Raw genomic sequence first — 143,622 nt, 5'->3', positions numbered from 1 at the left:
GTAGGAGACAGACAGGTACTGGGTAAAATGTTGTCCCCAGGTGCTGAAAGTGACGTCTTTTGCTCTTCATAGAGTTGAACCAGATGTGCGACAGGATCTTCTGGTTCAACCAGGATCTGATCATCTCTACCTCAAAGCTAGGCAAGCAGAGGATCCCAGAAAACAAGCTAACGGGAGGACAAGGCTCCTCACCAAGACTATGGAACTGCCTCCATCAATAGAGCTAGGGCTGTCCTGGGGGAACTGAGGCCACTTAGCCTCTGCTAATGACCCTCAAGCTGCTGGGCAGGGACTCTTCTTCCAGCCCGGAACCTGGTGCTTTCAGGCCAGGGAAAGGAGGAATTCTGCGCCCCAGAAGCCATCCGTGGGGGAGTAGTGACAATTTACATGTTGTAAGAAGGGTGTTAGAGACTTCACCAATCTGAGCCAGAGTAGTTCCAGGGGTTACAGAAACATGAATCTGAGCAGGGCCAGAACCTCAGGAAGTCCAGCACTATTGGGGAATAAATGCCAGCCCTATCCGGCCTGGAGGAAACTGAAGGAGAGATCCACCAGCCCGTTCACCCTCTCCATGCCTCCCAGGAGTGCAAAGAAGAGTTCAGTGGTCATGCTGAGCCAAAATGTGTCTTTATAAATACAAGCACATCAAAAACCAACAAAGGTGGACAGTCTAGATGCTAGCTAGTGGGATATGGCCTCAGTCTGAAAACTACATGTGTCCCACCACCTCCACCCTATGTTCGGTGGCAGATACCTTCTCCATTTCCGCCAGCAGGCAGTCAGTCACATCACGGGGGCAGCTGAAATCCACGGACTGAAGGTGTTCCTTGGCTTTTTCAAGTGTGTACTGTTTTATTTCAGACACATTCTTGAGCAATTTTCTGTGGCTTCCAGGCAGGAAGCGTAGGTAGCCTGATAAATTGTTATAAAGCTAAAAAGAACAAGAATATGTTACTGTATCATTTTTCTGAATGCTATATGGTTTTATGTGCTGGGCTAGTAACCTTCAAGCATAAATTTATGGCTGAGATCACCAGACATGGGGAGGGGGGCATCATTCTCCCAGGCATTATATCTTCTGTGGTGAAAATATGCTCTCGTTTAGGAAGAAAATCATGCCTAGGTTAGGAGAAAGATGCTCAGGGCCCCATAGAAGGGCTCCTGGAGCTATCTAGTCAAACACTGTCTGACATGTTCCTGTTCTCTGGCTTGTCTAACTTTGTCTATCCCATCTGACCTAAACTGTCCCTCTATTTCTAATATACACCATACAACCAAAGATGAATGAAAAAGGATGCAAAGAGCTACCTGGAGCCAAGGAGTGCTTAGCAAGTAGAAGTCCTCATTGAACAAACGCATGAGCCTATGAACCGTCTTGTCATTATAATCGAAACGCCTGTTGAAGAGGATGTCGGCGATGACGTTGCAGGGTGCACAACCAATGAGAAAAGTAGGGTCAAAGGGCTGGCCTGGAAAACAGGTGAGATGTTAGAGGCCACGTTGGGGTAAGGACACGAGCCATGGCTGGCTAGCCCACCCCTCAGACGCCACTGAGCCTCACCAGTCCCTGTGAGAGCAGGGCCTTCTCAACCATCGTCACCTTTCAGTGCTCTCTAGAGCACAGCAGACACACTTGGTGTGCATCCTGCTCCATTACAGAGTAGAACTGGAAATGAATCAAGGGAGCAGTGCCTGAGAAGCATCGTCACTCTCTCCTGAGAGGAGAGGAGCTGCCTACCACTTCAAGGTTCTTCAGAGCCTTCTCGGGGCCTGTCCAAGGCCCTCCTCCCTCTGTCCGCCTGGGAACACTCACCCTGGGTCTTCCTGAGCTCCTCCACCAGGAAGCCAGCCTCCCTCTGGATGCGCTCCTCATTGCCCTGTTTCCCCATCCCATAGTCTCGGAGGATGCTCAGGGAAAACCGGCGGACATCCCTCCAGGTGTGAGAATTGTTGAAAATAACTCCTGAAAAATAGGGGCGAGCAGAATTTACTCCAATTGCACAAGTCTCAAAGAAACAGGAGGACTGGGGTGACCTCATCAGAGGCTCAGTACCAGTTGTGATGTGAAACTGTGGAACAAGTCCCCAAAAAGGGAAGGGGCAGGCCTTGTTTCTCTGGCACGTTCAACCCTTCCTGGATGTCTGCGTCTTAGCAGCAGTTTATTTTCTTTGGTTTTACACTTACCGCTAGTCTTTTCCATGCTAAACAAAAATAAAATAAAACCCCCACAAACAGCCAAGCCAAAAGCGCTAGCCATTTTCTGCCTATCAACAAAATTCTTGTGTGGCCTTCTGTTCCCATGGATTTTAACCATCAAGCTAGAAACTTCTCAACTCCCGGAACTGTGGCTTCGCATTCACAAAGCTCTGAAGGCCTCCGGCCTCTGCTGTGGGCACCTCAAGCTGGGAAGACTGAGCACTTCCCCCTCAGCAAGCCTTCAAGTACACAGTCCTACCCTGCCTTTCCCTCCTCCAGAATGTGGCCTGCTAGATTCTCAAGCATGAAAACACTTGGAATGAACACATCTAAAACCATGTTCTTGGGCTGGGAAGGTGGCTCAGTGGTAGAGCGCTTGCCTTGCATGCCTGAGGCCCTGGGTTCAATTCCTCAGCACCACATAAGCAAAAAAAGCTGAAAGTGGCACTGTGGCTCAAGTGGCAGAGCACCAGCCTTGAGTTGAAGAGCTGAGGAATAGTGCCCAGGCCCAGAGTTCAGGCCCCACGACCGGACCCAAAAATAAAAAATAAAACCATGTTCTTTTGTCCTTGAAACTGTTAATAGAGACTTGCGTCCCTTGCAACGAGTTTCAGCAGTCCAGGGCCCGGCACAGCCCCACTCTGTTCCTGCCAAGCAGAGTCTCTGGTGCCTTGTGCTTCCTGTACTCCAGAGGCCCCTGTCCCTTCCTCTCTACCTCCTCCCTCCTCTTCATTTATCCATGGCCCTTCTCCAACAAGTGTATGTGGGTACCTACTGTCTATAAGTACTTGCTGGGCGCTGGGCATTCTGGGATAAACAAGTCACAGCTCCTACTCAATGCAAACTTCACAGCAGCTTTCATACAAGCACAAGTCATCACCAAATGGTCTTTTCTATTTTTCTTTTTTTTGTTTAAAGGTTCAACATCAGCATTCAAAGTCAGTACCTGACACTTTCGTGTTGCTAACCACACCTGGAGGCAGCACAACAGGGTACTGGGCGAAGAAAATTAGACAAGGCAGAGATAGAGAGATGCAACATGAGCGAGGAGCATCAGCAGGTTCGGGGGTCCCAAGGCTCTCTGCCACTTGGGCCCCAGTTCCCCACAAGCAAGCATGTTTATTTGAGTTCACAGAGGGAAGGTTACCATGGATACATGCAAAACACAGAGCATCTATATTAATATCACAATTGGAGCTAAAATACTTTGCAAGAGACATTTGTTCCCTTCTTATTTGGAGACAAGAGACTGCAGCCCAGGGAAAGTCTGGACATGGTGTCCCTGTATTGAGCCCAGGGTTAGGTTGTCAAGGCCCTGGATACAGCTGCCAGCCCGAGGACAGGGAAGGGGGTGGGGTGGCCATCTAACCTGCAACCTCTCACAGAGCTGCCTGTTGAGCCCTTCTACGGCCAGCTCACAGCGCTCCAAGTGCTGTTGAGGCAGCAGTCTGACCTCTCAAACCTGCTCCAGGCTTCACAGCTCCCAACAAGTGTGCTCACTGGCTAGCTCTCCACCAACAGATCAGTCCTCCAACCCCCTTTTTGTCTTTCTGCCTTCATCCTGTCCCTGCCGTCACTACTGTTGTATGTGTAGGACTTGGGAGGGGCCTGGCACTGTCCCTATGGACTTTCCCCCCCTCATTGCCTAGGAGGTGAACTCACCCTTGTTCGCATACTCCTGGAACGCAGGGATCTCCCCTCGGCCAGAGAATTCGTTCTTGTATTTCAGCAGCACCTCTTTCACGGCCTTGTAGCCATGCAGGACCACAACACGTCGAAAACCCAGGTGCAGAGTGAAGACGGGCCCGAAGCGCTCTGCCAGCTGTGGGGTCGGCACAGAGTGGGTCAGGAAGAACACTGCCAGGCATCATTATGACGTTGGCTGTGGAGGCATCTGGGGAAAGGCTGTCTTCATCTAGCCTGATGTAGGGACAGAGGCTGCATTACTTGCAGGGACACCCTCTTTCTACCTGGACAGCAACCCTGGGGACAGTGGCTCTTGTGTCTCTTTCCTGGGGTCATTTTGCCAATACTTGTCCTCATCACCCTATTGTGTACAGGACAAGAGACCCTGGTTCTTACTGTTGGACACTGATATTAATTCAGCTAATTCATAATAGGTTGGTATTGATAGCAATTTAAAACTCTCATATGAGAGATAATTGCCAATGCATTGTCCCTAAAATAACAGTATTTCTCTTACCTTGTTTAAGGACTTAGGAACATTCTTCAAATCCAAATTGAAAAAGTTCCCAACAATGGGCAGGGGGAAGGGCCCTGGGGGCAGGTTCCAGCTGCTGAGTATCTGCTTCCAGAGGGATATGAGCAGGAGGGAGACCATCCATACCAGCAGAGCCACCGTGATGCCAAGGGCAGCCATGGTGCACCTGCCGTCCTGGCTGACCTGTTCGGAGGATCTGTAGGGAAAGCAAAGCTTTTATAATGCATTATTGAGAAAGAGGGTGACTCACCAGCCAATGGCCTTGGCTGCAGGGCTTGGCTGGTTATTAGCTGCCCTTGGGCAACACTTCAAAGTGCAGTCCCTAGAGTAGTTGCCTTTTGGGGGATGAGGCTGGGTTTGCCAGTACCCAGGTTGGTGATCCCTGACTCATTGCCAGTAAACACATCAACCATTCACCAGCCCAGAGGCCAGTCCTGGGGTGGAAACTGCCCACCCCCCAATATGTGAGGGCATTCAGATATGTTTTCATGAGTTTGGGGTAGGGTTTTGCAACACAAGCTACGTTATTACGGAGGGAAAATTAACTTCTGAGCCCTATTCCATTTGCCAAATCAACTAGAAAATTCAATGAAAAAAAAGCAAAGAGTTGACAAATTTTTAGAGTAACCATTTTTAAAAGGTCTATTTTAAAAGGTCTGACCTGTGCATGTGCATACATATGTATTTCTGGATCCATATGTGTGTTTGTATATAGACAGGGCATAATTTTGTTGTGGAGAACTAAGTGGAGATTATTCTGTTATCACTTTTTCAAAATGTAAAAATAAGCCGGGTGCTGGTACCTCAGGAATGGAATCCTAACTACTCAGGAGGCTGAGCTCTCAGGGCTGAGATTTGAAGCCAGCAGTTCTATTAGTCTGATGCCGTGTGAGAAATGAGGCTTGCCAGGATGTCTGGCTCTGCTGCCCTGCTTTTCAGAGCTTTTATCTCCTTACGGTGGACTATCAGATATCCAGGGTACCGCGTTCGTCAGTCTATGTGGAGTTTGCTAAGGTTCTTGGACATTTAGATCCATGTTTTCTGTCACATGTGGGAAGTTTCAGGAACTTCCCTTCAACTTTTTAAAAATACTAACTGTAAATAGTGTACAGAGGGATTTAAATTCAACACACCAGGTTTTGAATACAAAGCATCCCAGTCAATGACATCTCTCCCATTGTTCTCTGCTACTTTCCCAGCCCCATCCATCCCCCAAGTTACATGGCTCCATTGTCACATATGGAATTGAATATTAGGACTGCATTTGTCCATCTGTCCTCTCTCCATTCTGTCCTCCCCTCGACTTGCCACCTCCTGACAGCATGTTTCATTTTGTTGAATCATAAGTTAGTAGTTCAAAGGAGTTACACCTTTGCAGTTTTCCCCTGCAAACACCATACTTTATACAATATTTTATTTATGTGCATATGACCCTATGTATGTTTCCATATCTGTTTATAACTTAGAACTTCCACATATAATAGAAAACATGTGTCCTTTCTCTGAGCCTGACATCCACATATATACATGTGTATGTATGTGTGTGTGTATGTATATATATATATATATATATATATCACATTTTCCTGATCCATTATTCATCTATTGTAACCAGCACTATTCTTTAAATAGTTTTTCTATTTTCTTCTTTTCTCTTCTCCTTGGGTTAGATATTATGGATGACTTACATGTCCCTGAGGCTCTGTTCTAAGATTTGTTTTTAATGTAAAATGTTGCTAGTGTTCCCATTTCCCATCTGGAGGAAGAGACCACAGACCTTCTTCCTCTACCTTTCTTGTCTGTCCTTTTCACCAGGAAAATGAGACCACTTCTAAGGAAGCTTCTAAAAATCCGAGATTTGTAAAATATTGGTTATAACATGGCTTATCCTATCTGCAAACATTTGAAAAGTGACATCAATTGTGTCATCATCGCTGGTCACTACAGAGACAAGTGGTCACCGCTGGTCATTACAGGCACAAGTCACCACCGCTGGTCATTACAGACACAAGTCACCACCGCTGGTCATTACAGGCACAAATCACCACCGCTGGTCATTACAGACACAAGTCACCACCGCTGGTCATTACAGGCACAAGTCACCACCGCTGGTCATTACAGACACAAGTCACCACCGCTGGTCATTACAGACACAAGTCACCACCGCTGGTCATTACAGACACAAGTCACCACCGCTGGTCATTACAGACACAAGTCACCACCGCTGGTCATTACAGACACAAGTCACCACCGCTGGTCATTACAGACACAAGTCACCACCGCTGGTCATTACAGGCACAAGTCACCACCGCTGGTCATTACAGGCACAAGTCACCACCGCTGGTCATTACAGGCACAAGTCACCACCGCTGGTCATTACAGGCACAAGTCACCACCGCTGGTCATTACAGGCACAAGTCACCACCGCTGGTCATTACAGGCACAAGTCACCACCGCTGGTCATTACAGACACAAGTCACCACCGCTGGTCATTACAGACACAAGTCACCACCGCTGGTCATTACAGACACAAGTCACCACCGCTGGTCATTACAGACACAAGTCACCACCGCTGGTCATTACAGACACAAGTCACCACCGCTGGTCATTACAGACACAAGTCACCACCGCTGGTCATTACAGACACAAGTCACCACCGCTGGTCATTACAGACACAAGTCACCACCGCTGGTCATTACAGACACAAGTCACCACCGCTGGTCATTACAGACACAAGTCACCACCGCTGGTCATTACAGACACAAGTCACCACCGCTGGTCATTACAGACACAAGTCACCACCGCTGGTCATTACAGACACAAGTCACCACCGCTGGTCATTACAGACACAAGTCACCACCGCTGGTCATTACAGACACAAGTCACCACCGCTGGTCATTACAGACACAAGTCACCACCGCTGGTCATTACAGACACAAGTCACCACCGCTGGTCATTACAGACACAAGTCACCACCGCTGGTCATTACAGACACAAGTCACCACCGCTGGTCATTACAGACACAAGTCACCACCGCTGGTCATTACAGACACAAATCACCACCAAGTCATTAGAGACACAAATCACCACCACTGGTCATTACAGACACAAATCACCACCACTGGTCATTACAGACACAAATCACCACCACTGGTCATTACAGACACAAGTCACCACCAAGTCATTACAGACACAAATCACCACCACTGGTCATTACAGGCACAAGTCACCAACGCTGGTCATTACAGACACAAATCACCACCGCTGGTCATTACAGACACAAATCACTACCACTGGTCATTACAGACACAAGTCACCACCACTGGTCATTACAGACACAAGTAGTATCTGTTTCTAGTACTTTTCTGGTCTATCTTGGTTAACTCTAGCACTTAAAACATTCCTTACATAGTTTTCTTGATGTGTCGACAGCATTGATATAATTGGAAAGCTTTTCCTTTAAACATGAGAACCAATCATGTTTATCATGATCCCTGGTAAAACTGGCACTCTGTGTGTGTGTATTTGTGTGTGTGTGTGTATGTATGTGTATGTGTGTACAGACATGGGAGCCCCTGAGCAAATTTCTTTTTCTGTCTTTTGCTGGCTTTGATTATATTTTATTTGTTCCTTCTCTTTCTTGATGTTTTGGAATTACAATGACTTTCTATTAATCTATTAGTAACTACTGTACAACTGGATACTATATAATTTCTAATTAAATATTTATGCTCTTGATTAACTGGAATGAATAGTTTCTGATTTGAATAAGAAATTTTCAGTTTCAGAATAAAAGTTTTAAATTTGTTCAAATATAGTTTTCTACTTCATTAGTTACATTTTACAAAACATTAATACTTATAGTCGAGTGAGTATTGGTGCTTTACTAGTATTTTGTCTTGTCTTTCATGTCATATCTTGTCTGATTGGATGCCTGTTCCAGGTATGTAGACTCTTCTAGACTTAGAACCAGATTTTAAGGAGAGAGGGCAAGCTACACAAAGTTATGTGAAATATCCATTTTCCTGCCCCCTGGCTCTTCCACAGTCAAGTTCTCTCAGAGGCAGCTCCGATGTCTCCCTTCCTTCATATTCACAAGAAGGGGTATGAAATATGCCAGAAGATCTCTAAGAGGACACGTACCAGCCACAACGCCTTAGGCATGATGGAAGATAGAATAATATCAAACTTCTGAGACTCTAGAACACTACAGAATAAAAACAGAGTAGAGCAGGGGTTGTGTTAAAAGCAGTTCAGAATAGTTGGTGTGAGGACTTCTTCTAGGAATATTTTTTGCTTTGCATGGTAAAAGGAGGTTAGCCTTGGAAAGCTCTCTTACTTCTAATAATAAAAGAAGTTTCCAGAACAAAAATTTGTTGAGCCAGTATCTAATGTTCAATATGAGTCCTCATTGTAAATAATGACCTTCACAGAGCCAAAATCTTTCCAAGTACAACAAAAGCATCAAACATACAACATCAGTGTCCAAAGGGCAAGCCAGTTTGGACTAGTGACAAAGTTGTCCACATCAAAGAATTGAGAAGTCTGTGATGTATTCTCTTATCTGCCCGTGGCTCTCCCTCCAGGTCTGAGCTGCGGTGTGACATTCTGCTTTGGTTTCTATTTTAATGAATGTTTTTAGCACTTCTTTAAGAATGGAATTTGTTACAGGATTTTTGCAACAAAAAATATAATTTTCTACAACTAGGTCAAGGACATATATTCTTTTGGAGGTTAAACACCCTTGTGTTTCTAATATACTAAGTTTGCAGTTGGTGTTGAATTGTATTAATGATTAAAACTTTTCAAATTTATAGAGAATTTGTATTTTCCCCTTAATTTGTGAATGTGACACATAACATTTACACATCCCTAATGTTAAACCAGTTTTGAAATACTAGAATAAGCTCAATTTAAGTATGATACTGCCCTGTTCACATATTGATCAACTTGTACCCCAGAGGATCAGCCCAGCGGCTGTATTTGGCTAGTTGATTATTTTGGACTTTTGTACCTATGCTCAAGGTAAACTAGGTCCACACTTCTCGCCTAGGGCCATTTTCTGCTTTCATATCAAGATCATTTAGGTATCATAGACTGATCTCATGACTACTCACTCATTTCTGATCTTTTAGAAGAGTTTGTGTGAGAGGAGGATGATCTAATTTTTGGAACTTTGAAAGAACACATACATGAAATAACCTGATATTTTAAAAATTAGAAACATGTGGAATTAATAAATCAATTTATTTAAGGACAATATTATTGTTCAGGCTTTCTATATTTTCTTGGCTCAGTTGAAGAATATTATATTCTTAGGAAAATATGTGATTTCTCTTGAACTTTCAAATTTTTCAACATAGTTTATTTTGGTATTATCCTATATTTTTATCTTTTGAGGCTTTTATCATGTGTGCTGTCAGTAATTTTTTGTTGCTACAAACAAATGCCGGAGAAAATTAGCTTTAAAAAAGTCACATGCTTCTAATACATATTGATAGGATAGGAACAGAGCAAATACTCTCATTCCAAAAAAAGAGAACTAAGAGAATACTGAGGAAGAATTGGACCAAAACAAGAACAAACTCAGCAGGGCAAACATAGCTCATGTCTAGAATTTAGTGCATGATGTGCATTCCAAGGAAGTTGTGCAGCTGATGATAGCAGACGGGGCCTGCTCAGAGTTACTCCGTGATGTGTAGCATTCCACTTTCAGTGTCAGAGCCAAAACAAGAATGACTTTACATCTGTTTATGCAAGCAAACAACTGTCATCTATCAGCACACTCTGAGTCAAATCAACAGGACTTTATTTATGCCAATAAACCATTACATGGGCAAATAAATCATATCAGGGACACCGGGCAGGAACTTAAGATACTAGACACAGGCCTGACAGTATTCCCTCTCCTGAATCACATAAAAGTAGAGACTCCCTGCACAGACACACACTGACCGTCATCAGATGATCTGATCCAGGATGTGTCAAGGGTCAACAAACTGCTTCGATTAGGAAAATAACATGTCCTCTGAGCTTCATAAGCAGTTTACCTATTGGATCTTTTTTAAAGAACATGTTTTGGTATTGTTTCTGCTTATCATTATTTGCATTTCACAATGTCTGTCTTTATTTTTTTTATCATTTCTTTATCTTCCTTTCTTTGGGTCCATTATTTTGTGTATGCTCATGTTTGACATTAGCCTCATTACTCTTCAGACCTTACATTCCAAATACAGGAATTTATTATTTCCTCTCACCTCCAATTCCTACTTTTATGCTTCCCTAAACTTTTTTGGGGGGTCCGGACATGGGCCTGGGCGCTGTCCTTCAGCTCTTCAGCTCAAGGGTAGCACTCTACCACTTGAGCCACAGCGCCACTTCTGGCTTTTTTTTCTGCTTATGTGGTGCTGAGGAATCAAACCCAGGGCCTCATGCATGCAAGGCAAGTACTCTACCATTGAGCCACCTTCCCAGCCCTGCTTCCCTAAATTTTATATTTGATACTTTCATTATTAATTGGGATCTAAATGTTTTGTTAATTTCCTTTCTTTAATCCATAATGTAGAAATGAGATATTTTTCAAAATACATAAAAATTATTATTTCAGTTAGAAAAGAGTTCAAATGTAGAAAATTAGTGAGAAAAGTAGAAAAATGTATGTACCACTCAGATTTAAATGAGCCAAATACATATAATTTGTGTTGTACCTGGTGTTAGTAATACCAACATCCAAACAAGCATCAAATAGAGCCCTGCTTCCTAGTGATTTTTATTCACTTTACAGCTTTGTTCTCTCTACTCATTGCATCAGAGTGCTGCCCACGCCTGCCATCCCTTTCGTGGGACTGGACGTGGCTGTGTGGCAATGCACCGAGTGTGATGCTCTGGGAATGGTGCGGGCTTGGGAAAAGGCTGGGACAGAGGCTCCAGGGCCTGGAGGCCCAGTGCAGTTCTACACACTGCTCTTTCCAGCACATAGTCCTACTTACAGTAATCTACATTAAAATGGATGTTGTTTAACGTACTAGCTCATAAAAAGGCAACAGAACCATCAAATAAGTTGAAACTACTACAGAGTTTGAGAATCATTGCCCTCAGTTATTGTTAGGGTTTAAATTTGTTTGATGGCTTCACTGCACTTGGTTTCTGCTTGTGACTGACTATTCAGTGCAGAACCGATTAATGAGTTGTTTTGTTAATATTCAATACTTCCAACTCATTATCATTCTGAGAATGTGAGTTTTCCTTGATGGCTAATATTCCTCTCAGTCTTACCTCTGGGTTCTTCAGAAGCTCTTTCCGGTTGGGCTCCTCACCCTTTCTTTTTCTGGATGCACGTTATTACTGTGCTGTAATGCTTCAGACCTGTCTTACACTTACCCTGGCCCTGCAGATAGCCAGTTATCAGACTCAGGATTCCTATCATTGAATAATTGTACTTAAAAGGAAACCAGGCATGGTGACTATGCCGTTAATCGTAGAACTTGGGAGGCAGAGGCAGAAAGATTGTGATTTCCAGGCCAGTTCAAACTACATAGTGTGACTCAGAGTCAAAAGGGAATGAATAGATGAACATATGCTGTGATCTGGAGATAAATGAGTAGAATAACAAATAAATAGATGAGAAAATACTGAGATCTGAACACTGAAAGTGCTCACTACTACTGGATATTAGATCTTCTCAATTCTCTTAGCAAACATAACTAGGAAATACAGAACTGTGCATGTGTATGTTATACTCACCTACACACCAGTGTATGTCACTTCTTATATCAATCTATACATATAACCCAAAACATGACTTCATATTGGCATTTATTTCTATAATCCAGACCCAACAGGATCATTCACTGATAATTTTGTATATCCAAATGGCCCAAGGTGATTTCACACTAGTGAATAGGTTAAATCATTTAAAGATTATTACATTGAAAGAAACTACCTAAGTAGCAGTGACCTTTAATTAAATGAGACAAAGGTCTATCTTACTATTTAAGACAACCTAATATATGCACCCACATCTTAAGGTACTAGGAATATAGCAATGCATATAAAACCTTTAGAGGAGTGAAAATCCAGATATTCTACGGCACAAAGTATGGCATTTCCTACACAGGGTCTCAGACACTGACAGCCCCAGGATACAAAACCTACATCCTCCAGACTCAAATGTGAGAAGCATCAGGCCCGCACTTGCCACTTCCAGAGCTCCTCTCTCTGCCAGGGTCATCTGGCAAAAGACAGGAGCTTCCTGCAGGAGGCCTTGAATTCTGTGTTTCTCAAGGTGTAGATGAGCGGGTTGAGAGAGGGAGTGACGGTAGTGTACAGAATGGCGATGGCCTTGTCCAGGAGCCCAGTGGAGCCCAGGGCTGGCCTGACGTAGGTGTAGAGTACCGTAGAGTAGTAGAGCGTGACCACCACCAGGTGAGCCGAGCAGGTGGAGAAGGCACGCCGCTTGCCCTCAGCCGAGCGGATGCGCAGGATGTTGGCAATGATGCAGCCATAGGATGCCATGGTCAGCAGGAAGTTCAGGCCAGTCAAGAACATGTCTGTAATAACCGTCATGATGTCATTGATGAAGGTGGGGCTGCAGGACAGCAGCAGCACCGGTGGAATCTCGCAGAGGAAGTGTGTGATGAGGTTGGGGCCACAGAAGGACAGACGCAGGACCAGGCAGGTGAGCACCAAGGAGTTGAGAGCCCCTGTGGACCACGCGAAGGTGGCCAGGGACACACAGGCCCTGCCACTCATCAGAGTGCCATAGTGCAGGGGCCGGCAGATGGCCAGGTAGCGGTCATAGGCCATGGCAGAGAAAAGCAGCAACTCAGATCCCAGGACCCAGGAGAAGACAAACATCTGGACAAGGCAGCCCCCAAAGGAGATGGTGTTCTCAGCTACGAGGCTCTGTAGGAATTTGGGCAGGACAGTCACAGTGCAGATGACATCCATCAGGGCCAGGTTGACCAAGAAGAAGTACATGGGAGTATGGAGGTTGGGGCTGCCGCGGATGGTTGTGATGATCAGGACATTGCCAAGAAGAGCCGTGACAAACAAGATGAATAAGAGACAGAAGAGGGCGTCCTGGAGCCAAGGGTCATCCACAAACCTCTGCAGGATGAACACGGTCACTTCGGACTGGTTTCCAGGAGCCATGAGTATCCTGAGCAGGACCAGAGGGGAGGCTTGAGCCTCCTTCTGGAGGTCAGATGAACTTGGCTTTTACCCAAATGTCATTTTCATCATATGTGAAAAACCAAGTCCATGCAATGGCAGCCTGTCTGGTAGAAAATCATTGCTTAAATTTACATCATCAGATCAAAACATAAACAGCAAACTCCTGGTTCTCTAACTAAAGGGAAGGGCAGGTCGGTGAGACATTCCACAGAGACCTGTGTGTGGACACAGGCGGACACGGAGGCCCCATTCAACCCACGGAGGGAACGGGGGCACACTTTCTCCACTCCACTCCATGGGGGCGGAGATGGCCAGGATTCAGCGAGCTGACCATGGTACCTCCCTACATGTGGACAGCTGAGGGGAGGGTGGGAACTGGCTCAAATTGTTAATAGACAATCGGTCTATGCAGGAAATGGCAGCCAGATCCAGGCATGCTGTAGCTGCGGCAGCTACAAAACCCAAAGTCCCAGACTTTGGGCCTGTGAAGGATAGCCCACCAAGCCTGCCGCCATGCCTCCCCATGATGTTCTGTGCCATTGTGATCCCGGGGATTCAGGCACTGCAATACCCTCGCTGAAGCTCTCAGAACTGATTCACTCTATCAAGCTCTCTGAGAGATGGCTTGCTCTGTGAGCCAGCAAGGGTCGCACATGCTGCAAGGCCTCGGCTCACATTTCAAAATGAGCAAACAAATCACTCCATGATAGAGGTTCCTGGCAACCTTTTTCAGGGACTGATCTTTTTATTTGATCCCTTTTCTAATCACTGAGCCAATAAAGCCCTGGGCCAAAGTCTGTTCCTGACCAGATTCTACATAATTAGCAAACTTCAGTTACCTAAGAGCTCTCCAAGTCACTGGTTGTGTCCAAATTGTTCATGGGCTTCTTAGATGTCACAGGTGTCCAAGAAGCTGCCAGATTTACCAAACAGCAAGATTCCCAAGTAGACTTGAATTTTGGTAATCAGTAAATACACCTGGAGTCCAAGTATAGCCCAAGTCCTGTGTGGGAAACTCTAATACTTAACAAATGGACATCCTGGTTTTGTCTGCCCAGCTTGGTCCAGTCAAGACCAGATGCCCCTTCTCTCTACAGGAATGTCCTTATGTCAAGATGAACACAGGTCACAGGTCCACACAGCATTCCAAGCACCTCCCTGTTTCAAAACCCATACTCACTTCTAACACCTCCCCTACAGTCACTTACTCAGAGGAACCAGAGCCTTCAACCCGCACAGACTACATGGGGGCCTAGGAGACCTGAGTGGGCAATGTGAGGGGCAATTCCACCTGCCTAGGAGAAGGTGTCTTCTGCATGTCTAATATGGATTGAGATGGAAAACACGCATAGGTGCCTTGGGAACAGGTGTGGTGTAATGGTGCTGGGGCTGGGCTCTGGAAATTCAGCTGAGAAGCCACCTCAGGAGCCCTTCCATCCTGCCCTACCTTCTGGACTGAAACACAGCTCCACCTGCTCCTGGCACATGTCAGTTCATGTGCCACTATCTTGTTTGGGGCAGTTGTGAACAACACTCAACGCTGGATGGAAAACACAATTGCTCAGTCTCCAAGACACTAAAAATAATTATGTGATTTGAGCTTACCATGTGGCCCGAGCTTGGGGCTTGGGATCCTGGTGGGGACAAAGTAAACCAACCGAGGGGGGAGGAAGCTGTAAGTCTGCAATCACCTAGGTCCACACAACCCTCCTGTGACACCTGTCAGAACTCGCCACGTCTCCTCCCTGGACATGAGAAGTACTCACAGCACAGAGCCGGTGTCCTCCTGATGGAGTCACTGGGCCCTCAGGGGCACACACACTCAAGGGAATATCTTGACTGACAGAGGAAAAGCCTGGAGAAGTACAGCCTGCCTGTCCACAGCACACCGGGGCATCTCTAGACAAATGGACTGTTCCAGATGAGCCCCGGGTGACAAACTGTGTCACAGGGAAGATGCACTTGCCCAGAGAGAGCGTGGACAGACATGAAGCCAGGGGTCAGCCCCACACGTCCTCCCCACCCCATCCACACTCGGTGGCTATGATCCTGCTGTCTGGAGTCCAGAGGTAGCTGCTCACTCCAGGTCATCCTGGTTATATAAGGTTGGTTTTGGCTGTGTGATGCAACCCAAGCCCTAGGGGGCTGTGCCCTAAGGTTCATTCTGGGTGGCCTTGATGCTGCCTGTGAAGTCACAAAGCCATCCCCAGGCAGAAGAGTCAATTGGTCCCAGGGGCAGAAAAGAAAGAGCACAGGTGTCTTGCTACTGCCTTGCTGCTGCACATGGTAGAAAGTCAGGAGCTGGCCCCAAGCCAGCTCAATGCTCAGCATCTACCTCACACTGACAGGGTGTGGCTTCGGTACTCACCAGAAGAGGACCCAGCATCCTTGTCCCTTTCAAAGGAAGGGCCGTGTTTGACCCCTGATGCCAAAATGAGGATAGGAAAGGGTAAAACCTATTTCCTCTCTTGCCACTGACACACAAACTCAGCTAGAGACTATAAGGACCTCACCATGGGAGAGAGGCCAACAAGAGGCCTGAAACCAAGGGCTGTGCTGCCTCAGCCCAGACTCTTAAGGAGACCCAGGATCTTGTCCACGAATAGAGGCTGCTTGGCAAAGCCAACTAGTATTGAATGGCCTGGCTTCCCCAAATGGTTTTATTCAGTTATGCAACTTATACCCTTCCTTTTTGCTCACGTACAACTGTTTGGTGTTGCCAAAAGCACTTGAATAGCCTGAGGTCTTTTTCATCAAGGGAAGTAAGTCTAGGTATTCCTAGACTTACTTATATTGGAGACACAATATAAAGTTTTTCATTACTTTTACTAGCTTCCTTTTATGCTAGGGCCTGACTCTGTCATTTAGCAAAGGACAGACACTAGGACAGTTTTCTTGGTGTGATCCTGTCACAGTTTTCTTATGATGCCCTTTTTCTCTCCACAGGAACCTCTTTGCATTTCCCTGTTATGGCTGTTTAATAGCTTGGTATTTTCTTGACTTTTGTGAGTGTAAAGAATGAGGAGTTCTTGTTTGCAGAAGACCCTAGGCAGATTTGCTGTAGCTTTCTGTGATTGACGGGGGGTGCTAGTTAAGAGAGTCACAGGTTAACATCCCTTTCCAGCGTATCACTCCAGGGGCCTGTAGTATTCGTGGTGACTTGAACCTAGACCTTTGCATAAAGTGATGTCCTTGTGCTTTTCTCTGTGAACTTTCTTCCTAATTGAAATTAAGAGTCCCCAACCCTGCAAATAACTTGCCTCTCTTTAATCTTTCACTAATCTCAGACTGGAAACTCTAGTCTGAGGCAATTAATTTGTACTGGTGAATTCTTTTTTTTTTTTTTTTTGTTGATCATGAGTCTTGAACTCTGGGCCTGGGTGCTGTCCCTGAGCTCTTCAGCTCAAGGCAAGCACTCTACCACTTGAGCCACAGCGCCACGTCCAGTTTTCTGGTGGTTTATTGGAGTTTCATGGACTTTTCTGCCCAGGCTGGCTTTGAACTGCGATCTTCAGATCTCAGCCTCCTGAGTAGCGAGGATTATAGGCGCGAGCCACCAGTGCCCAGCTATATTGGTGAATTCTTATTTCCCCTATTCCGTCTTCATTTACTCCTGGGAATTCTTATGTCAGAAATTATCATCCTCTCTGTAACTTAGTTCATCTATGCCATTAACATCAGAATATGAGACAGAGTCTAAGCTAATTTGGAAACTCTAAAGACAATGAAATCATGAGCCACATTCCCAGAGAGCTGTTGGGAAAGAGGGTAATGGAACAGACCAGGAAAGAGAACAGTGGAAACAGGGTAATTCCTTGTAGGGACTGTGTGCAGCGTTGCTTGGGGAAAATGGCTGAAGTAAAAGAAAAGAGTTTCTGTTTTAGATAGAGAAGTGAGAGTTTCCATAGATTTAATGTAGGACAGAGTTATGTTAGTTGAAAACAGTTCTTTGCTTCTGTGGTATATGTGCATCTTGTTATTAACTTATGGTAAGCCTGATGGCAGAGTGGGCAGAAGGGACAACCATGGAACCTTCCAGTAACCTTTTGAAAACCCGACTCCTTGTATAAGAAGGGGAACCCCACTGAGGAGTGTCTGTCAGCTAAAGGTTTGTTGGCAGCCTGTATGAATGAGTTGTTGTTGTCCTTTCAGTAGTGAGAGACACTCTTTGTGACCTTGCTTCACAGGCAAGAGACAGAAAGAGTAAAGATCAAGAAGGCAGCTATGCTCACCACTATACCACCAACGCAAGAGTAAAGCTCAGGTAGGACAAGTGTGATGTAGGCCAAGGCTGGGCCCACCGAAGCAAGGAGGCAGACAACAGCAAGAAGCACTGCTGGTGTGAGTTTCCTCAATGACCCACCAATACTTTAAACTCAAAGACTGGCACAGAATCACGTGGGAGAGTGCATGCCCATGGAGGAACCTACTGGGAGTGAAGTCGGGGAGGCAGAAGACGACGTTTACAGACGTGTCAACAACATTCAGAAACATAACGCTTGGGACTGTCAACAATGGATGCCACCACTTCCAGAGACTTCATGGAAGATCAAAGCGGAGTGCATTGAAGATCCTGAGCCACACACATGCTTAGATGACACACACCTTCCAAATCTCCCTCCAGTCCTTTTATCTGGCTCAATTCTGCTGTGTGCCAGGAGCTTACTGACAAGATGGTGTGAGAGTGGATGGTGGAATTGGGGATTGGTGGTCTTGATATTTATAACCCAGGAAGAAAATACAAGAAGCAATGAGTAGGGCCTGCTTAGTCAGAGGTGCCTTCTCTGTGGACTTCTACATTGCCAACAGCAAACGCCACATTGGTGCCACCTCAGAGTCAGGCAGCAGACACTGTGCAGCGCTTGTCTCATTTTTCTCACAGGACCTTCTGAAAACATACTTAGATTTCTGTTCTGACTGAACTGACACATTTATCATTGTTTCTATGCTCAAATTCTAGGCTTTGGCATAGAGGTGATCATGACCAACCGGCATTAAATACATACTCACTCTTCAATAGAGAATGATCTGTTCTCTAAAGAATAACGTCCCTCTTAAGTGTGTGGTCACCTGTGAATGCATCTCATCCTCATTCCTAGATTCACATGCCAATCACTTGCCTCCACATACCTACTATTATGTTCCATCCATGCAATCAAATGTGTACTTGTCTACCTACCAACTTACCATCCATTGTTCATCCACTGATCCACCCACCCATAATGGGATTCTAGTGGCTCACACCTGTAATTCTAGCTACGTGGGAGGCTGAGAGAACAAAAACAGGAAGTGGAGCTGTGGCTTAAAGTGGTAGAGCACTAGTTTATTATGATTAATTATTATTATTATTATTATTGTACCAGCGGGGTTACAGTTACGTTAGTAAGGTAATGAGTACCTTTCTGTTGAGCACTGTTAGCCACTCCTTTGTTTTTCTCCCACTGTCCTTCCCCCTCCCCAAGTTGCAACGTTTATTTCCAACATAGTGTCTTAGAGAATCGGTGTTGCCCTGGAGCATCTGTTGTGTTTGTTTCAGCGGATTGTTATAGAGCACTAGTCTTGGGCAAGAGCTCAGGGACAGAGCCCAGGCCCTGAGTTCAAGTCTGACAACTGCCTCCCCCCGCCAAAAAAAGGGAAGAAATTAAGAAAAAAAGGTAGAACAAAAAGAAAAGTCAAAGGCAGTATCAGTGTTTATATCCACCTCGTAACTACATTTCAGGTCGTCTTCATTGTTCTCAGTGGAGTTCTTCCCCCACCACATCATCATTACCTTCCAACCTGAAAGCTTCTCCTGGTCAGCCAGCAGTGAATTGTCTCAATTATGGGAAAATATGATTATTTCATTATTAAGTAATATTTTCATTAGATTCAAAATTTGTGATTACCAACCGCTTTGTATATTTTTAAAATTCTTTCAAATGCCACTCCTAATCCTTAGCCTCATCTTTAAATGAGACACCAGCTCATTCACATAATTGCTAATTGTTTCTCTCTATCTAATAAGACATTTGTGTTTTCTTTGTCTCTGAATATCAGCAGTATGACTAAAATGTGCCAAGATATGCTTTCTAAAAATACTCATTCTCAGGTGACACTGTTCAAAAAGAAACGTATTTATTAGCAGCCTTACATAACTGTAACCCCTCTGTACATCATCTTTCCAATAAAAAAGTTTAATAAAAATATTCATTCTCCTCAGGTCTACAAAGCATCTGTCTACTGTTCTATCTTTCTGAGATGGGGCTTGGAGTGGTTGCTTTATCTTATTCTTTTACTTTTCCCCTATTTTGCTGTCAAGAAGTAGTTATATGGGGGGGATTTTGTATTAACATACCATATCTGCACACAACGTACTTCATCAGAATCATCCCTCCATCCTTCTCCTTCAAATACAAAATGTTTGAATGCCATATGTCACAGATACTCTCTTAATGCTTTTTCTACTCCTCTCATCTTAGTACTGGATAAATTCTACTTACTTACTTTCACATTCTCTGATAGTATTCCCAATTGCCTTTTAAAATGTATCTGGTGAAGTGTGTGTCAGTGGCTCATGCCCATAATCCTAGAAGGCTAAGATATGAGAATCTCAGTTAGAAGCCAGCCTGGACAGACAAATCTGAGGCTCTTATCTCCAACTAACCATCAAAAAGCAAGAAGCTGAGGTATGACTCAAGTGGTAGAGGGCCAAATGAGAGCACAAGGTGCAGAGTTCAAGTCCTGGAACCAGCACACAAAAATTACTATTTGGTTAATTGCACATTCTAGGTATTTGACTTTAAATCTTTGTAGTTTCCACTTGATGTTTAATTTAGGATTCCACTTTAGATTGATACTTTTTCTGCATGCATATTCAGCACAATTATGTTTTACGCTGGCCTTTTACATATTTACAAAGGTATATTTTAAAAGTTCTTATCTGCTAATTCAAAAACAATGGGGTCAGTTTACATTGAATACTTTTTACTTGTATATGGACCACATTTTCTTATTTTTTCATATACATATATATATAGTACAGGTTGTAGATAATTATTATGGAGATTTGGATTGTGATACATAACTTTGAAAAGAATTTATTTTATCTTACTGGGTACTTCACTTGGCTAGAATGAGACTCAAACATTTTTCTCCTCCCTGTGGTGATGAAACCTGTTTCATAAATGTTGCTTTCCATTGGATTGCTTGGAGAGAGACAAACTGATAGATGGCAGACACACAGACCTAAACACACACACACACACACACACACACAATTTTGGAGTATCAGGATGCTTTATATGTGTGCTTGGCAGCTCTCTCTTCTTTAGATCCTTCTACCAGGTTTCTTATCTCTTCAATAGAAATTTCAGACCTGAGAATCCCAGAAACTTTCAAATTTCTGTGTGTTTGAAAAACCAACCACATACCTAGGTAGACTTGAGTGTGGCCTCAAATGAAAAACCATGCAAAGAAAAACTCTCTCCATCTCTCCAGCATTAGATGAGATGCACTGGCTGTTCTTCCCATGTGTTGATTAGAACTAATTGTATTTTTATATCCATGCAAAAAATTACACAATTCCAATTGTAATAACTCCAAGTGACATTTACTAATGATATAGAAAAAATTTCAAATCCACCTGAAATCCTATGAATTTCCCCAAACTAAATGAATTGTAAGAAAATTCAAGTTTGAAACATCACACTTTTAAATGTCAAACTCTCTTGCAGAGTTGTAGTGATCAACTTTATAAGGTACTGGTATCAGTACGTGCATGGACAGTGCAGAAAGCCATACATCCACACTCAACTCATCATTAACAACAATGACAAGAAAAAAACTGTAGAAAGAACAGTCGCTCCAGGGCTGAGAAGGTGGCTCAGTGGTGGAGCGCTTGCCTTGCATGCCTGAGGCCCTGGGTTCAATTCCTCAGCACCACATAAGCAAAAAGAAAAAAGCCGGAAGTGGTGCTGTGGCTCAAGTGGTAGAGCACTAGCCTTGAGCTGAAGAGTTGAGGGACAGCGCCCAGGCCCAGAGTTCAGGACCCACGACCGGACCCAAAAAAAAAAAAAAAGAACAGTCGCTCCGAAAAGTGGAATGGGTAAAATCCTTTGTAGAGGAATGAAATTGAAATTTAACTTATAAAACATACAAAATTAAGTGTGCTGAAGTTTTACTGTAAGTTATAAGACCATAAAATCCCCAAAGAAATCATAGAGAAATAACCAATGACATTCTTCAGTTACTATTAGATATTAAAGCATAGGCAAAATAAATTTAAACTAGGGTGACTACATCAAATGAAAAAACTTCTGCTGACTTAAGTGGAAACAATAATTAAATTGAAGTGAAAATGCAGTGTTCCAGGTGCTGGTGGCTCAGGCCTGTAATCCTAGCTTATCAGGGATCTGAAATCTGAGAATCATGGTTTGAAGACAGCTCAAGCAGGAAAGCCTATGAGGCTCTTATCTCCAATTAATCACCAAAAAAACCAAAGGTAGAGCTGTGGTAATAGTTAAGAGGGTAGAATGCTAGCCTTGAACAAAAGAAAAGCTCAGAAATAGTGCCCTGAGTTCAAGCCCAAGACTGACAAAAGAAAAAAAAGAAATTTCAAACTATAGAGTGAGAGGATGTTTGCAAACCCTGAATCTGATAAATGGTTAATATCCAAAAATATAAAAACACAAATACCTAAACAGGCACTTTTGTAAAGAAGATACACAGATGTCTTAAAATAGGTTTTAAAAAAACAGGTCTCACACAAAGTTTCTCAATATCACTAATCACCTAGAAGTTGCACATCAGTATCACAATCAGACATAACCTCACATCTCTAAGAAGATTATTATCAATAAGACTAAAATTCACAAGTGTGAGTGAGAATGGGGAGAAATGGAAATTTGCACACTAAGAGTTGGTACTACCCTTATACAAAACAATATGTAGGTTCTTCATAACAATTTTAAAAAGAACTCCATATGGGCCACCAGACGAGCCTTTGGGTATATATTGGGGCAAATCAAATCAGTGTCTTGAAGAGATATCTCCATCCTCATGGTCATTGCATAATAATCACAACATCCAATAAAAAGCAAGTAAATGCCCATTGGTGCATAAAGAAAATGTCTCATGTACACATATATATTAGATATATAGCAATATAGCTAATGCTCTGTAGAGGAAGAAAATCCAATAAAAAGGATGTAACTGGAGGATGTTACACAGAATGAAATAAGAATAGCTCAGAAAGACAAATGTCACATTTCTCACTTTGTACAGATCTAAAATGTTGAACTCAGAAAAGTAGAGACTAGAAAGTGGTGACCAAGAAAGCCAGGTATGACTAGGGAGCGGAGTCCTCAGTCAGCGGGACCACACAGCACAACGCACAGTACGGGCAGTGAGGGCAGGGAACAGCAGCCCACAAAATCATCTGGTACCCATAGAACAGCCACGTGTGCTCCTCCTACGCTTCTCCTTAGGGGCCTCGGTCTTCTGCCTGTGTTGTTATAAATATTCAAATTCTGCCAATTCTGCAGCAATGAGGTGTCCTACCAGTATTTGAGTTGAAAATATTTAAAAATGGTACATGAAGCTGTGTGCCAGTGGCTCACATCTTAAACCTAGTAACTCAGGAGGCTGAGGATTATAGTTCAACGCCAGCCTGGTCAGGAAAGTCCATGAGACTCTTATGTCCAATTAAAAACAAAAATCCAGAAGTGGAGCTGTGACTCAAGTGGTATAGTACTAGCTGTGAGAATAACTTTTTTAAAAAGCCCAGGGACAGTGCTTAAGCCCTGAGTTCAAGCACAAAGACCAACATTAAGCAAACAAAAAACCAAACAAACAAAAACCCCTGTATGTTAAAAGAACCTACACTTTTGAGTTAAGCTAGTGATATCTAGTTGAAAGGATCAAAGGTCTTAATGTTTAAGAGAATCTAATGTACACATAAATTTTAAGGTACTACAACTATAGCAATGCATGCAGCTTAGTAAAACCTTTAGAGGAGTGAAAATCCAGATATTCTACGGCACAAAGTATGGCATTTCCTACACAGGGTCTCAGACACTGACAGCCCCAGGATACAAAACCTACATCCTCCAGACTCAAATGTGAGAAGCATCAGGCCCGCACCTGCCACTTCCAGAGCTCCTCTCTCTGCCAGGGTCATCTGGCAAAAGACAGGAGCTTCCTGCAGGAGGCCTTGAATTCTGTATTTCTCAAGGTGTAGATGAGCGGGTTGAGAGAGGGAGTGACGGTAGTGTACAGAATGGCGATGGCCTTGTCCAGGAGCCCAGTGGAGCCCAGGGCTGGCCTGACGTAGGTGTAGAGTACCGTAGAGTAGTAGAGCGTGACCACCACCAGGTGAGCCGAGCAGGTGGAGAAGGCACGCCGCTTGCCCTCAGCCGAGCGGATGCGCAGGATGTTGGCAATGATGCAGCCATAGGATGCCATGGTCAGCAGGAAGTTCAGGCCAGACAAGAACATGTCTGCAATAACCGTCATGATGTCATTGATGAAGGTGGGGCTGCAGGACAGCAGCAGCACCGGTGGAATCTCGCAGAGGAAGTGTGTGATGAGGTTGGGGCCACAGAAGGACAGACGCAGGACCAGGCAGGTGAGCACCAAGGAGTTGAGAGCCCCTGTGGACCACGCGAAGGTGGCCAGGGACACACAGGCCCTGCCACTCATCAGAGTGCCATAGTGCAGGGGCCGGCAGATGGCCAGGTAGCGGTCATAGGCCATGGCAGAGAAAAGCAGCAACTCAGATCCCAGGACCCAGGAGAAGACAAACATCTGGACAAGGCAGCCCCCAAAGGAGATGGTGTTCTCAGCTACGAGGCTCTGTAGGAATTTGGGCAGGACAGTCACAGTGCAGATGACATCCATCAGGGCCAGGTTGACCAAGAAGAAGTACATGGGAGTATGGAGGTTGGGGCTGCCACGGATGGTTGTGATGATCAGGACATTGCCAAGAAGAGCCGTGACAAACAAGATGAATAAGAGACAGAAGAGGGCGTCCTGGAGCCAAGGGTCATCCACAAACCTCTGCAGGATGAACACGGTCACCTCGGACTGGTTTCCAGGAGCCATGAGTATCCTGAGCAGGACCAGAGGGGAGGCTTGAGCCTCCTTCTGGAGGTCAGATGAACTTGGCTTTTACCCAAATGTCATTTTCATCATATGTGAAAAACCAAGTCCATGCAATGGCAGCCTGTCTGGTAGAAAATCATTGCTTAAATTTACATCATCAGATCAAAACATAAACAGCAAACTCCTGGTTCTCTAACTAAAGGGAAGGGCAGGTCGGTGAGACATTCCACAGAGACCTGTGTGTGGACACAGGCGGACACGGAGGCCCCATTCAACCCACGGAGGGAACGGGGGCACACTTTCTCCACTCCACTCCATGGGGGCGGAGATGGCCAGGATTCAGCGAGCTGACCATGGTACCTCCCTACATGTGGACAGCTGAGGGGAGGGTGGGAACTGGCTCAAATTGTTAATAGACAATCGGTCTATGCAGGAAATGGCAGCCAGATCCAGGCATGCTGTAGCTGCGGCAGCCAGTCCCAGGCTGTGATGGCAGACAGCAGATTCTACAAACAGTTCTCTGCATGGTTTTCTATACCCCTGCCATCCTGGAGATTCTGCCATTGGGACCACATTGCAGGAACTTCCAGGGTCATATGGCCATCCAGACTCACCCCATGAATCAGCCCAAGTTTACATTGTACCAACTCTGCTCACATTTCAAAACGAACAACGAAAATTCATTGTGATAAAAATAACATCCTCAGAGCTGGAGCTGCCCACTCCCAGCCTCTCTCCATGGGCTGGTCCTCATTCTGTTTGCTTCCTATCTGGCCAGCCCACAGACTCTCAGTCACACTTTGTTCCCGTTCAGTCTGTGTAGGACGAGCAGCTATCAGTTACACAGTACACATCTAGTCATTGGTCACACAGCTTCCCTAACTGCCACATGCATTAGACATGGTCCTAGTTTAGCAAATAAGCTGCAACATGTCCCGTTAACCTCAATTTCTGGTAATAAGGGTCTTCATTTTCAGTATAAGCTTGGCCCAAATCCTGTGAGAGAAATTCTTGAAATGAACATGATATGTTTCTGGGATCAGCCACCCTCTTCTCCTTATCAGATCGCCAGTGGCTCAAACCTGTCATCCTAGCTGCGGAGGAAGCTGAGATCTGAGGATCGCAGTTCCAAGCCAGCTTGGAAGGAAAGTTCATGAGACTTTTACCTCTAATTAACCACCCAAAAAGCCACAAGTGAAGCTATGACTTAAGTGGTAGAGTGGTAGAGTGCCTCAGGACTCACACACACACACACACACACACACACACACACACACACACACACACACACACTAGAGAAACAGGAGGAGAGGGAGGGAGGGAGAGAGAGGGAGAGGCTCAACACATCTGAATGGTTATCACACCAGCTCAACATCAACACTGCAACCACTTTCCTTTCCCAAACACCACTCTCACCTCAAACATCACTTTACAGCTGCCAAACCAGAGGGACTGTAGAAAGACTGCAGCCCCAAACCCTGTTTGGGTTCGTGACAGGATGCAAGTGGGGGATGTCTGAAGCAGTTTCTCCTACCCAAGGAGGGGAGGTGTCCTTTCTGTGTCCTATACCCCTCTGGATGGACGTGTGGTGGAAACCTTTGCGGAGCCCTGGGGAAGTGCAGATGGATGGTTCCCGTGGGGCAGGTGCAGAGGGCAGCTGAGAGTGAGCAGGGACCCTCCCGCCCGCCTACAGCTTCTGTGGTCAAACACAGTTCCGTACCCTCCCAATCATGAACTGTATGCACCTGTCGTGTCTGGGACATCAACTCCATAGAAAACACGATGTCTTCGTTTCCAAGGATCAAGTGCATGGTGTGACTGTGGAGCCAACCGCCTGAGGCAGGCATGAGCCCTGGCCCGCAGCAGAGTCAACGCAGAGGAGGCTGGGGAGAGCGGTGTCTGCGACTGTCCCCAAGTCGCTCATATTCCTGTGATATTTATCAGAATATCTGAACTCCCTCCTCCCTGGACATGAGAAGTGCTCACAGCACAGAGCCGGTGTCCTCCTGACGGAGTCACTGGGCCCTCAGGGGCACACACACTCAAGGGAATATCCTGACTGACAGAGGAAAAGCCTGGAGAAGTACAGCCTGCCTGTCCACAGCACACCGGGGCATCTCTAGACAAATGGACTGTTCCAGATGAGCCCCGGGTGACAAACTGTGTCACAGGGAAGATGCACTTGCCCAGAGAGAGCGTGGACAGACATGAAGCCAGGGGTCAGCCCCACACGTCCTCCCCACCCCATCCACATTCGGTGGCTATGATCCTGCTGTCTGGAGTCCAGAGGTAGCTGCTCGCTCCAGGTCATCCTGGTTATATAAGGTTGGTTTTGGCTGTGTGATGCAACCCAAGCGCTAGGGGGCTATGCCCTAGGGTTCACTCCGGGCCACTGAGGTGGCCTTGATGCTGCCTGTGAGGTCCATGATAGAGAGTTACTCCAAAAGCCAACTTCAGGGTTACGAAAGTGGCCCCAAGAAAGGTAAGTACAGGGATCCCACTGCAGCATGCTGCCTACACACGGTGGAAAACAGATGCTGGCCCAGATCCTGCTTAATCACTGGCATTGCAGACACAAGGCAGTGGAGGGATCCTTTCAATGAGGGAAAGGATCTTAACTTTCTCAGTTCACTGGCCCATCCAAAGTAAGTGCTTGCAGTGGTTGATCTTCCGATGACAAAATGTATGCAGGAAAGGGTAAAACCTACTTCCTTCGTTGTGACTGACACAGAGATTATTGACACTAGAGATTACTGGAACCTCAACATGGGAGAGGCCAGACAAGAGGCCTGAGGCCAGGAGTTGCTCTGCCTCAGCCCAGACTCTTAAGGAACCAGGGTCTGGTCTGTGAATGGAGACTGCTTCTGTTGGCAAAGCCCTACTTAAATCAGGATTTATTAGTCAGGCTTCTCCAAATGGATTTATTCAATTATGCAACTTTTACCCTTCTTTTTTGCTCATATGCAACCATTCTGCGTTGCCCAAAGCATTGGCATAGCCTAAGGTCTTTTTCATCTGGGAGATTTGCAGATACTTCTAGAAGAATTAAAGATGTACTATACAGTTTTAATCACCTTCATCAGCCTCCTTTTATGCTATCATAAGTTATACACTTGTAAAAGTGCTCAAAAGAAACATAAAGAAACAACTCTTTGACATAATGACAGGTATATTTTGGATATCACATGAAAACACAAGCAAAAACAAATTAGAAATAAACTGGTAGGCCTACATCAGATGAAAAGACTACTCACCTCAATGGAAGGAATATCAAAATGAAAAGGCCATCTATGGAGTGTGAGGAAGTATTTGCAAACCCTATATCTGATAAAGGGTTACTGTCCAAAAATATGAAGAAGCCAAGTGATTCAATAGTACAATAAGTACTTAAGACCAGCAAATAACTTGCATAGACATTCTTGCAAAGAAGATACAGAGTTGACAACAAGGTCTTATACAAAGATTCTCAGTAACACCTCTCATGTGGAAGTTGCCCATCAACACCACAATCCATTACCACCTCACACTTCTTAGAAAGTTCCTATCACTAAGACTAAAAATAACAGGTATGGGTGGAGACGAGAAGAAAAGGGAACCTTGTACACTAAGCGTGGGCACTACCATTATGGAAAACAAAGATGGTGACCCTTCAAAAACAATTGAAAAGAGAATTCCATATGGATAAGCAGGATCATTTCTGAGTATTAAAGACAATTGAATCACTATATTGAAGAGATGTCCCATCTTTATGTTCATTGCAGCATTATTGACAATTTCCTACAGAAAGAAACAATCAAGTATCTATTGATACATAGAAACAGAAATTGGGTCATATATACATATATGTTATATACAACAATATACATACGGTTGTTCAGCCATAAAAAGGCGGACCCTAACACAACATAAAAACTAACCTGTTGTGGCAGAGTACCACACTGGGCCCCTGGAGAGGCACCAGAGCACATCTGGGTACTGAGTAGCTTCCCGTCCTCACGGTTGTGATGGTTTCACAGCTAACTCACATGTGGGACTTTAAGCTTGTATACATGAAATATATGTGGATTATACGTCAATTACACCTCAAAGAAGCTGTTAAAAAACACATCTACCTTGCTGGGATACCAGTGGCTCACACCTGTAATTCTAGCTACATGGGAGGCTGAGATCTGAGGATTATAGTTTGAAGCCAGCCCAGGCAGGAAAGTCCATGAGACTCTATCTCCCATTAACAAACACAAAAAACTAGACTTGTAGCTGTGAATCAAATAATAGAGCACTGTCCTTGAGCACAAAAGTTCAGGTACAGCAGCAGGCACTGAATTCAAACCCTAGCACACGAGTGTGTGCACGCACACGTGCGCACGCATGCGCACACGCACAAACACACACACACACACACACACACACATGAATGAAAAGAATCTACATGGTCATTGTATCACAAAACTCCTAATCCTCCTCTTCTTCTATAGATTTAGCTTCTCTCAAGCCTGGAGATGAACAAAGGTTCAGGAAAAGAAACCAAAACCAGTCACCCAATGCCGGCCAGGGTTCCACGGCCCAGGTGCAGAGCTCCCATCCCTGGGACAATGCAGTAACAGTGGGTAGCCAGGATGGGGACCATCCAGCCCAGGAAGCCACTTGGTACATTCTGGGACAAACCAATAGGCTTCTCCTGCCCACTAAAATACTTGCAGTTACAAGTTAGCTAGCAGTGGCATTTATTAAAGTGAGTCAAAGTTCTATCTTAATGCTTAAGATAACCTAATGAACAGGCATCATTTTAATGTACTAGGTGTGTGGTGATATATGAGGTTTAGTAAAACCTTTAAAGGAGTAAAAGTCACTTGTTTTCTGGCACAAGGTGTAATCTATCCTCCACAGGGTCCTCAAAGGTCACTCCACTCGGGGCAGAGATGGTCAGGCTCCAGTGGGCTGGCCAGGGACAGCAGAAAAAGCTAGGGGAGGCTGGGGAAAACACATCCGTTTCCAAGGGAATATAGACCAGTGACAAGAACTGGAAGCAGAACTTCAGATAATTTGGAACCTACTTAGACTAAAAGTATGCTCACTGATTACCAGAAATTCAAGATTATTGAATTGTTTTCTAAATCTAGCCACTTGTTTTCTAAATCTAGCACCATGTTTAACATACTTTTAAAAGTCTACCACAAGCTGGGCACCAGTGGCCCACATCTGTAATCCTAGCTACTCAGGAGACTGAGATCTGAGGATTATGGCTCAAAGCCAGCCTGGGCAGGAAAGTCTGGAAGACTCTTATCTCCAATTAACCACCATAAAACTGGAAGTGGTGCTGTGGCTCAAGTGATAGAGTGCCCACCTTTAGCTGAAGAACTCAGGGACATTGCCCAGGCCCAGAGTTCAAGCCCCACAACTGACCCAAAAAAAGAGTCTACCACATAGTTCCATGAAGAAAAATGAATACACTGGGGTGAAGCCAGAGAAGGCAACCTACTGTATTCAAGATGGACTATAAATTATGAATGTCACCTCTTTCAGGGACATCAGGTAGAAGAAAAAACATAGAATTATAAGAGTACTGAACCATACAGCTGCCCGGACCACTCACAAGTCCCATCCTCCATTTCTCCTTCTAGTACTTTCCTCTGCCTTAAATTCTGCTTTACGCCAGGAACCATTGGCAAGAGCTATATATGGGGTATGTGCAGGTGTACATACGTGGGCATATGTTTCTATGTTGAAATGGGGATTGGTGTCCATAATTCTCACAACCTAGGGACAAAATATAGGAAAGAAATGTGTAGGATTTTGATTTTCTGTGGACTTCTACATTGCCAACAGCAAACACCACATTGGTGCCACCTCAGAGTCAGGCAGCAGACACTGTGCAGCACTTGGCTCACTTTTCTCACAGGACCTTCTGAAAACATACTTAGATTTCTGTTCTGACTGAACTGACACATTTATCATTGTTTCTATGCTCAAATTCTAGGCTTTGGCATAGAGGTGATCATGATCAACTGGCATTAGATGTATGCTCACTCTTCAATAGAGAATTGGTCTGTACTCTAAAGAATAAAGTCCCTTGGAAGTGGTGCTGTGGTTCAAGTGGTAGAGTGCTCGCCTTGAACTGAAGAGCTGAGGGACAACGCCCAGGCCAAGTTCAAGCCCCACGATCACCAAAAAAAAAAAAAAAAGAAGAAAAAGTCCCTCTTAAGTGTGTGGTCACCTGTGAATGCATCTCATCCTCATTCCTAGATTCACATGCCAATCACTTGCCTCCACATACCTCCTATTATGTTCCATCCATGCAATCAAATGTGTACTTGTCTACCTACCAACTTACCATCCATTGTTCATCCACTGATCCACCCACCCATGAATCTACCATCCATAAACCCATCACCCATCCATCATCTTCTATCCATTCTCCCATCTACCCAACAATCTATCCATCCACTTATCCATCTATCCATCCACAGATCCACCATCTATCCAGATCTCCAAGAATCCACCATCTAATCATCCACCAACCCATCTTATGCCCACCTGTCTTTTCTTCATCTACCCTAACATTCACCCATTCATCCACCTATCCAACCACCCTTGCATTCATCCACCTATCCAACCACCCTTGCATTCATCTACCTATCCAACCACCCTTGCGTTCATCCACCTATCCAACCACCCTTGCGTTCATCCACCTATCCAACCACCCTTGCGTTCATCCACCTATCCAACCACCCTTGCGTTCATCCACCTATCCAACCACCCTTGCGTTCATCCACCTATCCAACCACCCTTGCGTTCATCCACCTATCCAACCACCCTTGCGTTCATCCACCTATCCAACCACCCTTGCGTTCATCCACCTATCCAACCACCCTTGCGTTCATCCACCTATCCAACCACCCTTGCGTTCATCCACCTATCCAACCACCCTTGCGTTCATCCACCTATCCAACCACCCTTGCGTTCATCCACCTATCCAACCACCCTTGCGTTCATCCACCTATCCAACCACCCTTGCGTTCATCCACCTATCCAACCACCCTTGCATCATCAGTCTTCAAGTTTTCTTTCACCCTCTGAATAATTTGGGTATCTCATAGTCATTCTTAGATTCACATGCCAATCATGTGCCTCCTGCTATATTCCAGCCACCTCTTCATTTATATACCCCTCTATTCAGCTACCCACCAACCTATCATTCATTAACACTTTCTTTATCTATCCATCATGTATCCACCCATGGCCCAGCCAGCCAGCCATCTACTCATCTGCCACGCCTACTCCGGTGGAGTCTGCTTAGCATGGGAAACCTGCTTTCAGACCTGAGAATGGGGCTTCACAGAGACCTATCTCTGAGAATGGGACTTCACCGAAGTCTACCTCAGAGAATAGGGCTTCAAAGAGGCCTACCTCCTGGAAAGGCTGGCAAGCCCCTGGGAAAGATGTGTTTCTGTCCCTGCTTTTCTTTTCTTCACTGTATGAGTGCCTATTAATCTTTTACTGTTTCTGCTGCTCATTGTACTTACTCATTGTCAATGTTCCCTTATTCAAAGCTCTTTTTTAAGAGTGTTGACGACTCCAATATCTGATGAGTGTCTTAAAAATATGACTAACTCACTGGAGTTAAGTGCTACCCTGAAAGCCCCTCTTATGGAGGATAGTAGACAAGTCATAAGCAAATATAAAAGTATTGGGGGGTTCACGATGTCACTTCAGCAGAAGGAATTGTTTGTAAGAGATTTACAAGAAGCTGTAGGCTCGGCTAAAACAGAAAGAATGTATGGCAATTGCTGAGATAACTACTTAGGAGAAAGAATTTCCTGTTACTCTCTTTCATTTACTAAGAGACTTGCTAGATCTAGGCCTCTGCGCTTACTATTAAAGAAGGAACAGGAAAGATCTTATGGGACAGTTAAGGCCTCTATAAAAAAAGGTAATGGTTAATTGGTGATAAACATCGAAACCCATTGTATTTCTTAAAAATAGAGATAAGCCGGAAACAATTGCCTATCAGGTGACCAGCTGGTGACCACCCAAGAATGAAGCCCTGCAGCAAGATTGTGTAACCTTTTCCCTTTCTCCTGGAGACTTTTGCTATAAAAGTTTGTTATCCTCTGCATTAAATCCCACTCAGCACCCACTCCTCTTGTGTGTGAGTTGTCTGTTTGCCATCTCCCCACCTGTTCCAGTTCCTCCCCTAGGTGTCCTCCGTCGTCCCGACAGAACCATGTCCGCGGCACTCATCACCATCTACTCATCTATCAATGCCTCATCTATCATTTCATCCTCCCAGCCATCTTGCATCCACTCATCTTCTAGCTACCCATCCATGGGAGGAACTACTAAACATCTTCCCACACATGCATCCATTCATCCATACCCCTCATCCACCCAAAAGCATCATCCATCACTCCAGCTATCCAAGCAATCAGCAGGCTCCCATCATTTCTCTCACTCTTCATTCCTCAGTAAACTCAGACATAGAAACAACCAGACACCCAATCCTCCATTTCACAGACCTTACCACAATCACATATTATATGAATTTTACAATCAGCCTGCCAATACAGAAATGATTACCATGATTTGATTGGTAGCACAATGGATCTTTAAATCAAATTGGAGGGGATTAATGTCTTGACCATGTTGTAATGAATACACTGTATCCCTCTGTTATTTAAGTTTTTAACTTTTATCATCCATGTTTTATAGATTTGAGTGTGTGATCTGTCATGTTTGCCCATATATGTCCCATACCTAGGGACATATATTTTAATTTATTGTAAACAGCATTTAAATTTTTAATTCCCAAATGTTTGTTGCTAGTATGACTTTCAAATGATTTGTGCACATTGGCTTTGTATCCTAAAGCCATGCTGAACCCATTTATTTCATTTAAAACCCATATTTGTAGTTGGATCATAGACCACTCCACATGAATAATCTGGTCTGTAATTAATACAAGCTTACTGAGTGTACTTCTCTCCCATAGCCTTCATGTCTTCTCACACTGGAAGAAAGTTCTGAAATAATGTTGAAAAGAAGCTCTGAGGAGCCAAGCAATGGTGACTCACGCCTGTCATCCTAGCTACTCAGGAGGCTGAAATCTGAGGATCATGGTTCAAAGCCAGCTGGGGCAGAAAAGTCCATGAGACCGTTATCTCCAATAAACCACCAGAAAACCGGAAGTGGTGCTGTGGCTCAAGTGGTAGAGCACTAGCCTTGAGCTGAAGAGCTGAGGGACAGTGCCCAAACCCAGAGTTCAAGCCCCAAGACTGACAAAAAAAAAAATACTCTGTGTGTACAAATGTGTTGATCTTAATCCTTGGAAAATCATTTTTCACTACTATGAGTGATAGTAGTTGTCAGTTTTCTTAAGTACCCTTTAAGAAGTTAAAGGAAAGCTCTCGTTTCCTGGTTCACTAGGGAAATGCTGAAAACCTCATTTTCTTGATCTATTCATCTACCGAGGGGCATCTGGGTTGGTTCCCTTCTTAGCTATGGTAAATAATGCTGCAATAAACATAGTTGTGCTGGTAGCTTTAGTGTGGTCTTGTTTGTGATCATTTGGGTAAATGCCCAAAAGTGAGATTGCTGAGTTACAGGGGAGCTCTATGTGGAGAAACATAGGTCCCATGGTTTCCCTTATTTGCAATAACTAGTATATGTCTGAGACAAGCAGAAAAGGTCAGATAAGTTGATGTTAGGGAAATGGAACAAAACAAGGGCATACTGAAGTAGAGTAAGCCCCTTAAAATAGTTTTCTATCTTTCTCTCTTTTCCATTTTTCTAATAAATAGACACCATTAAAATATTTTGTTGTTTATGATGCAGTATATGTCACAGAAATCTTGTTAATGCTTTCTTCTGCTTTTTCACTCTCATCTTAGTATTAGATTAATTCTATATATCTACCTTCATGTTCTCTGATGCCATTCTCAATTGCCCTTAAAATACATCTGGTGAACTGTTTATTTGAGATATTTAACCTTAAATCTCTGTAGTTTCCACTTTATATTGATATGTTATATATGTGCATATTTATTACAATTATATTTTCCTTTAGTACTTTTATATATTTACAGAAATGTTTTTAAAAGTTTTTTTTTTTGGCATGCCACATTTTATTATTCATTCATAATCATGTTGGTAAATGGTACAAAATACCAGAAGAAAGTATTTATAATATGTACATAAACATATATATAATTCAAAACTGCTAAGGACTAAATAGTTCTTTTATACAAAGAGTTCTTACAGGACTGGGAAGGTGGCTTAGTGGTAGAATGTTTGCCTTGCATGCATGAGTAAAAGTTCTTATCTGCTGGTTCAAAACCAGTTTACACTGAATAATTTTTACTTATGTATGGACCACACTTTCTCATTTTTCATCTAGCTTCTCACAGTGCTAGAGGTTGGAAAGAATATGTTGTAGAGAATTTGAATTCTGATATTTAACTTTGAAAAGTATTGATTTTTAGTTTGTCAGGTACTTTACTTGGCTTAAAGGAAACCCTAACATTTCCTTCCCTGTGGTAGGTCATAGATGAAGTTTCCGCTCGGTTCCTTCAGTTTCCTATTGTTCCTTTCCATCGGATTTCTTAGAATTGACAGGCAGGTAGACAGACAAACTGACATGCACACGTGTGTGTGTGTGTGTGTGTGTGTGTGTGTGTGTGTGTGTGTGTGTGCATGCATGCGCACGCATGCACACACACACACACACACACACACACACACACGGGGCAAGGAGAGGCAACAACTCTATGCCTATTTAGAAACTGTTTAAACTGTTTCCTCCATAGATCAGTTCCCTCCACGTTTCTCAACTCTTCTTCAGAAATTTAAGATCTACTGGGAGAAAAGGAGGGAATAAGTAACACTGTTCAAAAAGAAATGTACTCAATGCCTGACATATGTAACTAACCCCTCTGTATATCACCTTTGCAATAAAAAGTTTAAAAAAAATTTTAAAAACTTCCACAGAGTGACCAGCAGATACATGCATCAATGTCTTCTCTGCACTGATCCTGGAGAATAGGGTAGCCCTGGAGGTGCTTGGAAGCTCATTTAGAATCAGTTTATTGTGATCTAGAAACACTGGTGAATCCTATGTCCCTTCAACTGCCAGCAATAGATGATTGCAAACCTTGTCCCTTGGGTCTGAGCTGTAAAAGCAGGTCAATTACTGTGCACACACAGTCCTTCTAGAAATAATCGGCAGGCCTGTGGTTAGCCAGAGGGAAGGCCTGGGAAATGCCAAGCTCCCATTCTACCTCTTAGGTCTATAGCTAGTATTTCAGCTAACTCTCTGACAGACTACTTAGACATGCATCATCAGCTAGGAACAAGAATTTTCTGCATAGATGTTAGAAGTAACGCCTCACTGGTTTTATCAAAAATATGCTTACATTTCTAATAAGTTGACACATGTGATGTTGGGGAGGTGGTGGTGGTGCTGTTATGTTATCTTTAGGAAGTTGCACAAAGGAGCTTCGACTCAGCCTGTTAATTCTGAACACAAAGCATCTTGACCAGTGTTGCTCCTACATTATCATCCACTCTATCTCTTCCAAACCCTCAGATCCTCTCACATTTCCAACCCCATTTCCACCTGTATACATTGAATATTCACCCACCATTCCTTTCTCTATTCAAAAATAATGTATTTGTGACAGACAACTCTTTCTATGCTCAGATTCCAGCCTTAGGCAAATGATTGTCCATGACATTGAATATTTATTTTCTCTTCAAGAGAGATGGGTGTTGTATGCTGGGGAATAAATACGTACTCAAGTTTTTGATTATGCTATGGATGCATCCTAACATCTTCATTCTTAAATTCATATGTCAACCACTTGCCTCACGCACACCTTGTTATACACACCTATTCATTCATCGATTTATCCCCACCTATCCACCCAGCATTCATTCATTTATCCACCCAATGTTATTAATCCACATGGCCCACCCATTCTCCTATCACCCACCCACACACCACCCATCTATCCATCTACCCATGCATTCACCCATCCATCATTTATTTCTGCCCATTCCTCCATTAGCCACACACCCATGCATCTACCTACTCTTCTACCCATCAGCCATCTAAAAATCCCTTCATGCTTGCTCACTGTTGATCCCCACATCCTCCCCTCCATACCTTTCATATTCTAGCCATATTTCCATTTTCCTACTTTCTCATACCCTTCAGCTCCATTTTCTCAAGTCATCTACATGGCCTACTAACTGGGAGTGTGGTGCCCAGAGACAAATGTGGTGCAAATTGCCACACAAGAAGAGAGCCAAGCAAAGATGAGTCAGGGCTCCCAGGTGGTGACAATAGAGTCACTTCTAATTCCTCCCCTCCGATACTGGGTCCTGGAAGCAATTGAGGTGAGCGTTGAGGAACCTTGAGGTGCTCTGGATGCAGGAGCTGGGACTGCCAATCTCTCCACTGCTCTCCCCATTCTGGCCCCACTGTCTCCAGAATAAAGCTGAACCCCTCTGCCCATGGCACTTGTCCATTAGACCCAGTGCCTGCCAGTTATCTACTGAATTATATGGGCCTCTCATGTGTAATCTAGGTAAAGGGATATTTCCCATAGCCCTGAAAGAGGGCTCTGTACCAGGACTTCAGAAGTATGATCACATGATCACAAGCATGCTGGCTCAGTTGCTGGTGTGTTGTTCACAGCTACAGGAATATTGAACATGATTGCAAACATGTTGAAGTCATGGACATGTTGAGAATAAACAACCAAAGAGAAAGCATTTCAAGAAGATGCCCAGATGCAATACGGAGGCTGCACAGCCTTGACCAATCAGGAAGTTACCATGGAAATGAAAGTCAGAAAGTGTTACGAACAGAGCCCCTTCTTCACAAGAGAGCTGATACCTCAGGAAGTATATGTGGGTCCTGAAATGAGAGGGGGTTGGAGTATGGACAGCCCAGTGTTTACACTAGACTCTCGCACCCGGCACACACTCAGCCACAGCCCACCCTCCCTTCCCTTACTTCCCCGTTGACATGAATAGTAATGAATTTCTCCAATGGTATAAAAAGAGTACCAAAGAAAGAGGTTAATAATTTGAAATGGACACATGGCTTTCTAATTAAAATGCTGATCAAACTGGAGGCTTGTTATGGAATCCTCAAAATTGCAAATGGCCATGAACTCTGCCTGAGAGCCAGCTGCCCCCAGGTTGGAAGAAGAACACAGCTTCCCTTAGCGCGCCCTTCCTGTCCCACGCCACTGGAGCTGCATTCCTGTATTTCTATTTTCTGTGTGTTTTGTTTTGGATTACTTTACATGTACTCACCCCATCTTTACTTCTCTGATTCATTATTAACCCTATCCGGGAGCCACTTCAAGAGTTTACATTTGCTCTTATCATGTTTATTTCTCTACTGCATTACCATCTGCTCCATCATTATAAACATATTTCACTTAAAGTTCTTGAAGATCATTATAATACCTACTTTAAGGTAATTATTTGAACATCTTGGTCAATTCAACGATTGTCAGTTGTTTTCTGTATGTGGTTCACATTTTTCTAGTAGCATTTATTGTTAGACATCATGAATGGATATACCATAAGCTCCTCTAAGAAAGGTGAATTGTGTTCTGGTAGACAGTCAGATCGAGGGGCGATCTAAGGAAATGTAGTTTTACATTTTGTTAAGGGCTTAATGAGATGTTTTGTTAACATTTGATCTTAGTCCAGAGGCAAATGCCCTAGTCTTGTGACACAGTCTGGTGAGGGCGTGTGGGCTTCTGTGGCTGCTCTTGTGACGCAGTGCGGTGAGGGAGTGTGGGCTTCTGTGGCTGCAGAGAAGCTCATGGGGTGACTGCCAAGCCCCTCTCATGTGGCTTTCAAACTCAGTTTCTCTCAGGGGAGGAGGCAGATGAAACATCTGTGGGCTCTTTGTGCCTTCCAGAAGTATCTTGGCCTTTTGTTTTTGAATTCTTATCTTTTATGGAGAGTGTGTCCGTCAATGTCCCGATCCTGGGCCCATAGTTCCTTGTGTTCTCTGGAACATTTATGTTTCATTTCCACTTTCACTGCTGGCCATAGTCTCTGTCCTCAGATGCCAGAACCAACAGGCTTGTGGCCTGAAGATGTCCGCTAGCAGCCATGCACCCTAGCAATCACAGAATTCACTCAGAGGAAAAGTCTGTTTAATGACTGAAATATTATTTCTTTCTTTCTTATTCTTTACTTTATTTCGGTAGCACTCTTGAACCATGCCCCAGCTGAGGACTCAAATCTTTTCTTTTAATTGAACATTAGTTTTATTGTTGAATATATAGCCAGAAATGTAAAGTATAAATTCTGTCAATCAGAACTGTACCTATGTATTTTTAATTTTTTATTAAGTAATTGCCCAAAGGGGTTTTGCTTTCAGAAGCCAGGTGATAAGTACAATGCATCTTGATCAATAGCTCCCTTCCATCGCTCTCCCTACCGTCCCACCTCATCCCTACCCTCAAGTTCTGTAATTCAGTTTTACATAAAGTACATTGAATATAATGACCACATGGTCTCCTTCCACACGAGGAACTCAAATCTTTAAGGCTTACAACCTCTTGAGTTTCTGACTTGTTCTGATCACTGTCCAGTATCTGATAAGTTCTGGGTTTCAAAGATCAATTTTTAGAAAAAAATATTTTGATGTCAGTCCTGGAACTTGAGCTCAGGATCTGGGTGCTATCCCTGAGGGCTTTTGCTCAAGTGCTCTATCATCTGAGCCACAGCTCTACTTCCTAGAAATTTTCGTGTTTTTCTTATAAAGATTCATGAGCTATAGAAAGAGACCCTTCTCTTTAAATTTCCTTCCATAAAAATTCTCTAAAATACTGAGCCGTGTGCCAGTGGCTCACAGCTGTAATCCTAGCCACTCAGGAGGCTGAGATCTGAGGATCACAGTTCAAAGCCAGCCAAGGCAGGAAAGGCAGTGAGACTGTTATCTCCAATAAACCACCAGAAAACCAGAAGTGGTGCTATAGCTCAAGAGGTAGAGTACTCGCCTTGAGCTGAAGAGATGAGGGACAGCACCCAGGCCCAGAGTTCAAGACCCATGACTGACAAAAAAAAAAAATTCTGCCTACATTTTACTTTAAAGAAGAAAGACAGTAGAGCTTCCTGATGATCTGATTATGGGACTTGGGGGCAAGAGGTTACCCAAGGTTGTGGTAAAGTCTGAGGCCAATTAGTTGCAAGCCCCAGCAATGAGGAAACATAAAGCCTCGGTCAAAAGTTGGTTTTAAAAAACTGCAGTGCAACAGTGAGATGTACACGTCGTTGTGTTGAAAAAAGAACTTTACAACTCTGGCGGGGGGGGGGGGGGGGGGATATGGGAAGCGATGGGAAGGGGAGGAAACAAAGGAGGAGGCAACAATGCTTGATAAGAAATGTACTCATTACCTTGACCATGTAATTGTAACCCCTCTGTATGGTATTTTCACACACACACACACACACACACACAAAACAACTCTGCAGTGAGCTGTGCATTGGGGGCTCATGCCTGTCATCCTATTCACTCAGGAGCTGAAATCTGAGGATCACAGTTCAAAGCCAGCCTGGGCAGGAAAATCTGTGAGATTCTTACTCCCAATAAAATACTAGGAAAAGTAGGAAGTAGCACTGTGGTACAAGTGGTAGAGCATTAGCCTTGAGCACAAAGAGGGTTAGGGACAGTACCTAGGCCCTGAGTTCAAGCTCCAGGACTGGCCAAAAAACAAAAAAAAGAAAGAACAACAAAAAACCCTGCAGTAATTCATCTGACTCAGACTGAAAATTCACATGTGACTCCACACAAATAAAATTCAGTGTATATATATAAGTAAACACAGAGACAGAACATTAAGAACACCAGAATATCAAGAAAGACTATCGCTGCATGAATTTCAAGTATTTTGCTTTTTAAAAAGGATAATTATATTAGAATAAAATACATACTTACCAGGAAGAATTCTATGGTTCTTCTTCGAGGATTTGAGACACGGGGAACAAGAGCAACCAGGAGTGCATGTCAGTCAGGAATCTGGGCCACCTTGGGGATTCCCTAGGCTCTGGGGCCCATGCTTGAATGGACCCACTGGGCCCAGGGTGCCCTCCACTGCTGGGGTTTGTAGAGCTGGCTCTCACAGTATCTTGCCTTGCATTTCATCTCTAAGAGCACATCCAACAGCAATTCTTTCTGGCATCAGAGGACCAACGGCAGGCATGTGAACACATTTATGAGTCAGGTTGAGTCTAGAACCACCATCATCAAGACTCCACCACCATTTGGAGCAAGGCCCTTGTGCTAGACTCAACTGTAAATGCTTCCGTTCACGTCACCCAAACCCTCACCCTACTTCTCACAGGAACAGGGAACAGGACTCATATCGGGGGATAGAAAATGGTCAAAGTTCCTTTGCCAACCATGTCACTAGCCTTGGCCTGTTGTTTCCCAAACTAAGGAACTAATTGGCAGAATAATCATCACACCATTCATTTATTATGGCAGTGCCTTAGACGTACCTGGTGCAAAGATGAAAAGAACAAGATGCTCTCTTCACCAGCAAGAGGCTACAGTCTAGTCTACAGTGCAGAAAAAAGCCTCTATTAGGAGAAGGCAATACAAACGAACACAGAAAAGACAGACAAACCAACATGGAGGGGACATAAAAGCCATCAGGGGAAAAACATTCATGTCGACAGGAAAGGGACATACAAGCCAACATGGAGGGGAGAGACAGCACAACATAAAGGAGACAAGACAGTCAACGCTGATAGAAGAGACAGGTCAACAGGGAACTGAAAGTCACATCAACTAGAAAATAATGGACAAGTCAACGTGGAGGGGATAGCCCAGTCAACATCCAGGGACAAGGACGAGCCAACATGGGGGAACAAATGTGCCAAAACAGAAGCCAAAGAGTTCCACAGATCCCCTCTAGAATACGGCTCAGGCCAGGAAAAGGGGCTGGGGTGATGGCCAGAGTCCCTGCATCTTGGGAAGATTTGTCCCAAGAAGCTGGCTGCCTCTCTCTAGGGACCTCTTGCAGTCTCCATCCTGGCCACTTCTCTCAACCACACATGCTCACACACCCTGACCTAATCCTGCTCAGAAGAAATTCCAAAGAGCCTAATTTCCAGGGCTCTTCCTGGTACACGGAAGTTCCTACACCCAGAGCCACAAGTGGTCAGGAAGTGGCCGGCTGGCACTGTTGTGCACTAGACAAGGGAAGAAAGAAGCCGTCCTGGTCACTCACACGCCCACAGCATGCCTGCATAGTAGATGTTCAAAGGCACTGTTAGAATGTCACCTTCAATGTACTACAGCCTGGAAACAAACCATTCTCAGAGACTGTGCTTATAGAGAGAGCTGTCCTCCTGAAGCCCAGTCTCCTTCTTCCTCAGCTTTCTAGCTCATCTGCCAGCTGTAGCTCAGACAAAGGCCCCTATGACCACAAACCCACGAGCCCTGCATTAAGGGAAGACAGAGCAGGGGGCTGTGGAAAGGGATACACTACGCTGGATGATATCTAGTATTCACTTAGCCCTTGAGTTCAGTCTCTGGATCACTATGGATCCTCCAGGACATTCCCTGGTCACCCAGTTAAATGGGCTGGGGGAAAAGATGCGTTGCCACAGTGAGTATCAGCGTGTTACGGCTGTCTCTGAACAGAATGTGTTCTGTGGAACAGGACCGGTTCAGCCAGCACAGAGCCCCCAATGAGACAGAGTAGGGAGCTGGTGCCATGCAGGCTCAGCTGCAGGACAGAAGTCTCCTGAGTGCAACTTTGACGTCTTTGTTCCTCAGGGTGTAGATGAGGGGATTCAGGGTGGGTGCCACAGAGGTGTAGATGACAGATACCACCTTGTCCCTTTGCAGTGAGTAGCTGGACGCAGGGCGGATGTAGGTATAGATGACCGTGGAGTAATACATGGTGACTACCAGTAGGTGTGCGGAGCAAGTGGAGAAGGCACGCCGCTTGCCCTCTGCTGAGCGGATGCGCAGAATGCTGGCCACAATGAGGCCATAGGAGAGCATAATCACAGAGAAGTTTCCCACGGCCAGGATCACGTCGGCGGCGAAGGCCATGGCCTCGTTGAGGCCCGTGGGGGCACAGGAGAGCTTCAGGAGCGGGGGGATCTCACAGAAGAAGTGCTCAACCACGTTGGAGCCACAGAATGGCAGGCGCATCGTGAGGCTAGTATTCACACAAGTGTTGGTCAGGCTGATGGCCCACACAGCAGCCGCCAGGAGCGTGCGGGCTCGGGCGCCCATCCGTGCGCTATAGTGCAGGGGCCAGCAGATGGCCACGTAGCAGTCATAGGCCATTGCAGAGAAGAGCAGCAGCTCTGCCCCCATGGACCACGTGAAGAAGAAAAGCTGGGCCATGCAGCCCCCCCAGGAGATGGTCCTCCTGGCCACCATGCAGCCCAGCAGCTTGGGCAGGATGGTGGAGGTGCAGAGAATGTCCACTGCAGCCAGGTTGGTCAGAAAGAAGTACATGGATGTTTGCAGGGCTGGGCTGGCACTGACCAGCACCACAATGAGCAGGTTTCCCAAGAGGGCAGCAATGTAGAGGCCGAGGAAACCGACGAAGAGCAGTGGTCGCAGGTGAGGAGCTTCTGAGAATCCCAGGATGAGGAACTCAGTGACCAGAGTCTGATTCATCCCAGGGCTGGTGTGTGACCCAAGCAAGCTTGGGCCGCTGCTCTGTCTTGGTGGCTCCATCAGGAGCTGGAGAGAAAACAAACCAGTTTCAGCTGGTTCTACAGAGCCTGCTCCACGTGTGACCCATTCAGAGACAACATTTCAAGCACTATGATGAGAGAAAAACAGAGGCTGGGCCACCACATATTGCAGGAAGAGTCACCATTTAGGGAATGAGACCTCCCCCACTCTTGCTCTCAGGATGCCGAGACAGCAAAATATTCGTGATTCACTTCATGTAGTTGGGCAGTCCGGCCCAAAGAGCCCTAAGCATGGGCTCTGCCCTGGGGTGTGGGTCTCCAGGGAAACTCCAGGGGCCTGAGTTCTAGCTCTTGAGAAATTGCAAAAGATGTGTTTGTTAACCAAACAAGCAGTGAGGAACGGCCCTTCACCTCCTCCCTAACAGCACTGCGTGTCTGGGAGCGTGAGCAGTGAGGAACGGTCCCTCACCTCCCCTCACCTCCCCGCTAACAGCACTGCGTGTCTGGGAGCGTGCGCAGTGAGGCACGGCCCCTCACCTCCCCTCACCACCCCGCTAACAGCACTGCGTGTCTGGGATTGTGAGCAGTGAGGCACGGCCCCTCACCTCCCCGCTAACAGCACTGAGTGTCTGGGAGTATGCGCAGTGAGGAACGGCCCCTCACCTCCCCACTAACAGCACTGCGTGTCCGGGAGCGTGCGCAGTGAGGCACGGCCCCTCACCTCCCCTCACCTCCCCGCTAACAGCACTGCGTGTCTGGGAGCGTGCGCAGTGAGGCATGGCCCCTCACCTCCCCGCTAACAGCACTGAGTGTCTGGGAGTATGCGCAGTGAGGAACGGCCCCTCACCTCCCCACTAACAGCACTGCGTGTCTGGGAGCGTGCGCAGTGAGGCACGGCCCCTCACCTCCCCTCACCTCCCCGCTAACAGCACTGCGTGTCTGGGAGCGTGCGCAGTGAGGCACGGCCCCTCACCTCCCCTCACCTCCCCGCTAACAGCACTGAGTGTCTGGGAGCGTGCGCAGTGAGGCACGGCCCCTCACCTCCCCTCACCTCCCCGCTAACAGCACTGCGTGTCTGGGATTGTGAGCAGTGAGGCACGGCCCCTCACCTCCCCGCTAACAGCACTGAGTGTCTGGGAGCGTGAGCAGTGAGGCACGGCCCCTCACCTCCCCTCACCTCCCCACTAACAGCACTGCGTGTCTGGGAGCGTGCGCAGTGAGGCACGGCCCCTCACCTCCCCTCACCTCCCCGCTAACAGCACTGCGTGTCTGGGAGCGTGCGCAGTGAGGCATGGTCCCTCACCTCCCCTCACCTCCCCGCTAACAGCACTGCGTGTCTGGGAGCGTGAGCAGTGAGGCACGGCCCCTCACCTCCCCGCTAACAGCACTGCGTGTCTGGGAGCGTGCGCAGTGAGGCACGGCCCCTCACCTCCCCTCACCTCCCCGCTAACAGCACTGCGTGTCTGGGAGCATGCGCAGTGAGGCACGGCCCCTCACCTCCCCGCTAACAGCACTGCGTGTCTGGGATTGTGAGCAGTGAGGCACGGCCCCTCACCTCCCCTCACCTCCCCGCTAACAGCACTGCGTGTCTGGGAGCGTGAGCAGTGAGGCACGGCCCCTCACCTCCCCGCTAACAGCACTGCGTGTCTGGGAGCGTGCGCAGTGAGGCACGGCCCCTCACCTCCCCGCTAACAGCACTGCGTGTCTGGGAGCGTGCGCAGTGAGGCACGGCCCCTCACCTCCCCTCACCTCCCCGCTAACAGCACTGCGTGTCTGGGAGCGTGCGCAGTGAGGCACGGCCCCTCACCTCCTCTAATGCGCTCAGCCAGATCAGCCACGACCTATGCACTAACTATTGGACGTGGTGGGTGCGACTGGATGTGGCAGCGCGAGGCTGTCTGTGGGGTGTGGGGCAGGGCTGAGCTTCAACTCCAGACCCTCTGCCCTGCGGGTGCAGCTCACTCACCTCCACGGCAAGGCTCACTTGGCCTGACCGACTTTCCAGCTGGAGCCAGAGGCCCTCCAGATAAACTTTAAACAGTGTCAGCTCAGGCCCGTGTGTGCCAGCTTCAAAATCATGAGATGAGAGCATGTGGCTTGGCTTTGAACACAAATTATGACTAGGCTTGGGGATACTAATATTTGCTTAGAATTTCCCATTTGTAAATATCTAAGTAGATCATACGCATTTATAATTTCGTTGTCAGATGTTTTGTAAACCTGGGGATGAAGCAAACTATTTTCTAGTTGGCTTAGTTCTCATCTCTCCTCCTCTGTCTGCTTCAATATCTGGGGGTTTGTGGCCTTCACTATTACAAGGACACGGCCCTGAAAGAGTGGCCAGAGAGCCACAGACCATGTCACCTCAGGGTGAGCCTGCAGCCATGGAAGGTGCTGAAGGGTTTCTATATGGAAGTTACACTGAAGGGGTGGAGAGACAGAAAGAAAGACAGGGAAGCAAAAGGTGAGAGACAGAGACAAAGAGATAGAAACAGAGACAGGAAGATGTAGAGATAGCGGAGCACACAGAGAGAGAGAGAGACAGAAGACAGACACACAGACTGGGAGAGAGACAGAGAACCTCATGGATAGAGGCAGACGCAGAGAGAGAGAGACAGGGATTGAAGCAGAGAGATGGTCAGAGAGACAGAAGTAGAGAGAGACCGAGAGTCGTAGTAAAGTAGGGATAAGGAAAAATAGAGTGTCAGAGACAAACACCAACTGAGTTGCAGAGAGAGACTCTGAGAGAAAGAGAGACAGAAACAGAAAGATAAATACAGAGAGACAGGGACAGAGGGAGAGACAAGGATAACACAGAGTCAAAGGCAGAAAGACAGACACTGAGAGTCAGAGACAAGAGTCAGGAAGAGGGAAGGGCAGAATGAGTTAGAAAAAGAGAGAGGATGCATGAACCAAGAAGGGGCTTTATGCTACAACGTGTGGAAGTTTCCCATTGCCCTTCTCCATACTACAGAGCTTCTGTCCCCAGAAAGGACAGCCAAAGGAACCCCATAGATCTTAGTCACGACCCCCATTCCCGAATTATTGTTCCTTGTTTTCAAACATATATATACAGACTCAAAAGCCCATTACAGCTGGTGCTTACAAAAGATGGTGGGAGACTTCCCAGAGGCCTCTCAGGAAACTTGCTTCTTGCTCTCCTTAAAGAAGTTTAGTCATCAGCTGTTATTAGTGAATGAAATTGGTTTAAAAGGAGGGAAGTACATAGATAGCAGAGGTGAAGGAAAGTGGCCTGGGGTTAGCACCACGGGCCAGGTACTGTCTGTAATCGTCAGATTGGCTCTGAGGGACCAGTTAAGCAGAAACCCCCTGGCCTCTTGGGAAGGGCCCTCGTGAGAGCTGGCCAGTGGCTCAGGACAGATCATTACCTCCCAGGAGTTCCAGGCCCTGGCACAACTGGGAAGGGCTGGTGCTCTGCCCTGCTGCCCAGGGACTGGGTCTCCAGCAGCCGTGTGAGGGAGGACTCAGGGAGTGACAGGCCGGGCATGGAGTGGAGACGTGTTCATGCCCTGCGCCAGCGAGCTACCCAGACACAAGTTCTGCTCAAGGCCGCCAAGGCCTTTATTCCAGACACAAGCCCACAAAAGGTCAGCATCTGACCACAGCACGGCTGCGTGCGGGCTGTGTTCCCTGGCTCCAGACCTCAGAGTGGTTAATAGCCCCTCAGGCCATGCTGCTGCCTGGGCACAATGGGTTATCTTTAAGTTTCCACTGTTGGCACTTCACGAATGCTTGCAGAGATCAGGACCAGGTGTGAGATTGCCACCTTTGCCCGCCAGCAGCTCCCCTGCTGGCAGCTCGCCCGCCTCTCTCTCTCGCCCTTGCCTTCTTTGAAACTTACCTCAGCTCCTGAGGAACATGCGCACTGAAGCTAGTGCCCCTGACCCGCACGGACCATTCCACATGGGGCACAATCATCAGTGAATCAATCAGAAGCCTGCCAGGCCCAGGCCAGCCTCGGATGCAATGATAGCCAGCCATAACCACGCACTAGGCAAGGTTGGCCCAGTGTGGGAGAGGCCACACTGTCTCTGCAGGACCTGTGCCCATACTCAACCCCCCTGTGCCTTCATGTAAGGACAGAGCTTCAGCGACCCAGGCTGTGCTGCTACACGAGGAGTATAAGGATGAACCCAACTGCGTGAGGGTCTGACTGGCCTGGATGAGGGATGGAAGCCCAGTGCCTGGCAGTGCCAGCCCAATGCATCCACGCTCCCCATGGGATTGGGTGGGCCAGGGTGTTGCCTGAAACCACGTCTACGCTTGACTCCTTCCCTAACTTGTTTTCTTAGAGCCCTCCAATAAGTCACTTACACTCAGCCCTTGTTTCAGAAACAGCCTGCCAAAGGTGCTGGTGGTGATGGATGTGTGTCCAGGAGGAAAACCTGGTAATTCAAGAAGAGACCAATGCCCATGGAAGCTCGTGCCGTGGCATCCGTGGCATGGGGAGGACGAGCTCCTTAGCCACCTCCACCCAGCCGCGGGGTGCTGCACAGCTCCTCAGAGTGAACCCCGGTGTATCTACAGGCCAGCACCGAAGGGAAGCCGTTCAAAGACAGGCATTCAAAGCGATTGTCCTGATACTTATTTTATTGGGCTTTGACTTAGTCCTTCTAAAGAATGATACTGTCTCTATAGAGTCTATTATACCTCAGTTAATTAATTTATAACCGCTTGCACACCACCCAGTGTGTTTACTTATAGTTTTGTAGACACATTCTTGCTCCCACAAATGAGGAAAACCATGCAGTCCATGTTTCTCTAGGTCTGGCTGACTTCACTTAATATAATTTTTTCCAGGTCTTTCCATTGCCTTGTAATTGGTACAGTATCCTTTTCTTCTGATGGATGAGTAGAATTCCATCATATATACACACCACATTGTCTTGATCCATTTATCCATGAAGGGGCATGTGGGCTGATTCCATACCTTGGCTATGGCAAACAATGCTGCAGTGAACATGGTTGTGCTGATAGCTTTAGTATATCCGTTTCTGCTCTACTGGATAAATGCCCAGAAGTGTGATTGCTGGGTCATAGGGTTGTTCTATGTTTAGTTTTTTGTTTGTTTGTTTCCTGCTTGTTTGGAGTTTTGTTGGTCATGGGCCTTGAACTCAGCCTGAGTACTGTCCCTCAACTCTTCAGCTCAAGGCGAGTGCTCTACCACTTGAGCCATAGCATCACTTCCAGTTTTTGCTTTTCCTGTCCAGGCTGGCTTTGAACCACAATCCTCAGATCTCAGCCTCCTGAGTAGCTAGGATTATAGGCGTGAGTCACCGGTGCCTGGCTATGTTTAGGTTTTTAAGGAACCTCTATACTGCTTTCCAAAGTGGTTGAACAAGTCTATATTTCCACCAACAGTATCATAGAGTTTCCTTTTGGCAGCAAGAAGGGGTGGGGGAGGGAGGAAGGAGAGAGAGGTAGAAGAATGAATGGGGAAAATGAATAGAATGCAGGCAAGGATGCATTGTATACACCACAGAATTGAGAAAAATAAGGGAAGGCGGGGTGAAGACGTTGAAGGATGGCACACAATGCATTGTGTTCATAATTGCTTTGTTAAATGGCAAAGGCATTCCATACGTCATCTACAAATTAAGAAAGGGGAGGGGAGGGGGTTGGTGGGGGGGGGGGGGGTTGGCAAGGACTGACACTGATCCGAGGCACTGTGTCCATAAACTGCCTCGTTCAACGCCAACTTCTTTGTACAACCACTTAAAGAGAATAAAAATATTCAAAACGAAACCAAAGTGATTATCCTCCCCACTTTTACCGTCTCCCTCCCTGGCATTGTCTGTTGCTCTGTCCCTTTTGGGGAAGAGGTGGTGACTGTCACTCAGGACCTAGCACCTTCTCACTTTTCTTCTCTGACTTTGGCTATAGGCAAAAGCTGGCATCTGTGGTCCTGAAGCATCACACAGATTTGCGGCAATCCCTGGGCTCCCACAGAAGTCACACTCATAGTCTGTTGTCAGCACCAAAGTTCTCCAGACGAGCACATGCATGCTGCTCTTGCAGCAAGTGAGAACACTGAGGACCAGCATTCTGCATTCTGCTCAGCACCAGTGAGACAGACATGCTCTCCAAAGGCCTGCATCCTGCTGCGGGAGGCATTATTCGCTCAGCTGGTATGTATTATGTGCCTTCTGCCATACTGGGTATGGTTGTTAAGGTTGAGATACAGCAGTAAGACAAACAGATGGATTAGTAAAAAGTTAATTAGTAAGTCGGGCACCGGTGGCTCACGCCTGTAGTACTAGCTACTCAGGAAGCTGAGATCTGAGGATTGGTTTGAAGTCAGCCTGGGCCAAAAAGTCCCCATAACACTCATCTCCAATTAACTACTCAAGAGCCAGAAGTGTCGCTGTGGTTCAAGCGGTAGAGCGCTAGCCTTGAGCACCAAGAGGCTCAGGGAAAGCACTCAGGCCCTGAGTTCAAGCCCCACAACTGACAATAAAAGAAATTAATTAAAATTTAAATAAATAAAAAATGACATATAAAAAAGTAAGTAAAAAGTTAGTAAATAGAAGGTCTGAGAATTACTCATGATCTCAAGAGGACAAACTAAATTACGTGTTGTGAATATCAGAGGAACTCTTTCTGATAAGGGTATAATACCAGTACGGCATTTTGTCTGAGACCTGGGTGTCAAGGTTAGAAACAAGTGAGCATAGCAGGCATTTGACTATTGGAAGGCGGTCAGGTCTGGGAGTAGGGGGGGGGGGGAATGAGCGGAGAGGGGAACTGAGCCACCGGGGGGGGGGGGGGGGGGGGAGGAATGAGCGGGGAGGGGAACTGAGCCACGTGTGTATTTGACTATTGGAAGGCAGTCAGGTCGGGAGTAGGGAGGGGGGGAATGAGCGGAGAGGGGAACTGAGCCACATGTATATTGGTGGAAGCAGCATAAGGTGGACTCGATTCAGGATATGAAAGGAATCAGTTCTAGGTTTTGTCGTTGCTTTATCTTGCTTTGTATTACATCTCCAGTCTCAAAGGTATTCCCAACTCCACCAACCAAGCAAAGGTCCAACTGAGACTCAGTGTGGACCCAACAAATCAGCTTGAATGTGTGCTCCTCACAACGGAGGCCTTTGGGAGTACTCAGGAGAAGCCCACCACTGTGTCGCTGCATGACCACCCAGGCAGCCCTGGCGTTGGAGGAAAGTCACTGTCCTGAGCAGCACCAAGGTACTCTTCCCTGCACAGTTCATAGTCGCCACCTATCAGAAAGGGCTTGTACTGCTTGGACGCACTCTCTCAGAGAGCTGCCCACCGGGGTCTTGCCTCTCTGGCAGCCACATCCCGAAGGCTTTGCAGCAGCACCCACAGCCAGCCACACGCCCAGGCTGCATCTAGAGGGAAACAGCTCTGGGTCTGGCCCAGAAGAAATGAGCACCAAATACATGAGGGGGCCACAGGCGGAACTGGAGCTCCTTTCATCTAAAATTTTATTGAGAAACAGTTGAAGTTTCCATTTTTCTCGCTACATTTACATATATTACATCTTATATATCTTACACATACACATCTGGTTCATTGTTGAATTGTTGGTCTTCTCACTGATGCCATCTCTTTTATACCTAAGTGTAAGTAAAATAGAAACTTACCACAGGAGATGTGCAAATTGAAATGTAGAAATGCAAGTAAAAGGGCAAGACAATATGGTTCCTCCAAACCTCATGACAATTCAGTATCCAAATCCACAGATGCTGAATTGGCTGGAAAGCCAGAAAAGAATTCAAAAGCCTACTCTTTAGTAGCAACTCTTTAGAAGTGCTTTAAAATAGAAATATGTAAAATAAGGGTGTTGTTCATAAAATAAAGGCATTTTATTATGGTATTTATAACATGTATATAATATACTTGAATCAAGTATATCTGTATTTCTTTCTTAGCCACCCTGCCTTCTAAATGGCTTTTGATGGGTTTCCTTGTGCTGTTTTTACTGGTGTGTATTTCAATACCAATCACCTCTTGTTACCCTCCTCTTTCTCTCTCCTTCCCACAAGCCTACTTTTTAAATGATCACTGACCTCAAATGGGGATCAAACTAACTTAGAAAATCGATTCAAGAACTAGACAAGAAAGTCAACAACAGATTAGAAATTTTGCAAGGAAACTGAAATTGTGGGGGGAAAAAAACAGAAATTTTGGACACAAAAAGTGAAATAAAGAAAATAAAAGACATAGTAGACAACATCATCATCAGACAAGATCCAGCAAAAGAGATCAGGGTCCAGAAGGCTGTGGGTTGGAGTCAACCCAGGCAGAAAAGTTCCCAAGACTCCATCTTAAAATAACCAACCTAGCCAGGCCCACACCTGCCATCCTAGCTATTCAGGAGGCTGAGATCAGAGGATCACGGTTTAAAGCCAGCCCTGGTAGGAAAGTCTGTGAGACTCATCTCTAATAAACCACTAGAAAACTGGAAGTGGTGCTGTGGCTCAAGTGGTAGAGCGCTTGCTTTGAGCTGAAGAGTGCAGGGACAGCGCTCAGGCCCAGAGTTCAAGTCCCACAACTGGCAAAAATAAATAAATAAATAAATAAAAAATAACCAAGCTAGAGGAATGGCTCAACAAGGAGATTTCCAGCCATGCAAGCAAGCCAAGTAAGCATACGGTCAAGTTCAAACCCCAGTACTGGCTAAAGAAAGAAAGAAATCAACCAACTAACAACCATGACCACAACCTTCAAGAACATTGAGATCTGATTCTAAATTGTGTTATAAAGGAGGAACTAAAATGCACAGGAAGAAAATGATTTAATAAAACCATAGCAGATGTTTCCCCAAATCTTGGGAAAGATATAGACACCCATATGAAGAAGGTATTTTAAACTCCAAATAAACATGACCACAGAAGAAATTCAGCAGAGAATATAATGATTAAAATGTCAATACTAAAGAAAACAAAGAAGCCAGGCACCAGTGGCTCACGCCTGTCATCCTAGCTACTCAGGAGGCTGAGATCTAAGGATCACTGTTCAAAGCCAACCCGGGCAGGAAAGTCCATGAGACTTTCCAATAAACCACCAGAAAACCAGAAGTGGCACTGTGGCTCAAGTGGTAGAGCGCCAGCCTTGAGCTGAATTGCTGAGGAACAGTGCCCAGGCCCAGAGTTCAGGCCCCACAACTGACAAAAAAGAAAAAAGAAAAGAAAAAGAAAACAAAGAAACTATACTAAAAACACAAAGACAAAAATGCCAGCATATACATCCAGATATACAATAGTCTTATGAACACTTATGAACACTCAGACCACCCAGCACAAATTCTAAAAACCAAGAGAGCATGGAAAACATATGTTAAGCTCTGAAAAGAATTCTACCAACCAATAATACTATATCCAGCAAAGTTTTCCTTCAATTTTGATGGAGAAATTAAGACATTGCAGGATAAGAACAAGCTAAAGAAATTCATGTCTACCAACCCTGCTTTACAGAAGATGTTTAAGCTAATACTATACCCAGAAGAGGAAGAAAGACAGTTTCAAGTTCAAGAGTTCAAAAAAGAATAAAATCCAGAAGACTAGATGAACATATGAGACCTAGAAAATTATCCAACATATTAAACAGAGCAAACCAGCAAAATCCAAAGATGAATGATGATAAAAGAAAAGTCAACACTCTAACTTGGGAAAATATTAAAAATAGAACCACAGGAAAGAGTAAATATTTCTCAATCATAACTGTAAATGCAAATGTTCTTAATTCTCCAGTCAAAAGACACGCATTGGCTGGGTGCTGATGGTTCACACCTATAATCCCAGCCACTCGGGAGGCTGAGATCTAAGGGCTGTGACTCTAAACCAGATGGGGCAGGGAGCCCATGAGACTCTTATCTCCAAATAACGACCAAAAAAGCCAGAAGTGAAGTTGTGGCTCAAGTGATAGGAGTGCTATCCTGAGCAAAAAAAGCTGAGGGATAGCACCCTGTCCCCGAGTCCAAGCCCCAGGACTGGCACACACGCACGTGTGCACACACACACACACACACAGACTGACTGAATTAAAGACTAGGATACCATGAGCTGTGTACAAGATACCTCCATGTGAAAGAATGGAAAACAGCATAACAAGCAAGAAGGAGCAGCTACTCTCAGACAAGCAGGTATCATTAGCAGAGCATTCTCAAGTAGCTACACCAATGGGATGAGTTGAGAAAAGAGGCACAGATGCAGATACACATTCAGATGCTACTGGCAAACAGTTACAATTGATGAGGAGTATATTACAGCCTAGACAAAATCACCTTTGAAAGAAGGAGAGAAGGAAGTCTCCTAAAACGCCATGAATACAGCACTAAGAGACCTGGGTAGAAGGTAAGACACACAATACTGAGAAAGCTGAGGCGGACCCACAGAGCTAATGCTGCAGAAGCTTCAGTCGAATGAGTCTCCTCCTGCTGAGATGGCAATGCTTCCTTAATTTAATGGGAACAAATAAGCAAAACAATGTCTTTCTGCAGAACCTGAGTAGCAGGGATGGACGAGGGCACGTTCTCTCGCTCTCAGTGGTGTCAGGACACAGCCCCCACCCCAGTTATCTCTGAGTTCACACCAGGGAGAGCAATCCAAGGTGAGGGAGGGGAATTCTTTCCAAAACAGGTTGTGGAGAGGGGCTGGGAAGGCGGCTCAGTGGTAGAGCGCTTGCCTTGCATGCCTGAGGCCCTGGGTTCCATTCCTCAGCACCACATAAGCAAAAAGAAAAAAGCCAGAAGTGGTGCTGTGGCTCAAGTGGTAGAGCGCTAGCCTTGAGCTGAAGAGCTGAGGGACAGCACCCAGGCCCAGAGTTCAGGACCCACGACCGGACCCAAAAAAAAAAAAAAAAAACAGACTGTGGAGAGAGGCCACATCAGGCCTTGCACAAAATAGGAAGGTGTAACCTTACAGTCCCTTCAAAACCTGAAAGAAAAGTGGCCAGCAGCCTCCAGAACCAGAGTAGAAACCACAGGGAGAGGCCCAGTGCTCCGGGATGCTCCCGGGACCCAGGCGTCGGCAGCAAACTCAGAAAGGAGAGCAGACAAGTGGCCCTGCGGGTTTTACTCTCCCAGCTCCCTGCTGGGCCTCCCTTTCAGTGTGCAGCCTGCAGCCCTGGCAGAATCCACCCGAGGGCTCCAGATGTCTGAGGCCATGGGCATGCTGGCCGTCCTGCAGAAGCTCATTGCCTACCAACCACATCAGAAACCTCCATGTTGCTTGCATCCCATTCTCAGTCATACCTAGACCACTCCATCTCACTCACCCAAGGCAGGGGAACATCTTCCTGAGGGCCACTTTGACATCCTTGTTCCGCAGAGAGTAGATGAGGGGGTTCAGGGTGGGGCTAACGGCAGTGTACAACAAGGCGACCACCTTACCGTTTTCCAGGGAGGACCCAGAGGCAGGGAGCACATAGGTGTAGATGACCGTGGAGTAGTAGAGCGTGACCACCACCAGGTGCGCGGAGCAGGTGGAGAAGGCACGCTGTTTGCCCTCTGCCGAGCGGATGCGCAGGATGCTGGCGATGATGCTGCCGTAGGACACCATAGTCAGCAGGAAGTTGACCACACCAAAATAAGCATCTGCTATGACAATCATGATGTTGTTCAGGGTGGTCGGGCTGCAGGACAGCAGCAGCAGCGAGGGGACTTCACACAGAAAGTGACGGATCTGGTTGGGGCCGCAGAAATGCAGCCGCGCCATAAGGCCGGTGTGCACAGATGTGCTGACGGCACTGACCACCCACACCGCGCTGGCCAGGAGGAGGCAGGCTGCCCGGCTCATCATCGAACTGTAGTGCAGTGGACGGCAGATGGCCACATAGCGGTCATAGGCCATGGCCGTGAGCAGCAGCAGCTCCGCTCCCAGGAACCACGTCAAGAAGAAGAGCTGGGCCATGCAGCCCCTGTAGGAGATGGTGCTGCCCTTGCCCAGCAGGCCCTGCAGGAGCTTGGGGAGGACAGTGGATGTACAGACAATGTCTAACAGGGCCAAGTTAGTAAGGAAGAAGTACATTGGGGTGTGAAGGACTGGATTCAGGCTGATGGCCATGACAATGATGGAGTTTCCTAAAAGAGCCAGGAGGTAAAGCAGAAGGAAGATGACCAAGAAGAGAGCCTGGAGCCAAGGGTCTCCAGAGAAACCCTGCAGGACAAACTCCGCCACAGCCGTCTGGTTGTTCACTGCCATTTGTAGGTGAGATCCTCGGGGTTACTGGACCTCAGCCAGGCCTGGCTGACCAGGCACATGTGGGTCCTGCCACTGAGATGGGCAGTGCTTGCTGTGGGCGGTGTGGCCGCAGAAAGCACACAATTGAGCCAGGAAGATGGCAGCTCTCCACTCTGCAAAAGCCTTAGAATGGTGCCCCTGCTGGTCTTCACTGAGGAGTGTCCCTCCAGCCATCCACCATGGAAGGTGTGGCCTCGGTTTACTTTTCTGTGTGTTTTATATTCTCCCTAGACTTGTAGCTCCACTGTGAGCACCTGTGCCTGCCCCGTCAAGTTGGTAATCTGGCACAGGGCTGGGGCTCCCAGGGAGGGTGAGCTTCGTGGCCAAGGCCTTTGAGGGGCTCTGCAAGGGGAGAGATGGGATCAGTAGTCTCCAGGGGTCCTCAGCCAGCTCCTGGGGCTGACACCCTAGGCCCTAGATCAACCTGACTGCAACTCCTTTGTAGACATCTCCACTGCCTATACCTGCCCAGCCACCCCAGGTAGGGATAGGTTGGACCCTGTGAGGTGGCCAGGGTAGCTGGTTACCCTGTCCCCAGGCCAGGCAGAGCCAAGCCCTCAGTGAGTTAAGGCTGTTTCAGGGCTGGAGACATGCTAACAAAGCCTCGGACCCTGCTAATCTTCAGGTCACCGTGGCTGCCTAGTCACCAGCCATCTTCCCCCTCACATACCTGACCAAGCACTCTGACTTCCAGGGCCTCCTTGTGCAGGAGGATGGCTCAGGCCAAAGAGGGGATGCTGGGCCCAAAAGGAGTTAAAACACCACCTCATCTCCCTTCCCATGCCACATCTCTGGGAGGCGTGAGCTCCCTGAACACCGGCCCCAGCTCCCAATGGTTGGAGGGGCTGCCTAAGCTAGGTCACTTACAAAACAAGAAAGCTTCTCTTCTCCTGAAACAGACACTACTGGTTTGCAGAGATCAGGGACACCAACAAAGGGAGGCCAAGACAGAGCCCTTCCTGCACCCGGGGAACCTCCAGGACCCTGCAAAAGTGAAGGCTGGTGAGCCAGTGTTCTCTGCAAGTGCATAGTGCCTGGGGCAGCGCCCTTGCCGCACAGACACACACATGCACACACACACACACACACACACATGTGCACACACACTCCAATACATGCACATACACACACACATGTGCACACGCACACACACACACAGCTTCTCAGTTGCATCTCAACATCCCTCTGGTTGCACCACCTGAGCCCCAGCTCCTTGTAATAAGTGACTCTGCACAGGAAACCACCATGCTCTCAGAGATCTTGATCTGCCTCCTAGCCCAAGCCACAGGTTTGTGCTCACAGCCAAGACAGAGCAGAGCAGAGCAGATCTGAGGGAGCCCTGGGAATCTGACATTTCACACTGAAACTGGGGGAGACATGAGGAAGTGACATTTTACACACATTAAAACAGGTCAGGGTATAACAAATCTCTTACCAGAAGTACTTTTAAAAGAAGGGGGGTAAAGGATAAACAAACCAAAGAAGGGTTGGAGGGACAGAGCCACTCACATGTATGGACACACTGGTCTTGACTGCTCCCCTCTAAACCCAGGATATCCTCCTTTCAAGAAGAAAGTGTGATGTGGCCAGGAGGTTACAGCTGCCCCTCCAGTTCCTGGTCTCCTTTGTTTGCTGCTGACCTTTAAGTGGAGGTGTTCCCATGGGGTAGACACGGAGGTTACTAGAGTTCCTGGCATCCCAGAATGGCCTTTGGGGAGCAATTACCCTCCTGGTGGTAAGCAAGAGTCCCCAAAGGGCCTAGTCCCCAAGCTGAGGCAAGATCAGTTCCCTGTGGGCATCCGTGATGCCAACAAGGGCTCCAAGATGCCGGGTCTTGTGGAAATGCTGAGGGTGGGCTGCCGTGATCTCCGTCCTGCGGTGCCCACCTGGTGGCTAAGCAAGGGCTGTGTGCACCAGACCCTTGCCGGAAGATGGGATGCTTCCCGTTCAATAAATACTGCTCTGAAGCGTGGCCTGTAGCCGCCCCATCCCCACGTCCCCCTCATCAGCATCTCGCCTTGGGTAGCACGGCCACTAGTCAACAGACCACTGCCACCCATAACCACAGCTCAAGCAGCAATCCATTCACATTTTCTGAATGCTCCTGGACACCTCATCCAAGCTGTTTACAGTTTCCTTAGGTTCTCTTGACTGAGATCACTTCTCAAACTCCCTTGCTTTTGATGAATGTGACAGTTCTGAAAAATACTAGTTGGTGTTTTGTAACGTGACCCTACCTTTGGATCTATCTGTTTTCCCCTCAAAGACCAGAGTTTGAGTTTGGGTGAGGAAAAGGACAGGGGCACACCACAAGCTCACGGTACCCTGAGAGAGCCCACAGCTGACCTGGCACGTGACTACTGATGCTGAGCCCTGGGGTTCATCTTCTCTTCCATGCTCACATGCTCCTGTGAGGATGGAGCATCTGAAGGCCGCTAGCATGGAGAGCCAGCGCCATAGTCCAGACTCCATCCCCGGTGGTGTCTCCACAGCCCTGGCTGGTGAGGAGTGAGCTTGCTGCAACCAACTCAATTCTGTGTGGCTCTAAGGCCCACAGCTGGCTGATAAAGCATCTCTTCGAGTATCAGAAAACAACCACAGAGATCTACAATATGCAAAAGAAAAGGCCTGTGGCTTGTCTTAGTGGCCAAATTCAGAATGTAAGCGTTCAGAAACCAGGCACTGCAAAGAACCAAAGAAGGAACTAATTTGAATTGCTCCTTTAAAGTGGACCTTAACTCCACAAACAAAATTACTATGGCCCCTTCACATTTCAAACTCCCCTAAGTACTTCAGTTAATTGATCAGCTCATTTCCATTCTTTTGCCAACAATTTCTTTACTATGACAGTGAATCTAACAGCGATTAAACAATTCAAGATTTGAACAATGCCTGGAATATATTCAGATACAATAGATAACCTTCAGCAATGCTTTGTTTTTCCTAATCAGAGAATTTTTTCTTAATGGGATGATACTGACTCTAAAAAATAATTAGATATCAAAATCCCTATAGTATTGATTTAATGTTATTTCATGGTCCAAAATAAGTAAGCATATTTGTATCCCATAGGCCTCAAAATCAAATTTCATCCTTAATGAGGCAAACCTCTGCCCTATGTCTGAGGGCAAAATACGGCAGTGTCTCTCCTCCAGATATTTGAGGATTCTCAAGCTAGCTGGGCAGCCCAACAGCAAGGCATGGCAGGATGTCAGTGTACTCAACAATTGCCTGGGTAACCTTCCTGGAGAGGGTGCTGTGGGAAATTAGGTGAGCAAATGGACTTCTTCAGGTCCAGGGTGTTAAATACAAGAGACAGACACAGGAAAGTCCCCAGACAGGTCACAATCAAATACAAGAGACGAGACACAGGAAATCTCCCAGATGAACCACATACAATCAAATATAAGAGAGGAGACACAGGAAAGCCCCCAGATGGACCACAGACAATCAGGCACCTTGTACCCAGAGTATAGTATGTGGATATGGGGGAGACATGTTGGAGAGGCTGGTGTGAGGGTCCCACTCCCTAGGGAACACTAAGAATCAAGAAGAGAGGGAAACAGCAGAGGCAGCAGTGACTGGACCAGGGGTGGGGATGCAGGTGTCTCTCACTGTGTTCGCTAGATCAGCTGACCTGGCTCCACCTCAGGGTGACATCTTAGAAGACATGAGCTTCCACTCCTCCACTCCTGGAGGTCAGAAGGGCCTTGATGATCTGAGATCATTGTTTCAGAGGTAATTGCAGGGCTGTCCCCACTTGAACCCTGACCGGAAGGTACTCTGGACTGGAAGGGGAGAGTTGGGAATAGCCGGTGAGGGAGGCTCTAAGCTCTACCTGTGGGCACCAGCATGTGTGATAAGAACAGACAGCCCTTGAACATAATTCAAAGTCATAGGAGACTGAATTCACATGGAGTGGCAGCAGAATTATAGCAACAGAATGAATTTATAAATCAGTAGATAAATGAAATTGCAGACATTCACAAGTGGAAATTAAACCACACACTCATATGGAAACAGTGAGTTCAGAAAATTACAATAAAATCAGAAAAAAGATGTCTTGAGAATAATGAAAATAAGGACAAATCTTACAAAAATTTATAGAGGGAATTTTTGTATCGGTAAAATCTGATATTGGCTGGCTTCAAACCATGATCCTCAGATCTCGGCCTCTTGAGTAACCAGAATTGCAGGCATGAGCCACTCTGATGCATCTCTCCAGAGCTGTCTGGGGTGCCCGGCAGGCATCTCTTTGGATTTATGGTGTATATGATAACATGGACCTGCATTTTTCTCATAGAGATCGCAACCAGATGGAAACCAAGGAGTATCTTAGTGTACAGTTGCTGGATAGGAAAGAATTCCATACGAAGGGAGCAAATCCCAAACTGTTTCTAGCAGACTGGTTGAGCCAAGGCCCCCCAGGGCTCCTGCCAGCTGGAGGGGTAAAGGGGAAGGGAAGGGAAAACCCTGACCCCCCCATCTCACAGGAGAGAGGAAGGTCAAAGAATATTTTCAGCTCTGGTCCTCTGGTTTAATGCTTGAGAGACCAAAAAGCAGTATGACTTGTACTGGACAAAAACTTGTGACTGGACAACCTGCCCTCCAGGCTTGGTGTGGCCATCTGTCTCTACTTCCCACAGGGCAGCTGATGGCCACTCCCACACATCCTTGTGGCCACACTGCCAGTAGAGGAAGGACAGGCAGGGTCAGAGTCCAGCTGTCCACCGGGGCAGGGACCTGGTCAAGGTGTCGATGTCATCTTCACACATGTGGCCCTGACACATCCTCAAGACTCTGGCCTGTCGCTAGCCCTAGGTTGTACAGTGGCTCCTCTGAGCCAACTCCCTCCGGTGTTCCCTGTGGTCACTGTCTTGGAACATTAATAAGTTCCTTTTGTTATCGTTTGTGTCTTCGTGTTTTGAGTCATGTATTCTCTATGTAGCCCAAACTGGCCTCAAACTCAAAATCCTCCTGTTTCAGCCTCCTGAGTACAGGTATTCAAGTTGTAAATCATCACACCAGAAAAATCAGTATTTTAGTATTTTGGACTAGGTAAAATGTTAGAAAAAAAGTCATAACAATAAATCTGTGTGATACAAAATTGCAACTTTGAGTACAGTATTTGGTTTGTCTTCCTCAGAGTTTCACTGTGTGATACAAAATTGCAACTTTGAGTACAAGTATTTGTCTGGTTTGTCTTCCTCCGAGTTTCACTCCTGTTGCTGATTTCTCACTTGCGAGGAGTGGCTCAGTTTCCTCTTGTGACTGGCTGTGTGCCCAGTAAGGACCCTCCACCTGAACCCCAAGCCCTCCTCCCTCCTCAGCCGAGCCCTTCCAGTCACCCCAGAACCACTGCCAGCTCCTGTTACACGAGGCCTGAATCCTCAACCGCCACCCCAGGCCCCTCACAGCCATCCTGTCCTAACGCATACCCATCTGCTTATAGTCCCCACTGCACAACTCCCACAGATCTGGTTCCATGACAGTCCAATATACCAGTCACATTCACACACACACACACATGCATTTATAATTTACACATACACACACAGATGAGCACTTACATACACAATTCACCCATATACATTTTCACTCTTAAACACACAATTCAAATTGACCCATGCCTCCTACACCTCATACCGAGACAGGTTCCAAGAAGTGCTTGGTCTTTACCAACAGTCTTGCCTAGCGTCTCTGGAGAGGTGCTGAGCACCGAGATCACTGGATCCAGAACTTCAAATCCACACAGGACACCCAGCATCTGGCCCGCACCTCCACAGTGTCCACCAAATGTGGCCCCCACCCATCAGAGCCTGCATAGACTACAGTCCAGGCACCACAAGAACTACTGCCCCTCATTCACACACCCCGTCAACTTGATTCCACATGGAGGATCGTAGTTCTGCATTGGCAGCCCACTTACCTACACCACCAGGCCTGACACTTCACTTGCTAAAGTCAGTGCCCAAGGTTCTGTCGTCAGCTCTCATATAATCCTAGAGCGTAACCCACCACCAAATCTCTAAGAATTCTCTGCAAATAAACCAACAAGGGGTAGGCATTTGAAAACTTCCTAATTTATCGGAGGAAAGAGCTGGAGCTGCTTCTCAAGATGCAGGGGCCTCTGGGGTGTACAGAGAGTATAAACAAGTCAGTGTGGGGAATGACATGGCACAGATGCCTGAGGCTGGCACTCACACCAGGAGAAACAACCGGCAAGCAGGCAGGACAGATCCTGACATTTTTATGCCATCAGAATCTCTGCCAATGAACTCTGGGGCTTTTGTCTGAGCTGACATGTCCTGTGTTCGTCAGTGTCCGTAACTCCATGAAGGTCTGTGGTTGTAGAGAGTTGTGTGGACTGCTGGAAGACCACGGATTCTACGCACCCAGTGTACACTGGGAGGCAACATCATCCTAGAGTAGCTGTGTTCTCACCGGCCATGTAGCCAGTCATCCACCAGAACTAGCAGAGCCCGGTTTATACAAGGGCGCCACAAAGCCCATCTGCCTGAGAGCTTCAGGAGCCCATTCTCCACAAGGACAGCAGAGGCCACTGGGCATCAGGACCCCACAAAGTCCATTCTCTAGGAGATACTACATCACCACACACGGAGAACAAAGATCAACAGCACAGTGGAACACCAGGCAAATCCAACAGAATTTCATGAGCACTCATGCCCTATGAGACCATGAGTACTTCTATTGATTTGCAAACATATTTTGACACCAATAATGGAGCTGGAATTGGGGCCTTGTGCTCTTGCTTTTTTTTTTTTTTTTTGCTTAAAGCTAGCACTCTATCACTTGAGTCAAACCTTTCAGCTTTTTGATGGTTAATTGGAGATAAGAACCTCACAGATTTGCCTTCCCAGCCTGAATTCAAACTTTGATCATTAGATCTAACCCTCCTGAGTAGGTAGGATTTCAGGCATGAACCACTGGCACTCAGTGTGTAAACTTATTAATGATCCCACAGGAAAGATGAAGGACGCACATACCCACATGCCCTAGTGAGGCTGTGGTCATTAAGGTACAAACCCGGCCATACAAATATTTTATATATATATATATACACACACACACACACACACACACACACACACACACACACACACACACACACACACACACACACACATATATACAGTTAAAATCAGTCTTCTATGGATATGTGTGTGTGTGTGTGTGTGCGCGTGCGCACGCAAATGAACGTGTTACTGTGTGTGTCCGTAAGGGGCTGATCAAGGCAGGGAAGGTTGGAGACAATAGTATCCAGTGGGCAGAGTGTTGGATGGAAGTGGAAATTAGGATGTGAGCATTGATTGGTTAGGAGGTGGTTCTGAATAAATGGTCAGGGTTGGTCTATGAGCATGTGGGCACGAAGGCACTGCCAGACACTCAAGCATTGGGTAAGTGCTGGGATCAAGACTGTACAAGTCTGAGACTCAGATGGCCTCTTGGGAACATCGCACTAAGGCAGCACAAGCCCAGCATGCAGTAGACAAGAGGGTCAAACTCTATGCACTGTGCACCTGCCCCCCAGACCTCCGGAGAACTCTAAGGACAAGCATGGTCAGGAACCTGCAATCCATGTCAAACAGGAGGACAACGTTCCAAGGTCAGGCGAGAATGGGGGCGCAGACAGAACAAGGACTATGGTAGAATCTGAAAAGTTTCTAGGCAGGCCTAAGGAATGGGCTCAAGAGAAGAATGGGTTCAAAGAACGTTCTACTATGTGTGTTTAGAAAGTTGGGACAAGGAGCACGCCAATCTCTTGGCTTCACAACAAGCTCTAGGTAGGCCCATATCCCCTCTGTCACTTCAAGGTCACCGCAGGCTGGCCCAAGGATGGCCACTGTCTTCTGTCTCAGCATCAGGACTCAGGTTGTAAGAAGCCCCACCTGTATTGGAGGAGAGACACCTCTCAGTGATTTTCAGTGTGGCCCTCGGTGATTTCTCAGATCCCAAGTTCCAACACCATCTCCTGTCCCTCTGCAGAATGAAGGCACAGTTCAGACCAAAATTGGTCAAGATGGGTAGGTCATGTGACAGTGACATTGCTTCTCACACGGAGCCCATCACTTCCAAGATCCTCCTGGTAGCAGCCGTCCGGTGCCAAGTGCTGGAGGGACACTGCGCTAGGTCCTGAAAGAACCTAAAGGCAGAGCCCAGTCTCTGCCTATTACTAGACAGCCTGAAAGGGTCAGAGTAGCCCCAAACCCCGGACATTGATAAAAGTAAAGATCAGACATGGAAAGCAGCTCTCAGATACTTTCAGTGTAGGCAATGAAGCAAGAAGAGTGCGCTGGACCCCAGAGCACAGGTGCATACCTGCCAGGCTCAGCCCTGCCTCCTCCTCCTCCTGCCGCTCCCCAAGGTCTTCCTCTGGGTCTCCTGCGTCATCATAATCCTCCTGTTCCAGGCATCTGGACACTGAGGACTCTTCTTTCTCCTCCACAGGAGCAGCTTCAATGTCCTCATAGACACCCTCGGGGGGCAGGTGAGCAGACATGCCAGAACCTACAAAGGACATACCAGAACCTTCCACGATAAATAATCCATGAGCTGAGCATACCCCTTCCTAAACCAGGTAGCTTTCCATGCATGCTGAGACACACACTTCCTGCACTGGCCCCTAGAGAGCACTGGCCCTCAACCACCCTGGACATACAGGCCTGGTGTCCTAGATTGAGTCCCTGGACTCATTCTTGGAAGACCCTGTGCTAGAATAACAGTACAAGAATTGGATGGCAGATCTGATGGAGCCCTGGAAGTGGGAAACTTCATCCAGCTTAACCCAGTAGCAGAATGATACCCACACCCAGCCTCTCTGAGTCCACAGAAGACTCATTTGACGAAAATGCAGGTGATGATCAGAACAGGGAGTGGTTTTTTAGCTAAATCTCTCACTTGCTTTCCCACCCTCTGTTCACAAGAATACCCACTCATGCCAATCAAGACCACCTACCCATACAGACAGCTCTTCTTTGGCACCACTGAGTGCCAAGAATCAGGAAGACCAGGCCCAGGAGGCAGCCAAGTATCAGGCAGGCAATCTCAGGCAGGGTCCAGACCCCAGCAACAGGTGCAAGAGCCCGGGAAGGGGCTGTAGAGGAGGGGGAGATCTCCTGTGTGCCTGGAAAGCCGGGGCCTGGTGACCGTGGGGCTGGATGAAGTCATCTTGGAAAGGAGGAATTTACTACTGCCAGTAACTACTGTGACTCGCAGGGAGAGGTTTGTGGAACAAAACCAACCAGGAAGGAAATCCCAGCTACAAGGCACAGAAGCCACAACATCCATAAGGACGGAAGGCATCTGCGCTAGACCCCACCGCTGGAAGGGAGAACACCTAAGGCTGTGACGTGAGGCCTCCTGTCCTCTCAGATTGCCACCCATGCAGACACAGGAAGGAGAGCAAGAATCTGTCACCTTCCAAGCCGACAAAACCGTGTCTTGGGGACAAATAGAAAGGTCCCCGGGGCAGCGCTGCTGAGCACTCCGTCAGCCTTCTGGGACTGAAGGAGGAGGCGGCAATGACAAAGGGACACCTGCAGAATCGTGGGGTGGGAGGCAGCAGGCAGCCGGCTAGGCTGGAGGCCCACGGCAGCACGGGGCAGGACCCCGGCCTCGGGCTAGTGTGGGAGGCCCTGACTGAGCAGAAGAGGCCAGCGCCAGGGGCCGGCTCCCAAGCCCCTCTCCCCGCCGCCCCTGGGCCCTCACCTGAGCACCGCACGCCCGCGTCCTCCTTGTGGGTGCAGTCTCCGCGTCCCCACGGCTCCGCGGGGCAGCGCCACAGGGACGCCTCGCTGCCCCGGCAGCCCACCTCATCCAGCCACACGGGCCCCGCGCCCGGGCCGAAGGCGGCCCCTGGCGCGGCCTCCACGGCCGGGCCGCAGCCCAGCTGGCGGCACGCGACCTCCGCATCCGCCAGGTCCCAGGAGTCGTCGCACACGGTGCCCCAGGAGCCCGCGTGCCAGAGTTCCACGCGCCCGGAGCAGCCGTCAGGGCCCCCGATCGCCCGCAGAGCGCCCTCCTCTGGAAGGGCACGAGGTCGGCGGGGGTGGCGGCGGGAAGGGAGGGAAGGGCAGGTGGACCGAGAGCTACCTGGGCAGCCGGACGTGGAGGAGCAGTTGTGAACCTCGGCGTCCTCAGGGCCGCCTTCCTTCCCTGCGTGGACATGAGGGCCGCCTCTGCTGTCCCATCCCACGTCCGAAGGCTCTGGAAACCTTCCCTGTGCCCTTTCCTGCCTCCCTGCGTAGGCCAGCAGTTTCCACCCACTGAGGACCACCGAGAAGCTCTCGGGGGCAGGCACACGAGCGGAGGCGTCCCCGTGGGGCGGCTGGGGGCCCGGGGCTCTCGCTTCCCCTTGGGAACCAGCAAGGTGCTCGGGGGCTCTGGATGGCGGGCGCCCAGCCCTGCCCGGAGGGGAGGCCCCGACTCCCCGACTCCCCGCCTCGCCGACGGCACGCTGCTCACCCGCACACAGCACCCAGGCCTCCTCCTCACTGGGACAGGAGTGCCGGGCCCAGGGGGCGGAGGGGCACTGCCACAGGGACCTGTCGTGCCGCTCCCTGCACTCGACGGAGGCCAGCCAGCGGGCCCCGGGCGGAGGCGGGCTGCGCTCCCTGGCCAGCGGCTGCCCCTGGGGCCCGCAGCCCAGCTGCGCGCACAGGACGCCCAGCGAGGCTGCGCTCAGGGTCGGGCAGACCCCACCCCAGGTGCCGTTGTAGAACACCTCCAGGCGCCCGGCGCACGGCCGCCTGCCATGGGTCAGCCTCACTTCGGTGAGCTCTGCGGAAGAGGTGGCCTGGGCACGGGGCCGGGCGAGGGGGACGGAAAGGGGGGACGGGCCAGGGTGACAGGCCAGGGGAACAGGCCGGGGGCCAGGCGGAGGGGTCCTGGCGAGGGGTCCGGGAGACGGGAATGGGAGTGGACGGGCAGGGGGGACGGACGGGGACGGGCTGGGCGCGGGCCGGGCTGGGCGCGGCGACCCACCTGAGCAGAAGACGCCCGCATCCTCCTTGTGGCTGCAGTCGTGCCGGCCCCAGCCCCGCGAAGGGCACTGCCACAGGGCGGACTCATTGCCCAGGCAGCCGACTTCGTCCATCCAGATGGGCCCTGCGCCCGCCCCGAAGCGCGCGGCCCCCCGGGCGCCCAGGGCGCGGCCGCAGCCCAGCTGCCTGCACACCACGGCCGCGTCCCGCAGGTCCCACGCGTCGTCGCACACGGTGCCCCACGTGCCCCGGCGGAGGATCTCCACGCGGCCCGCGCAGCGGCCGGAGCCCCCGGCCAGGCGCACGCGGAGGCTCCCTGCGGGCCAGGAGGGACCCGATGGGAAGATGGGACGGGGCGGGGCGGGGGACAGGATGGGACCAGCCGGGGACGGACACGGGATGGGGCGGGGCGGGACGGGACCGGACACGGGATGGGGCGGGGCGGGGCGGGGCGGGACACGGGATGGGGCGGGGCGGGACCGGACACGGGATGGGGCGGGGCGGGGCGGGACCGGACACGGGATGGGACGGGGCGGGACGGGACCGGACACGGGATGGGGCGGGGCGGGGCGGGACACGGGATGGGGCGGGGCGGGGCGGGGCGGGGCGGGACACGGGATGGGGCGGGGCGGGGCGGGGCGGGACACGGGATGGGGCGGGGCGGGGCGGGACACGGGATGGGGCGGGGCGGGGCGGGACCGGACACGGGATGGGGCGGGGCGGGGCGGGACCGGACACGGGATGGGGCGGGGCGGGGCGGGACCGGACACGGGATGGGGCGGGGCGGGACGCGGGATGGGGCGGGGCGGGACGCGGGATGGGGCGGGGCGGGGCGGGATGGTAAGGGCCGGGACGGGGCGGGGCAGGACCGGACGGGATGGGACCAGATGGGACGGACACGGGGTGGGACGGGACGGGACCCAGGCCCGCTCACCCGCGCACACCACGCCCGCGTCCCTCGCGGCCCCCGCGGGCCCCGGCGCCGAGGCGGACACGTCGCACTGGCTCAGCCGGGCCTCGGAGCCCCGGCAGCGCACGCGGCTCAGCAGGGCGCGGCCCGCGCCTCGGACCGGGGCCGGCGCGTCGTAGGCCCGCTCCGCAGCCCCGCAGCCCAGCTGCCGGCACACCACGGCCGCGCCGCGCAGGTCCCACGCGTCGTCCAGCACGCGGCCCCACGCGCCCTCCAGGGCCGCCTCCACGCGCCCGTCACAGCGGCTCTGACCGTCCCGCAGCCTCACCGCGCCGGGGAGGCCTGCGAGGGAGAGCCGGGCTGGGCGCGGGCAGGGGGCGCGGCGCGCACGGCCACGCGCGCGCACAGCCACGCGTGCACGCACACGCACTCACTCGCACGCGCACTCACACTCGCACACCCACGCGTGCACCCAGGCGTGCACACGCGCACACGCGCGCTCACACTCACAAGCGCACAGCCCCACCGGGCACGGGGCCCCGACCCCCAGCCTCTCCGCCCACCCTCACCCCTCCGCCCTCGTCTCTCCCCCTCCCGACGCCCCGCCCAGCCTCCTCCGGCCCCGCCCCCGTCCCAACGCCCCGCCCAGCCTCCTCCGGCCCCGCCCCCGCCCCGACGCCCCGCCCAGCCTCCTCCGGCCCCGCCCCCGCCCCGACGCCCCGCCCACCTGCGCAGACGGCGGCCGCCGCGTGTCCCGGGGCGCAGGCCGCCGCCCCCAGCGTGCCCGCGGGGCAGCTCAGCAGGTGCGGCTCGGTGCCCGCGCAGTGGAAGGCGTCCGGCCAGCAGCGCGCGTCCCCGCCGCCGAAGCGGCCTCCCGCGGGCGCGGCCGCCAACGCCGGGCCGCAGCCCAGCTGCCGACACAGCACCGCGGCGTCCGCCAGGTCCCAGTGCGCGGCGCACAGCGGCGCCCAGGCGCCCCGCACCTGCAGCTCCACGCGGCCCTCGCAGGCCTGGCTGCCGTTGACCAGCCGGAACTCTGCGGAGACGGGGCCGCCGTGACCACCGGCGCGGGCGGGGCCGGGCCGGGACACAGAGAACGCGGGGCGCGGGGACACGAGAACGCGGGGCGCGGGGACCGGGACGGGGACACGAGAACGCGGGGCGCGGGGACCGGGACGGGGACACGAGAACGCGGGGCGCGGGGCGCGGGGACACGAGAACGTGGGGCGCGGGGACACGAGAACGCGGGGCGCGGGGACACGAGAACACGGGGCGTGGGGACACGAGAACGCGGGGCGCGGGGCGCGGGGACACGAGAACGCGGGGCGCGGGGACACGAGAACACGGGGCGTGGGGACACGAGAACGCGGGGCGCGGGGCGCGGGGACACGAGAACGCGGGGCGCGGGGACACGAGAACACGGGGCGTGGGGACACGAGAACGCGGGGCGCGGGGCGCGGGGACACGAGAACGCGGGGCGCGGGGACCGGAACGGGGACACGAGAACGCGGGGCGCGGGGACACGAGAACGCGGGGCGCGGGGACACGAGAACACGGGGCGCGGGGACACGAGAACGCGGGGCGCGGGGACACGAGAACGCGGGGCATGGGGACACGAGAACGCGGGGCATGGGGACACGGGCGTGGGGGGCGGGCCCGCGAACCGCCCTGCTGTTAACAGTGCCCTACAGCAGGCCAGAGAACCCCAGAGCTCAACCTTCTGGAAAACTGTCAGGACCCCATCACTGAATATGGTCAGCTATAGTGATTGTGAAGAGTAGGAATCAATGAACTCAGGAAAGCCTTGACTGGCTTGGACATTAGGACAGAGGTTTGTGACATGTGGAGAGAGAAGAATTGGGGAACATGAAGATGAACTAGTGGAGACGGAGACCAAAATACCCATGAGAAGAGAGTGTGAACTTGTGAGCATGCATGTGTTTGAACCTCAGTAACACCAAATTGATTAAATATGTGGATCCACACAAACAAGTAGGTCAACAAGCCCAGTGCTGGTGGCTCACGCCTGCAATCCTAGCTACTCAGGAGGCTGAGATGAGGATCACGGTTCAAAGCCAGCCCAGACAGAAAAGCCCTCTGAGACTCTTATCCCCAATAAACCACTCAAAAAAGGGGGCTAGAAGTGGCACTGTTGCTCAAGTGATAGAGTGATAGCCTTGAGCAAACCCCAGCACCAGAAAAAAGAAACAAAAAACTGACAGCCTTGAGAATAGACACACAAAAAAGTGATTGTTCAGTAGAGATTCACCGCGGAATTGACAACCAACTTCTCGTCAAATCTTGAAGATGATGGTCAGAAGTGGCGTGCTGTGTTCATAGTGTTGTAAAGAGAAATAGGATGAGCAGGGATTCTATATCCACCAAAACTATCCTTGAAGAGCAAAGGAGAAGCTAAGATATTTTCAGAAAAACAAAAGCTGAGGTGCTCACGGTGAATAGACAGACCCCACAGGAGCACTAACTAGAGTCTCTCAAGTCAACATGACAGGCAGTTAGGCAGAAATCTTAAAGAAGCCTGGTAAAGGCAGCAACTTAAGTAACAAGGGCGCCAGTATTGCTGTGTTTTTGAAATGCAAATTTCTTTCTATCCTGAACTATTTAAAAGATCAATGTATAAATCTACATTATAAGGTACATAATATATGAAGATATAGTTTCTGAAACTAAAGGTTAAATAATACAACCAATAGGGCTAAATAAAAGTAGAATTCAGAGCTGGGCACCAGTAGCTCACACCTGTAATCCTAGCTACTCAGGAAGCTGAGATCTGAGGATCACGGTTCAAAGCCAGCCCAAGCTGAAAAGTCCCTGTGAGACTCATCTCCAGTTAACCACCAGAAAACCAGAAGTTGCACTGTGGCTCAAAATGGAAGGGTTCTAGCCTTGAGCAAAAGAGCTCAGGGACAGCACTAAGTTCAAGATCAAAGAACAACAACCAAGAAAAAAAAAAGAGAATTATACAAATCTTTTAAGTTTTGTTTTTTTTTGGTCAGTCATGGGGCTTGAACTCTGGGCCTGGGCGCTGTCCCTGTGCTCTTCAGCTCAAGGAGAGCACTCTACCGCTTGAGGTACAACGCCACTTCCACTTTTCTAGTGGTTAATTGGAGATAAGAGTCTCACGGACTTTCCTGCCTGGGCTGGCTTCGAACCGTGATCCTCAGATCTCAGCCTCCTGAGTAGCTAGGATTACAGGCATGAGCCACTGGCGCCCAGCTTTTAATTTTTAAGACAAACTTATTTACTCAAAACATATTGTTATAAAGTCAATTTATATTAAAATTAAAACATTGTTATACATTTAAACATTTAATCAATAATATATTATAAGCAATTATTGAAATATTTAAATAATATTATTTAATAATATATTGTAAGTAATGTATTATTTAAATATTTAAAAATTATTTAAATGTTATTATAAATTAAATGAATAATTTAAAATATATCATTATAAATTTAATTCAGTCCCAGTTACCTATGAAAATAATTTGAAAGATAATGCATCTATATTCTCATGTTTATTATGATATTAACAAGACCCAAGCTATAAAACAAACCTAATCAAACATGATCTGATGAATTGATAAAGAAAATTAATATGTACACTACCCAGCATTAAAAGGATGAAATCAGGACTGGGAAGGTGGCTCAGTGGTAGAGCGCTTGCTTTGCATGCATGAGGCCCTGGGTTCGATTCCTCAGCACCACATAAGCAAAAAAAAAAAGCCAAAAGTGGCGCTGTGGCTCAAGTGGTAGAGCGCTAGCCTTGAGCTGAAGAGCTGAGGGACAGCGCCCAGGCCAGAGTTCAGGCCCCAGGACTGGACCAAAAAAAATAAATAAATAAAGGATGAAATCTTGGTGGGTGCTGGTGTCTCAGGCCTGTAATTCTAGTTACTCAGGAGACTGAGATCTGAGGATCACAATTTGAAGCCTGTCAGGGCAGGAAAGTCCATGAGATTCTTATCTACAATAAACTACTCAGAAAAAGCCAGGCATGACCCTGTGGCTCAAGTGGTAGAGTGCTAGACTTGAGCCAAAGAAGCTCAAGGACAGCACCCACTCCCTGAGTTCAAGCCCCACAACTGGCACAAAACAAAAAAGGATGGAATTTTGTCAATTGTAGCAACATGGAAGGAACTAGAGGTCATTAGGTTAAAGGAAATAAACTAAACAGGAAGCTAAACACTGCATGATCTCAAGTACATGTGGAATCTGAAAAGCTATTGCATAGAAATTGAGAGTAGAAGCTGGGCGCCCGTGGCTCCCGCCTGTCACCCTAGCTACTGAAGAGCTGAGATCTGAGGATCGCGGTTCAAAGCCAGCCCAGGCAGGAAAGTCCGTGAGACTCTTATCTCCAATAAAAACCACTAGAAAACCAGAAGTGGCGCTGTAGCTCAAGCGGTAGAGTGCTTGTCTTGAGCTGAAGAGCACAGGGACAGCGCCCAGGCCCAGAGTTCAAGCCCCATGACCCACAAAAAAAAGAAAAAGAAAGAAAGAAAGAAAGAAATTGAGAGTGGAGTAGAACAGTGGAGATAGTAGCTGTTAGGGAGGGTAAGGGAATGTTGGTCAATGATACAAAGTTATATTTAACCAATAAAAGTAAGTTCTTATTTTTCTACTCTGTAGCAGGATCCATATAGACAATAATAATTATAATAATTATTACTATAATAATAATGTGCTGTATGTTTCAAAAGAAACAACAAAAAAGGCTTTGATGTTTCAATACAAAGAAAAGATCAATCCATCAACCACTTTGGAAAGCAGCATGGAGATTCCTCAAAAGACTCCACATAGAGCTCCCCTATGACCCAGCAATCCCACTTTTGGGCATTTGCCCAAACGATCACAAACAAGACCATACTAAAGCCACCAGCACAACGATGTTTATCACAGCATTATTTACCATAGCTAAGATATGGAACCAACCCAGATGCCCCTCAGTAGATGAATGGATCAAGAAAATGTGGTAGTATACACAATGGAATTCTATGCCTCCATCAGAAAGAATGACATTGCCCCATTTGTTGGGAAATGGAAAGACTTGGAAAAAATTATATTAAGTGAAGTAAGCCAGGCCCAAAGAAAGATAGGTCCCATGATTTCCCTTATTTGCAATAACTAATATATGTCTAGGATAAGAGAAAAGGTCAAAAGCTATGTAATAAGCCAATCAATAAATGGGCAAATGAGCTAAAGAGAGACTTCTCAGAAGTAAATATGGCAAACAGACACATGAAGAAATGTTTGGCATCTCTGATCATAAAGGAAATGAAAATCAAAACAACTTTGAGATTCCATCCAAAAGAGAAATGTTCTCATTACCTGACCTATGAAATGGTAACCCCTCTGAATAACACTTTAAAATAACAATAAAATTATATTTTTTAAAGACCTGAAAATAGAAGAGGGAGAAAAGGAACTGGGGAAGGGAAATAGGAGAGAGGAAAGATGTACAATATAAAATTAGGAAGCATGAACAAAATCAAAGCGTGTATACATGCCTCACGGAAGTATCACAGTGAAGCATAACCACTTAAACAACGTGCATGTGGTAATTCTTGTAACTTTTTAAGTGTCATGACACTGAGGTGTCTTTCACTGGGAAAGAGTCTCTTGAAGAAACTACTGAGCACACTGGGTAGCCTTATGGAAACAGTAAAGCTTACTACTCCACACATTCAAAGGAACAAACCAATGGCAACCCAGACCAATGATGTGGCCGATGGTGCCCCAGATAAGACCACACAAATATTCCAGGCTCAGCACCCATGAGCTGAGCTTCCATGTGTCCTGGAGAGACAAGATCGGGACAGGCTCCCTGAGACGACTGGGGGTAAGAGAGCTAGAGGCTGCCATCTGTCACAGGAAGCAACAAGGAACCAGGGCCACCTAGCTCAGCCTGCCCAAGGGGCCAAGAGGCCCAGAAGACAAAGATAAACACTAACAGTCAAAAGCCCTAGGAGAAAGCACTGAGCAGACAATGCAGGGCTTTTAACTAACACCAAAAGCACAAACAGTAAAGCAAAACTAGCTGTTGTAACCCATCAAAATTGAAACATATATCAAAGTGCACCTTGGAGCCACAGGACTTCGAATCATGAGTTTATAAAGGTCTACCACACAGAATATTCAAAAACACACAACACCATCACATAAAGAAGCATTCTATTTCTGAAATGAGCGACAGGAATAGATATTTCTCTAAAGAGAAAATGGTGAGCAAACGCATGTGAAGCTGGGAAACGGAAGAGAGGAGGCCACGGAAAGCCAACTAATAGAGGAGTCTGGCCCCCAGCCCCGTGACCCGGCTCTCCGCCACCATCACAGCCCAGTCCCTGAGGCCCCAGACTCCACCAGCACAGTCCAGATCCCTCCCGGGCCTGCCCCGACTCACTTTCCCCTGAGCAGACAAGTGCGGCATCCTGGCCGTGTGCGCACCGGCGCCCAGGCTCCCTTGGGCAGTGGAACAGCAGCGACTCGTTGCCCACACAGCGGAAGGCCTCCGTCCACACAGGCCCTGACCCCTGGCCGAAGTGGGCGCCCCCAGGTGTGGACACCGCCACCCCGCAGCCCAGCTCCCGGCACACCACGTGGGCTGTGGGCAGGTCCAGGTCAGCATCGCAGACCGTGCCCCAGGTCAGGCCGCGCAGGACCTCCAGGCGCCCTGCACAGGGGTGGTCGCCGCCCGCCAGGCGGGCTTCCACGTGTCCTGGAGGAAGACACCAAGCTGGAGCAACCAAGGGTAGGGAAGGCTCCATGCAAACTACTGAGCTCAAGTGGCCACCGTTCAGCCCTCCAGGACCCAGGACAACCTGACATAGTTACACCCCAGGGTCCAGAAGCCCAAGGGTAAGTCGGGGGTCTGCAGACTCAGGGCCTTGCCACCCCTCTCCAGACCTCACAAGTGTGCCAAGATCACAAAGACCCATGGTTCCCTGGCATCTGGAAGGACATGGCTGACTGGGACCGCACAGGCAGAATAAGTGCGCACTGCCCCTCAGCCCCAGAACACAGGCCAGATAGAGATCTGAGCTCTGCCCACCGAGACTGCTGCCTGGGGCTTTCTTGAACCTCTACCCAGTAGAAATGCAAAATCCTATCAACCACCATCCACAAGAAAGGTCTCCATTCACCATGTCCCCATGTGGTGAGGCAGACCCAAAAACACAGCCAAAATGTGCTGGCCCAGGGGCTCTCTACCTGTGCACACCACTTGGGTGTAGGTTGGACGGTAACACTGCTCTAGGAAGTTCACGTTGATCTTGCACTGGAAAATGTTGGCCTCTGTCCCCTGACAGGACACAATCTTCTGCTCCTGACTCTCAGGGTCCCCTCCAGGGTAGGTTCTCGACCACTGCAGAGCAGCGCCGCACTCCAGCTGTCTGCAAAACACACTTGCCTCCTGCTGCTGCAAGTCACACCGCAGGGCGAAGCCAGCAAGGTTGATTGACTCTGGGGTCCCTGCACAAGGGCTTCCACCGCCGTGCAGTCTAATTTTTCCCAAGGTACTCCCTAGTGGGATGGAAGACAAACAGACCTGGAAGCTGGGCACAGATTCTCAGCGGTGCTGTGACCAGCCTCACGCAGCATCCACAGCACCCAGGGACACATTCCAGAGCACCGTGGCCACAGCCCCACCCATCACCCTCAGGATTGTGGGGCTGTGGGCTAGTTGCACACAGCACCAAGAAGCTGCCAGGGGAACCCACGACAGGACACCTGCCCGGAGTAGCCAGTGGGTTCCTAACTGCCCCCTGGAGAATCCAATGGGTAACTGCACCCCCTGGAGTATCCAATGGGTAACTGCCTCCTGGAATATCCAATGGGTAACTAACTGCTCCCTGGAGTATCCAATGGGTAACTAACTGCCCTCTGGAATATCCAATGGGTAACTAACTGCCCTCTGGAGTATCCAATGGGTAACTGCTCCCTGGAGTATCCAATGGGTAACTGCCCTCTGGAGCTGTACTCAGCACACAGCAAGAGCTTGTGAAAACACTCTGCTGAGGTAGCCCAGGACGACCCAGGAAAGCATAGCTTTGGTGGCTAAATGTAGAAACCTGGAAATCCTATGAACAGTGATCAAGACAGAGTCCCACACAGGGGAGAGCAGAGATGCATTGGGACAAAGAGGAAAGCCCTCATCCTGCATCAGGAGGAAACCCCAGACCCCTGAGAAAATGAGGCACCACACCTGGGCCAGACTGGTCCTCCTCCCCTCTGGATCCTGAACAAGGAAGGAAGTCCCAGAACTAGGAGGGCTGGGAGTCCTCAGCTGACCTACTTGAGCAGATGATTGACACCACACATTGGCACTTGCAGTCGGCGATCAGGCCCCAGCTCCCCAGCGAGCACTCCCCGAGGGTGGCCTCCTCCCCCTGGCACTGGGTTCCAAACAGCCACAGCCCACTCATCTCTTCAGGCCGTAAAACAAACTGAGGAGCAGCTAGTACATGGCCACAGTCAAGCTGTCTGCAGGTCACTGTGGCCTCCCGCAGGCCCCAGTGGTCCCCACACACAAAGCCCTGCTGGCCATGATGCTGAAGGTGCAGACGGCCCTCACAGTGGTTTGTGCCATCCAGGAGAGTCACAGACTCCGCTCCAGCCGGACCTTCAGGAAAAGAGCACAGGATGGTACAGAAGATTGTGGGGGATTTTTGTTCAGGAGGGTCCATGTTAGAAAGCTTGCCCTTGTTTTCCACCCAGACCCCTCCTTATCTCATGGGAATCAGTACACAGTCACTGTGGTAAAAGGGAAGTTCACAAAAATGAGCACAAGGAGATGTGGTATCAGAACTGTGTCTGACTTCCACCCTGAGCAGACAGCAGACCTGGGTCCCTGGCCCCAGGACTGCAGACAGCAGCAGAGCATACTCACCAGGGGGAGAGGCCCAGCAGGCCAGAAGAACAGCCCCCAGCCCCAGAGGGGAGAGCGCCATGTCTGGCGGGCTTGCGGCTGCAGCTTGTCAGGCTGCAGTCTGGGCTCCGGCAGCTGTGCTCTGCCTCAGGAGAGGACGCTGCGCTGGGGCTGTAGCATGAGCTGTGGTGCCTCCTCCACAGCAGAGCTGTTCTCTGCCACCCTGCGCAGGTGCTCACCACCGGGCTGTGGCCAGGCCCCCCAGCAGCCCAGTGTGAACTAGTTGTGGTTCCTGCAGCTGGCGTCACACACCTCCAGGTGTGACGGGTCCAGGGTCCCTGTACAGCAGCGTTTTGGCTGCCACGAACAAGGCCATGCAGGAGAGCATGGGCTTCCTCTGCCTCACACGAAGATGGGGTGTCCTTCCAGGATCAGTATGTCACGAACAGGCAGACTTTGCAATCTGATCACAATGCCCAAAAGCACGCAAGCCGAGTGACCAGCCAGGATGGACACAGGCTCCTTTGAGGGTGTGCACTTAGAGGCAGCCGAGTGCACTGCCTAGGAGGTGCAAGTCAGCTGCACAAAGACGGGTGGAAAACTAAGGACCATCTGAACAAGGGACACAATGCCACTTAGATTTATTTATTGGAAAGCTACTGAGGAGGACTGACTGTCAAGGGCAAATCATACAGAAAATCCAATTATTCCAATTGGGCCCATCACTATGCATTTCTGAAAGTAAGTTTCATCAAATATATCCCATACTTTAACATATTTAATGGTACATATTTTCTCACTTATGTGGAAGCTAGATCTCAAATACAACTGGACATGATAACCTATACAGGACTCTAGCATTCAGACAGAGTCAGACTAAAGAGGATACTCAGGGGAGGAACCCAAAGATGTCACGCCTCTGAACATTTAAAATAGTATTTAGTAAAACAAATTCTGGAAAATGGAAGCATGGAGTCCTTTGCTGGTGGTGGTGATGGTGGCATGTGTTTTTGCTCTGGGATTTATTTTTGTCATTTTAGCAGAGGCAAAGTGGGGCACAGCAAGGGAGGGGAAGGGTGAGCAAAGCGATCATGGTATTCAGCATACACTGAACAGAAAATGAACTATGCAACTTGTGGGCAGAGATGAGAGGGGGAACTGGGGGAACACAAAGGAAAGGGGTGACATTGTCCAAAAAGAAATGCATCATTACCTCACTTATGAAGTGGCGATCCCTCTGTACAACACCTCAACAATAACAATAAAATGTATTTTGAAATCATTTTAAGCAATAAAACATTCCAGATTTTCTATTTTCTTACGTATTTTCTGCCTTCATATTCTAAAGATCTGAAAATAAGCGTTCAATTTTGTAAACAAAATAATCTCAGTCAAAAAGATATGTTGAGTCCACTACATAATTTGTTGGATCCATAGTAAGAGGAAGGTAACAGTCCCCTCAGTGAGACTTACTAAAAAGTCAAGATGGCGGTGCGCAGCCACCTGTGAGCCCCGAGGAACTGCAGTCATGCCAGCAGGCCTGTGAGGACAAGGCTGGGTGGGAAACTGCACAGGAAGACAAGGGGCTGTGAACACACCTCATGGCACAGGTTCTCTTCAACGTCAGTCCAGGACCCAGATGCAGACGCACAGGTATACGCGGCTGGCATGGGGCCCAGATTCTCCTAAGCAGGAAGGACTCACACGGAGACCCTTCCTGCACTCACCACCCCCCTGCTCCCTGCTCCATGTCCAGTGCAGCCATGGCCTGGCCTGAACGTGAACAGGCCAGGCCCCAAGACACACATCACCACACCTGGTGTCCCAGTCGTTCACTCTGCCCAACAAATGCCCACAGGATTTCTCATCAGTACAAGCAGGCATTTGAAACACTTCGAATTTTATTAGAAGAAAAAGCGGAACACCTCCTACTCAAGGGGGACAGGGGACTTCTGTGCTTCTGGAGGGAAGAGAGTCGGCTCTGGAGAGGAGAAAGGGAAGGGAGCCCAAGGTCTGGAGAGCACAGCAGGAGGTGATCACAGACCAGTGACAAGGGACGGTGGGGAGGGAGCCAGACTTCTGCCTTGGGAGTCTCTAGCAAACTTGGCCTCCTTCAGCTGACCTCTCCTGCTTCCACACTGTCTTCTACCAGTCCATGAGGGTCGGAGGATGTGGAGGATTGCACGGACACAGGAAGCCACCAGCATCAAGTCATCCCCAGAACGAGGGTAGCAGTGACCTACACTAGGAGTGTTCTTAGCCCATCACCCACCAGAACCCCAGGAAGCAATTCTTACACAAACACACCACAGGATTCATCCTGCCTGAGGGTTCCGGTTTGTTCTCCACTCCAAGATACCATGGGGACCATCGTAAATGACACAGGAGAGTTCAGTGATCACCAGGAAAACATGAGAGGCCTCTGTAAAGGCCATCATGAAGATTTATTATGCATGAAGTCTATTCTCCGCGGGCCACCATGGTCTGGTCTGTACTAGATCACCATGATAGGCTATTCCAAACCAGGTCACCATGAGGGTCTACTCGATGCCCACCCACCGTGAGAGTCTCTTCTACACAAGGTCACAAAGAAGGCCCACTCTACATCAGGAAGGCATGGGATTTCATTGAATGGTAAGAAGCCCAGAGGTCATCTGACATAAGAACACTACTCAAGGACACCATGGGAACCACTGGCTTCCAGGACCTCCCCATGTAGATGCCACTCTACATGAAAGCACTATAGGTCCTTCACTGATACTATGACTAAACACTCAAGACACTCAAAGAAGTCTTTTGACTCAGGTTTAGAGGTTTCAGTCCATGGTTGGTTGCACCAGCTGCTTTGAGGTCTCTGGAGAGACAGAACATCATGATGTGGTACATGGTAGAACTTAGCTGCTCACCACACAGTGGCTAGGAAACATGAGAGAGGGAGAAGAGGGAGCTGAGACCCAAATGCCCTTTCAAGGGCATGCATGCACCAAATGACCAAATTTCCTTACACTGTATTCCATGAGATCTGACACCTTCTAGTAACAGGAGAAGCTGGTGCCTAAGCATCAAAACAGAGCCTTTGGAGGTAATTTAAGATCCAAAGTCAACTGACTACATTCTACCCAAGGATACCATGGGGGTCCACTATCCAAAAGAACTTCATCAGGGCAATGCTTTTTAAATTACGATTATTTCCATTCATTTGCAGACATTTTCCTGACCACACAGAAAAGAGAATGGCCAGGATTCCCAGAGGGAATGAAGATCTGGGCCTGAATGTGTGTCTATTGAGGGCTAATCAAGGTGTAAAGGCCATAGGCAGTGGTCACTTGTGAGCAGCTGATAGATGGAGATGAAAGTGTAGGTGTGATCACAGGCTCATTAGGAGAGAAAAGCAGTCACATGGAGAATGTGGTCTTGGATGAACGTGGTCAGGACATGGAGAATGTGGTCTTGGACCACGTGGTCAGGACATGGGGAATGTGGTCTTGGACCACGTGGTCAGGACATGGGGAATGTGGTCTTGTACACGTGTGGTCAGGATATGGAGAATGTGGTGTTGGACACATGTGGTCAGGACATTGAGAATGTGGTCTTGGAAGAACGTGGTCATGACATGGAGAATGTGGTGTTGGACATAAATGGTCAGGACATGGAGAATGTGGTCTTGGATGAACCTGGTCAGGACATGGAGAATGTGGCCTTGGATGAACGTGGTGAGGATATGGAGAACGTGGTCTTGTACACATGTGGTCAGGACATGGGGAATGTAGTCTTGGATGAACGTGGTCAGGACATGGAGAATGTGGTCTTGGACACATGTAGTCAGGACATGGAGAATGTGGTCTTGGACCATGTGGTCAGGATATGGAGGATATGGTCTTGGATGACCATGGTCAGGACGTGGAGAATGTAGTCTTGGAAAAATATGGTCAGGACATGGAGAATGTGGTCTTGGACACATGTGTTCAGGACATGGGGAATGTGGTCTTGGAGGAAGGTGGTCAGGACATGGAGAATGTGGCCTTGGCTGAACATGGTCAGGACATGGAGAATGTGGTTTTGGACACATGTGGTCAGGACATGGAGAATGTGGTCTTGGACACATGTGGTCAGGACATGGAGAATGTGGTCTTGGACACATGTGGTCAGGACATGGAGAATGTGGTCTTGGACACATGTGGTCAGTACATGGGGAATGTAGTCTTGGATGAACGTGGTCAGGACAAGGGGAATGTGGTCTTGGATGAAGGTGGTCAGGACATGGAGAATGTGGTCTTGGACACACGTGGTCAGGACAAGGGGAATGTGGTCTTGGACACATGTGGTCAGGACATGGAGAATGTGGTCTTGTACACATGTGGTCAGGACATGGGGAATGTGGTCTTGGACACATGTGGTCAGGACATGGAGAATGTGGTCTTGGACACATGTGGTCAGGACATGGAGAATGTGGCCTTAGATGAACGTGGTCAGGACATGGAGAAGTGGTCTTGGATGAAGGTGGTCTGGACATGGAGAATGTGGCCTTGGATGAACGTGGTCAGGACATGGAGAATGTGGTCTTGGATGAAGGTGGTCAGGACATGGAGAATGTGGCCTTGGACACATGTGGTCAGGACATGGAGAATGTGGCCTTAGACACATGTGGTCAGGACATGGAGAATGTGGTGTTGGATCATGTGGTCAGGACATTGAGAATGTGGTCTTGGATGAAGGTGGTCTGGACATGGAGAATGTGGCCTTGGATGAACGTGGTCAGGACATGGAGAAGTGGTCTTGGATGAAGGTGGTCTGGACATGGGGAATTTGGTCTTGTACACATGTGGTCAGGACATGGAGAATGTGGTTTTGGACACATGTGGTCAGGACATGGAGAATGTGGTCTTGGATGAAGGCGGTCTGGACATGGAGAATGTGGCCTTGGATGAACGTGGTCAGGACATGGAGAAGTGGTCTTGGATGAAGGTGGTCTGGACATGGGGAATGTGGTCTTGGATGAACATGGTCCGGAATGCTCTCTGAAGTGTGGTCGTGAAGGCATTGAACACATCCCCAAGTGTCCAGTATGTGTTGGGACCACGACAAGCCAGGTTGGACTCTCAGGTCCTCCACCTTGGGCTGAGGCAGCACAGCCCTGCCTACAGTTGACAGGAGGTACGTAGAAACCCACATACTCCTCAGAACTATGAGGAAAGGGTGACCAGAAAACCCATAAAGGCTGCTTTAAACATGAGGACAAAAGTCTGCAATGGGGCAGAACACAATGAGGGCCATAGTAGAGTATGACAAGTTTCTGGGAAAGACTGAGGATGGATGGGTGGGTGGGTGGACAGATGGAGGGATGAGCTCCAAAGGAGCTTAATACCATGTTTAAAGAATGAGAACGAGGAAGACCCCGGTCTCCTGGGTTCCTTTATACCATGCTCTGGACAGGCTCATGTCCCCTGAGGTCAGTGCGGGGTCATCACATGCTGGCCCGTGCCAAGATCTGTGCTGGTCTGAGCATCAGGACCAAGGCTGTCAGGAGCCCCATCTGTGTTTGACAAGAGACATACCCAGTCACCTCCAGGGACTGCTCAGAGTGCCAGGCATCCTCAGCCCTGCTTTCCCTCTGCATAGTGACACACAGCTGCACAGGACCGGGCAGGTGACAGTGAGATCGCTTCTCACACTGAGACCGCCTCCCCTGCCACTGTGCACCAGGGTCCCTCCAGAAGGTGCTTGAGAACCCTCTGGGCACGTATGAAAGAGCTCAAAAGGAAACCAAAGCCCACAAGTCTGCCTGTTACAAGACTCTAGCCTACGGAGCAGCTTTAAGGGCAAAATGCCCTAGGCCAGAGATGGGATTGAGGCTCAGGGACACAGAAAAGCAACGCTGATTCTTTAAATATAGGTGCCAGCCAGAGCAGAGCTCCCTGCATGAGAACAGTACAGCAGGAGGAGGGCCACGGACCCCAGGGCACAGAGGTGCACACCCGCCGGGCTCAGGAAGGCCCCGTCCTCCTCTTCTTCCTCTTCCTCCTCCTCCTCCTCCTCTCCAGAGTCTTCCTCTGTGTCTCCCACATCGTCATAATCCTGCTCCTGCACCAGGTCTCTGGACACTGTGGGCTCCTCTTGCTTCTTCTCCACAGAAACAGCTTCAATGTGCTCGTAGATACCTTCTGATGGCAAGTGCCCAGACATTCCAGAACCTGCAAACGCCACACCAGAACCACCTAAGACAAAGCTCTCCTGCAGGTGGAGCCCTCCCTGGCCCTGTATCCCCCATGGGTGCTAAGACAGATGAACCCCTTACTGCTGGGCACACAGGCTGTGTCCTAGGGAGAGATGGCTGGTACAGGCACTACACTTATTCCTGAGTGATAATGAAGGGGTTGGGTGGCAGACAAATATTTCCAGAACCCTGAGAAGACAACATCTCTTCATCCAGCCTATCTCAGAAGAAGAGGGGACTCTTCTCCCAACAGCTCAGGCATGCAAAGAAGTCCACCCACTCGCGGCTGGCCTGGAGACTAGCTAGTACACACGGCAGGGACCAGAGCAGAGAGGACCTGCTGTGGCCATGGTCTCAGAGTTTCTCCCCACTCTGAGTCGTCACATACCCATGCTGGCAGCTCTGCCTCGGCACCACAGAGCACCCAGGCCCAGGAGGGTCAGGGCCAGAGAGCAGCCAAGGACCAGGCAGGAGATCTCAGGCAGAGTCCAGACCAAATGCACAGGCAGAGGAGCTGGAGAAGGGGCTGTGGGCACAGAGAGAGGCGGGGCCTCCTGTGGGCCTGAACTGCCCAGGGCTTTGTGACCCTCAGCCCCTCAGGAAGGGGCGGGGCACCCACAAGGCCTCCAGACGTCTGCACAGACACGGCCCCAGGCAGAGGGCCAACCTGCTGGTGCGCAGGGCCCGCGTAGGAGCATCTAGGTGGAAGTTCCCAAGTGGACCTGCAGAGACCGTGGGTGGAAGGACCCCAGGGAGGCCCCTTGGAAAGTCCCGGTGAGAGAATCCCGCTGTGTGCACTAAGGCAGGGTGCGGGTGGGACCTGGTGTGGGCCCCAGGGTCTCACTGTGGTCACTGCCCTCCTCAGCTCCGCGTTGGACGTGAGCTGTGACACCCAAATGTGCTGGACCCCACAGTCAGCAAGGGAAAGACCTAAGAAGTAGCCGCTGGAGAGCTGGGGCCTCTGTCCCCCACAGGGTCAGGAAAAAGCATTGCCCATGTAGGCTGGGCAGCCATCCCTAAAGGGCCGGACCAGCTAAAGAAGAGATGACGGGCCAGGATTCCACAGGTGCCCAGCACTGGGCAGAGCTGAGATCCACCTCAGGCCGTCTAGGCACTGAGGGGCAGGAGGAGAATGGGCGTGAGAACAAGTCGCCTACCCAGTGCCGTGGCACCTGCAGGAGAAATGCTGGCGGGAAGGCATCGACTGCCCTCAGCAGCACATCCTGTGCCCCACAGATGCCTGTGCTGCCCTACCCAGCAGAGCCTCTGCCTCACGGCCCAGGCGAGGCGATCTGCCCGAGCAGAAGGTAGGATCACCCTAAACTCGCCCCCGGGCCCTCACCTGAGCACCGCACGCCCGCGTCCTCCTTGTGGGTGCAGTCTCCGCGTCCCCACGGCTCCGCGGGGCAGCGCCACAGGGACGCCTCGCTGCCCCGGCAGCCCACCTCATCCAGCCACACGGGCCCCGCGCCCGGGCCGAAGGCGGCCCCCGGCGCGGCCTCCACGGCCCGGCCGCAGCCCAGCTGGCGGCACGCGACCTCCGCATCCGCCAGGTCCCAGGAGTCGTCGCACACGGTGCCCCAGGAGCCCGCGTGCCAGAGTTCCACGCGCCCGGAGCAGCCGTCGGGGCCCCCGATCGCCCGCAGAGCGCCCTCCTCTGGAAGGAGATGTGAGGTTAAGGTGGCGTTGCATCTGGATGTGCAAGGCAACTGGGAGGCAGACTGACGGTACCGTGGCAGCTGAGTGGGGATGAGCAGTTGAGTGTCTCCCCAGAGGCCTGTGGTACTGCCTGTGAATGTCCTGTGGGAAGACACAGAGCGTAAACCCCAGGAACTCCACAGAATCCAGCTGTGGGCCACCATGACCCACGGGCAGGGCCTGGGCTCTGGCAGACACACAGCCTTCCACGGCACCTCTGAGACCACAGCACCCACCTGAGCAGGAGATCCAGACCTCCTCTCCTGGGGCACAGGACTGAGGGTGCCAGGGCGAGGAGGGACACTGCCACAGAGTGGAGCTGTGTGGCCTGCGGCACTCAATTCTGTCGACCCAGGAGATGCCTGAGCCTGCCGGAGCCGGGGGCCTGCTTTCCAGCCAGCCCCAGTCCCCACACCCCAGCTGCCTGCAGATGACAGTCACGGAGACATCCCTGAGGGCATTGCTGCACACAGCACCCCAGGACCCATTGTACAGCACGTCCAGCCACCCAGCACAGTCTCTGCTACTGCCTCGAAGCCTCAGTGCCACGGACTCTGCAGGACAAGCACAGAGAAGCCCTGTGTCAGGCTCCGAGCCTGTTCTCAGAGGGAGAAGCCCAGCAGAGGGCATCTCAGCTGCCCTCAGTGTCTTACCCAGCATGCCCTTGGCATCACTGGCACATGGGTAGATCCATCTATTGTGAAAAATAGTGAGGAGGGTACTCAAAGACTAGAAATTCCATGGGCTCCAGTTATGCCACAGCTAGATATATATCTAGTGTGGTTTTAAGGAAATGTCTCCAAGAGACTCACTGCTGAAGGCGTGGTCCTTCATCTTCCGCTAGTGCTGCGACTTGAGAAGACGATGGAATCTTTTGCTGGTGGGGCCTTGTGGGAAGTAGGGTGCTAGGGGTGCTTTGGAGACTGTGCTGTCCTGTGCCTCTGTTTTCTCTCTGTTCTCTGGCACCATGAGCTAGGCTCCAGAGTTGCCCTTACCCTCCCTATGAGCTCTATTCCTGGCCCAGAAACAAATGGGCTGACGAAAAATCTGACACAGTACCCAAAGGAAATTGTCATATGTCAAAGACCCATGACCCTCTTTTCATTGCACATACATGTCCATTAGCACATAAATGACGCAGGAAATGCTTTTCTGGCTATACATATAGATATGAAAACAGATATGGATAAAGAAGAATGTTAGCCTTTTAAAAAAGAATCCTAAGTGGGAATGATAGTGTGTGCCTGTAATCCCAGCCTCACAAGTAGGAAATACAAGTAGGAAGATTATAGTTCAGGCTGGCCTGAGCGTGAACTCAACACACAAAGTGCCAAAAGCCAGTTGTCCACACTTCAACTCAAGGCACTCAAGAGGCTGAGACCTGGAGGATTAAGGTTCAGAGTTAGCCCAGGCAGAACCAAGACTCCGTCTTTTATTAACCAGTAAAATGCCAGGCTGGAGATATGATCCACATTGAGTGTCAGTCATGAAAAAAAACAAGTAAAAGAGAGCACTAGGCCCTTGGTTCAAGCTTTGGTACTAGAACTATATATCTCCAATGTAAAAAGGGTTGAGTGGGTAGCTCAAGTGGTAGAGCCACTGCCTGACAAGTGCCCAGCCCTGAGTTCAAACCTCAATACTTAAAAAAATAGAAGATGGAAGGAGGAAGAGGATGAAGGAGGAGAGGAGAAATGATCACACGTAATAATCGACAGCCCTAGAGAATATCGCATTAAATAAATCAGACACATAATGACAAATAGTGCATAATATAAAATATTAAATATAAAAATATAAAATGTTAAATACAAAGAAACAAAATTAAATTGTGGGGAAGTAGGGAAGAGGGAAGTAGGTCAAAGGAAGGCAAGTTTAAGATTAAATGTGTAGCAGAGAACTAGTGTCAGTATATTGTATTGTATACTAAAAACCAGGCTAATAGAAAAGATTTCACATTCTTTTACCACAGAAACAAAATTAGGTGAATTGCTGGGTATCTTAATTGACTCGATTTTGGCAATCATTCCAGCATACATATGTATATCAAAGCACCACACACTTTTAAATACATACAATTAAAAATAAAATAATGGGATGAGGAAAGTAACGGCTTTGAGGAGTTGCCGGAAGTTTTTCAGAGAGTGAAAAGGGAAAAGCATCCAGATCCAGGGATCTAGATCCTAATGGATTTGGTCTACAAATATTCTCCAGGATACAGTGAAGCCACAACATAACCATACTTCCTGCAGCACTACTTACCATGGCCCAAGTAAGGAATCAGTCCAGATAGCCCTCAATGGACAAAGGGATCAAGGAAATGTGCCGTGCGCGTGTGTGCACACGCACACACACACAAATGTGCACACACACATGTACGTACACACACAAATACACATGCACACACAAACACGCACGTACACACACACACAAACATGCACGCAATGGAATTTTACTCATCCTGGAAAGAATGATATTTTACCATTTAAAGAAATGGAAAGACCAGAGAAAATTATGTTAAATGAATTGTCAGGCCTAGAGAGACACAGGGTGAATATTTCCCTCATATGTGGAATATGGATTAGTTTGCAGACTCATAAGTAAGTACATTGAATGATACCTACAAATGGGGCTGGGAAGATGGCTCTGTGGTAGAGTGCTTGCCTTGCATGCATGAAGACCTGGGTTCAATTCCTCAGTACCACATACACAGAAAAAGCCAGAAATGGCACTGTGGCTCAAGTGGTAGAGTGCTAGCCTTGAGCAAAAACAGCTCAGGGACAGTGCCCAGGCCCTGAGTTCAAGCCTCAGGACTGGCAAAAAAAAAAAAAATGTAAAATGGTAAATTCAAGGGAAAACTCAAACTATAATTCCTTAGAAAGGCAAAGTCACAGCTCAACAAAATAAACACACTAGGAAGCTGGCATTTGAAAGGGGTGGACCTGGGGAGAAGAGGGGGAGAATTCAGCCAAGAAGTCAATGTATATCCTACCAAATTAAGAGTAAGGGAGGAGTGGTTAGGAAAGAGACAGCTGGGAATGTTGGAAAGGGTGACATTGATCTAAATGGACTGTCTTCATAAACTGCTCTATTAAACGGTAACTCCTTTGCACAACTACTTAAAGATAAATTTTAAAAAGAAAAATAATCCTCTCCTAGAGTCACATGTGTGTGTATATGTGTGTGTGTGTGTGTGTATATATATATATATATACATATATATATATATATATATATATATATATATGGCAGAGAGAAAACAGCAAGAGTATCAAGTCACATAGGAACCCCACCGTGCTGCTAGCAGATTTACCATCAGACCAGAAGAAAATTCAAAGTCCTAAAAAAGAAAATGCCAGCCAAGAATACAATATCCTTTAGGAAAGGATAATTTGCAAGTCAAGTAAACACTGAGGACTTCATCCACACATCAGCCTTATAAGAATGCTTACAGAAGCCTATTCTAGAAGCAAGAGGATGAGAAATGGCATCATGAAAACATACAAAAAGACAAAATTCAGCAGTAGAGCATATGTACCAAAGAGAGGAGCTGGAACACTAATACCAACCCACAAAGACGATCAAAAGAAGAAGGAAGAAAAACAATACAAATGCACCCAAAACACTAACAAAATGGCTCGCGTGCGTATTTAACAATAATAGCTTTGAATGTAACAATATTAACTTCCTCAGTTAAGTTATGACCTGGCCACCATGTGTTACCCACAAGAAATTCACCTCACCAGAGAAGACACGGACCAGGAGGGAGGAGAGCAAAAGCATTACAGCAAATCAAAGCTTAGGAGACGTAGCTGTGCTCATATTAGATAAAGAAGGTCAAGTTAAAATCAGAAGAAAAAGAGCCGGTCCCCCGCGGCTCACACCTGTCATGCCAGCTACTCCGGAGGCTGAGATCTGAAGGTCATGTGTCGAAGCCAGCCCGGGAAGGAAAGTCCATGAGACTTCTCTCCAGTGAGCTTGGTGCCCGGCTGCCCCCGGGACTCCTCGGAAGCCGACCCACCTGAGCAGAAGACGCCCGCATCCTCCTTGTGGCTGCAGTCGTGCCGGCCCCAGCCCCGCGAAGGGCACTGCCACAGGGCGGACTCATTGCCCAGGCAGCCGACTTCGTCCATCCAGATGGGCCCTGCGCCCGCCCCGAAGCGCGCGGCCCCCCGGGCGCCCAGGGCGCGGCCGCAGCCCAGCTGCCTGCACACCACGGCCGCGTCCCGCAGGTCCCACGCGTCGTCGCACACGGTGCCCCACGTGCCCCGGCGGAGGATCTCCACGCGGCCCGCGCAGCGGCCGGAGCCCCCGGCCAGGCGCACGCGGAGGCTCCCTGCGGGCCAGGAGGGACCCGATGGGAAGATGGGACGGGGCGGGGCGGGGGACAGGATGGGACCAGCCGGGGACGGACACGGGATGGGGCGGGGCGGGACGGGACCGGACACGGGATGGGGCGGGGCGGGGCGGGGCGGGACACGGGATGGGGCGGGGCGGGACCGGACACGGGATGGGGCGGGGCGGGGCGGGACCGGACACGGGATGGGACGGGGCGGGACGGGACCGGACACGGGATGGGGCGGGGCGGGGCGGGACACGGGATGGGGCGGGGCGGGACACGGGATGGGGCGGGGCGGGGCGGGGCGGGACACGGGATGGGGCGGGGCGGGGCGGGACACGGGATGGGGCGGGGCGGGGCGGGACCGGACACGGGATGGGGCGGGGCGGGGCGGGACCGGACACGGGATGGGGCGGGGCGGGGCGGGACCGGACACGGGATGGGGCGGGGCGGGACGCGGGATGGGGCGGGGCGGGACGCGGGATGGGGCGGGGCGGGGCGGGATGGTAAGGGCCGGGACGGGGCGGGGCAGGACCGGACGGGATGGGACCAGATGGGACGGACACGGGGTGGGACGGGACGGGACCCAGGCCCGCTCACCCGCGCACACCACGCCCGCGTCCCTCGCGGCCCCCGCGGGCCCCGGCGCCGAGGCGGACACGTCGCACTGGCTCAGCCGGGCCTCGGAGCCCCGGCAGCGCACGCGGCTCAGCAGGGCGCGGCCCGCGCCTCGGACCGGGGCCGGCGCGTCGTAGGCCCGCTCCGCAGCCCCGCAGCCCAGCTGCCGGCACACCACGGCCGCGCCGCGCAGGTCCCACGCGTCGTCCAGCACGCGGCCCCACGCGCCCTCCAGGGCCGCCTCCACGCGCCCGTCACAGCGGCTCTGACCGTCCCGCAGCCTCACCGCGCCGGGGAGGCCTGCGAGGGAGAGCCGGGCTGGGCGCGGGCAGGGGGCGCGGCGCGCACGGCCACGCGCGCGCACAGCCACGCGTGCACGCACACGCACTCACTCGCACGCGCACTCACACTCGCACACCCACGCGTGCACCCAGGCGTGCACACGCGCACACGCGCGCTCACACTCACAAGCGCACAGCCCCACCGGGCACGGGGCCCCGACCCCCAGCCTCTCCGCCCACCCTCACCCCTCCGCCCTCGTCTCTCCCCCTCCCGACGCCCCGCCCAGCCTCCTCCGGCCCCGCCCCCGTCCCAACGCCCCGCCCAGCCTCCTCCGGCCCCGCCCCCGCCCCGACGCCCCGCCCAGCCTCCTCCGGCCCCGCCCCCGCCCCGACGCCCCGCCCACCTGCGCAGACGGCGGCCGCCGCGTGTCCCGGGGCGCAGGCCGCCGCCCCCAGCGTGCCCGCGGGGCAGCTCAGCAGGTGCGGCTCGGTGCCCGCGCAGTGGAAGGCGTCCGGCCAGCAGCGCGCGTCCCCGCCGCCGAAGCGGCCTCCCGCGGGCGCGGCCGCCAACGCCGGGCCGCAGCCCAGCTGCCGACACAGCACCGCGGCGTCCGCCAGGTCCCAGTGCGCGGCGCACAGCGGCGCCCAGGCGCCCCGCACCTGCAGCTCCACGCGGCCCTCGCAGGCCTGGCTGCCGTTGACCAGCCGGAACTCTGCGGAGACGGGGCCGCCGTGACCACCGGCGCGGGCGGGGCCGGGCCGGGACACAGAGAACGCGGGGCGCGGGGACACGAGAACGCGGGGCGCGGGGACCGGGACGGGGACACGAGAACGCGGGGCGCGGGGACCGGGACGGGGACACGAGAACGCGGGGCGCGGGGCGCGGGGACACGAGAACGTGGGGCGCGGGGACACGAGAACGCGGGGCGCGGGGACACGAGAACACGGGGCGTGGGGACACGAGAACGCGGGGCGCGGGGCGCGGGGACACGAGAACGCGGGGCGCGGGGACACGAGAACACGGGGCGTGGGGACACGAGAACGCGGGGCGCGGGGCGCGGGGACACGAGAACGCGGGGCGCGGGGACACGAGAACACGGGGCGTGGGGACACGAGAACGCGGGGCGCGGGGCGCGGGGACACGAGAACGCGGGGCGCGGGGACCGGAACGGGGACACGAGAACGCGGGGCGCGGGGACACGAGAACGCGGGGCGCGGGGACACGAGAACACGGGGCGCGGGGACACGAGAACGCGGGGCGCGGGGACACGAGAACGCGGGGCATGGGGACACGAGAACGCGGGGCATGGGGACACGGGCGTGGGGGGCGGGCCCGCGAACCGCCCTGCTGTTAACAGTGCCCTACAGCAGGCCAGAGAACCCCAGAGCTCAACCTTCTGGAAAACTGTCAGGACCCCATCACTGAATATGGTCAGCTATAGTGATTGTGAAGAGTAGGAATCAATGAACTCAGGAAAGCCTTGACTGGCTTGGACATTAGGACAGAGGTTTGTGACATGTGGAGAGAGAAGAATTGGGGAACATGAAGATGAACTAGTGGAGACGGAGACCAAAATACCCATGAGAAGAGAGTGTGAACTTGTGAGCATGCATGTGTTTGAACCTCAGTAACACCAAATTGATTAAATATGTGGATCCACACAAACAAGTAGGTCAACAAGCCCAGTGCTGGTGGCTCACGCCTGCAATCCTAGCTACTCAGGAGGCTGAGATGAGGATCACGGTTCAAAGCCAGCCCAGACAGAAAAGCCCTCTGAGACTCTTATCCCCAATAAACCACTCAAAAAAGGGGGCTAGAAGTGGCACTGTTGCTCAAGTGATAGAGTGATAGCCTTGAGCAAACCCCAGCACCAGAAAAAAGAAACAAAAAACTGACAGCCTTGAGAATAGACACACAAAAAAGTGATTGTTCAGTAGAGATTCACCGCGGAATTGACAACCAACTTCTCGTCAAATCTTGAAGATGATGGTCAGAAGTGGCGTGCTGTGTTCATAGTGTTGTAAAGAGAAATAGGATGAGCAGGGATTCTATATCCACCAAAACTATCCTTGAAGAGCAAAGGAGAAGCTAAGATATTTTCAGAAAAACAAAAGCTGAGGTGCTCACGGTGAATAGACAGACCCCACAGGAGCACTAACTAGAGTCTCTCAAGTCAACATGACAGGCAGTTAGGCAGAAATCTTAAAGAAGCCTGGTAAAGGCAGCAACTTAAGTAACAAGGGCGCCAGTATTGCTGTGTTTTTGAAATGCAAATTTCTTTCTATCCTGAACTATTTAAAAGATCAATGTATAAATCTACATTATAAGGTACATAATATATGAAGATATAGTTTCTGAAACTAAAGGTTAAATAATACAACCAATAGGGCTAAATAAAAGTAGAATTCAGAGCTGGGCACCAGTAGCTCACACCTGTAATCCTAGCTACTCAGGAAGCTGAGATCTGAGGATCACGGTTCAAAGCCAGCCCAAGCTGAAAAGTCCCTGTGAGACTCATCTCCAGTTAACCACCAGAAAACCAGAAGTTGCACTGTGGCTCAAAATGGAAGGGTTCTAGCCTTGAGCAAAAGAGCTCAGGGACAGCACTAAGTTCAAGATCAAAGAACAACAACCAAGAAAAAAAAAAGAGAATTATACAAATCTTTTAAGTTTTGTTTTTTTTTGGTCAGTCATGGGGCTTGAACTCTGGGCCTGGGCGCTGTCCCTGTGCTCTTCAGCTCAAGGAGAGCACTCTACCGCTTGAGGTACAACGCCACTTCCACTTTTCTAGTGGTTAATTGGAGATAAGAGTCTCACGGACTTTCCTGCCTGGGCTGGCTTCGAACCGTGATCCTCAGATCTCAGCCTCCTGAGTAGCTAGGATTACAGGCATGAGCCACTGGCGCCCAGCTTTTAATTTTTAAGACAAACTTATTTACTCAAAACATATTGTTATAAAGTCAATTTATATTAAAATTAAAACATTGTTATACATTTAAACATTTAATCAATAATATATTATAAGCAATTATTGAAATATTTAAATAATATTATTTAATAATATATTGTAAGTAATGTATTATTTAAATATTTAAAAATTATTTAAATGTTATTATAAATTAAATGAATAATTTAAAATATATCATTATAAATTTAATTCAGTCCCAGTTACCTATGAAAATAATTTGAAAGATAATGCATCTATATTCTCATGTTTATTATGATATTAACAAGACCCAAGCTATAAAACAAACCTAATCAAACATGATCTGATGAATTGATAAAGAAAATTAATATGTACACTACCCAGCATTAAAAGGATGAAATCAGGACTGGGAAGGTGGCTCAGTGGTAGAGCGCTTGCTTTGCATGCATGAGGCCCTGGGTTCGATTCCTCAGCACCACATAAGCAAAAAAAAAAAGCCAAAAGTGGCGCTGTGGCTCAAGTGGTAGAGCGCTAGCCTTGAGCTGAAGAGCTGAGGGACAGCGCCCAGGCCAGAGTTCAGGCCCCAGGACTGGACCAAAAAAAATAAATAAATAAAGGATGAAATCTTGGTGGGTGCTGGTGTCTCAGGCCTGTAATTCTAGTTACTCAGGAGACTGAGATCTGAGGATCACAATTTGAAGCCTGTCAGGGCAGGAAAGTCCATGAGATTCTTATCTACAATAAACTACTCAGAAAAAGCCAGGCATGACCCTGTGGCTCAAGTGGTAGAGTGCTAGACTTGAGCCAAAGAAGCTCAAGGACAGCACCCACTCCCTGAGTTCAAGCCCCACAACTGGCACAAAACAAAAAAGGATGGAATTTTGTCAATTGTAGCAACATGGAAGGAACTAGAGGTCATTAGGTTAAAGGAAATAAACTAAACAGGAAGCTAAACACTGCATGATCTCAAGTACATGTGGAATCTGAAAAGCTATTGCATAGAAATTGAGAGTAGAAGCTGGGCGCCCGTGGCTCCCGCCTGTCACCCTAGCTACTGAAGAGCTGAGATCTGAGGATCGCGGTTCAAAGCCAGCCCAGGCAGGAAAGTCCGTGAGACTCTTATCTCCAATAAAAACCACTAGAAAACCAGAAGTGGCGCTGTAGCTCAAGCGGTAGAGTGCTTGTCTTGAGCTGAAGAGCACAGGGACAGCGCCCAGGCCCAGAGTTCAAGCCCCATGACCCACAAAAAAAAGAAAAAGAAAGAAAGAAAGAAAGAAATTGAGAGTGGAGTAGAACAGTGGAGATAGTAGCTGTTAGGGAGGGTAAGGGAATGTTGGTCAATGATACAAAGTTATATTTAACCAATAAAAGTAAGTTCTTATTTTTCTACTCTGTAGCAGGATCCATATAGACAATAATAATTATAATAATTATTACTATAATAATAATGTGCTGTATGTTTCAAAAGAAACAACAAAAAAGGCTTTGATGTTTCAATACAAAGAAAAGATCAATCCATCAACCACTTTGGAAAGCAGCATGGAGATTCCTCAAAAGACTCCACATAGAGCTCCCCTATGACCCAGCAATCCCACTTTTGGGCATTTGCCCAAACGATCACAAACAAGACCATACTAAAGCCACCAGCACAACGATGTTTATCACAGCATTATTTACCATAGCTAAGATATGGAACCAACCCAGATGCCCCTCAGTAGATGAATGGATCAAGAAAATGTGGTAGTATACACAATGGAATTCTATGCCTCCATCAGAAAGAATGACATTGCCCCATTTGTTGGGAAATGGAAAGACTTGGAAAAAATTATATTAAGTGAAGTAAGCCAGGCCCAAAGAAAGATAGGTCCCATGATTTCCCTTATTTGCAATAACTAATATATGTCTAGGATAAGAGAAAAGGTCAAAAGCTATGTAATAAGCCAATCAATAAATGGGCAAATGAGCTAAAGAGAGACTTCTCAGAAGTAAATATGGCAAACAGACACATGAAGAAATGTTTGGCATCTCTGATCATAAAGGAAATGAAAATCAAAACAACTTTGAGATTCCATCCAAAAGAGAAATGTTCTCATTACCTGACCTATGAAATGGTAACCCCTCTGAATAACACTTTAAAATAACAATAAAATTATATTTTTTAAAGACCTGAAAATAGAAGAGGGAGAAAAGGAACTGGGGAAGGGAAATAGGAGAGAGGAAAGATGTACAATATAAAATTAGGAAGCATGAACAAAATCAAAGCGTGTATACATGCCTCACGGAAGTATCACAGTGAAGCATAACCACTTAAACAACGTGCATGTGGTAATTCTTGTAACTTTTTAAGTGTCATGACACTGAGGTGTCTTTCACTGGGAAAGAGTCTCTTGAAGAAACTACTGAGCACACTGGGTAGCCTTATGGAAACAGTAAAGCTTACTACTCCACACATTCAAAGGAACAAACCAATGGCAACCCAGACCAATGATGTGGCCGATGGTGCCCCAGATAAGACCACACAAATATTCCAGGCTCAGCACCCATGAGCTGAGCTTCCATGTGTCCTGGAGAGACAAGATCGGGACAGGCTCCCTGAGACGACTGGGGGTAAGAGAGCTAGAGGCTGCCATCTGTCACAGGAAGCAACAAGGAACCAGGGCCACCTAGCTCAGCCTGCCCAAGGGGCCAAGAGGCCCAGAAGACAAAGATAAACACTAACAGTCAAAAGCCCTAGGAGAAAGCACTGAGCAGACAATGCAGGGCTTTTAACTAACACCAAAAGCACAAACAGTAAAGCAAAACTAGCTGTTGTAACCCATCAAAATTGAAACATATATCAAAGTGCACCTTGGAGCCACAGGACTTCGAATCATGAGTTTATAAAGGTCTACCACACAGAATATTCAAAAACACACAACACCATCACATAAAGAAGCATTCTATTTCTGAAATGAGCGACAGGAATAGATATTTCTCTAAAGAGAAAATGGTGAGCAAACGCATGTGAAGCTGGGAAACGGAAGAGAGGAGGCCACGGAAAGCCAACTAATAGAGGAGTCTGGCCCCCAGCCCCGTGACCCGGCTCTCCGCCACCATCACAGCCCAGTCCCTGAGGCCCCAGACTCCACCAGCACAGTCCAGATCCCTCCCGGGCCTGCCCCGACTCACTTTCCCCTGAGCAGACAAGTGCGGCATCCTGGCCGTGTGCGCACCGGCGCCCAGGCTCCCTTGGGCAGTGGAACAGCAGCGACTCGTTGCCCACACAGCGGAAGGCCTCCGTCCACACAGGCCCTGACCCCTGGCCGAAGTGGGCGCCCCCAGGTGTGGACACCGCCACCCCGCAGCCCAGCTCCCGGCACACCACGTGGGCTGTGGGCAGGTCCAGGTCAGCATCGCAGACCGTGCCCCAGGTCAGGCCGCGCAGGACCTCCAGGCGCCCTGCACAGGGGTGGTCGCCGCCCGCCAGGCGGGCTTCCACGTGTCCTGGAGGAAGACACCAAGCTGGAGCAACCAAGGGTAGGGAAGGCTCCATGCAAACTACTGAGCTCAAGTGGCCACCGTTCAGCCCTCCAGGACCCAGGACAACCTGACATAGTTACACCCCAGGGTCCAGAAGCCCAAGGGTAAGTCGGGGGTCTGCAGACTCAGGGCCTTGCCACCCCTCTCCAGACCTCACAAGTGTGCCAAGATCACAAAGACCCATGGTTCCCTGGCATCTGGAAGGACATGGCTGACTGGGACCGCACAGGCAGAATAAGTGCGCACTGCCCCTCAGCCCCAGAACACAGGCCAGATAGAGATCTGAGCTCTGCCCACCGAGACTGCTGCCTGGGGCTTTCTTGAACCTCTACCCAGTAGAAATGCAAAATCCTATCAACCACCATCCACAAGAAAGGTCTCCATTCACCATGTCCCCATGTGGTGAGGCAGACCCAAAAACACAGCCAAAATGTGCTGGCCCAGGGGCTCTCTACCTGTGCACACCACTTGGGTGTAGGTTGGACGGTAACACTGCTCTAGGAAGTTCACGTTGATCTTGCACTGGAAAATGTTGGCCTCTGTCCCCTGACAGGACACAATCTTCTGCTCCTGACTCTCAGGGTCCCCTCCAGGGTAGGTTCTCGACCACTGCAGAGCAGCGCCGCACTCCAGCTGTCTGCAAAACACACTTGCCTCCTGCTGCTGCAAGTCACACCGCAGGGCGAAGCCAGCAAGGTTGATTGACTCTGGGGTCCCTGCACAAGGGCTTCCACCGCCGTGCAGTCTAATTTTTCCCAAGGTACTCCCTAGTGGGATGGAAGACAAACAGACCTGGAAGCTGGGCACAGATTCTCAGCGGTGCTGTGACCAGCCTCACGCAGCATCCACAGCACCCAGGGACACATTCCAGAGCACCGTGGCCACAGCCCCACCCATCACCCTCAGGATTGTGGGGCTGTGGGCTAGTTGCACACAGCACCAAGAAGCTGCCAGGGGAACCCACGACAGGACACCTGCCCGGAGTAGCCAGTGGGTTCCTAACTGCCCCCTGGAGAATCCAATGGGTAACTGCACCCCCTGGAGTATCCAATGGGTAACTGCCTCCTGGAATATCCAATGGGTAACTAACTGCTCCCTGGAGTATCCAATGGGTAACTAACTGCCCTCTGGAATATCCAATGGGTAACTAACTGCCCTCTGGAGTATCCAATGGGTAACTGCTCCCTGGAGTATCCAATGGGTAACTGCCCTCTGGAGCTGTACTCAGCACACAGCAAGAGCTTGTGAAAACACTCTGCTGAGGTAGCCCAGGACGACCCAGGAAAGCATAGCTTTGGTGGCTAAATGTAGAAACCTGGAAATCCTATGAACAGTGATCAAGACAGAGTCCCACACAGGGGAGAGCAGAGATGCATTGGGACAAAGAGGAAAGCCCTCATCCTGCATCAGGAGGAAACCCCAGACCCCTGAGAAAATGAGGCACCACACCTGGGCCAGACTGGTCCTCCTCCCCTCTGGATCCTGAACAAGGAAGGAAGTCCCAGAACTAGGAGGGCTGGGAGTCCTCAGCTGACCTACTTGAGCAGATGATTGACACCACACATTGGCACTTGCAGTCGGCGATCAGGCCCCAGCTCCCCAGCGAGCACTCCCCGAGGGTGGCCTCCTCCCCCTGGCACTGGGTTCCAAACAGCCACAGCCCACTCATCTCTTCAGGCCGTAAAACAAACTGAGGAGCAGCTAGTACATGGCCACAGTCAAGCTGTCTGCAGGTCACTGTGGCCTCCCGCAGGCCCCAGTGGTCCCCACACACAAAGCCCTGCTGGCCATGATGCTGAAGGTGCAGACGGCCCTCACAGTGGTTTGTGCCATCCAGGAGAGTCACAGACTCCGCTCCAGCCGGACCTTCAGGAAAAGAGCACAGGATGGTACAGAAGATTGTGGGGGATTTTTGTTCAGGAGGGTCCATGTTAGAAAGCTTGCCCTTGTTTTCCACCCAGACCCCTCCTTATCTCATGGGAATCAGTACACAGTCACTGTGGTAAAAGGGAAGTTCACAAAAATGAGCACAAGGAGATGTGGTATCAGAACTGTGTCTGACTTCCACCCTGAGCAGACAGCAGACCTGGGTCCCTGGCCCCAGGACTGCAGACAGCAGCAGAGCATACTCACCAGGGGGAGAGGCCCAGCAGGCCAGAAGAACAGCCCCCAGCCCCAGAGGGGAGAGCGCCATGTCTGGCGGGCTTGCGGCTGCAGCTTGTCAGGCTGCAGTCTGGGCTCCGGCAGCTGTGCTCTGCCTCAGGAGAGGACGCTGCGCTGGGGCTGTAGCATGAGCTGTGGTGCCTCCTCCACAGCAGAGCTGTTCTCTGCCACCCTGCGCAGGTGCTCACCACCGGGCTGTGGCCAGGCCCCCCAGCAGCCCAGTGTGAACTAGTTGTGGTTCCTGCAGCTGGCGTCACACACCTCCAGGTGTGACGGGTCCAGGGTCCCTGTACAGCAGCGTTTTGGCTGCCACGAACAAGGCCATGCAGGAGAGCATGGGCTTCCTCTGCCTCACACGAAGATGGGGTGTCCTTCCAGGATCAGTATGTCACGAACAGGCAGACTTTGCAATCTGATCACAATGCCCAAAAGCACGCAAGCCGAGTGACCAGCCAGGATGGACACAGGCTCCTTTGAGGGTGTGCACTTAGAGGCAGCCGAGTGCACTGCCTAGGAGGTGCAAGTCAGCTGCACAAAGACGGGTGGAAAACTAAGGACCATCTGAACAAGGGACACAATGCCACTTAGATTTATTTATTGGAAAGCTACTGAGGAGGACTGACTGTCAAGGGCAAATCATACAGAAAATCCAATTATTCCAATTGGGCCCATCACTATGCATTTCTGAAAGTAAGTTTCATCAAATATATCCCATACTTTAACATATTTAATGGTACATATTTTCTCACTTATGTGGAAGCTAGATCTCAAATACAACTGGACATGATAACCTATACAGGACTCTAGCATTCAGACAGAGTCAGACTAAAGAGGATACTCAGGGGAGGAACCCAAAGATGTCACGCCTCTGAACATTTAAAATAGTATTTAGTAAAACAAATTCTGGAAAATGGAAGCATGGAGTCCTTTGCTGGTGGTGGTGATGGTGGCATGTGTTTTTGCTCTGGGATTTATTTTTGTCATTTTAGCAGAGGCAAAGTGGGGCACAGCAAGGGAGGGGAAGGGTGAGCAAAGCGATCATGGTATTCAGCATACACTGAACAGAAAATGAACTATGCAACTTGTGGGCAGAGATGAGAGGGGGAACTGGGGGAACACAAAGGAAAGGGGTGACATTGTCCAAAAAGAAATGCATCATTACCTCACTTATGAAGTGGCGATCCCTCTGTACAACACCTCAACAATAACAATAAAATGTATTTTGAAATCATTTTAAGCAATAAAACATTCCAGATTTTCTATTTTCTTACGTATTTTCTGCCTTCATATTCTAAAGATCTGAAAATAAGCGTTCAATTTTGTAAACAAAATAATCTCAGTCAAAAAGATATGTTGAGTCCACTACATAATTTGTTGGATCCATAGTAAGAGGAAGGTAACAGTCCCCTCAGTGAGACTTACTAAAAAGTCAAGATGGCGGTGCGCAGCCACCTGTGAGCCCCGAGGAACTGCAGTCATGCCAGCAGGCCTGTGAGGACAAGGCTGGGTGGGAAACTGCACAGGAAGACAAGGGGCTGTGAACACACCTCATGGCACAGGTTCTCTTCAACGTCAGTCCAGGACCCAGATGCAGACGCACAGGTATACGCGGCTGGCATGGGGCCCAGATTCTCCTAAGCAGGAAGGACTCACACGGAGACCCTTCCTGCACTCACCACCCCCCTGCTCCCTGCTCCATGTCCAGTGCAGCCATGGCCTGGCCTGAACGTGAACAGGCCAGGCCCCAAGACACACATCACCACACCTGGTGTCCCAGTCGTTCACTCTGCCCAACAAATGCCCACAGGATTTCTCATCAGTACAAGCAGGCATTTGAAACACTTCGAATTTTATTAGAAGAAAAAGCGGAACACCTCCTACTCAAGGGGGACAGGGGACTTCTGTGCTTCTGGAGGGAAGAGAGTCGGCTCTGGAGAGGAGAAAGGGAAGGGAGCCCAAGGTCTGGAGAGCACAGCAGGAGGTGATCACAGACCAGTGACAAGGGACGGTGGGGAGGGAGCCAGACTTCTGCCTTGGGAGTCTCTAGCAAACTTGGCCTCCTTCAGCTGACCTCTCCTGCTTCCACACTGTCTTCTACCAGTCCATGAGGGTCGGAGGATGTGGAGGATTGCACGGACACAGGAAGCCACCAGCATCAAGTCATCCCCAGAACGAGGGTAGCAGTGACCTACACTAGGAGTGTTCTTAGCCCATCACCCACCAGAACCCCAGGAAGCAATTCTTACACAAACACACCACAGGATTCATCCTGCCTGAGGGTTCCGGTTTGTTCTCCACTCCAAGATACCATGGGGACCATCGTAAATGACACAGGAGAGTTCAGTGATCACCAGGAAAACATGAGAGGCCTCTGTAAAGGCCATCATGAAGATTTATTATGCATGAAGTCTATTCTCCGCGGGCCACCATGGTCTGGTCTGTACTAGATCACCATGATAGGCTATTCCAAACCAGGTCACCATGAGGGTCTACTCGATGCCCACCCACCGTGAGAGTCTCTTCTACACAAGGTCACAAAGAAGGCCCACTCTACATCAGGAAGGCATGGGATTTCATTGAATGGTAAGAAGCCCAGAGGTCATCTGACATAAGAACACTACTCAAGGACACCATGGGAACCACTGGCTTCCAGGACCTCCCCATGTAGATGCCACTCTACATGAAAGCACTATAGGTCCTTCACTGATACTATGACTAAACACTCAAGACACTCAAAGAAGTCTTTTGACTCAGGTTTAGAGGTTTCAGTCCATGGTTGGTTGCACCAGCTGCTTTGAGGTCTCTGGAGAGACAGAACATCATGATGTGGTACATGGTAGAACTTAGCTGCTCACCACACAGTGGCTAGGAAACATGAGAGAGGGAGAAGAGGGAGCTGAGACCCAAATGCCCTTTCAAGGGCATGCATGCACCAAATGACCAAATTTCCTTACACTGTATTCCATGAGATCTGACACCTTCTAGTAACAGGAGAAGCTGGTGCCTAAGCATCAAAACAGAGCCTTTGGAGGTAATTTAAGATCCAAAGTCAACTGACTACATTCTACCCAAGGATACCATGGGGGTCCACTATCCAAAAGAACTTCATCAGGGCAATGCTTTTTAAATTACGATTATTTCCATTCATTTGCAGACATTTTCCTGACCACACAGAAAAGAGAATGGCCAGGATTCCCAGAGGGAATGAAGATCTGGGCCTGAATGTGTGTCTATTGAGGGCTAATCAAGGTGTAAAGGCCATAGGCAGTGGTCACTTGTGAGCAGCTGATAGATGGAGATGAAAGTGTAGGTGTGATCACAGGCTCATTAGGAGAGAAAAGCAGTCACATGGAGAATGTGGTCTTGGATGAACGTGGTCAGGACATGGAGAATGTGGTCTTGGACCACGTGGTCAGGACATGGGGAATGTGGTCTTGGACCACGTGGTCAGGACATGGGGAATGTGGTCTTGTACACGTGTGGTCAGGATATGGAGAATGTGGTGTTGGACACATGTGGTCAGGACATTGAGAATGTGGTCTTGGAAGAACGTGGTCATGACATGGAGAATGTGGTGTTGGACATAAATGGTCAGGACATGGAGAATGTGGTCTTGGATGAACCTGGTCAGGACATGGAGAATGTGGCCTTGGATGAACGTGGTGAGGATATGGAGAACGTGGTCTTGTACACATGTGGTCAGGACATGGGGAATGTAGTCTTGGATGAACGTGGTCAGGACATGGAGAATGTGGTCTTGGACACATGTAGTCAGGACATGGAGAATGTGGTCTTGGACCATGTGGTCAGGATATGGAGGATATGGTCTTGGATGACCATGGTCAGGACGTGGAGAATGTAGTCTTGGAAAAATATGGTCAGGACATGGAGAATGTGGTCTTGGACACATGTGTTCAGGACATGGGGAATGTGGTCTTGGAGGAAGGTGGTCAGGACATGGAGAATGTGGCCTTGGCTGAACATGGTCAGGACATGGAGAATGTGGTTTTGGACACATGTGGTCAGGACATGGAGAATGTGGTCTTGGACACATGTGGTCAGGACATGGAGAATGTGGTCTTGGACACATGTGGTCAGGACATGGAGAATGTGGTCTTGGACACATGTGGTCAGTACATGGGGAATGTAGTCTTGGATGAACGTGGTCAGGACAAGGGGAATGTGGTCTTGGATGAAGGTGGTCAGGACATGGAGAATGTGGTCTTGGACACACGTGGTCAGGACAAGGGGAATGTGGTCTTGGACACATGTGGTCAGGACATGGAGAATGTGGTCTTGTACACATGTGGTCAGGACATGGGGAATGTGGTCTTGGACACATGTGGTCAGGACATGGAGAATGTGGTCTTGGACACATGTGGTCAGGACATGGAGAATGTGGCCTTAGATGAACGTGGTCAGGACATGGAGAAGTGGTCTTGGATGAAGGTGGTCTGGACATGGAGAATGTGGCCTTGGATGAACGTGGTCAGGACATGGAGAATGTGGTCTTGGATGAAGGTGGTCAGGACATGGAGAATGTGGCCTTGGACACATGTGGTCAGGACATGGAGAATGTGGCCTTAGACACATGTGGTCAGGACATGGAGAATGTGGTGTTGGATCATGTGGTCAGGACATTGAGAATGTGGTCTTGGATGAAGGTGGTCTGGACATGGAGAATGTGGCCTTGGATGAACGTGGTCAGGACATGGAGAAGTGGTCTTGGATGAAGGTGGTCTGGACATGGGGAATTTGGTCTTGTACACATGTGGTCAGGACATGGAGAATGTGGTTTTGGACACATGTGGTCAGGACATGGAGAATGTGGTCTTGGATGAAGGCGGTCTGGACATGGAGAATGTGGCCTTGGATGAACGTGGTCAGGACATGGAGAAGTGGTCTTGGATGAAGGTGGTCTGGACATGGGGAATGTGGTCTTGGATGAACATGGTCCGGAATGCTCTCTGAAGTGTGGTCGTGAAGGCATTGAACACATCCCCAAGTGTCCAGTATGTGTTGGGACCACGACAAGCCAGGTTGGACTCTCAGGTCCTCCACCTTGGGCTGAGGCAGCACAGCCCTGCCTACAGTTGACAGGAGGTACGTAGAAACCCACATACTCCTCAGAACTATGAGGAAAGGGTGACCAGAAAACCCATAAAGGCTGCTTTAAACATGAGGACAAAAGTCTGCAATGGGGCAGAACACAATGAGGGCCATAGTAGAGTATGACAAGTTTCTGGGAAAGACTGAGGATGGATGGGTGGGTGGGTGGACAGATGGAGGGATGAGCTCCAAAGGAGCTTAATACCATGTTTAAAGAATGAGAACGAGGAAGACCCCGGTCTCCTGGGTTCCTTTATACCATGCTCTGGACAGGCTCATGTCCCCTGAGGTCAGTGCGGGGTCATCACATGCTGGCCCGTGCCAAGATCTGTGCTGGTCTGAGCATCAGGACCAAGGCTGTCAGGAGCCCCATCTGTGTTTGACAAGAGACATACCCAGTCACCTCCAGGGACTGCTCAGAGTGCCAGGCATCCTCAGCCCTGCTTTCCCTCTGCATAGTGACACACAGCTGCACAGGACCGGGCAGGTGACAGTGAGATCGCTTCTCACACTGAGACCGCCTCCCCTGCCACTGTGCACCAGGGTCCCTCCAGAAGGTGCTTGAGAACCCTCTGGGCACGTATGAAAGAGCTCAAAAGGAAACCAAAGCCCACAAGTCTGCCTGTTACAAGACTCTAGCCTACGGAGCAGCTTTAAGGGCAAAATGCCCTAGGCCAGAGATGGGATTGAGGCTCAGGGACACAGAAAAGCAACGCTGATTCTTTAAATATAGGTGCCAGCCAGAGCAGAGCTCCCTGCATGAGAACAGTACAGCAGGAGGAGGGCCACGGACCCCAGGGCACAGAGGTGCACACCCGCCGGGCTCAGGAAGGCCCCGTCCTCCTCTTCTTCCTCTTCCTCCTCCTCCTCCTCCTCTCCAGAGTCTTCCTCTGTGTCTCCCACATCGTCATAATCCTGCTCCTGCACCAGGTCTCTGGACACTGTGGGCTCCTCTTGCTTCTTCTCCACAGAAACAGCTTCAATGTGCTCGTAGATACCTTCTGATGGCAAGTGCCCAGACATTCCAGAACCTGCAAACGCCACACCAGAACCACCTAAGACAAAGCTCTCCTGCAGGTGGAGCCCTCCCTGGCCCTGTATCCCCCATGGGTGCTAAGACAGATGAACCCCTTACTGCTGGGCACACAGGCTGTGTCCTAGGGAGAGATGGCTGGTACAGGCACTACACTTATTCCTGAGTGATAATGAAGGGGTTGGGTGGCAGACAAATATTTCCAGAACCCTGAGAAGACAACATCTCTTCATCCAGCCTATCTCAGAAGAAGAGGGGACTCTTCTCCCAACAGCTCAGGCATGCAAAGAAGTCCACCCACTCGCGGCTGGCCTGGAGACTAGCTAGTACACACGGCAGGGACCAGAGCAGAGAGGACCTGCTGTGGCCATGGTCTCAGAGTTTCTCCCCACTCTGAGTCGTCACATACCCATGCTGGCAGCTCTGCCTCGGCACCACAGAGCACCCAGGCCCAGGAGGGTCAGGGCCAGAGAGCAGCCAAGGACCAGGCAGGAGATCTCAGGCAGAGTCCAGACCAAATGCACAGGCAGAGGAGCTGGAGAAGGGGCTGTGGGCACAGAGAGAGGCGGGGCCTCCTGTGGGCCTGAACTGCCCAGGGCTTTGTGACCCTCAGCCCCTCAGGAAGGGGCGGGGCACCCACAAGGCCTCCAGACGTCTGCACAGACACGGCCCCAGGCAGAGGGCCAACCTGCTGGTGCGCAGGGCCCGCGTAGGAGCATCTAGGTGGAAGTTCCCAAGTGGACCTGCAGAGACCGTGGGTGGAAGGACCCCAGGGAGGCCCCTTGGAAAGTCCCGGTGAGAGAATCCCGCTGTGTGCACTAAGGCAGGGTGCGGGTGGGACCTGGTGTGGGCCCCAGGGTCTCACTGTGGTCACTGCCCTCCTCAGCTCCGCGTTGGACGTGAGCTGTGACACCCAAATGTGCTGGACCCCACAGTCAGCAAGGGAAAGACCTAAGAAGTAGCCGCTGGAGAGCTGGGGCCTCTGTCCCCCACAGGGTCAGGAAAAAGCATTGCCCATGTAGGCTGGGCAGCCATCCCTAAAGGGCCGGACCAGCTAAAGAAGAGATGACGGGCCAGGATTCCACAGGTGCCCAGCACTGGGCAGAGCTGAGATCCACCTCAGGCCGTCTAGGCACTGAGGGGCAGGAGGAGAATGGGCGTGAGAACAAGTCGCCTACCCAGTGCCGTGGCACCTGCAGGAGAAATGCTGGCGGGAAGGCATCGACTGCCCTCAGCAGCACATCCTGTGCCCCACAGATGCCTGTGCTGCCCTACCCAGCAGAGCCTCTGCCTCACGGCCCAGGCGAGGCGATCTGCCCGAGCAGAAGGTAGGATCACCCTAAACTCGCCCCCGGGCCCTCACCTGAGCACCGCACGCCCGCGTCCTCCTTGTGGGTGCAGTCTCCGCGTCCCCACGGCTCCGCGGGGCAGCGCCACAGGGACGCCTCGCTGCCCCGGCAGCCCACCTCATCCAGCCACACGGGCCCCGCGCCCGGGCCGAAGGCGGCCCCCGGCGCGGCCTCCACGGCCCGGCCGCAGCCCAGCTGGCGGCACGCGACCTCCGCATCCGCCAGGTCCCAGGAGTCGTCGCACACGGTGCCCCAGGAGCCCGCGTGCCAGAGTTCCACGCGCCCGGAGCAGCCGTCGGGGCCCCCGATCGCCCGCAGAGCGCCCTCCTCTGGAAGGAGATGTGAGGTTAAGGTGGCGTTGCATCTGGATGTGCAAGGCAACTGGGAGGCAGACTGACGGTACCGTGGCAGCTGAGTGGGGATGAGCAGTTGAGTGTCTCCCCAGAGGCCTGTGGTACTGCCTGTGAATGTCCTGTGGGAAGACACAGAGCGTAAACCCCAGGAACTCCACAGAATCCAGCTGTGGGCCACCATGACCCACGGGCAGGGCCTGGGCTCTGGCAGACACACAGCCTTCCACGGCACCTCTGAGACCACAGCACCCACCTGAGCAGGAGATCCAGACCTCCTCTCCTGGGGCACAGGACTGAGGGTGCCAGGGCGAGGAGGGACACTGCCACAGAGTGGAGCTGTGTGGCCTGCGGCACTCAATTCTGTCGACCCAGGAGATGCCTGAGCCTGCCGGAGCCGGGGGCCTGCTTTCCAGCCAGCCCCAGTCCCCACACCCCAGCTGCCTGCAGATGACAGTCACGGAGACATCCCTGAGGGCATTGCTGCACACAGCACCCCAGGACCCATTGTACAGCACGTCCAGCCACCCAGCACAGTCTCTGCTACTGCCTCGAAGCCTCAGTGCCACGGACTCTGCAGGACAAGCACAGAGAAGCCCTGTGTCAGGCTCCGAGCCTGTTCTCAGAGGGAGAAGCCCAGCAGAGGGCATCTCAGCTGCCCTCAGTGTCTTACCCAGCATGCCCTTGGCATCACTGGCACATGGGTAGATCCATCTATTGTGAAAAATAGTGAGGAGGGTACTCAAAGACTAGAAATTCCATGGGCTCCAGTTATGCCACAGCTAGATATATATCTAGTGTGGTTTTAAGGAAATGTCTCCAAGAGACTCACTGCTGAAGGCGTGGTCCTTCATCTTCCGCTAGTGCTGCGACTTGAGAAGACGATGGAATCTTTTGCTGGTGGGGCCTTGTGGGAAGTAGGGTGCTAGGGGTGCTTTGGAGACTGTGCTGTCCTGTGCCTCTGTTTTCTCTCTGTTCTCTGGCACCATGAGCTAGGCTCCAGAGTTGCCCTTACCCTCCCTATGAGCTCTATTCCTGGCCCAGAAACAAATGGGCTGACGAAAAATCTGACACAGTACCCAAAGGAAATTGTCATATGTCAAAGACCCATGACCCTCTTTTCATTGCACATACATGTCCATTAGCACATAAATGACGCAGGAAATGCTTTTCTGGCTATACATATAGATATGAAAACAGATATGGATAAAGAAGAATGTTAGCCTTTTAAAAAAGAATCCTAAGTGGGAATGATAGTGTGTGCCTGTAATCCCAGCCTCACAAGTAGGAAATACAAGTAGGAAGATTATAGTTCAGGCTGGCCTGAGCGTGAACTCAACACACAAAGTGCCAAAAGCCAGTTGTCCACACTTCAACTCAAGGCACTCAAGAGGCTGAGACCTGGAGGATTAAGGTTCAGAGTTAGCCCAGGCAGAACCAAGACTCCGTCTTTTATTAACCAGTAAAATGCCAGGCTGGAGATATGATCCACATTGAGTGTCAGTCATGAAAAAAAACAAGTAAAAGAGAGCACTAGGCCCTTGGTTCAAGCTTTGGTACTAGAACTATATATCTCCAATGTAAAAAGGGTTGAGTGGGTAGCTCAAGTGGTAGAGCCACTGCCTGACAAGTGCCCAGCCCTGAGTTCAAACCTCAATACTTAAAAAAATAGAAGATGGAAGGAGGAAGAGGATGAAGGAGGAGAGGAGAAATGATCACACGTAATAATCGACAGCCCTAGAGAATATCGCATTAAATAAATCAGACACATAATGACAAATAGTGCATAATATAAAATATTAAATATAAAAATATAAAATGTTAAATACAAAGAAACAAAATTAAATTGTGGGGAAGTAGGGAAGAGGGAAGTAGGTCAAAGGAAGGCAAGTTTAAGATTAAATGTGTAGCAGAGAACTAGTGTCAGTATATTGTATTGTATACTAAAAACCAGGCTAATAGAAAAGATTTCACATTCTTTTACCACAGAAACAAAATTAGGTGAATTGCTGGGTATCTTAATTGACTCGATTTTGGCAATCATTCCAGCATACATATGTATATCAAAGCACCACACACTTTTAAATACATACAATTAAAAATAAAATAATGGGATGAGGAAAGTAACGGCTTTGAGGAGTTGCCGGAAGTTTTTCAGAGAGTGAAAAGGGAAAAGCATCCAGATCCAGGGATCTAGATCCTAATGGATTTGGTCTACAAATATTCTCCAGGATACAGTGAAGCCACAACATAACCATACTTCCTGCAGCACTACTTACCATGGCCCAAGTAAGGAATCAGTCCAGATAGCCCTCAATGGACAAAGGGATCAAGGAAATGTGCCGTGCGCGTGTGTGCACACGCACACACACACAAATGTGCACACACACATGTACGTACACACACAAATACACATGCACACACAAACACGCACGTACACACACACACAAACATGCACGCAATGGAATTTTACTCATCCTGGAAAGAATGATATTTTACCATTTAAAGAAATGGAAAGACCAGAGAAAATTATGTTAAATGAATTGTCAGGCCTAGAGAGACACAGGGTGAATATTTCCCTCATATGTGGAATATGGATTAGTTTGCAGACTCATAAGTAAGTACATTGAATGATACCTACAAATGGGGCTGGGAAGATGGCTCTGTGGTAGAGTGCTTGCCTTGCATGCATGAAGACCTGGGTTCAATTCCTCAGTACCACATACACAGAAAAAGCCAGAAATGGCACTGTGGCTCAAGTGGTAGAGTGCTAGCCTTGAGCAAAAACAGCTCAGGGACAGTGCCCAGGCCCTGAGTTCAAGCCTCAGGACTGGCAAAAAAAAAAAAAATGTAAAATGGTAAATTCAAGGGAAAACTCAAACTATAATTCCTTAGAAAGGCAAAGTCACAGCTCAACAAAATAAACACACTAGGAAGCTGGCATTTGAAAGGGGTGGACCTGGGGAGAAGAGGGGGAGAATTCAGCCAAGAAGTCAATGTATATCCTACCAAATTAAGAGTAAGGGAGGAGTGGTTAGGAAAGAGACAGCTGGGAATGTTGGAAAGGGTGACATTGATCTAAATGGACTGTCTTCATAAACTGCTCTATTAAACGGTAACTCCTTTGCACAACTACTTAAAGATAAATTTTAAAAAGAAAAATAATCCTCTCCTAGAGTCACATGTGTGTGTATATGTGTGTGTGTGTGTGTGTATATATATATATATATACATATATATATATATATATATATATATATATATGGCAGAGAGAAAACAGCAAGAGTATCAAGTCACATAGGAACCCCACCGTGCTGCTAGCAGATTTACCATCAGACCAGAAGAAAATTCAAAGTCCTAAAAAAGAAAATGCCAGCCAAGAATACAATATCCTTTAGGAAAGGATAATTTGCAAGTCAAGTAAACACTGAGGACTTCATCCACACATCAGCCTTATAAGAATGCTTACAGAAGCCTATTCTAGAAGCAAGAGGATGAGAAATGGCATCATGAAAACATACAAAAAGACAAAATTCAGCAGTAGAGCATATGTACCAAAGAGAGGAGCTGGAACACTAATACCAACCCACAAAGACGATCAAAAGAAGAAGGAAGAAAAACAATACAAATGCACCCAAAACACTAACAAAATGGCTCGCGTGCGTATTTAACAATAATAGCTTTGAATGTAACAATATTAACTTCCTCAGTTAAGTTATGACCTGGCCACCATGTGTTACCCACAAGAAATTCACCTCACCAGAGAAGACACGGACCAGGAGGGAGGAGAGCAAAAGCATTACAGCAAATCAAAGCTTAGGAGACGTAGCTGTGCTCATATTAGATAAAGAAGGTCAAGTTAAAATCAGAAGAAAAAGAGCCGGTCCCCCGCGGCTCACACCTGTCATGCCAGCTACTCCGGAGGCTGAGATCTGAAGGTCATGTGTCGAAGCCAGCCCGGGAAGGAAAGTCCATGAGACTTCTCTCCAGTGAGCTTGGTGCCCGGCTGCCCCCGGGACTCCTCGGAAGCCGACCCACCTGAGCAGAAGACGCCCGCATCCTCCTTGTGGCTGCAGTCGTGCCGGCCCCAGCCCCGCGAAGGGCACTGCCACAGGGCGGACTCATTGCCCAGGCAGCCGACTTCGTCCATCCAGATGGGCCCTGCGCCCGCCCCGAAGCGCGCGGCCCCCCGGGCGCCCAGGGCGCGGCCGCAGCCCAGCTGCCTGCACACCACGGCCGCGTCCCGCAGGTCCCACGCGTCGTCGCACACGGTGCCCCACGTGCCCCGGCGGAGGATCTCCACGCGGCCCGCGCAGCGGCCGGAGCCCCCGGCCAGGCGCACGCGGAGGCTCCCTGCGGGCCAGGAGGGACCCGATGGGAAGATGGGACGGGGCGGGGCGGGGGACAGGATGGGACCAGCCGGGGACGGACACGGGATGGGGCGGGGCGGGACGGGACCGGACACGGGATGGGGCGGGGCGGGGCGGGGCGGGACACGGGATGGGGCGGGGCGGGACCGGACACGGGATGGGGCGGGGCGGGGCGGGACCGGACACGGGATGGGACGGGGCGGGACGGGACCGGACACGGGATGGGGCGGGGCGGGGCGGGACACGGGATGGGGCGGGGCGGGGCGGGGCGGGACACGGGATGGGGCGGGGCGGGGCGGGACACGGGATGGGGCGGGGCGGGGCGGGACCGGACACGGGATGGGGCGGGGCGGGGCGGGACCGGACACGGGATGGGGCGGGGCGGGGCGGGACCGGACACGGGATGGGGCGGGGCGGGACGCGGGATGGGGCGGGGCGGGACGCGGGATGGGGCGGGGCGGGGCGGGATGGTAAGGGCCGGGACGGGGCGGGGCAGGACCGGACGGGATGGGACCAGATGGGACGGACACGGGGTGGGACGGGACGGGACCCAGGCCCGCTCACCCGCGCACACCACGCCCGCGTCCCTCGCGGCCCCCGCGGGCCCCGGCGCCGAGGCGGACACGTCGCACTGGCTCAGCCGGGCCTCGGAGCCCCGGCAGCGCACGCGGCTCAGCAGGGCGCGGCCCGCGCCTCGGACCGGGGCCGGCGCGTCGTAGGCCCGCTCCGCAGCCCCGCAGCCCAGCTGCCGGCACACCACGGCCGCGCCGCGCAGGTCCCACGCGTCGTCCAGCACGCGGCCCCACGCGCCCTCCAGGGCCGCCTCCACGCGCCCGTCACAGCGGCTCTGGCCGTCCCGCAGCCTCACCGCGCCGGGGAGGCCTGCGAGGGAGAGCCGGGCTGGGCGCGGGCAGGGGGCGCGGCGCGCACGGCCACGCGCGCGCACAGCCACGCGTGCACGCACACGCACTCACTCGCACGCGCACTCACACTCGCACACCCACGCGTGCACCCAGGCGTGCACACGCGCACACGCGCGCTCACACTCACAAGCGCACAGCCCCACCGGGCACGGGGCCCCGACCCCCAGCCTCTCCGCCCACCCTCACCCCTCCGCCCTCGTCTCTCCCCCTCCCGACGCCCCGCCCAGCCTCCTCCGGCCCCGCCCCCGCCCCGACGCCCCGCCCAGCCTCCTCCGGCCCCGCCCCCGCCCCGACGCCCCGCCCACCTGCGCAGACGGCGGCCGCCGCGTGTCCCGGGGCGCAGGCCGCCGCCCCTAGCGTGCCCGCGGGGCAGCTCAGCAGGTGCGGCTCGGTGCCCGCGCAGTGGAAGGCGTCCGGCCAGCAGCGCGCGTCCCCGCCGCCGAAGCGGCCTCCCGCGGGCGCGGCCGCCAACGCCGGGCCGCAGCCCAGCTGCCGACACAGCACCGCGGCGTCCGCCAGGTCCCAGTGCGCGGCGCACAGCGGCGCCCAGGCGCCCCGCACCTGCAGCTCCACGCGGCCCTCGCAGGCCTGGCTGCCGTTGACCAGCCGGAACTCTGCGGAGACGGGGCCGCCGTGACCACCGGCGCGGGCGGGGCCGGGCCGGGACACAGAGAACGCGGGGCGCGGGGACACGAGAACGCGGGGCGCGGGGACCGGGACGGGGACACGAGAACGCGGGGCGCGGGGACCGGGACGGGGACACGAGAACGCGGGGCGCGGGGACCGGGACGGGGAACGGGGCGTGAGGACGGGGCGCAGACACGTGCAGCAGGGACGGGGACACGAGAACGCGGGCGGCCTTCCTAGGCCCGTCCTCGCCCCGCCCCGTGCCGGCATGAAGGGCACAGAGCTGAACCCTTGCCCTCCTCAGATCCCCACCTCACCATCCCCCTACCACGGCCCTCAGACTCAGACAAGAGACTCCAGGCGCCCCCTGGGCCCCACGCGGGAAGGCCGGGGCCCGTCCCTTCCCTCTTCTCCACCTCCCCGAGAGCGCGCGGCCCAGTCTGCCAGGAGGATCACGCGCTGGGGCCAGCGCGCCTTAGAGATCGGGCCGGTGGGGACGGTTGAAGGAGGCCAGCGAGGGGGACGCCAGCCAGGGCTTCTTCAAAACCACGTGGGGACTCACCGGAGCACGTGAGCGTAGCATCCTGGCCGTGTGCGCACCGGCGCCCCGGCTCCCTTGGGCAGTGGAACAGCAGCGACTCGTTGCCCACACAGCGGAAGGCCTCCGTCCACCTGCGCCCCGGGCCTTGGGCAGAGTGGGCGCCCCCAGATGTGGACACCGCCATCCCGCAGCCCAGCTCCCGGCACACCACGTGGGCTGTGGGCAGGTCCAGGTCAGCATCGCAGACCGTGCCCCAGGTCAGGCCGCGCAGGACCTCCAGGCGCCCTGCACAGGGGTGGTCTCCGCCCGCCAGGCGGGCTTCCACGTGTCCTGGGAGAGTAAACACCCTTTCAGGTAGAAGACAGATGTTTTAGGGTGAGCAGCCCTGAGTGCCACCTTAAACCACACCAGGCTTCAGTGTGGGAAAATCGTCGGTATCCAGGCAGCAGTCTGCCAACAGCCAGAAAAGGGCAGCCAGAGGCCTGTCACACTTTGGATAGGGGTCAAGGCTTCCTGCTCTGGTGCTCACATTTGTCTCAGGCTCTCTGTGTCCAGACAAGTGGCTTCGACGCTCTTTGCAGCCTCACCAGAGATGCAAGGCTCCACTGGGGCCACTGAGCATGGCCTCGGTGCAGGCCACTGGCAGGTCTGTCCACCTCTTAATACAACCACAGCTCACTCAGACTTCAGGGCACTGATTTACTATCAGACATGCTGGACAGTCGACCTTCACCGCTGAAACAATCCAGAAGGGGCCTGTCCACAGAGACCTTCACAACCTGGTGGTCAGACCCAGGCTACCACTCTGTGACACCAAAGCCTAGTTCCACTCTGGCATTTGTGCCAGCTGAGGCACACATCACCACTTACACTCAGAGTAGCCTGTACACACAGACCTAAGTGCACCAAGCACGCTCAGCGTAGACCCTACACACAGACCTGAGTGCACGGAGCACGCTCAGCGTAGACCCTACACACAGACCCGAGTGCACGGAGCACGCTCAGCGTAGACCCAACACACAGACCCGAGTGCACCGAGCACGCTCAGCGTAGACCCTACGCACAGACCCGAGTGCACGGAGCACGCTCAGCATAGACCCTACACACAGACCCGAGTGCACCAAGCACGCTCAGCGTAGACCCTACACAGACCCGAGTGCACCAAGCACGCTCAGCGTAGACCCTACACACAGACCCGAGTGCACGGAGCACGCTCAGCATAGACCCTACACACAGACCCGAGTGCACCAAGCACGCTCAGCGTAGACCCTACACAGACCCGAGTGCACCAAGCACGCTCAGCGTAGACCCTACACACAGACCCGAGTGCACCAAGCACGCTCAGCGTAGACCCTACACAGACCCGAGTGCACCAAGCACGCTCAGCGTAGACCCTACACACAGACCCGAGTGCACCAAGCACGCTCAGCGTAGACCCTACACAGACCCGAGTGCACCAAGCACGCTCAGCGTAGACCCTACACACAGACCCGAGTGCACGGAGCACGCTCAGCGTAGACCCTACACACAGACCCGAGTGCACCAAGCACGCTCAGCGTAGACCCTACACACAGACCCGAGTGCACGGAGCACGCTCAGCGTAGACCCTACACAGACCCGAGTGCACGGAGCACGCTCAGCATAGACCCTACACACAGACCCGAGTGCACCAAGCACGCTCAGCGTAGACCCTACACACAGACCCGAGTGCACCAAGCACGCTCAGCGTAGACCCTACACACAGACCCGAGTGCACGGAGCACGCTCAGCGTAGACCCTACACACAGACCCGAGTGCACGGAGCACGCTCAGCGTAGACCCTACACACAGACCCGAGTACACGGAGCACGCTCAGCGTAGACCCTACGCACAGACCCGAGTACATGGAGCACGCTCAGCGTAGACCCTACACACAGACCCAAGTACATGGAGCACGCTCCGCACAGCTTCTGCACACAGCCACCAACTCCGCACAGCCTCTGCGGGCAGCCTGAGTGTACCTTCCGTCTGTCCAGTTGGTGCCTGCCGGCCCATCTCTAGTCCTTGTCAAAGGCAGTTATGAGCCAGAGATTCCAGATTTTAAGAAGTTAGCTCTTCCCTTGGCCCTTTAGCCGGCTCTGTTTCCTGTAGGACAGGTCACTGCAAAGGCACCAGACCAAGGACCCTCTGGGCTCCGAGCCCTCCCCTGCCATCTCAGGGGCAGGCATCGCCCCGAGGGTCTGGCGTCCTCACCTGAGCAGACCACCTCTGCATCCAGCCGCAGGTCGCAGCCGCCGCGCAGGTTGTTGTTGAGTCTGCAGGTGCGGAGGGTGGGCTCCGTGCCCTTGCAGGTCATGTACTTCTCCACCACGCCCACGTCTCGGCGGGGGGCTTGGAGCGCGTGGCCACACTCCAGCTCCCGGCAGAGCACCGTGGCCTCCTCCATGTGCAAGCCACAGAGGCGGTCCACCCCGTTCACGTTCCTGATCTCAGGGAGTCCCGCACAAGGACTGTGACCCTTCATCAGCCGGACCTCTCGGAAACTGCCTTCTGTGGAGCACAGACCCAAGTACAGAGGCTCAGACGCTCAGTCGCCTGGAGCCTGCGGCCTGCCACTGGGCCACAGCAACCGCTCCAGGGCACTTGGGCCTGGGGCTGAGACCATTGCTGAAATACCCTGAGACCAGGCCAGCACAGGCCCTCTCCCTCAGCCTGGGGCAGCCACTGCCTGGTAACCAGAAGGCACCTGTTCAAGTCCAATGGAGCCACCCCCTAGAAAGGGCTCGTTTTTTAAACAAAGGCCGCACCAGCACATCACACTGGGCCCCAAGATCACGTCAGGGCCCCGGCCGAGTCCTCCACCTGCAGAAGGAACGCCGGGGGTGTCGTCACAAGCTCATGGACACGAAGCCCCTGGTCTCAGCAGAAGACCCCCACATCAGACCTTCAAGGAAAGCATGTACCTCTCGGTCATTCTTAGCAAACCTTGAGTGGAGGTCCAGGCTGGCCTGGAGCCCTACCCAGGGCCCATGGCACTCCACCCAGCTGCTCTACTCACTTGTTTGCCGGACTCTCCTGGGCAGGCTCCAGGGAAGGCCTTTCGTTACTACCCCCAGAGCACCTGGCATCTGAGCACTTGTTCAACAGAAAGTCACCTTTTATAGCCAGGACATTCGGGGCCCATCCGCTAGCTCCTGCCAGAAGCCGCCTGCACCCCCCTTCCCCTCCCAAGCCCACCTTTGCCCTCTCTGCCCACCCACTACTTACTTGCACAGAGAGCAACCACCACCCACTCGTGGGGGCACGCGCTCTGACTCCACGCCCCAAGGCTGCACTGCCAGAGGGAGGGCTCCCTGCCCCGGCAGGTCACATTGTGCAGCCACGGCTGGCTCCACTCTCCAGGCAGGGGGACGTACTTGGGGGCGCCCACGGCCGGCCCGCAGCCCAGCTGCCTGCAGACCACGGAGGCCTCTGCCAGCGTCCACTCCTGGTTGCACACGTGCCCCCACTGCCCGTGGCGCTGGACCAGCACCACTCCGTCACATGCGCTCTGCCGGTGCGCCAGCCTCAGGTCACCAGGGCCACCTGCAAAGGGACAGACCCCTGAGAGGAGTGGACTGCGCTCGCCGGAGGAGGGGGCGACGTGACAGCCCTCCATGTGACCCCACCCACCCCTGCCCCTCCTTGTCACCCCACCCACCCCTGCCCATCCATGTGACCCCACCCACCCACCCCTGCCCCTCCATGTCACCCCACCCACCCACCCCTGCCCCTCCATGTCACCCCACCCACCCCTGCCCCTCCATGCCACCCCACCCACCCCTGCCCCTCCATGTGACCCCACCCACCCACCCCTGCCCCTCCATGCCACCCCACCCACCCCTACCCCTCCATGTGACCCCACCCACCCCTGCCCCTCCATGTGACCCCACCCACCCACCCCTGCCCCTCCATGTGACCACACCCACCCACCCCTGCCCCTCCATGCGACCCCACCCACCCCTGCCCCTCCATGCCACCCCACCCACCCCTGCCCCTCCATGTCACCCCACCCACCCACCCCTGCCCCTCCATGTGACCCCACCCACCCCTGCCCCTCCATGTGACCCCACCCACCCCTACCCCTCCATGCCACCCCACCCACCCCTGCCCCTCCATGTGACCCCACCCACCCACCCCTGCCCCTCCATGCCACCCCACCCACCCCTGCCCCTCCATGTGACCCCACCCACCCCTGCCCCTCCATGCCACCCCACCCACCCCTGCCCCTCCATGTGACCCCACCCACCCACCCCTGCCCCTCCATGTCACCCCACCCACCCACCCCTGCCCCTCCATGTGACCCCACCCACCCACCCCTGCCCCTCCATGTGACCCCACCCACCCCTGCCCCTCCATGTGACCCCACCCACCCCTGCCCCTCCATGTGACCCCACCCACCCCTGCCCCTCCATGTGAACCCACCCACCCACCCCTGCCCCTCCATGTGACCCCACCCACCCCTGCCCCTCCATGTGACCCCACCCACCCCTGCCCCTCCATGTGACCCCACCCACCCCTGCCCCTCCATGCCACCCCACCCACCCACCCCTGCCCATCCATGTCACCCCACCCACCCCTGCCCCTCCATGTCACCCCACCCACCCACCCCTGCCCCTCCATGCCACCCCACCCACCCACCCCTGCCCCTCCATGCCACCCCACCCACCCACCCCTGCCCCTCCATGCCACCCCACCCACCCACCCCTGCCCCTCCATGCCACCCCACCCACCCACCCCTGCCCCTCCATGTGACCCCACCCACCCCTGCCCCTCCATGTCACCCCACCCACCCCTGCCCCTCCATGTGACCCCACCCACCCCTGCCCCTCCATGTGACCCCACCCACCCACCCCTGCCCCTCCATGTGACCCCACCCACCCACCCCTGCCCCTCCATGTGACCCCACCCACCCCTGCCCCTCCATGTGACCCCACCCACCCACCCCTGCCCCTCCATGCCACCCCACCCACCCCTGCCCCTCCATGTGACCCCACCCACCCACCCCTGCCCCTCCATGCCACCCCACCCACCCACCCCTGCCCCTCCATGTCACCCCACCCACCCCTGCCCCTCCATGCCACCCCACCCACCCCTGCCCCTCCATGTGACCCCACCCACCCACCCCTGCCCCTCCATGCCACCCCACTCACCCACCCCTGCCCCTCCATGTGGGGGTGAGGGGGAGGTGAGGAGCACTGTGGGGAGGAGGGGGAGGGAAGGCAGGGTGAGAAGGCTAGTGGTAGAGGTCTTAGGGCTGAGGCACCTCCAGTGGATGGGGTGTGGTGACATGGAGGGGCAGGGGTGGGTGGGGTCACATGGAGGGGCAGGGGTGGGTGGGTGGGGTCACATGGAGGGGCAGGGGTGGGTGGGTGGGGTCACATGGAGGGGCAGGGGTGGGTGGGGTGGCATGGAGGGGCAGGGGTGGGTGGGGTGGCATGGAGGGGCAGGGGTGGGTGGGGTGGCATGGAGGGGCAGGGGTGGGTGGGGTGACATGGAGGGGCAGGGGTGGGTGGGTGGGGTGGCATGGAGGGGCAGGGGTGGGTGGGTGGGGTGGCATGGAGGGGCAGGGGTGGGTGGGTGGGGTCACATGGAGGGGCAGGGGTGGGTGGGTGGGGTCACATGGAGGGGCAGGGGTGGGTGGGGTGGCATGGAGGGGCAGGGGTGGGTGGGTGGGGTGACATGGAGGGGCAGGGGTGGGTGGGTGGGGTCACATGGAGGGGCAGGGGTGGGTGGGGTGACATGGAGGGGCAGGGGTGGATGGGGTGGCATGGAGGGGCAGGGGTGGGTGGGGTGGCATGGAGGAGCAGGGGTGGGTGGGTGGGGTGGCATGGAGGGGCAGGGGTGGGTGGGGTGGCATGGAGGGGCAGGGGTGGGTGGGTGGGGTGACATGGAGGGGCAGGGGTGGGTGGGGTCACATGGAGGGGCAGGGGTGGGTGGGGTGGCATGGAGGGGCAGGGGTGGGTGGGGTGGCATGGAGGGGCAGGGGTGGGTGGGTGGGGTGGCATGGAGGGGCAGGGGTGGGTGGGGTGACATGGAGGAGCAGGGGTGGGTGGGTGGGGTGACATGGAGGGGCAGGGGTGGGTGGGGTGGCATGGAGGGGCAGGTGTGGGTGGGGTCACATGGAGGGGCAGGGGTGGGTGGGTGGGGTGACATGGAGGGGCAGGGGTGGGTGGGTGGGGTGACATGGAGGGGCAGGGGTGGGTGGGGTCACATGGAGGGGCAGGGGTGGGTGGGTGGGGTGACATGGAGGGGCAGGGGTGGGTGGGGTGACATGGAGGGGCAGGGGTGGGTGGGTGGGGTCACATGGAGGGGCAGGGGTGGGTGGGGTGACATGGAGGGGCAGGGGTGGGTGGGTGGGGTGACATGGAGGGGCAGGGGTGGGTGGGTGGGGTCACATGGAGGGGCAGGGGTGGGTGGGTGGGGTCACATGGAGGGGCAGGGGTGGGTGGGGTGACATGGAGGGGCAGGGGTGGGTGGGTGGGGTGACATGGAGGGGCAGGGGTGGGTGGGGTCACATGGAGGGGCAGGGGTGGGTGGGTGGGGTCACATGGAGGGGCAGGGGTGGGTGGGGTGACATGGAGGGGCAGGGGTGGGTGGGTGGGGTGGCATGGAGGGGCAGGGGTGGGTGGGGTGGCATGGAGGGGCAGGGGTGGGTGGGTGGGGTCACATGTAGGGGCAGGGGTGGGTGTGGTGGCATGGAGGGGCAGGGGTGGGTGGGGTGGCATGGAGGGGCAGGGGTGGGTGGGGTGGCATGGAGGGGCAGGGGTGGGTGGGTGGGGTCACATGGAGGGGCAGGGGTGGGTGGGTGGGGTGGCATGGAGGGGCAGGGGTGGGTGGGGTCACATGGAGGGGCAGGGGTGGGTGGGGTGACATGGAGGGGCAGGGGTGGGTGGGTGGGGTGACATGGAGGGGCAGGGGTGGGTGGGGTCACATGGAGGGGCAGGGGTGGGTGGGGGTGACATGGAGGGGCAGGGGTGGGTGGGTGGGGTGGCATGGAGGGGCAGGGGTGGGTGGGGTGGCATGGAGGGGCAGGGGTGGGTGGGGTGGCATGGAGGGGCAGGGGTGGGTGGGTGGGGTCACATGGAGGGGCAGGGGTGGGTGGGTGGGGTCACATGGAGGGGCAGGGGTGGGTGGGGTGACATGGAGGGGCAGGGGTGGGTGGGTGGGGTGGCATGGAGGGGCAGGGGTGGGTGGGTGGGGTGGCATGGAGGGGCAGGGGTGGGTGGGGTGGCATGGAGGGGCAGGGGTGGGTGGGGTGGCATGGAGGGGCAGGGGTGGGTGGGTGGGGTCACATGGAGGGGCAGGGGTGGGTGGGTGGGGTGGCATGGAGGGGCAGGGGTGGGTGGGGTGACATGGAGGGGCAGGGGTGGGTGGGGTGGCATGGAGGGGCAGGGGTGGGTGGGTGGGGTGGCATGGAGGGGCAGGGGTGGGTGGGGTGGCATGGAGGGGCAGGGGTGGGTGGGTGGGGTGACATGGAGGGGCAGGGGTGGGTGGGGTGACATGGAGGGGCAGGGGTGGGTGGGTGGGGTCACATGGAGGGGCAGGGGTGGGTGGGGTGACATGGAGGGGCAGGGGTGGGTGGGTGGGGTGACATGGAGGGGCAGGGGTGGGTGGGTGGGGTCACATGGAGGGGCAGGGGTGGGTGGGTGGGGTCACATGGAGGGGCAGGGGTGGGTGGGGTGACATGGAGGGGCAGGGGTGGGTGGGTGGGGTCACATGGAGGGGCAGGGGTGGGTGGGGTGGCATGGAGGGGCAGGGGTGGGTGGGGTCACATGGAGGGGCAGGGGTGGGTGGGTGGGGTGGCATGGAGGGGCAGGGGTGGGTGGGTGGGGTCACATGGAGGGGCAGGGGTGGGTGGGGTCACATGGAGGGGCAGGGGTGGGTAGGTGGGGTGACATGGAGGGGCAGGGGTGGGTGGGGTCACATGGAGGGGCAGGGGTGGGTGGGTGGTGTCACATGGAGGGGCAGGGGTGGGTGGGTGGGGTGGCATGGAGGGGCAGGGGTGGGTGGGGTGGCATGGAGGGGCAGGGGTGGGTGGGTGGGGTCACATGGAGGGGCAGGGGTGGGTGTGGTGGCATGGAGGGGCAGGGGTGGGTGGGGTGGCATGGAGGGGCAGGGGTGGGTGGGGTGGCATGGAGGGGCAGGGGTGGGTGGGTGGGGTCACATGGAGGGGCAGGGGTGGGTGGGTGGGGTGGCATGGAGAGGCAGGGGTGGGTGGGGTCACATGGAGGGGCAGGGGTGGGTGGGGTGACATGGAGGGGCAGGGGTGGGTGGGTGGGGTGACATGGAGGGGCAGGGTTGGGTGGGGTCACATGGAGGGGCAGGGGTGGGTGGGTGGCATGGAGGGGCAGGGGTGGGTGGGTGGGGTGACATGGAGGGGCAGGGGTGGGTGGGGTCACATGGAGGGGCAGGGGTGGGTGGGTGGGGTGGCATGGAGGGGCAGGGGTGGGTGGGGTGGCATGGAGGGGCAGGGGTGGGTGGGGTGGCATGGAGGGGCAGGGGTGGGTGGGGTGACATGGAGGGGCAGGGGTGGGTGGGGTGACATGGAGGGGCAGGGGTGGGTGGGTGGGGTGGCATGGAGGGGCAGGGGTGGGTGGGTGGGGTGACATGGAGGGGCAGGGGTGGGTGGGGTCACATGGAGGGGCAGGGGTGGGTGGGGTGGCATGGAGGGGCAGGGGTGGGTGGGTGGGGTGGCATGGAGGGGCAGGGGTGGGTGGGTGGGGTGACATGGAGGGGCAGGGGTGGGTGGGGTCACATGGAGGGGCAGGGGTGGGTGGGGTGGCATGGAGGGGCAGGGGTGGGTGGGTGGGGTGGCATGGAGGGGCAGGGGTGGGTGGGGTCACATGGAGGGGCAGGGGTGGGTGGGTGGGGTCACATGGAGGGGCAGGGGTGGGTGGGTGGGGTGGCATGGAGGGGCAGGGGTGGGTGGGTGGGGTGGCATGGAGGGGCAGGGGTGGGTGGGGTGGCATGGAGGGGCAGGGGTGGGTGGGTGGGGTGGCATGGAGGGGCAGGGGTGGGTGGGGTGGCATGGAGGGGCAGGGGTGGGTGGGTGGGGTGGCATGGAGGGGCAGGGGTGGGTGGGGTGGCATGGAGGGGCAGGGGTGGGTGGGTGGGGTGGCATGGAGGGGCAGGGGTGGGTGGGTGGGGTGGCATGGAGGGGCAGGGGTGGGTGGGTGGGGTCACATGGAGGGGCAGGGGTGGGTGGGTGGGGTCACATGGAGGGGCAGGGGTGGGTGGGGTGACATGGAGGGGCAGGGGTGGGTGGGGTGGCATGGAGGGGCAGGGGTGGGTGGGTGGGGTGACATGGAGGGGCAGGGGTGGGTGGGGTCACATGGAGGGGCAGGGGTGGGTGGGTGGCATGGAGGGGCAGGGGTGGGTGGGTGGGGTGACATGGAGGGGCAGGGGTGGGTGGGGTCACATGGAGGGGCAGGGGTGGGTGGGTGGGGTGGCATGGAGGGGCAGGGGTGGGTGGGGTGGCATGGAGGGGCAGGGGTGGGTGTGGTGGCATGGAGGGGCAGGGGTGGGTGGGGTCACATGGAGGGGCAGGGGTGGGTGGGGTGACCTGGAGGGGCAGGGGTGGGTGGGGTCACATGGAGGGGCAGGGGTGGGTGGGGTCACATGGAGGGGCAGGGGTGGGTGGGTGGGGTGACATGGAGGGGCAGGGGTGGGTGGGTGGGGTGACATGGAGGGGCAGGGGTGGGTGGGGTCACATGGAGGGGCAGGGGTGGGTGGGGTGGCATGGAGGGGCAGGGGTGGGTGGGGTGGCATGGAGGGGCAGGGGTGGGTGTGGTGGCATGGAGGGGCAGGGGTGGGTGGGGTGGCATGGAGGGGCAGGGGTGGGTGGGGTGGCATGGAGGGGCAGGGGTGGGTGGGTGGGGTGGCATGGACGGGCAGGGGTGGGTGGGTGGGGTCACATGGAGGGGCAGGGGTGGGTGGGGGTGGCATGGAGGGGCAGGGGTGGGTGTGGTGGCATGGAGGGGCAGGGGTGGGTGGGGTGGCATGGAGGGGCAGGGGTGGGTGGGGTGGCATGGAGGGGCAGGGGTGGGTGGGTGGGGTGGCATGGAGGGGCAGGGGTGGGTGGGTGGGGTCACATGGAGGGGCAGGGATGGGTGGGGTGGCATGGACGGGCAGGGGTGGGTGGGTGGGGTCACATGGAGGGGCAGGGGTGGGTGTGGTCACATGGAGGGGCAGGGGTGGGTGTGGTGGCATGGAGGGGCAGGGGTGGGTGGGGTGACATGGAAGGGTAGGGGTGGGTGGGGTGACATGGAGGGGCAGGGGTGGGTGGGGTGGCATGGAGGGGCAGGGGTGGGTGGGGTGGCATGGAGGGGCAGGGGTGGGTGGGGTGGCATGGAGGGGCAGGGGTGGGTGGGGTGGCATGGAGGGGCAGGGGTGGGTGGGGTGGCATGGAGGGGCAGGGGTGGGTGGGTGGGGTGACAGTGCTCCTCACCTCCCCCTCCCCCCCACAGTGCTCCTCACCTCCCCCTCCCTCCCACAGTGCTCCTCACCTCCCCCTCCCTCCCACTGTGCTCCTCACCTCCCCCTCCCCCCCCACAGTGCCCCTTACCTCCCCCTCCCCCCCACAGTGCCCCTTACCTCTTCCCTACCCTCCAGCCTCTGCCAGTTCTGCCTAGTTCCTCTCTCCATGTCCCCCGCCCCAAGGGAAACATGGTCCTGATGGCAGGGGGTCTTCCCTTCACCCTCGCAGGGAGGCATGGGTCCTCACAGTACTCCATCTACCCCTCATCCCTGCCTCTGCTGCTAGCCTCCTCCCCCTGCCCCCACCCCGAGCCTGCTCCTTCTTGGGAGAAACATGCACTGGTCTCTGCCATCTTTAAACAAAAACAAATCTCTGTGGCCTGCAGCCCCAGCCACAGCCACGGCGCCCTTGTCTTCCTCAGATCCTGACTGTTTTCTTGCAGCTTATTCACACCACAGCAGTGTGATTCTGCCCACCACCATTCTTACCAGATAATGGTAGAACAAGCCAGTTAAATGTGCCTCCCTTCATTTCAAAGACACCACAAGTTGTTGACCTCTGCTGCTCACCTGCCACATCTTCACGCACACACACTCACATGCACACGCACATACACTCACACACACTCACATGCACACACATACACTCACACTCACATGCACACACGCTCACACGCACATGCACACACATGCACATGCACACACTCACATGTACACATGCATGCATGCACACACACATGCACACGCACACCCATGCACACTCACATGCACTCACATGCGCACATGTGTGCACATTCATACACACATGCACACACGTGCACACAATCACATGCACACGCACATAGTCACATGCAGCCACTCACATGCACACATGCATGCACACTCACATGCACACACACATACACTCACATGCACACACTCATGCACACATGCATGCACACACATGCACACGCACATACACTCACATGCACACACTCACATGCACACACACACATACACTCACATGCACACGCGCACACACACTCCCTCTCGCACAGTCAGCCTGGCTTCTGGTCGCCTCCCGTCTGCTCACGATGCCCCCTGGCATGGTGACTCCCTGGGTCTCGGTGCTGCCCGCACGGCCAGGCTGCCCACTGTCTGCCGGCGCAGCTCTGCCCACAGGGAGGTCACAGCCGTCTGCACTCAGCACCCTCTGTGCCGGGAGACGTGGCCTGCCTGTGACCGTCATCCCGCCAGGCCGACCCAGAACTGCTCGCACCCTGAAGTCAGTGTCTGCGCAAGCTTCCTCGGGAGCCAAGCCCCTGAAACCACTGGACATCCCAACCTCGGAGGGGAGTAAGAGCCAGACAAGCACCGGTTAGCCGCAGCCAGGCCCTCAGCCCCAAAGCCTGGGCACCGCAACCTTGTGAGGGAAGAGAGGTGAAGCTTACCAACGGGGGCTGCCCTGGGAGCCAGAACAAAGCACCCCAGCCCCAGGGTCCAGAGAGCAGCCCTCATGACTCCACGGAGCCCAGAGCGGGGCCGGCTCTGGGGGCTGCTCCACAGGGGCAACGGCAGAGGCAACGCCCAGAGGCAAGTGTAAAGACGCAGGAGCTGCCACTGGCCCAGGGCCAATGGGGACAGCACAAGCCTCTCCAAGGGCAGACCAGCAGCTCTGTCTCTGTGAGCAGAGCAACCAATGGCGTTGCTGGGCCTGAGCATCACCAGCATGAGCGAGAGGCCCGCGCTGGGAGTTTCCTCTCATGCTGTGACTCTGCCAAGCCTTACCCGGACCCCACCACTGCACAGCCACCAGAGCCATGTCCCCCAGCCTCTGCACACTCCATCCAGGCCTGGTGGCTGAGCCCGCCACCAGCGTGGAGGGCCAAGGACGGAAGGTAGGGCTCCAGACCTGGAGGAGCTGCATTCTGGGCAGGGGAGAAGACACAGCCACACCAGAAGAATGAGCAGACCATTTGTCTGGTGAGGGTTTGGGAAATAAACTATGGTTGAAACAAAGCCCACAGACTGCAGTACCAAGCACCAGCCTGACACACTACCTGTGAAGACAGAGGATGAACAGGATCGGGAGGCTATCGACACAGTAGCCAAAATGTCCAAGATACAACTCATAGTCACTCATTTCATGAAAAACCAGAGAACCTGCTGACACCAGGACCAAGAGGAACCCCACATCAGACTCATCAGTAGGGCTTGAAAATAGCCACCATAAAATGCCTCCACAATAAGTTGTCAATTCTCTTGAAACAAAGGAAAAAATAGAAAATGTTGGCAAAGGAATACAAGTTATTACAATGAACTAGTGGTGACAATATGTACAAATTGTAGTTGACATCTTTGTTGGAGGTTAGAAAGTATCTTTTAGGGAGGGGAGGGGGAAAGCACAGAAAAGGAGTGACAAAGGGTGAACTAACTCAGCAGTGATACTCAGCAGTCACTATGTTGCAATGAACTGTAGTACTTGTGGGGGAGGTGCCAGGAGAGAAAACACTAGGAGAAAACGAGGTAACACTGTTCTAAAAGAAATGTACCCATTACCTGACCTGTGTAACTGTAATCCCTCTGTACCTTTGTCAGATTTTTCAAAACATAAAGCAAATGGTTACTTTATGACCTTGCAATTCCACTCTCAGATATATGTATTTCTAAGATAAATGGAAATTTATGTCCACACAAAAACCTGGGCACGGATGCTCCCACACAATGATTCATAAAAGCAAAAGTGCGGACAGGCCAAGTGTCCAGGAGCTTGAGAAGATGGCAAGCAGCAGCGTGTGCACAGCACGAAATAACATTCGAGAGCAGACTGGCCTTGAAAATACTTGCCAGGTGAAAGGAGCCAGACACAAAGCCACGTTTTTATACAAAATGCCCAGAATAGTTGTAAGAGTCTTGAGGAAGAGAAGTGCAAATCAACTGCTAATGGCACAAGGCTTCTTTTCTGAAGTCATGAGAACATTCTGAAGTTAGCTGTAATTCTGAATATAATTAAATCCATCGCATGGGATATTTGTGCGTATAATTTAAAGCATACCTCAATAAAGCTGTTACTTTAATATGTATTGTAGAATGATATTACCAAACACAAAAAAAATAGCTAGTGAATGGACTCAGTACTAGTGAGGAAATGTTAAGATGATAGTAGTGAACTTGAAGGTAAATCAAGTTTCCTCAGGAGAAACAGCAGAGAAAAAGCTAATGGAGGCCCGAAGGGTCTGTGGGGCAGATGTAATGCCAAGGTCGCAGGACCCCCCATAAGAAGACCACCGAGAGTCAGACTCTACAGCTGTTTTATTTAAACGGGCTGCAGCTCGGGCCTCGTCCTACACTCCGACACAGCGGAGCCCAGGAGGAGAGCCCCGAGCTCAGGATTTGCAGGTCTTATAAAGGCACACAATCAACCAGGTGTTTTGATTATCACCACGTGTTGCTTTGCTAGACAGAAACAAGCAGCACGTGGTGGTCACTGCCGCAAACTTTAACCTTTCACTGAGATCTAAGGATATCTACCCTCATGACCAATGGTAACTGCGCAGTCAGAAAGGGGAGGAAGCCCAAGAGCTGAAAAAGCATTTGGAAAAATCATGGCTGAATATTGCTATTTTTTTTTAAGACGCTGACCTACAGATTCAGGAAGCTGAGCAAATCCTAAAGAATAAATCCAAAGAAAGTCATAGCCAGAAACCTCAGAACTGAACCTTTGAACACAGAAGATGAAGGCAAGCTAGAAACAGCTGCTCAAGAAGACCACGATATCAGCTGGTAACCAGAGGAAAGTGGAACAACCATTAACAAACACCCCCCAAATCTGCTGAAACTGCCCTGCTGATTGAAGTAAAAACTCAAACGAAAGTCAGCTGAGAGTTGGTCATCCTGTCTGTCCATGCTACAAATAAGGTAATTGTCCACACAGATCGGATGGTCTTTCTTTATATTGTATAACTTATAGTGCAATTAATCTATTATGTAAATAAATAAGATAATAAAACCAAGTGAAACACAGCCCAGGAATGAACATCTGTGCAACAGTGGAAACTGAATCAATGTAATTCACTACAAGAAAATGAAAAAGAAAACACATGGTCATCTCAAAAGGTGTGAAAAAGTACTTGACAAAACTGACCATCCATTTATTATAAAACCTGTTTACAACCTAGGAACAGAAGAGAACTAACTACTTAATCTGACAAAGAACAACTACAGAAAATCTACAGTCAAAAATCACAATGGAAAAAGTTCAGTGCTTCCCATAAAATAAGTGAGAAAGCAGATAACCATCTTCATCATCTTGATGGAAATCGGAGACATTACAATAAGGTAAGAAAAAGAAATAGAAAGCTTATAGATTGGAAGGAAGGAATGAGACATTTTATACTCAGCTCAAATAATTATCTAAATAGAAAAATCTCAAGGAATCTACATAAAAGACCCTGGAAGTGGTACATAAACTTGGCAAGATCATAAGATTAAAACAGTAGAAAGGCAATTGAATTTCTATAGACTAGGAATAAACAATTGGGATTTAGCAATTTTTTCAGCTTAACTGAGTTTTCTTTTTATAGTGGAAAGGATAGGGGCTGAGAGTCAGAAGTTACACTGAGTTATAAGATGTTATGGGCTTCTAGTCACAGGGACCCAGGATGTAATCCTGGTTATTCAGGAGTCTGAGAGTGAGAGGATTGTGGTTTAAGACCAACTCTGAGCAAAAAAACAAACAAACAAAAAACCAGTTAAATGAGCTCCATCTAAAAACTGGGTTTTAAAAAACCAATTTTTAAAAACTGGATACAGTGGTACACACCTATCATCCTAAATGTGCAGAAGCCCTAAACAGGAGAGTCATGACCCAGACAAGTCTGGGCAAAAAGCAAGACTCTATTTTTAAAAGTAGCAAAAAAAAGAGAGAGGCTAAAGGTGTGGCTCAAGTGGTAGAGCACCAACTAGCAAGCACAGGCTCTGAATTCAAATTCCAGTATTGACAAAAAAAAGTAAGTTGTATTTCTTGCATACTAGAAATTTGGATTGTAAAATCTGTTCCAGAAACAATAATCATATTGTTTACATCTTTATACCAACTACTATACAAACATACTATTCCAGGCATCTTCCCATTGAATACCTTTAATGACTTGGTTAGGCAGAGAAAACTACAGAGAAAACTAAGACTTTCCCAGATGCAGTCATTAGCATAAAGGACTCAGAAGATGAGAACCAGGACTCTGGCCATGGCATTATCATTTAAAATATCACTTAAAGTGAACTGCCAAGGGATTAATCTAACAACGAGTCCACACGCTGAAGCTGCAGACCAGCCGTGAAGCACAAACACTGAGACATCCATTGAGCTTATAGCTTTGAGGACTGGAGAAGGGCTAGGCTGAGTTGCCCATTCTCTCCCACAGATCTAGAAATCTCAGTCAAAATTCTAGTAGGATCTTCTGTAGATACTGACAAGAAGGTTCTCCCATTTATGTAGACATAGGAGATGGAAACATTAATTACCCGATCTGATCACTATGTATTTACTTAGTAATATCTGAAATGTCACAACATGTCACATAAGTATTTATAATTATTACATGTTAATGAAAAATTTATGTAAGGAGCAAGAAATGTTAACTCCTCTGATTTGACCATCATACATTGTACATATAAAATGAATTATGATATTGCACCCCATAAACTTGTATGATTAATTTTTAATTATATGGAAAGAAGATGCCAATAAATGTGAATTGTTAAACTGATATTTCACTATGAGCTTAATTGTCTTTTTACTGCTTATTAGTGATATTGAGCATTTTTTTCTGGAGAGCCATTGTTTGCACATCTTTTTAAGTGAAATGTCTATTCAGATCATTTGCTCATGTTAAGAGGTTTTTGTTTTCTTAACATAGTCCTATGAATTCCTCAAAAATTTAGATATTAATTCCCTATTGAAGTATGGTTTGTAACTTATTTTCTTCACTCCAACAGTTGTCTCTTCACTCTGTTGATTTTTCTTGGCTGTGAAGAAACATTTTAATATGATATAATTCCATTTATTTATCTTTAATATCATTGCCCAGAACAAAGTCATGAAGGGTTCTCTTATGGTTGCTTCAGTAGCTCCGTAACCTGGGGTCTACACTTACTTCTTTAACCAATTTCAAGTTGGTTTTTCATTTGGTGAGAAGTAAGGGTCTAATTATCTTCTTCTGCATGTGGCCATCCAGTTCTGCCAACATCACATTGAATGCATGTCTGATCTTAACATTTCTGTGGGAACTCAGCTCTTACTTTTGACTCGTGGCGGGTACTCTACCACTTGAGCCATGCCTCCAGCTGACCTTGTTCGCTGGTTAATTGGAGGTAACTCTGTTCTGCTGTTGAATCTTGATCCTGAGATGTCAGCCTCCTGAGTAGCTATGATCACAGGCATAAGTACCTAGCTTTCTTAGAACTGTCAAAAATCAGTTGTCTGTAACAACTGATGACATGGTAAAGAAAATGTGGAGCATTTGCACAATGGAATATTGTTCTGCTATAAAGAAGCATTGAGTTATGTCATTTGAAAGAGAATTGATGAACTGCAAATCATGGTAAGCAGCACAAGCCAGATTCAGAATGACAACTGTCATGTTTCTCTTAAATGTGGAATCTAGACCTAAATAATAAGATATGCTTGTAGCCGGGTGCCGGTGGCTCATGCCTGTAATCCCAGCTACTCAGGAGGCTGAGATCTCAGGATGGTGGCTCCAAGCCAGTCCTGGCAGGAGATTCTTATCTCCAATTAATAACAGAAAAAAAACGGAAGTGGGGCTGTGGCTCAAGTGGTAGAGCACTCACCTTGAGAAAAACAAGCCTAGGGACAGCACCCAGGTCCTGGGTTCAAAGCCTAGGACCGGAAAAAAAATTGCTCATACAAGGAAGAGCTTTAGGAGGGAATCAGTGGGCAGGAGGAGAGAAGGTGAGGAGGGTGAATATTTAGAAGTAGTGTGTATGTGAAAATAGATAAGGACATAATGAAACCCACAAAAACTCTTAAAAAGGAGGGAGGGGGAAAGTGAGGAGGTTAAAACCGAGGAGAAAGCACATTGTATGCATGTGTGTGAGTATCTAAGTTAAATTCTCATACAGTAACTTCGGGAGGTTGGGAGGAAAGTGGGAGAAAAAGAGGGAGGCGGCAACAATGTTTGACAAGAAATGTACTAATTATGGGGGCTGGGGAGGTGGCTCAGTGGTAGAGCACTTGCCTTGCATGCTTGAAGCCCTGGGTTCGATTCCTCAGCACCACATAAGCAAAAAGAAAAAAAGAAAAAAGCCGTAAGTGGCGCTGTGGCTCAAGTGGTAGAGTGCTAGCCTTGAGCTGAAGAGCTGAGGGACAGTGCCCAGACCCAGAGTTCAGGCCCCACGACCGGACCCAAAAAAAAAAAAGAAATGTACTAATTATGTATGCAACCCCCCATACATCACCTTGACAGAAATGTACTAATTATGTATGCAACCCCCCGTACATCACCTTGATAATATACTAAGTATGTATGCAACCCCCAGTACATCACCTTGACAATGAAACTTAAAAAATAACCTATGCTAATAAAAATTAAAATCCGTGTTTACTTCTTTCTTGATTCTCTCTTTTATCTATGGTCTACGTGTCTGGTTCCACACTAGTATCATGCCATTGTTTCTATTAATGTCTTATGACACATTGTGAGATCAGGTAGTATGTTATTTCCAGCTATGTTCTTTTTTCTTTTTCTTTTGTTTGTTAGTCATGGGGCTTGAACTGAGGGACTGGGCACTCTCCCTGAACTCTAGTGCTCTACCACTTGAGCCACAGCACCACTTCCAATTTTCTGGTGGTTAACTGGAGATAAGAGTCTCACAGACTTTCCTTCCTGGGCTGGCTTTGAACTGCAATCCTCAGATCTCAGACTCTTGAGTAGCTGGGGTTACAGGATGAGCCACCAATGCCCAGCTCCAGTTTTGTTCTTTTTACCATGTGTAGGTCTTTGTGGTTCCACAGAATTTTTAGAATTGTATTTTCTATTTCTGTGAAGACTGTCGTTGGTATTTTATAGGAACTGCATTGAATCTGCAGGTAACTCACGCAAACTGTTTTGTGGTACCTGTGCTTGCTAGGCTGGCGCTCTACCACTTAAACCACATCCCTAGTCCTAGACATTGTAACAATGTTAATTTTCCCGATCCATAAATACTGGATGTCTTTCTGCTGCTAGAGTGGCTGTTATAATTGACACTCGTTTAAAAACACATGATAGGAAAGTAAAACAGGGTCTGTTGTGGAGTGAATTGCAGGAGGAGGGAGAGTGAGTAGAATGGATGAATGAAGCCTGTTTTGCCTCTCAGGTACTGTCTGTTTAAGGCAGTTGCATTTTGTATTTAGTTTCCCTTTTTCTATAGACTAAATCAATGTGAATGATGACAATAAAAAATAGTACTATATATTATGAGAATCAAGAATTTAAATGCATGGTGTTAAAATGCCCAGTAACAGACTCTGCATGGGAATGAGGTCCTGAGTGTATCTGTCCCCAAAGGGCCAAAAGAGGTCACAGCAAGTAGAGCAGGAGGCACTCGAGAGACCACATGCTGCCAGCATCTCAGGGGTTGTGGCAAAATTCAGCTGCTCAGCGCCATGTACAACTTGTGAGGCTGTTTGCTTTAGGTAGATATTAATGTCAAGAAAAATAGTTTTAAATTATTACTTAGGGTAAGAATTATCATGACAGAAAGGGAGTATGGATCAAGATACATTGTATTCATCATCTGATTTATGGAATTGTAACCTCTTTGAAATAAATCCTTATAAACAAATAATTTTTAAAAAGAAAGAATTGCCATGATAAAAAAGATTAAATTCTCTGAGAGGCTCGTGAGAATGTTAATTTTGAATAAATGACCTAAAAGTGTTTGTGGGTGTGCATATGTGTTAAAAACTGATTTAAAACAACACAGAGGAAGCCAGTGAGGGCCCTTCACACGTCTGTCAGCAGGCTACGCAGCAACCACAGATCAGCAAAGATACTAAGATATTCGAACAGCACAGTTTACAAATTTGTGACGAGAGATCAGTGGTGCTTGTATCAAGTAACCACAAACACATTCAATCCAGGCTCAAGGGGACATTGGTAGACATTGGTAGACTCACAACAGTCACATCAGCCCAACGCCTCAAACTGATTCTCAACTTTAAAATCATATAGAGAAGAGCCTCTGGCCTCAATAAATTCAAAAGAAAACAATGACAGAAAGAATAAGGACACTTCACATGTTTGGGAACATGCATGAATGCATTAAGCAGTTTTTAAACAGAAGTACAATGTAACCCCAGCCCACAGAAAATTAGGTACACAAATCAGCAACTGTTCAGAAAGCTCCCCTGATTGGGATGAAGTAGCTCTCAAGTCTTCTTTCCAATACTTGATAGCTTCCACCTTTCTGTTTAGGTCCAAAACATTTGAAATTCGTTTTCTGTACAAGATAACATACCATTTCTGTTTCCCCAAGTAAATATTAATAATTCACTCTTTCGACCCCATTAAGATGCCTTTGCACTTCAGCTCAACATCAGCTGAGTACCTTTGGGTTGGGTTCTAGAGGCCTCATTTGTTCTGTCCATCCACTTTCTGTCTTTACACCAATACCACGTTATTCTTTGGTCATAGCTATATAACAACTATTAAAATCATGCCAAGCACCAGTGACTCTCGTCGGATAACCCGAGCTACTCAGGAGGCTGAGAGGTAAGGAACACTGTTTGGAGCCAGCCCAGGAAGGAAAGGTCTGTGAAACCCCAATCTCTAATTAATCCGCATAAAGCCAGAAATGGAGATGTGGCTCAAGTAGTAAAGTGCTAGCCTTGAGCCAAAAAAAAAAGTAATGGACAGAGACCATACCTGAGTGCTAGCCCCAGTATCAGCACACACAAAAAGAAAGAGGATCAAATAGCTTAACTCATGCTGTTCTTTTTCAATATTTTTCTGAAGCTATTCTAGGTCCTTTTTGTGCCCTGTAAAATATAGATTTAGCATGTAAGAACTGGACTTTAGCAAGTAGATTTCTTGAATGTATTGTGATATAATTATCACATAATTTTCTGCTTTACTCTGTTAACATAATGAACTATTCAAGAATAAAACCAGTAACCCGATAAAATAATAGGAAAATATTCTAACTTCACTGAAGAAGACACACGAATGACAACTAGCATATGAAAGGGTGGTTTAACTTCACAGTGCAGGGGAGTGCACACCTATGTGAGGAGCTAGGGCAGCAAGACAGAGTGACCAACTGCTGGGGAGCCTGTGAGAGGACTGGAATTCAAAACAGCACCCCAACTGTGAAGAGAGACCCAGCGCGTCAGCGGAGGCTAACACACACCTTCCACCCGGACCCTCATCGCACTGGAGTTCTCTAGAAGACGCTAGAACATCTAGGTGTGTGAATGATCACAGCACATTACTCCATCATCCAAGAACAAAACCTGACACGCCAGGCCCATCCCCACGAATGGGTAAACGCCCACAAGACAGCAGCCTAAGGAAATGAAGAACAAACTGCTGATACACATGACAAAAATGAATCTCAGGGTTTCAAGCGGAAAGAAAACACAAAACAAGATGCCCTATACAACTCCACTCACAAAGTTCTGGAACATGCAAGATGTTTCCTGGAGAGGCAGGAAGGCAGAGTGTGGGTGCAGAGGGCTGGCCACTACCACTTGGTGTGCGGTCTCACAGGTCTTCATTGATGTCAAGCTATGCACATTAAATGTGCAGCCACTGTGCGTCTGTAATACCTCAATAAAGATTTTTTTTTTGTCAGTTGTGGGGCTTGAACTCTGGGCCTGGGCGCTTCCCTCAGCTCTTCAGCTCAAGGCGAGCGCTCTACCACTTGAGCCACAGTGCCACTTCCAGCTTTCTGGTGGTTCACTGGAGATAAGAGTTTCATGGACCTTCCTGCCCCGGCTGGCTTTGAACCCTGATCCTCAGATCTCAGCCTCCTGAATAGCTAGGATGACAGGTGTGAGCCACTGGTGCTATTTTTAAGGAAAGAAAACTTTCCACAAAGAGCATTCCAGGCCCAGCAATTGTGTGCCTGCCTCCTGGGTCTGCCAGGAGCACAAAGCTGAATTTAGAAAAGTTGACATTAGAAACCCAATCAATATGATTTACAACATTGAAAACAAGGGGGAATTAGTCTGTCTGATAGATGCGAATAAATGCAAGTGTGTGTGTGTGTGTGTGTGTGTGTGTGTGTGTGTGTGTCTTCACTACCCATCTTTTATCCTAAGGTGGAAACATCTTCAGCCCTGACAGGTGCCCCACTTTCTGCTCTCACATTTCTGGCCGACTGCACCAGAGGTGACAACAGGAAGACAAGCAAATCAGGTCAGAACGCAGAGCCTCAAACACCACTGCTTGAAGACAGACCAGTGGGGTGGAAAAATCAGAAGAATCTTCAGGAAAGTCAGCAGAAGTCACCGGAGAATGCAGCCCAGAGGTGGAACCAGCTGTGTCCCAAAGAGCAACACATACAAAATAGCCCTCCCAAGCAGCTCACTCTTAGGGACCTCAGTTATTGGGATTCAGGGTTGCCACAATTCAAAAGGTGGAATTTGGAGTGCTTACTAAAAGGCGGGCGATGGCAGGGCCAGCAGTCCCAAACAGAGCGAGCACACAGCTGTTAAGGACAAGGACATGTGCCTGGTGGAGAGCAAGTTCTAGCTGACGTCGGCCCTGAGAGGAGACACAGCTTCTTCCAGGCTTTGCCTTTGTTTTAGGGATTTTGGGGGGGGTGGGGGGGAACCTCTAAACAAGGTTAACTCAACTTTGGCTCCAACCAGCCCAGTTCTTGGAATGGAAAGAATGTCTCTAGGTCCCCCTCCCCTTAACAACCTAACCCACCTTGATTGTTTTGTTAAGGACTGACCCATAATACAGATAGGTTGTAATCTGGCTCTGACACCACGTGTTTACAGTAAACTCTGCCTTTTGCACGTGCTTACCGTAAACTCCGCCTATTGGCCACCTGTGTGTGGTCTGATAGGACCATACAATCCTTTGTGTGTGTTATGATCCCTTTGGTCACCTGCGCATGACCAGGCTCGACCTCATGGATTTTGCCTTTAAAAACCAAAGAATGGGGGCTGCTCAGGGTCGCAGTATCAGCTCCCAAGCCTGTGCTGCTGCCCTGGCCGGTCAGTGTAGGAACCTTCTCAATAAAGTTGCTTCTTTATTAACAACTTTGTTGCGGTGGGCTCTGTTGAAGAACGTAAAAAAATAATCATATGTGTGTGTGTGTGTGTGTGTGTGTGTGTGTGTATATACACACACACACACACACACATATATATGACAGCACCTAACAGCCATTTTTGCTTCTGTATGAATTGCTTTGTGCTAGGTGATTGTATGGGTTTTGTATGATTTTAACTGTGACTGGTTTTAGTTACTTAGTAGTGGAATGTCAGCCTGGGAGCCTAGAGCTGCTTAGTAAAAGACTTCAAAGGGTTTACAGCCTTGACCAAGGGCGCAAAGTCCTCAGAATCATCCCCCAAAGCTGCAATGTCCTTCCTGGAGGCTGGGGCAGTAAGGCCCTAGGGAAGAAATATAATGTTTTAAGAAACCTAAGCAACTCCATTTTTGTTTAACACTCCATCTCAGTTCTGCGACTTGACTCGTGATCCATTTTAGCCCCAATGCTAGGAATTTATGACAAAAAGCCATGCACAATTCTTGGAGCCATAGATGGCCTTTGCTTAAGGCAGGCGTTAGCCCCCAAGTGGTGTTGCCCCCCGCCCACCTAGGACTAATAAGAGTTTCTAACCAACCCATTCTTCAGAGCCCAGGGCGAGACATGCCATGCATTCTGTTGGTCTGGGTGTGACTCATAACCTTTTTCAGTCAAGCTATGGACCAAGGACATTTTTTCTGTGGAGATCGACCAATCATTATTTGCCCAGTTTAGCTTGCTTTAAATGTAAATGTTAACCAATCATGTAATTTCTTATGTAAAAGTTCCTTAAAGTTGTTTGTTCTATACTATAAAAACGGCCCTGATTCTATGCTCAGGGCCTCTTAGCGTCACCAGTTACCATGTGCGTGGAGGACCAAGCTCGAGCTTGCAATAAACCGGCTCTTTGTTGCTTACATTGATCGTGGTCTCTGGTGGTCTTCTGGGGGTCCCCGAATTTCGGTATAACACTGTCACTCCGGATGACTAGATGGGCTTGCCTGCCTGAGTAGGGGTCTTCCTACTACACTAACAACCTTAACAAAAGTGTCATACATAAATCAAGGCAAGCTAAGTAACGATACTATTCCTAAGGAAGTGGTTATACACAGGCAAAGTGACTAGGTGGGGTTACTTAACTCTAACAAAGCGATAATTCAGGGGGCAATAAGGGACTATCAGGACCCCGATGATCTAGAGGAAGCGGAGTTTCCAGGAGCCCATGACAACTTTGCAGTCCAAAGAGTGTCCTCTCTAACGTCTAGAGTCTGGAAAGTCCCTGTCTACAATCAATAGCAAGATGCCAAGACGGCATCCAAGTTACTTTGATTCAGAATCCATATTTTGCATCAAGAATGCCAGATGTGGGCTGGAAGGAGGCTCAGTGGTAGAGCGCTTGCCTTGCATGCCTGAGGCCCTGGGTTCGATTCCTCAGCACCACGTAAGCAAAAAGAAAAAAGCCAAAGAATGCCAGACATCTAGGAACCAGCCAATAAAAGTTGGGAGAATGCCAGACATCTAGGAACCAGCCAATAAAAGTTGGGAATGCCGTGTGCATCCCCACTGACAAAGCATAGAGAATGGTGGAAATGCCCGCCCTTGTGGGCTGGCTACTCCATCTTTTAGAGATGTGACAGTGCCCTAAAAGCGAGCGTGGGGGAGGAGCACACTACTCAACAGGAGCTCTCCAAGGAAATCCGAGGCAGGTGTGGCCTCACAGAGCAGAAGTACCTCGTGGGGCGGCAGGGTGGAAGTCACAGGAGCAGAGGGTAGGTCAGGAACTAGATTCCTTCCCTTCCACCATTCCAGAGTTCATCAGAGTGAGAGTGAGTAGGACATGTGTGTGCAATGCTACAAAAGGGCACAGACAGGGATAGAGACAAAGCAAGCACGGGCTAGGACTCGGCCCTTTTGTCCCTAAGAGAGGAGCCATTTCTCTGGGCTTCTCAGGAGCCAGGAGAGAAAGTCAAGGCTGCAGTAAAGCTCCCTGGGCACTGGAGACGCCGGTGGGGGCAGCCTGCAGTGGGCAGGGGCCCGCGGCAGGCCCCCGGGGCCTGTGCCGACTGGGGAGTGCGCCCTGGCCTGGGTCTTGCTTTCCCAGAAGGGGCACTTGGCTAAGCGTGGGAGCGCAGTGGATGCTGAGCCTAGAGGCTGTGGCTGCAGGGCTGAGGGCTGGGGGCTGGGGGGCTGCAGGGCTGACTGGGGCGTACACCCCCTGTGCCAGACTCTCTGGGGACCGGCCAGGCCAGGTGAGCCTGGCCAGTGGCAGGGCCTTTACTCTCCACACCTCCAGGATTCGTCCTGTTTTAGGGGTCTACCCAAAGCCCCACCCCCTTCCTACCGCACCCCTGCGGCAGAGCGGAACCGCAGCACCACCGACTCCCCAGACATCCGAGGCCCCAGCTGAGGGTCTGGAACTTAGGGCACCCCTGATTCACTAAGGACCTCACGCACACCATGGGAAGATGAGTAACTTGACTTTGGAGAGGGAACACCGCCACACTGACCGCAGGCGCCGCCGAGCCCAGGCTCACGGGCCGCCATTCCCTCCACCTCCAGCGTTCCTTGAGGCCAATGTGCAAACTCAGGGCCAAAGACCCCTTGTCACCCTGCCACCCCCCCCCGTGTCCACCTCGCTTCCCATCCCCGGGACCGCTGTGGCGCACGGAAGGGCGCCTGACACAGCTGCACAGCCAGCGAGGGGGGCAGGCTCTGGTGCTCAGGCGGCCACGTGCCCTGGGAAGGAGGTGGTAGCGAGACTGGGCTGATCGTGCCGGTGGATGGGGAGGGGCAGAGGGCCTGGACCCTCAGATGACTCGCCCTCTGCCTTGCTGAGGAGGAGGGGTTCCCTCCACACCCCACGTCACAGGAGCGTGCAGAGGCTGTGAGGAGAGGGCGCTGCTGAGAGCCAGCTGAGGACAGGGCCGGGAGGGGCCTCGGCTTCCTCAGCCAGCGCCCGCCCCGCCCAGGAGCCTCCCACCTGCACAAAAGTCCCCCTGAGCTCTGTGCCCCGCCTGTGTGGGGCACATGCTGGCCCGGCAGGAGGGTGCCCGGCTCCTCCTGCTGTGCTCCCCTCCCCACCCAGAGGGAACACAGTGTGGGGATCTGCCCAGTGCCCACGCTCCAACCCAGGTCAAGAAGCAATACTGAAGGACACCCCTGCTCTGCCTCTGGCATTGGTTCTTGTCTCTGACGTGAAAGGGTCTTTTACTGGGGAGAGGGTCACCTAGGTAACAGATCATCTGCATTTGCATCCTCCAAGTTCTGACCCTGTTGGAACACCTGGAGGGTCACCGGTCCTATCCGAGAACAAACTGCACACTGTCTAAGCCCTGGGCTCCAGGAGCAAGCAGAGTAAGAGGGGCCCAAAGCCTGGGCTCTGCCCTCAGTCAGTCAGCCCTGTCTGGGACTGGTCTCCACATTCCTCCAGGTAAGAAACCATCTGCAAATCTGTGTCCAGAGTCCTTGGGAAAGCCTGAAAAATAGGACTACTGTGTCCAGAGTAGCATTGAGTCCTTGGGAAAGCCTGGAAAACAGCACTGTGTCCATTTGGAAGTAGATCTGTGATTCTGCAGTGTGACTCCCAGCCCAAGCCAGTGGACAGTGGTTCTTGTTGTGACTCACAGGGCCTGTCAGGACAGGGGCCAGGACTCGATTTCTGTAGCCATCTCCTAGAGGACACCAGCAGCTAGCAATGCTGGAGATCAGGTGCGGCAAGGGGCCCCAGCACACCAGGTCAGACAGGCCTCACATCTCCTCAGGCCCTTTCCACTCTGATGGTCTGGGATACTGACTGAACCCAAATGTTGGGCAAGCTCAGGACAAGCATCTGCAGAGCCCCTGGATCCCTCCCGTTCATCAGGACACCCCTGAAGCCAACGTTGGGCCTCCCTGTCCTCAGAGCCCATCTCCTCCATCCTGTAACAGCTAGTGTGGAGACAGTGTATGTCTCACAGGTGGGGACAGCTGTGTGGGGCTGTTGTGTGTCTGCTGTGTGTGGACAGTGTGTTGTGAACAGTGTGTGTGTGAACAGTGTGTGTGTGTGCGTGTGTGGACAGTGTGTGTGTGTGTGTGTGTGTGAACAGTGTGTGTGTCTGCTGTGTGTGGACAGTGTGTGTGTGTGCGTGTGTGAACAGTGTGTGTCTGCTGTGTGTGGACAGTGTGTGTGTGAACAATGTGCGTGTGAACAGTGTGTGCATGTCTGCTGTATGTGAACAGTGTGTGTGTGTGCATGTGTGAACAGTGTGTGTGTCTGCTGTGTGGACAGTGTGTGTCCATCTGCTGAGTGTGGACAGTGTGTGTCCTTCTGCTGTGTGTGGACAGTGTGTCCATCTGCTGTGTGGACAGTGTGTGTCCTTCTGCTGTATGTGGACAGTGTGTGTCCTTCTGCTGTGTGTGGACAGTGTGTGTCCATCTGCTGTGTGTGGACAGTGTGTGTGTGAAAAATGTGTGTGTGTGAACAGTGTGTGCGTGTCTGCTGTATGTGAACAGTGTGTGTGTGCTGTGTGTGAACAGTGTGTGTGTGTCTGCTGTGTGTGAACAGTGTGTGTGTGTGTCTGCTGTGTGTGAACAGTGTGTCTGCTGTGTGTGAACAGTGTGTGTGTGTCTGCTGTGTGTGAACAGTGTGTGTGTGTCTGCTGTGTGTGGACAGTGTGTGTCCATCTGCTGTGTGTGAACAGTGTGTGTGTGTCTGCTGTGTGGACAGTGTGTGTGTGTCTGCTGTGTGTGAACAGTGTGTGTGTATCTGATGTGTGGACAGTGTGTCCATCTGCTGTGTGTGGACAGTGTGTGTCCGTCTGCTGTGTATGGACAGTGTGTGTCCGTCTGCTGTGTGTGGACAGTGTGTGTCCGTTGCTGTGTGTGGACAGTGTGTCCGCCTGCTGTGTGTGGACAGTGTGTCCATCTGCTGTGTATGGACAGTGTGTGTCCTTCTGCTGTGTGTGGACAGTGTGTGTCCATCTGCTGTGTGTGGACAGTGTGTGTCCGTCTGCTGTGTGTGGACAGTGTGTGTCCGTCTGCTGTGTGTGGACAGTGTGTGTCTGCTGTGTGGACAGTGTGTGTCCGTCTGCTGTGTGTGGACAGTGTGTCCATCTGCTGTGTGTGGACAGTGTGTGTCCGTCTGCTGTGTGTGGATAGTGTGTGTCCATCTGCTGTGTGGACAGTGTGTGTCCGTCTGCTGTGTGGGGACAGTGTGTGTCCATCTGCTGTTTGGACAGTGTGTGTCCGTCTGCTGTGTGGGGACAGTGTGTGTCCGTCTGCTGTGTGGACAGTGTGTGTCCTTCTGCTGTGTGTGGACAGTGTGTGTCTGTCTGCTGTGTGTAGACAGTCTGTGTCCGTCTGCTGTGTGTGGACAGCGTGTGTCCTTCTGCTGTGTGTGGACAGTTTGTGTCTGCTGTGTGTGGACAGTGTGTGTCCGTCTGCTGTGTGTGGACAGTGTGTCCATCTGCTGTGTGTGGACAGTGTGTCCGTCTGCTGTGTGTGGACAGTGTGTGTCCATCTGCTGTGTGTGGACAGTGTGTGTCCGTCTGCTGTGTGTGGACAGTGTGTGTCCGTCTGCTGTGTGTGGACAGTGTGTGTCCATCTGCTGTGTGTGGACAGTGTGTGTCCATCTGCTGTGTGTGGACAGTGTGTGTCCGTCTGCTGTATGGGGACAGTGTGTGTCCGTCTGCTGTGTGTGGACAGTGTGTGTCCGTCTGCTGTGTGTGGACAGTGTGTCCATCTGCTGTGTGTGGACAGTGTGTCCATCTGCTGTGTGTGGACAGTGTGTGTTCTTCTGCTGTGTGTGGACAATGTGTCCGTATGCTATGTGTGGACAGTGTGTGTCTGTCTGCTGTGTGGACAGTGTGTGTCCTTCTGCTGTGTGTGGACAGTGTGTGTCCGTCTGCTGTGTGTGGACAGTGTGTCCATCTGCTGTGTGTGGACAGTGTGTGTCCGTCTGCTGTGTGTGGATAGTGTGTGTCCATCTGCTGTGTGGACAGTGTGTGTCCGTCTGCTGTGTGTGGACAGTGTGTGTCCATCTGCTGTGTGTGGACAGTGTGTGTCCGTCTGCTGTGTGTGGACAGTGTGTGTCCGTCTGCTGTGTGTGGACAGTGTGTGTCCGTCTGCTGTGTGTACAGTGTGTCTGTCTGCTGTGTGTGGACAGTGTGTCCTTCTGCTGTGTGTGGACAGTGTGTGTCCATCTGCTGTGTGGAAAGTGTGTCCTTCTGCTGTGTGGACAGTGTGTGTGTGTCTGCTGTGTGTGGACAGTGTGTGTCCATCTGCTGTGTGTGGACAGTGTGTCCTTCTGCTGTGTGGACAGTGTGTGTCCTTCTGCTGTGTGTGGACAGTGTGTGTCCGTCCGCTGTGTATGGACAGTGTGTGTCCATCTGCTGTGTGTGGACAGTGTGTGTCCGTCTGCTGTGTGTGGACAGTGTGTGTCCGTCTGCTGTGTGTGGACAGTGTGTGTCCGTCTGCTGTGTGTGGACAGTGTGTCTGTCTGCTGTGTGTGGACAGTGTGTCCTTCTGCTGTGTGTGGACAGTGTGTGTCCATCTGCTGTGTGGAAAGTGTGTCCTTCTGCTGTGTGGACAGTGTGTGTGTGTCTGCTGTGTGTGGACAGTGTGTGTCCATCTGCTGTGTGTGGACAGTGTGTGTCCTTCTGCTGTGTGTGGTCAGTGTGTCCGTCTGCTGTGTGGGGACAGTGTGTGTCCGTCTGCTGTGTGTGGACAGTGTATCCATCTGCTGTGTGTGGACAGTGTGTCCTTCTGCTGTGTGTGGACAGTGTGTGTCCGTCTGCTGTGTGTGGACAGTGTGTCCATCTGCTGTGTGTGGACAGTGTGTCCTTCTGCTGTGTGTGGACAGTGTGTGTCCGTCTGCTGTGTGTGGACAGTGTGTCCATCTGCTGTGTTGGGACAGTATGTGTCCTTCTGCTGTGTGTGGACAGTGTGTGTCCGTCTGCTGTGTGGGGACAGTATGTGTCCGTCCGCTGTGTGGACAGTGTGTCCGTCCGCTGTGTGTGGACAGTGTGTGTGTGTCTGCTGTGTGTGGACAGTGTGTGTCCATCTGCTGTGTGTGGACAGTGTGTGTCCGTCTGCTGTGTGGGGACAGTGTGTGTCCGTCTGCTGTGTGTGGACAGTGTGTGTCTGCTGTGTGTGGACAGTGTGTGTGTCTGCTGTGTGTGGACAGTGTGTGTCTGCTGTGTGCGGACAGTGTGTGTCTGCTGTGTGCGGAGACAGTGTGTGTCTTCTGTGTGTGGACAGTGTGTGTGTCTGCTGTGTGTGGTCAGTATCCTTCTGTGAGGACAGTGTCTGCTGTTACCTGGCCCTCTAGTCCAAGGCCATGTACTTGGCGAGGAGTCTGAAGTGCAGAGAGGATATCAGCCCAGGTCCCAGACTAAGGGAAGGTCAGAGTTCGAGTGCAGCCCTGGCCTGAGCCCCTGCCCTGAGCTCTGCTGCCCTGTGGTCTTTGGAGGGAGAACGAGCTCTCCTGCCACTCACGGAGGCTTTGGCAGCATATGGGGGCTGGGCTTAGGGGCGCGAAGGGGCGCGGCTGTGGAGGCTTCTGGGAGCCCCAGGGAGGGCCTGGGGGAAGCTGGTGGGAGCAGGGCAGGAGCCACCCTGCGGAGCCCACCCTGAGAGGGCCCCCGTCCAACGCCCTTCTCAATGGGCAGAGGACAGCGCAGCTCCGAGCATCTGCTACTGCCCAGTCCACGTCCCCCCCAGCCAAAGCAAGCAGGTTCTCCACACCCCAACAGCCCCTTGGCTCCAGGCTCAGCTCCAGGGTGAGGATCGGCTCAGCTCCCAGCCAGCAATGCCCTCCTTAGCTCCTTCATGTCCCCACACAGCAGACGGACACACACTGTCCCCATACAGCAGACACACACTGTCCACACAGCAGACACACACTGTCCACACAGCAGACACACACTGACCACACACAGCAGACACACACTGTCCATACACAGCAGACACACACTGACCACACACAGCAGACACACACTGTCCGCACACAGCAGACACACACTGACCACACACAGCAGACACACACTGTCCGCACACAGCAGACACACACTGACCACACACAGCAGACACACACTGTCCACACACAGCAGACACACACTGTCCACACACAGCAGACACACACTGTCCACACAGCAGACACACACTGTCCACACAGCAGATGGACACACACTGTCCACACATAGCAGAAGGACACACACTGTCCACACACAGCAGACACACTGTCCACACACAGCAGACACACTGTCCACACACAGCAGACACACACTGTCCACACACAGCAGACACACACTGTCCACACACGGCAGACACACACACTGTCCACACACAGCAGACACACACACTGTCCACACACAGCAGACACACACTGTCTCCGCACACGGCAGACACACACTGTCCACACAGCAGACACACACTGTCCACACAGCAGACACACACTGTC

The 143,622-nt window shown here is 51.2% G+C and overlaps 6 protein-coding genes across 6 annotated transcripts in view; all 6 read right to left on the bottom strand.

Annotated features, from left to right (window-relative positions):
• The window catches only part of LOC122127841 (cytochrome P450 2E1), an 8,604-nt gene extending 4,028 nt beyond the window's left edge, over window positions 1-4,576 (bottom strand). The window contains exons 1-5 of the mRNA XM_042702158.1: window positions 4,400-4,576; window positions 3,859-4,018; window positions 1,814-1,963; window positions 1,309-1,469; window positions 755-931 (exon numbers count right to left, since the gene is read on the bottom strand). Of these exons, the coding sequence (XP_042558092.1) occupies window positions 755-931; window positions 1,309-1,469; window positions 1,814-1,963; window positions 3,859-4,018; window positions 4,400-4,576 (825 nt within the window). The remainder of the gene's footprint in view (window positions 1-754; window positions 932-1,308; window positions 1,470-1,813; window positions 1,964-3,858; window positions 4,019-4,399) is intronic.
• Window positions 4,577-12,643: 8,067 nt separating this feature from the next.
• Window positions 12,644-13,570, bottom strand: LOC122127851 (olfactory receptor 13G1-like). The gene has a single exon (XM_042702167.1). It carries the CDS (start codon window positions 13,568-13,570, stop codon window positions 12,644-12,646), a length of 927 nt encoding a protein of 308 aa, XP_042558101.1.
• Window positions 13,571-23,743: 10,173 nt separating this feature from the next.
• LOC122127837 (olfactory receptor 13G1-like) lies at window positions 23,744-24,670 on the bottom strand. The gene has a single exon (XM_042702153.1). The coding sequence runs from the start codon at window positions 24,668-24,670 to the stop codon at window positions 23,744-23,746; it is 927 nt and encodes a 308-aa protein (XP_042558087.1).
• Window positions 24,671-42,431: 17,761 nt separating this feature from the next.
• LOC122127836 (olfactory receptor 13G1-like) lies at window positions 42,432-43,346 on the bottom strand. The gene has a single exon (XM_042702152.1). It carries the CDS (start codon window positions 43,344-43,346, stop codon window positions 42,432-42,434), a length of 915 nt encoding a protein of 304 aa, XP_042558086.1.
• Window positions 43,347-54,624: 11,278 nt separating this feature from the next.
• Window positions 54,625-55,554, bottom strand: LOC122127850 (olfactory receptor 13A1-like). Its single transcript, XM_042702166.1, has one exon. It carries the CDS (start codon window positions 55,552-55,554, stop codon window positions 54,625-54,627), a length of 930 nt encoding a protein of 309 aa, XP_042558100.1.
• A 7,875-nt stretch (window positions 55,555-63,429) lies between these two features.
• LOC122127849 lies at window positions 63,430-112,174 on the bottom strand. Its single transcript, XM_042702165.1, has 32 exons — window positions 111,583-112,174; window positions 110,919-111,236; window positions 110,023-110,337; window positions 106,176-106,184; window positions 105,649-105,963; window positions 104,068-104,283; window positions 101,943-102,510; window positions 98,405-98,514; window positions 98,114-98,176; window positions 97,516-97,846; window positions 96,436-96,743; window positions 95,630-95,944; window positions 89,939-90,247; window positions 89,236-89,553; window positions 88,318-88,632; window positions 84,524-84,853; window positions 84,333-84,386; window positions 83,944-84,258; window positions 82,363-82,578; window positions 80,238-80,805; window positions 76,700-76,809; window positions 76,409-76,471; window positions 75,811-76,141; window positions 74,731-75,038; window positions 73,925-74,239; window positions 68,234-68,542; window positions 67,531-67,848; window positions 66,598-66,912; window positions 66,083-66,393; window positions 65,323-65,635; window positions 63,934-64,122; window positions 63,430-63,503 (listed from the first exon to the last, which is right to left on the bottom strand). Exons 1-32 carry the CDS (start codon window positions 112,172-112,174, stop codon window positions 63,430-63,432), a joined length of 8,841 nt encoding a protein of 2,946 aa, XP_042558099.1.
• Window positions 112,175-143,622: the final 31,448 nt, after the last annotated feature.

Source organism: Dipodomys spectabilis, unplaced genomic scaffold (assembly GCF_019054845.1).
Source record: "Dipodomys spectabilis isolate Male_0828 unplaced genomic scaffold, ASM1905484v1 ptg000313l, whole genome shotgun sequence".
NCBI classification, from domain to species: Eukaryota; Metazoa; Chordata; class Mammalia; order Rodentia; family Heteromyidae; genus Dipodomys; species Dipodomys spectabilis.
Note: the sequence above shows the minus strand (reverse complement) of the source record. Positions and strands in the feature narration are given on the sequence as shown.

Bases quoted from the DNA above. Each gene is read 5' to 3' on its own strand.
- LOC122127836 (XM_042702152.1), bottom strand. From the start codon at position 43,346: ATGAATCAGACTCTGGTCACTGAGTTCCTCATCCTGGGATTCTCAGAA.
- LOC122127851 (XM_042702167.1), bottom strand. From the start codon at position 13,570: ATGGCTCCTGGAAACCAGTCCGAAGTGACCGTGTTCATCCTGCAGAGG.
- LOC122127837 (XM_042702153.1), bottom strand. From the start codon at position 24,670: ATGGCTCCTGGAAACCAGTCCGAGGTGACCGTGTTCATCCTGCAGAGG.
- LOC122127849 (XM_042702165.1), bottom strand. From the start codon at position 112,174: ATGCCGGCACGGGGCGGGGCGAGGACGGGCCTAGGAAGGCCGCCCGCG. The intron at 89,554-89,938 runs GTGGGCGGGGCG...TCTCCCTCGCAG, and splicing joins GGCGGCCGCCGTCTGCGCAG to GCCTCCCCGGCGCGGTGAGG. The intron at 76,810-80,237 runs GTCCAAGACCAC...TGATCCTGGAAG, and splicing joins CTCCATATCCTGACCACATG to GACACCCCATCTTCGTGTGA.
- LOC122127850 (XM_042702166.1), bottom strand. From the start codon at position 55,554: ATGGCAGTGAACAACCAGACGGCTGTGGCGGAGTTTGTCCTGCAGGGT.